This window comes from Chaetodon auriga, chromosome 5 (genome assembly GCF_051107435.1).
Source record: "Chaetodon auriga isolate fChaAug3 chromosome 5, fChaAug3.hap1, whole genome shotgun sequence".
Classification (NCBI taxonomy): Eukaryota; Metazoa; Chordata; class Actinopteri; order Chaetodontiformes; family Chaetodontidae; genus Chaetodon; species Chaetodon auriga.
In genome coordinates this window covers 10,819,670-10,945,811 of record NC_135078.1, presented here as the reverse complement: position 1 = coordinate 10,945,811, position 126,142 = coordinate 10,819,670, and the positions used below count along the sequence as shown (strand labels likewise).

Below are 126,142 nucleotides of genomic sequence, written 5' to 3'. Positions count from 1 at the left end.
GGGTCCAGCTCTGTGCGGATCCTCCTGTCCCACCGTCCAGCGCGCTCTCCACATCAAAGCATTCCTGATGTGGAAACGGCAGCCCGGGGTGGCCGGTCGTAACCTCTGTAATAAATTAAGACGAAGTGGCAAATAAAGCTGCACCTGCAGGCCTGACGTCTTCACCTCCAACACATGGAGGAAGCGTTAAGGGGCACTGTCCTCATCTGGAGGGGAAAAAACAGAAAAACATGATGGGATGATTTTTGGAGGGCAAAAGTAGCTGAATGTTTTTCTTAATTTAATTAACAAATCTGTGTTTTCACTCCAGAGCAAAAATAGTTCTGATTAAAAAAGGCACATGCACAAGTACATAATTTAAATTAGGCCTAATGTTGCAGTGGGAGATAAAAGCCATTAACATAGCTTATGTTAGCTGAAAGCTAGCAGTGTCCCGTAGCTATCTTAACTAAGACAACTTGCTAAACAACACTGTTCATATAGATATATCATAAAAGATGAATAAAAACACTAAAACAATCCAGGAAATACGTTGTCATACAAGTCCTTTAGGTTATCAATATTTGAATCTTAGCATTTTCGTTCTCTTAAAATGTCATTGAAAAACAAGACATTAAAAAAAGTGGCTGCTGAATGAAGACATTGAAAAAATAAATCAGGATAGACTGCCACATACTGTACAGTAGGATTAATATTTAAAAAAAACTGAGAATGAATTTTTGTTGCCTTTGATATAAAGAAAAAAATAGGAGAAAAAAGAAAATAGGCTGTAAAAAAGAAGTAGATGTAAAGAATTAAATATGGAATTAAGAAAATAAAAGTTAGACATTATTCAATTGTAAAAATGCCATACAGATCTAGAGCGATAATAATAATAATAATAATAATAATAATAAGAATAATAATAATAATAATAATAATAATAATAATAAAATGTCCCAGTTTCAAGCCAAGCAGGACAAAAGAGGTAACCACCTATTCTGAATGGAATATAGAATATATCCTCCTCTCGACTGTGCTGTGTTCATTTATTTCACATTACAAGTGGATGAACGGACAAAAGGATCAAGTCAACAGGCTATTTTCAGGCTACAGTATGTGGATGTCTGCATTGTCCTGTTGTCAGTTCCCATGGAAGTCAACTGGCGCTGAATAATGCTGCAATGCCTCTTTTTCTCTTTTTCTTTTCTGGACTCAGGCTTTCAGTCAGCACGCTGCAAACAAAGAGCCAAACATAGAAAGTTGTCAACATTCCTCTTTTAAATTCAGGAGTCATCGGTCACACCCAACCTTGCAGATCTGTGCCCCCCCCCTTCACCCAAACAAAACAAAACAAAAACCCTTCACATACTGCACATACTTCCTGGTTTAACCCCGATCATATTGAAATTAATTTTGTGTAAGTTAGGTTAAATAAGTTAGAAGTTCATTCATTAATTAAAGAGAAGTGTTTTCTTGTGTTTTTATTCTCACATTTTGGGGTTATGTTGAAAAAGGTTAAAAACAGGATTTTGTGTGTTAAGGATGAAAGGACATGGTCATGTATTTAGGATTAATAGTCCATTATTAAAGGCTTTTCTGAACATTGTCAGGGGTTTGAGTTGAAGGGAGGACTTAGATTTAGTGTTAAAACCAGATTTAGGCTGAGTTAAAGGTGAAAGGCGGTGGGCAGCCTATATTTTTGGGTTTCTCTTGGTTGTTGTTGTGTGTAGGCCTCGGCATGCTGACATAGTGTTTTTTTTTTTTCTTTTCCAAGGTATGATTGTTGTGAAAACACTGTAATCGTCCTCAGTTACTCCTGGCAGGAGGACAGACTGTAACAACCTGCAGGACACATTTATCACCTGTTTACCTGCTCTGTTGCAGGTCAGTTTAAACTGTGATCAGTGTAAATACACATACTGACAGAGATCCAACACCTCATGCAGGATACAGTGTGTCCATCATCACTGTAAGATCCTAATGGGGACTTACAGTATGAGTCTGGCCCTCGGATCTACCCTTGCTTTTTTGATATTTATTATGTGACTAATACGTGAATATGTTTGAAGGAATTGCACTGTTGTATTTTTTAATTTATTGGCGCCTTTATATTTTCGACAAATTTTGAAATAATTCCAGAGTGACTGATTTATTGTGACACATTATTGGCTCATGTTTAATGTAAATGTTGTTTAAGTTATCTTTTCTTTAACTGGGACAGTAGAGGAGGCTGACAACCTATTTGATTATCAGGCTGTTTGTCACCTCTAATCAGTGAAGGCCTAAGCTGTCTCTGCTATATAAACTCGTGGCTGATCAGTAATTAGGCCTAAAGATTAAACACGGGCTGCTTGTTCAGTCGTAAATCAGAGTGAAACCAACAGCAGTCTTTTTAATTATACAGTATTAATTTGGGAGAAAAAAGTTTCCTCTCCAGCGGTGAACTCCCCCCGCCCGATTAACTGCTCCTAATTCTATTGGTCGGTGCGTGTTTGGAAGCAACCAATCAGAGGGCAGAGAGCGCAGCCTAAAGCGTTCATAGGAGTGGCGCTGCGCGTGTCTGCCTCAGAGGAAACTTGGATGCGTTCAGGGTGTCATGTTCATTCATCCACTCAATTAACAGCTAATTACAAGCCTGTTCAGGAGGCTGCTGTGTGTGTGTGTGTATGTGTGTGTGTGTGAGTGTGTGTGTGTGTTTGTGTGTGTGTGTGTGATTCAACACGGCGTGGCCTCACTGTTGGAACACCACGGACAAGACCGCTGGATCAACTTCTTGGAGGTAAACTGATGATTTTCCTAATTTCAGCATTTTGCAGGTCGGTTAGCGTAGTCTTTGGGGAGAATAATATTTCATAAAATGTTAAAACTGCGAACGACAGAAGTCTGTGAGTTTTGATTAAATCCCCACATGAAATAATCGATTAAATACCAACAACCCAACCCGACTATAGGCGTCACTTCTGGGCGCAGAGAGGAGCGATGAACTGTGGTTTGAATATTAATGGGCTGATGTAACAAATCTTCGGACTGTCATAATATTGGTCTCTTGGTGTGACTCACTTTAGGCTTCCTGTAGCAGAATTTTATAGTTGCTGACTCTTTTTTTGTTGGGCTGCAAAATGAAGTTTAATATCTTCAGTATAATTGTAATAAATCAAATATAGGTCCGTATCAATAATACAGAGCTACTGCTGTGCACTCTTAATCCACTTTATGGAAGATTTTCCCTCTTTTTATTTGTATTCAGACTCTGCTTTGCAGGTTAGTAAATAAAATGTTGGCATTTTTTGAATCTTTTTTCATCCGATGGATTTCTTTGTGTGATTTTTTTTCCTATTTCGTGTGAAAAACATTCTCAAAGGTAGAAATAATCTACTGCTAAATTAATTCACACCATCATTAAGAGAAGTCAAGCTTGGTTATGCGGTTATTAGAGGAAGAATATATTTGTTTAGACTCCTAAGGAGACGGCTTTTTAATTGAGATCGGCTTTAAGGAGTCACTGGAGTTTCTGCAGGAGATGATGCTCAGTGATGATTTTATTTAAGAACCACATCAACACACATTCACACGCCTGAATCATTTCTATTCGTCTCCAGACAGAAACCGGGTGTTAAGACTCGGACATGTCAGACAACGCCGGCTGCGAGTTTGAAATCGACGTGGAGGGCCTGGAGACGGAGAGCGACGACCTGGCGGACTCCTGCAGCCGCCCCGGCTCGGCTCCGCTCGGCCCCGCCGCCTCCGAGGAAGACGGAGACGGCAGCAAGGGCGACGACAAGCCGGGCCCCAGCGGCCTGTGTCCGGGGGACCAGAGGAAGCTGAGCCGCACGCCGAAGTGCGCTCGCTGCCGCAACCACGGCGTGGTGTCCTGCCTGAAGGGACACAAGCGCTTCTGCCGCTGGAGGGACTGCCAGTGCGCCAACTGCCTGCTGGTGGTGGAGAGACAGCGGGTGATGGCGGCGCAGGTGGCCCTGAGGAGGCAGCAAGCCACGGAGGTGAGCCGGGAGTGTGTGCGGGTGAATGTGCGTGTGTCCACGGGCTGGTTGTATAGTGCTGCTTTCAAATGCGGCTCATAAACTTAAAAAGACTGGATAGTTCTGATGCATTCAAGTGCTTTTATTTAGCTGCAGTTACTTGATAAATTAGACCCCATAATAAAAGTTATTTCACTTTAAAATAAGTTCAGTCAGCACTGCTTTCCACTGAGTACTGATTATATTAAAACACGTGAGATTCACAATAAAACAATAAGTTCATTCAGTTAAGTGTGCTTATAATAAAGTTGGACTATATTTGATATTATATATTTTATAGTAAAATCCACGTCAAACACGTTAAGACGTCCTTAAAGCACAACTACAGTGAAGTAGAACTTAACACACATCATCAAATAACATGATATTAGGTTATATCGTCATTATCATTAGTTGTAGATTGCATGTGTGTGTGTGTGGCATCTCCTGCAACACTTGGAGCGTTTGCTGGTTCCTCTGATTTCCTTGCCTTACACTCACCCTCGGCCATTGAATCTTGGTAAAAATGAGACTTAATTTAAAGTCGCTCTTCCAACAAATTGCTTCAGTGAGACTTAAGTCATTCACTTAAAGTAATCTTCATGATTGACCATGTCTTCATATTCCAGTCAAACTTGTTTTTAAGTGCTCTTTTGATTTGTTTGAGCTGTACTGCAACATCAAGTGAATACTTTTTAACCATAATTGGCCCCAAAAGACCCTGATATTAATTATGAATTGAGTGTACATGAATGATCAAACAAAAAACAGAACTGGGAAGTTCTCAGTGAGGCATGTTGCATGGCTTCAGGTGTAAACAGCGGTACTTCATGTTTTTACTTTGACTCTGTGTTAAACTTGTCTTTGAATGCAGCAGGATTACATGGCTGACATGACGCTCTGTTCATTTTTCAAAGTCAAAGTCAAAGTTCCAACCAAACTTAAACTTCCAGGTTTGGACGCAGGTTCAGGTTTAGTTTTAAGTTTAAGTCTGGGCATGTGGTGGATCAGACTAAGGTTCAGGGTTTGTAGTCATTTAATGAACGCTGCTTTGTTTTTATCTCTCTGTTAGACTGAATGAACATGACGACAATCGGTGCTTCTTAAAGTAAAGTCTGAGGATCCCAGCAAACAGAATGTAAAAAGACACGTTCTGATCAGAGATCCTCTCACTGTCTCACCCTTTCCACAACATAGTTGATTATACATTTGCATCCCCCATATGAGCGCCTCAAAATAAACCCGTGTCTGTTTGGTTGCCGTGGCCCTAAAATATGTGTGTTTGACTGCGGTGACATTCAAATGTTTGAGAATGTCTGCGGTAAAATAATCGACCACGTCAGCTGTATTTTAAAGGTTGTACCAGATGGAAGTTTCTGTGTGTGTGTGTGTGTGTGTGTGTGTGTGTGTGTGTGTGCGCAGGGTGTGTCAGTTGTGTGTGCTTGTTTGTTAGCTTGTCAAGCTAAATGTATTGTAATGTGCAGTTATGAAAATATTGCAGTTTGAAATATTGCAATCCAGTTTATTTGTCAGAATTTCGGTAATTTATCTAATTTCTGTAAATTTACCTTATTATTTATCTTTAAGTTTAAAGTATTTGATCTACATCTCACATTCAGTTGCTAAACAATGTGATTCTGCTTTAAACAAATTAAGGACAAGAAGAAAAACAGAAAACAGTCATATGACACATAATTGAAATAGATCGTTATTGAGTTGCTGGACTATATTATCCAAACACACGCGGCTTCAGCTGTGACAAATCAGACACTTTTAAAGGATCAAGAAAAACATGAAAGCACGTCTTTACTCATTTTTTGTTTTCTCAATTGATCAGGATAAAAAAGGGATATCTGGGAAACAAATTCCAGCAGAGAGGAGGACGATATATCAGCGACATATTCGACCGTCCACCATGCTCGCCAAAAGCATCCTCGAAGGTAACAAGGCAGCAGATCTGACGAAAAGAAACATGTTGTATTTCTCTGCAGTTAGTCTCTTCTGATCTTCTTCTGTTGGTCTTGGCTCAGTTCTTGTTAAACTCTGATCAAACCTCCGTTTCTTGTCTTGGATTTCTGTCTGTTTCCATTAACAACGCCAGAACAGTGATAAGGACTTATTAACATCTGTAAGCAGCAACTTGATGAACTTTTTCTGGCATGCAATAAGTTCACTTAGTGGGCACCTCCAGCACTGTCCCAGCATCTTACAAAGATGCTTTAATTACCGAGCATGATTTGTATCTGGAGTGAAAGTTTGTCTGTTTTGCATGTTTTCCAACATTTCTGCATGCATGCTTGACATCAACCATAATCCAAAACACATTGACTGTCATCGACACATTTGAATTAAATGAGGGTTCTTTTGACGACAGGATACCGTCCAGTGCAGTCTGATCCATTCCTGGCGGCCAACCCGTCTCTGCCCCCGCCGCTGAGCGATCGCATGAGGAAGAGAAGGGCCTTCGCTGACAAGGAGCTGGAAACCATCATGCTGGAGCGGGAGTACAAAGAGCGAGAGCTATTGGAGAACAGCCAGGCGGCCTCCGCTTCGCTCCTCTATCCTAATAACATGGTCCACCACGCCGCAGAGTACAACTACAAGACGGCCTACTCGCCGGCAGCTCAGGTTGAGCCGCAGCCCAAAGAGCTGTGCAACTTCCTGGGCCCTAACTGCCTGGATCTGTCCATGCAGTACCCCGCCGGCTCAGCCAACGTTGAGCTCATCTCCTCCAACGTCAGCGTGGCCACCACCTACTGCCACTACCCACTGCAGCCCCCGCGAGGCGGCTTCATGATGTGGCCCCGTGGTGCAGCCAACCTGGGTGACGCCCTGCTCTACCAGCAGTGCCTGTTCAATGCCACGGCGATGCAGAACATGAAGCCGGGTGCTGTGTGGGAGCCCAAGGTGATGCCCGCCGAGAGCCAGCCGCCTGAGCAGGAGGCTGCGGCCGCGCTTGCTGCTAAACAGGAAGGATCCCGAGCCGCTGCGCTGCATGATTCGTCAGAAGCTCAGCGGGCTGATCCCAAACCTCCTGGTGTCACCCAGGGGGGACAGAGGGAGTGCTCGGCCTTCTCTCCACCAAAGAGGGGCTTTGGACAGTCCTTCCCCAACAACTCTCATTCCCAAAACTCCAGCCAAGTCCTGAACAAGCTGAGCAAGGACAGCGCTAAGCTTTCCATGAAACTCAACTCCTTTCACTCCCTCATCCAGAACTCGCTGAGTGAAAAAAACAGCGGTGGGACCGGGCCCGAGCTCCGGGCTCCGTACTGCAAAGAGCTCTTAGAGGAGGCCGCCCGCAAGTTCAGGGAGGGTTCCGCCAAGGACATTCAGGCCGTTAAAATCAGCGACAGGTACGCCAAAGACTTTCTGTCCAAGCCCATGGGGACCAAGATGCCGTCCAGTGAGTCTTTGTCTTTCTCTGTGGAAGCCATACTGAAGAGACCCACGCCTGCTATGAGTCGAGCATTCCATTAATTTCCAATCAGTGTCTTTTCTTGCACTATACACGTCAGGTTTGTCTCAGTTAGAGGGCATCTCGAGTTGTGGGTTTGGGGTCAGACAAAATCTAAAACACACAGGCACTGCATCAGAAATTAGACCAGTTAGAAATTCTTATTTTTTTTCCCAATGTAATATTTATGTACAGTATATTATATTTTACATGTGCATGTTTAATAACTTTATTGTGTAGAGTATTTAAACATTATCCCAATGTTTTCCTCGTGTCAATAAACTGTATAAGACTGAACTCTTTCCATAAAAAGTCTTGCATTTCATTTCATGCTCAAGTCATGACTTGTTTAACTGTGAACGCTTCAGAAATTAGTCTGCACCCACTAATACGTCACTCTGGTTTTTACATTCAAACTGGGCAAAACAGCTCCCATCAAACAGGGAAGATAGGATTATAGGACTAAAAACAATGTCAGATGAGACATATCTCACCTGTACAAATATCAGCAGTTTTCGTATTTCTGAGCTTCAGCTAAACAGGATAGAGGTGAAACTGAGCATCATTTTGCAGACAAGGATATTATTTTGAAATCTTCAAGTTTGACCCATTTTGTGAATGGCAAGATATTCAAAATAAGTGCAGATATTCAGTTTGCAGTGTGTGTTGTTGGAAAAAATCCTGCAACACTGGAAACATGAGCTTCTATTGATCGTTAGGAAATTCTAAAAAACTGGAAATACAACAATCAAAGATCATGTCATACTGTACTTTATTGAAAAAAAAAAATCCTTTTTGAACAGAAACTAGAAATGTTTGGTGTTGACTTCATATAGGTGCCTCATATTTTGACATTAAGTGCAGCAGATTTATCTCTGAGACAAGAATATTGAAACTGGAACATGAAATTCAGTCAAATTTGACAGCAAATATTTAACTTCTGAACAAAAGAAAGTAAAGCTGTAAAGTCAGCCTCACTGAAAGTCGTTAAAGGAATATTATCTGATGTTTTTTATGATATTGTGTATTTGCATAAACAAACAAAATCCACAAAGTGTGGACGTGAGTGTGTTCTCCAGGGGGTGAAATGTGATATCGGCCCCATAAATCTGTGAGCTTCATCATCTCATCCATCCAAGATGCATTTCTCCACTCATTCCTTTCTAGTTACGGCTCTCAGTGTGTGTGTGTGTGTGTGTGTGTGTGTGTGTGTGTGTCCATGCTGAAAGACAGCTCCAAACATGGGTTTCACATGAGCTGCAGAACACTGATCCGTGCAATAATGAACAAGACGAGAGGTTAAAAAAAGCAGTCGCTAATCGCTTCTTTCTGGCACAAACGTTCACATTTCATCAGCATGAATCTGCAGCCACTCGACTCCACTGACAAAACCTCTATTTTCTTGTCACTTTATTTTTTTTTCCCTCCTCGCTCTTAAACCCACTGAGAAATCTCATGTCAGGAGGAGATTGTGGATGTGTGATTGTTTCAAAGAGTCCTGTTGTTAGGGCTGTAATTGGATTTGGCTGGATGATGACATTTTGTGTCACCAGAGAGAGCTGACATCATTTTAAATAGCCTCTGGTATCAAATTTTTTACTGTGTGTGTATGTGTGTGTGTGTGTGTGTGTGTGTGTGTGTGGGAGAGACGGAGACAGACAAAGAAGAACACTGGTAACCTTAATTGGTTTAATATCAGACAAGAAATGATACATAAATAAAACACATATTTTGACTAAAAATTAAGATTCACTTTTGTGTGTATGTGTATGAAATGATGCACAGGACAACCAAAATATTTCCATTTGATAAAAAGGTGCAGCCATCAAACATGGAGTCTTGGGTTTCTCAGTTAAACTCAGTGTCAGCTCATGTGTACACTAGATGTTTTAACAGCACATGGAAAATGAACACTTAGCAGTACATTATATAAAAAGATATTTGACTATTAAAGAACCATTGTGGAGGATTTAGTGGCATCTAGTGGTGAGGTTGCAGAGTGCGACCAACTGGACACCCTTTTCCACACCCTGTCCTGGCCACACATGCAGAAGAACTGATGGTTGTCGCAAAACGCACAACAAACACCAAAGTCCCTCTCTAGAGCCAGTGTTTGGTTTGTCCATTCTGGGCTATTGTAGAAAGATGGCGGTCCAACATGGTGGACTTTCTCCCTCTGCAGCTATAAAGGGCTCATTCTTAAGCCTGGTTTACGCTTCTGCGTCGCATCGACGCTGTACCTACGCCGTCGACGCAGACCCCTACGCGGACCCTACGCTGTAGCCTGATGCGCACCTCCAAAAAATCCTGACTACGCGTCCCGTCGACGCGTAGTGACGTGAACGTCGAGGACTGTGATTGGTCCGTTCAGAACATAATTTTCGGTTCAGTCGCAGCCCTATGGTCGCAGCACAACAACACCGCCATTTTCAAAGTTTCTGTGGTGATAGCTACAAGAAAAATGGACCAAGCCGAAGAAAGAATTATCGAGGAGGTACGCAAGTACGACCACCTCTACAACTCCTCTTCGCGGCAGGACAACCCCCCCCCGAAACCATAAAAAGACACAGCCACACCCCCCTAGCGGCTTGGCGGTGAATTGCGGAGCAACGCGTTCCCTCGACGCAGAACTATGAATGCTCAGTGACGGCGTCAGGTGTACGCCGTAGGTACGGCGTCGCCGCGACGCAGTAGCATAAACCAAGCTAGATAATGACAATACAGCGATTCGTCCGCCATAACCCTAACTGTTAGAACATCTTCATTCCTGCCAACAAATGCCCCTAAATCCTGCACACTGGTCCCTTGACTTTAACTTTATGGCTGCCAGTGTGCTTTGGCTGTGTGCGTTCATGCGTAGAATACAAATACCCTACGTAAGTCTGTGTGTGGTACAGTACAAACTGGCCAAACTGATTTGGTGTGCTCTTTGGCTCGATGGCAAGCTTGGCACTATTGTCTTCTGTTACTGCTTGTATGTGCGTAACGTGCCACACATGGACTGTGTACTGACGTCAGTTAAAAAATGTTTGCTCGACCAGCGCAAATGTCAAAGTGTGGCGACGGTATTCTGCCAGCAGTCAGGGCTTCTGGTGGCACTGAGCCCCGGGAGGAGTAAATGACAATCCCTGCATAGTGTAACTTTACATAAGGTACCTCAAAATTGTACTGAAGTAAAGTACTTGAGTAAATGTGCTTTCCACATCTTATTACTGCTAAGATGGAGTGAAGAATCAAATCTTCAGATATATGTGCACAAAGAGGACAGTGTTTGTCTATGACTTTGTAATGTGTGCGTGTGTGTGTGTGTGTGTGTACATGAATACATCTTATTGTGTGTGAGAATGTGTGTGTGTGTGTGTGTGTGTGTGTGTGTGTGTGTGTGTGTGTGTGTTCATGCACGGCCGCTCTGACGGCAGTTGGCTGCTGAGCAGAAGGTGACAGTGTTTGTCTGCACTAACCGCCACTGATAAGTATCTGCTGAAGTCCTTACAGTCCCATTCCCGAAGTGTGAGATTTAACATGTCAGCAGAGTGAACTGGGTTTGTTGACTCACCACGTCCTCCCCCGGCTCCCTCCCCCTCCCTCCCTCCACAATGCTCTTATCAGCAGTTGTAGTTCACACAGTAGCATTTTGTTTGGGGTACGCAGGTGTCGTTTGCCATTTCGAGACTTCAATGACTTTCCTTCATGCTGTGATGCTGGGAAAAGAAAAACGCACATGTGCGCACACACACACACACACACACACACACACACACACACACACACACACACAGAGAGCGAACTTTGTCTTTCATGGCTCTTGTTTCAAGGCTCAGTTTGTTGCTTACACAGACTAACGTGGGCGTGTTAAATGTCTCGAAGCCTGCATTTAAAATACCATACAGAGGTTTTTGTATGTTTTAGCTCATTTATGACAGAAAGAAGATTCAGTTAGAACTGGAGAATGCAAACAGAAGAATAAGTCATAAAGGAAACATGAAATTAGACTTAAAAAAGGTATAAAAACTACACAACTGTTCAGTGAAAATGCTGAAGTGCAGCAGAAATGTAAAAGCATGTGCACACAACAATGGTTCACACTCAGCAGCGATGAGGAAGGAGTTGCAGCAGAAATTCAGTGGAAATGTCAGATGGGCAAAATTACTTTAATTAATAACATGAATACAAATCTTTGATAATAATACAGAATGATTTGTTTAATCCAATAATAAAACTTATTTGGCTTATACATCAGCAAATTATATATAATTCAGGCGACTCATGTGGGTTGGGATCAGGCGACCAGTTTTATTTTTTACTTTTAGAAGAAGCCATTGGTTTCCTTTCATTTCTGTCTGGTCGCTAAATTAAACCCCAAAAAGGCTGCACAGCTTTATCACTCACTGATAATATCAACAAACTTTACTGAAGACTAATTGACTTTAACTCTGTATGTAAATGAATGGAAACCAATGGCAGCACAAATGGTTGGAAAAATGCATCAGAACTCCAAAGCTGTGCACAAAGTGTTTGGCATAAATGTAAAATATGAAGAGCTAAAACATGCAATAACTCTCAATATGGCTCTTTAACTTAATATCCACCATTATCCATTCTTTGTTTGGTTTCAGCCGTGCTAACAGCCTGACTGAGTCCGAATCTCAGTGTCGCTCTGTTGGTCGGTCCATGACTTTAGTTGAGATTTAAATATTTCAACAACTATTTAATGGCTTGCCATGAAATCCTACACAAACATTCATGGTCCCAAAGGATGAATCCTACTGACTTTGGTGATCCCCTGACGTTTCCTACGTCTAGACAACTATTCAGCAGATTTTCATGAAATGTGGTTCAGATATTCATGTCTACAGGAGGAATTGTAAAAACTTTGGTGATCCTTGCACTTTTCATCAAGCTCCATCATCAGGTCGTGCTTTGTTGCATTTGTCTCATAGTTTGGTTTCTGACCACATACCTGCAAAACTAATGACATTCCTATCAGCCTCAGTTGTACTTTGTTTTGTAGTGCTAATTAGCACATGTTAGCAGTTAGCTTAGCATGCTGACATGCTAAGCTAAGATGGTGAGTGTTTATTGTTGGCAATAAAACTGTCAGGATCAGGATGTCAGCATTGTCATTGAGCATGTTAGCGTTAGCTGACATTAGCATTCAGCACAAAGTAGAGCCTCACAGAGCTGCAAGCAGACTCTCAGTCTTTCTAGTATGCAAAGACCTATCAGCCTGGAGAACAGTATAGTAGTCAGTCATATGTATCAATCTGTTGGAACAGTCTGACAAAATAAAAAATGGTGTGATCAGCGAGCAGATGAAATATGTTGTGTGGACTTCCCCTGCTATGATACAACAGCTCCATTCTTCTTCTGCCCTTCTGCCCAGATAGCATTTGGCTGCCCTGCCAGTGACTGTGTGGTTGGTTTATTGCTTTATCACCAGCCGAGTCATCTCAACCCGACACACACACACATACACACACACACATACACGCACACCTCTGAACCCTTCTCCAGGTGTTGAAGCAAGCCATCCATTCGACTGTTGCTGTTGTCACGCCAGTACCTCCCTGTCCATCTGATACGCTCCAATCCTTTGCACATTAAGAATCTATTAAGCACTGCGCACTCAAACACACGTTCACAGAAAAATTACACAGTGGGTTATTTTGACTCTAGAAATAAATGGCACATGCTGTATTTTGCATTGGCGATCAGCGGGCGTGAAGGAAAGGGTAGGATCCCTATTCATTTTCACCCGTGTTGTTTCTCTCGCTCTCTACCAGCAGCAGGGTGAGGAACGTCGGCCAGTTCCTGCATTCCTTCCCAGCACCTTGTAATCCAATAAGAAATGTGTAGCGCTGCAGCTTTTTGACAAGTAGCTCCCACTTAATTACCATGTTGTTAGGGCTGACAGGTCTGGGGGCCGATAGGGGCAGAAGGCTGGTGGTTCATGGCTGAAGGGGGTCTGGGAATATCCTGAAAACAGCGACACACACACGTACACAACTGGATGATACGTTTCAACACACTGGAGTTTTAGTTGTTCGAGCAAGCAGGATCTCATGGGCTGATTTAAACCTTTATCTGACTGAACACATTAATACAGAAAAAGTTGATTTCATATGGTGTCGCTGTTCAGCATCTTGATGGCGTCCATGTTTGTTTATGGACCAGTGAGGTCAGATGTTTCAGCTGAGAACTTCATGTGTGTGTGATATGAATGTTCAACTGCATACATACATTAAGATGTATGTCTTCATACGGAATTATTTCTGCCTCCAAAGCAGCTTCATCATCAAAATTTCATCGTGTCTCAACCTCCGATTTGCTGCGGTTACGCTCGCTACAGGCCAACATTAACACAATCTGTCCATTGTGCAGCGTCTTTATTTCAACCACCGACACCTGTGCTCTTGTTTTTGTTGTTTCAGTCGCCTCTGGCATCACCCAGTACTCGCGCTCACAGTGGGGACAGAGAGACGTTTTTGCAACACAAACTGACATTTGGAGCACCAAATAAAACACATGAACAGTCAGTCTGTGGCTCAAAGTAAACAGCAAAGCTTCTCCTCAGGCCCATAAAACAATTATCCCTCCTCAGGCTGCCCTGAGGGACAAATAACAACAAAAGACATCCATGTCTGTCTGAGAGGAGAGGTGATATCACCTCTGTGCTTGGCTTTGTTTCATTCAGCTTGGGCTGTTACCAGAGTCACATAGATCTTTTCATCTAATGCTATAGCAAACAGACATAAACCAATCCTGTGGAAGAAAACCGAATGGGCTGTCAATTTGCAAGTTGAAGCGACTTGAAGGCGCGTCCCGTCTTCTCTGGAATAATTTTGAAACATTCACGTAAGAATCAAGGAGAAAGGCAAATTCAGCCACTTCAAATCCAGATGATAGCCACATTTGCAAGTTTATGCAAATAGTTGTAAATCTTTGAGCAGCCAGTGTTTGGAAAGGTGAACCTTGAGAGAATGAGAAGACAAAAACAATCAGCTTGTACTTCACTTGGTGTCTAGTTGCACCATTAGTTTGTAAAAGTTCATCACACAGGTCAGCTCTTCTCTCTGCTCCCAAGAGATGTTGCAAGATTTACTCAATAATTTTCCCGTTTTGCGAGTATGTCTTTATTTTGAGACAAACTCAAACATCAGCATCTTCTCCACCTGCCACGCTTTTACAGGGAATTTGCCAGTCTAAACATTCATGTAAATGCTATGGAAAAGCGCTTTGTGTTGCATTGTCTACAAAGGAAAATATCACAATCCTCTGCAATGTACTGTCACACTGGGCTCTGCACACTTATCACAAATGGTATTTCTGTCAGGGCTGTTGTCTCTGCTGTCTTCCAAAGTCCGTCTGATTTTACCCACGTGCAGTTTTGTAGCTACATGGATGGATGGAAAAAGAGATCGGTTGCGGCTGTTGCTTCTCCAGCACCACTGTCCGTAGAGGTTGGCGCAGATGGTGCAGCTGTAATTCTACTAACACACTGATAAATGACCACCGCACCTGGCATACGCTAACTAGAGTAAACACCAGCATTGCCAAGGTTAACACTTAAAAGCTCTGATTTGCATAGACCTATAAAAGTGTATTCAAATGTACACTCCCTTACAAACAGCCTCCCCCCAGGCAAACAGAGCGTCTTTGTTTGGAGCGACACATAAACTTGTTGTCTTTCAGAGCTGAGTGAAAAAAGACATTTAATCATCAATCATTATCCATTTAAACATTTTGTACAATATGAGTAATTTTTTACTGCCTTAATAGGATGAAAAGAGGCACATTTATTCAATTATTTCCAGGTATTTGATTTGTATAATAATGTATCAAATAACAATGTGAGAGGGGGCCGCTCGCACTGATGAATCTACAAACTATCTGCAGGTCCCCTCCTCTTTACAGAGCTTTACACTGAGTTTCAGCTCGTTGTTTAGCTGTCCAGCAGCAGCTTCACTAGTTTGTTCTTATATCACATCGTTGTTTTAGCTGTTTTCAGTGAAAAAAGGAAATATAATTTCTTGTATTTAAAATGAACTACACTGTGAAGACTGTAGGGTTCCAGTGTGTTTGCTGTTTGTCTTAATATGCATTTTTCTAAATGCTTGCCTAATTTGGTTTATTTTCAATCACCTTCACTGTCTGTAGTTGGGAACATGTGGTATTTAGCTGAGCAGTATATGATGGTTTTTGGCTTTTATGTTGATGTGTATTTATTAATACAACCGTTAGATTAAGTGATAGTTTTAGTATGCAGTATATTGTGACACCACCGGAGTGTGAATCACTTTCAGCAAGCTTTCAGAATGACTGTTTCCAGTCATTTACGACATCTTCTCAGTCCGAGGCTGCACCTTGTGCACAGAGATGTCTCATCATGTCATGCAGGCAGCTGACTTTGCAGTTTGTGTTTCCACAGTAAAATATGGATTTGATAATCTGTCCTCAAACCAGCAGTCAAACCCCAGACTGGAACTTCCTGTGTCTGCATGGACAGAATGGGACACTTTTACTGGTCCATCAAAGCTGGCTCATCTGGACAAGCTGATGGTGCTCATGTGTGAGTGAAGGGCTGATGGTGGTGTAGTGCAGGGTATATACAGTACTACTGTAAACACTGCAGTTCTTTTCAGAGAGCAGCAGATTAACTTTAAACATCATGGGTGTGTGTACCTGCTTCAGTGCATGAAACGCACCCAGTCGCAATGTTTGCAACCAAATGAAGGATTAAGTGTGCTGTTTATACATGTCACTTTTCAACATGCACGTAATCCAGTAGACAACCTGTTCTCACTCCCAACAAATGACGTAGTTTAAAGTCCACCTTTGGAGGAGGTTGGATGGCTCAAGCGTCTGACCAAGCATCTGTATGTGACGAGTTGGGAGTGAGAATGTTTTGGTCCAGTGTCAGAAAAACTATTTATGTAGCCATTCCCCCCCTTTTTTTAATTGTTTTTCAGATCAACAGCAAACAACACGAAGCACAGCAACACAAGAACACAATTTATAGATAATGCTTATTTTAAAGTGGCTATAATCAGTATTTTTATATAAGCAGTTCCTCTGAGATACACAAAGCTTTATAGCTCCTTTCAGCTCGTTGTTTGGATTTTCTGGGTGCAGTACTTTTGCCTGCAGCAGGTGGCTGTTTTGAGTGAAAGAGACTCTTAAACCTCTTGTTCACTACCTGTCCTGCAAGAAACAGCAAAGAATCAAGGTTAGCAGCCAGTAGGTGAAGACACTGGAGACAGCTAACAGCTAAGGAGACAAATATTTTCCACAGTAGCTGATGGAGAATTTGTTTACATTCAGTTTTTCCTCAATGAAAACCGTGTGTGTCCTTGAGGCCTTGGACATGTGCATAAATACAATTATGTGAACATTTTGGAAACCTGTACTGTTTACATCCAGCAGTCTTTCTTTTTTCTGTCTTCCCTGACTAGATCAAGCTTCCTCACTGTAGATCAGTGGAATAGTGTGAAACCAATAATAGGAGTCATGAAAGGCAGTTGCAGTTGTCCAAGCTTCCACTCACACAGGTGTTTTCACTTATTTTGCCTGATTAGACTGCGCACACACACTCTGCGCTCGGCTGAGAAGTCCTCGGCTCCTCTGTTGCACCTGCTGAGACATGAAAACTTTTTACTGTTCTTGTTGCTGCGTTGAGTTTGGTGACCTGAGCCTCCAGGTTCAGGCATAACTCAGTCCAACTTCAACCTGATAAAAGTCTGCTCAGCCACAATAACTAAAAACACCTGTGCGGGACTGTTATGTAGCTGCCTTGTCAGGATGTTGTAAAACAAACAAATAAAGAAACACGGGCACCGAGTGTTCAAATATGTAATTATTGAACGCAGCCCAGGGTTGTTGTTGTGCTGTTTGCCGCAAAGCTTGTTAAAAGTGACTCATGCTTAAACGCTGCCTCGATATCCTTATATTTAATAACAGTGTTCACCCAATTAATAGAGTTTGAGCAGCTTCTCCCTGTTCTCCTGCTCTTCAGTGTGAATGTTACCTAAATAACATTTTACGTAAGTGGAAACCTGCTGACCCCTGAAGGTGCAGGGCGAGGCTTTGACCTTGGAGTTGGTCTGACAAAACCTGTTGCCACTGTGACACTTTGGCCCTGTTTAGTCAACAAAGCCTGTGCTATTCTCTCTGTTTTCCCATCAACACATTTTGTTTCCTGTACAATACAGTGTGAAGAAACTGGTTTCCATTTCTCATCAGCCCGGGTGTTGGAAGAGGCTGTTTACGCTGTTGCTCATGGATTTTATGTGACACAACTGCGCAGCCGGGCGTCTTTTGCTGCGACAGTCAGACTTCAGTGCTTGTGAGGCTGGAATGCTCTTATCTGATAAATCTCTTCGTCATTTAGCTGTTGTGCTTTTTCTTATCTGACACCCGAATGAGACAGAATCAGCTTATCCAAACCTTCTGGAAAGACTGGGAAAGAGTTAAGGATGCTCTCATATATGTAACTTTAAGAAGAAGAGTATTGTTGTAAGTTCCAAGTTGCATTTTTCAGACAAATTATTAAGACTCGGGAGACTGGGGCTTGTGTCCTGTGTGAAACCAAAAGTGAGTGTGACGCCAAAATTCAAGAGATCTTTTCCTAAACCTAACCAGGTTGTTTTGGTTCCTGATAGTCTGAGTCAAGTTAATTTGCTGTAAAACCAAAAGAATGTCCTAAAAGAGGCTAAAAGCCATGGAGTTGGAGACTTTCTTGGGGTTTGACACCACAAAACCTTTCACACTGGATCATCGTTTGTTCAATAGTTTATGTAGAAGATAGTAAATGACTGGTTCAGCTTTAACCAGGACCTGTTGTTTGCCTGCGTACAAACTGTTAAAAACGCTGTTATGACATGAAAAGTTTGATCCAGCCAGGCTGAAGATGCTGCGTCTTACTGGTCGTGGACATGAATTATTGCATAGTTTACAGCAGGAATTCTTGCCAGTGATACCTGTCCTCAAGTTTGTCCCCGCAGGAGAAACTGAACAGTCACAGTCTGGGTCAAAAATGAAATCCAAAGCCAGTAGATGAAAACCAAAACCCCCGTATTTGACTCCACCTTTAAATTTTTACAGGACTTTTCTTTTTTTTACTGAGCTACATGAAAGTGTTTTATGGGGAACCTGCGTGACACAGGGGGATACCACCTCTGAAGCAGAGTTTGGACACTCGGCTCATCCAATACATCACCTGTAAGTCTATCTTTGGGAAAGACAGCCAACCTGCCTTTGATCAGGGCGACTGCAGAACTGTCAGTGCCTTCACCTTCAGGGGGATGGGCTGTGGGTTATACTTCCAAACTGCTGTACTGGACAACACAAATCACATATGTCACATGTTAGCCTAAATATGGCCTTACTGTACAGAATAGATGGTTATAAACCTTCTGAATAGCGGTCAGATGTTATCATTTTCACATTTGAAGTGCACTTAATCTTTAGATCACTGACAAAACCTGACAAGGATTTCGAAGGTTTTGATGGAAAGAGGCATACATTCGTTTTCAGCCCATCAGACATTTCTCACAATACTTCAGATTTGTTGGATAGTTCTTCAGTCTTGCTTGCTTTAGGTTTTGTATAAAATTTATCGCTTTGAAAAATATGCGTCTTCAGAGATGCTCTTAACTAATTATTTAGGGGCTAGTTTTCATATCACACTTACTAAAAGTCTAATTTAAGAGTTGGCTTTTTTCTGTTGTGCTTAAAGCATTTGCTTGAATCCGTCAAATCCTTTTCTTCAATAAATGTGCCAAAGTACAAAGTGGTTAAAGTACCCATTGTGCACATTAGCCTTATGTACTTCTCTGTAGTTTAATCTATAACAGAGCATTATAGTTTTTAAGCTAACGAGATGTTTTGTATTTCAAATCTTAATCTGCAAAGTAACTGTTAGCTGTGTAAAATGACGTAAAATGTTCAAAGTACCTGAAAATTGTACTTAAACACTTGAGTGAATATACTTAGCTGTACCCCAGTAGTCATCTTTTTAGATCAGGATTTCATTGTAGAAGTTACTGAACTGGCTGTTTTAGTTGAAGTGCTGTGTAACTGAAAGTGTCATTAAATCGTTCATTTCACTTTAAGACTCAAGCAAAACACCAAATAAAGAAAAGACGAGAAACAGAAAAGCCTCCGCACACTCGACGGCCTGGCTCTGACTTCAGCCTCACACACCATCTCACCCCTGCATTAAATAGTCACCACAGCGCAGAATATTAATACTGAAACAGGATCTTCAGTTTCCTGTCCAGCACGACGTTTAACAGGGGGTTTGATGTGGCCTCCGATAGGATTTATACTGCAGAAGTCATTACTAAGAACCAATGAGGCTGAAAATATTCTCACCTGTAGGAAAAAGGTCCAACTTTGAGTCATTTTCCTGCAGCACAAGAGACTTGAACCTTTTCACTTCTGGGTGAGTTCTCATATTAACCCCGTGCAAATGAACAACGGATGTGCGGAGATGACAGAAACAACCTCACGAGGAAACAAGTGCTATTTGTCCACATACGGCAGGGGCGAACATGAACAGAGGTCAGGGTAAACATCAGGTTTATGTTTGCTCTGTAAAATACCATACAGTGTACATTTGTGCATCTGCTCCACCTGCAGGAAATTTATCAAGAGGATCTTTGGAAGACAGCAGGGGGTCCTTTAACATGTGTTCCTCAGCTGCCTCGCAGCCCGGCTCTGCTTTTCAGGGGAAAACCTGCACACGCTACAATAATGGAAGGCAAGATTTATGCCCCTGCTCTGGAAAAAAAAATAAAAAATCACCCTCCAAACCACATCTCCTACGGGGTGATTATTGCTCCAATTCAAGGGAGTGTATTATATTCAATGATGTAACAGTATATATCTGTGATACTAATGACTCCTGTGGTTTGCATGTGGAACAACTTCCCAAAGTCCTAAACTTCTCAGGTAGCGTCTCTCAGAAACCTGCTGCTGTGGTGGACTGCAGCTCTGCTCTGCTTGTCCTCCATCATAAGTAATGTGTGCAAAGAATGACCCAAGTGGTCGAACAAACCACGGCAGGAAACATATCCACTTCCTTTGGGCCTGAGAGGGAAGTGTCGACACAGTCCTCATGTGAACACACGGTTTCAATGCTTTTACTTCTCGAGTGGACAAGAAGTCCTCAAAGTGGAATATGCATGTTAAAAAATGCCATCAGAGGTTCCAGGTGACCGCGTGTTGATAGGCTTAATAACTCATCGTCATTTGAATTGTTTTAGAAAGCTCCTGAATAAAAATGAAGACAAGAATCTGAAACAGCGAAAATGAAAATAATATACAAGAGGTCATTCAAGCAGTCTGTGGGGATGCAACTACCTGATCTGATCAGTTTAACCTTCAAGTATTCTAGTGTTTTTTTCTGATGATTGAATCAGATAAGCACAATTTCAATAAAAGTAAAATGCAACATACCTCGAATCAGCTGATATCTTTAGCATACATGAAGTGGTCAGGATAGAGTAGATGTGTCAGTCAGGGGAGTGATACTGCATTCAAACTCTTACTGAGGTAAAAGTACAAAAGTATTAGCATCAAAATATACTTGAAGTACCAAAAGTAAAAGTATTCCTTATTCAGAATGGCCCAGTTAAATCATATACATATACAGTACTATAGTATTTGTACATACTGCTGTTGCGTTTGGACCTTATGAGTAAATATGAGAAATTAAGTAGACCAAGTTTCTTTAAGAATGAACATTTCCTTGTACAAAAACCAACATCTTTAAGATTCATCATGATTCACTTCTTAGATTTCAGCCACACGGCTCTGTGCTGTTTCAGTCGGCTATCAGCCAACATGTTGATGTTTACATGTTACGCTCTGCTGGCACGTGTCACTCAGACATGGTTCTATCTCTTCTCATCGACAGCTGCTGTTATCCACCATTAGCTACCAGTCTTTGTCGGTAGCTGTCAATCAAGGCCTATACATTTGTGGTAGCTAAACTCAACTAACACTAACCAGGCTGTCCCTCAGTCAGCTGTGTCTGCTAACGCAGCTTCATGCCCACTTTCAAACTGAAATATCCCCAAAATGTCAACAGTTTGTCCTGATTTTACTGCCTGCGCCTTTGTTACAGTCTCCCCCTCTTCTTTCTCAGAATACAGAGCTTGGATGTGAGAACATGGACACAGACTCTTCAGGATTATTCAATCCAATGAAAGCTGCTCGCCAATGGATGTTAGTGTCTCCAGCGCTATCCCAGCCTGTCCCACAGACTGTCCATAGAGATGACTTCACATAAGGTACAGCTGTGTTAAAGTCTGGGACAGTTTAAATTTTAAACATTTGTTTATGTCTACGATGTACCATACATAGATCTGGCAACATTTACATACTAATAATTCAAATAGCAATAACTGACTGTATTTGCAGTTCAAGCTGTTTACAAATTCATGTTTTATAGTGGAGGTCTATGGGGAAAATGCTTTTTGGCCGAGCAGGGGATTTCATTTTGCTGCTGTTCCACTGACATATAGTAATACATCCATGACAGAGTCGGCTCCTGTTGCCACATTAATTACTGTGTGTCCACTTGTATATTGTGTCAGAGGTCCAGAGTGAAACAAGTCTGCAGGCAGAGAATTAGAATTGAAGATTTTTACTTCTCGAATTACTCGAGTTCCTTAAATATTGTTTCAGCCTATAGGCTCATTTCTTATCTTTGTCTGAATGCACCTGTTCCATTTATTAAAACTCCCCATGTGTCCATGCCATATGAGACTGGAAATGTTTAATATAATTTCGTCACATGGCTCCATTTGGACCAGTTGGAGGCTGAGAGGCTGAGCAGGCAGGAGCTCTGATTTCCACTTTCAGATTCGCTCCTCTATAACTCTGTAATTACCTTATTGCCTCTTTCCCTGCTGATCCACAGGTGAGCTGAGCTCGCCTCGACAGCCATGACCTGCTTCTACAGCACACTCACAACAGCTGCAGGTTTCATATATGAACATTTGATATGAAAAAGGAAATAATCTGATCTGACCACCATCAGCAAAATCCCCATCAGTGCAATAAAGACTCACAACGTGGAACCACAGAGATTTATCTGGATTAGGAATGAGCTGTAATGGCATTAATATTCGTCTACAGTAGCACATGCTGCGTCGTCTCAGTTTTCAGATGGCCTTTAAAAATTTGTGAAAAAAAATCATAGAACTTATGCTTGATAGATTGTGCATTGTCTTGGACTCTTGGATCTTCTCTTGAATGAAGTTGTAGCTTTGCAGGAAAAAAAAAACTTTAGAGACAGAAATAATCTTGTTTTCATGCTAACCTGTGGTTGTTTTATGAGAAAAATTACACAAATTAAAGTAGTAGTAGTGGAAAAAGTACTCAGATCCTTTACATAGTAGGTAAAGTAAAAGTCTAATACCAAAATGTCAAACATTAGACGGAAAAATCCTGCTTTATACTTAAAGTATCAAAAGTAAACACACAGGTTCTGCAGTAATGTGTCTGATATATAATTATGACATTATTAGATTGTTCATACTGTGTGTAAGCAGCATTTTACTGTTGTATCTGCTCAAATTGTAGCTTGTTTTAACTGCATTATTGACAGCTTGATAATTTAGTCCACTGGTTCCCAATCGAGGGTTGGACCCCTTCAAAGGGTCACAAGATAAATGTAAAGGGTGAGATGAGTAATGGGAGAGAAAGTGAGAAGTTTCGGGGGGGGAAATGTCTCTTTGGTGAAACAACTCAATGATCTCTGAAACATGACATGCAGGCACACCTACACGCTGCTTGTACATAAAGACCACAAGCAAGAGCTGTAGGGAAGTACTAATTTTTAACAATGTGTGGCATCGTATAAGCTTTTTTAAAATGTAAAATCTTAATCTTTAAAGTAACTAGTAACTGCAGCTGTCAGAAAAAGTAGTGGAGTAGAAGCATCAGATAATATTCAAGTACCTCTGAATTGTACCTCTGTATAGCCCTTGAGTAAATGTACTTAGTTACTTTCCACCACTGAGATCTGAGTACTTCCTCCACCTCTACAATCTTAAAGTGAGCGCAGTGATACGAGGACCGGCCGGGCTCGGAGCCACCTGAGCCGAGCCCGGCCTGTCCGCAGGATTGATGGGAAAGCCAGACAGCATGTGCGGTGTTTTACTGTGGACTGCTCTTCTGTTTTCTCGCTGGAAAAAACCTCACATCCATGAAACACACGTTTGAGCTGCCTGGCCGAACAGGAAAGGGGGCTATATAGGCTATAGCATGACATGTGTAAGCAGATCTAGCTGCATTTGAAGTTTTAAAAGCTTCTGCCTGAAAGATTTAGTATTAAGAGGGGGGACTGTATACGACACCCTTGCAGGACCCCTTATAAATTGGAATCAATTTTTCAAAGGAAATCATAAAAGCCCTTTCCTTTCCCCTCTTGCCGTGCCATGCTGATGGCTCCATTTAAAGTGGGCCTATCCACATTCTTTCACCATTACTGCTAAGTATCCGCCTCGAGCATTACCTTCAGTGACAGACGGTTTGGGCTGAGGTTAGAGCATTTTAATGGCCCAATTTGAGCCATTTTTACATCACATCAGGATATGTTGTGGTATTGTTTGGAAAAAGGCAAAGAATAATACTGGGCCGGGGAGAATGACAAAGCCAGTCACTTCCTACAAATTGACCCAGCTGATGAGAAAAGCAAAGCGCGTGTAACGGCTTGGACCGCTCCTAAAAGGCCCCATATGTTTAAAGAGGATGGTTAAGCGTTTCTACTCCCGTCACGCTTCACATGGAGAGCTTGTAACAAAAGAGGGGACTCTCCGGAGGTATTGGTGACGCAAGTGGACGCAAGGCTCCCGTTCGCTCTTCATCCCGGTCATCACCGCTTTCATCAAGATCCACAGAGTTCGTCCAATAACGGCCTAATAACGTTTATCGCTTCGGTTTATTGTTTCGCTATCCCTTGTTGAGAAAATGTCACAGGCTGTGTAAAATCTCAGATGAAAGGGAGGTTTGGGGAGTACAGACGACCCCTTAATGTGCTTCAGTCTCAGTGGGCTGCAGACTGTTCGCTCGCTTCACTTGTTCAATGTGTAAAACACTCATCCATGTAGTGTACGCTCTGGTCCTGATGTCCTGCAAGCAGAAGTGTCACAGGCTGGATCCTGACAACTGTAAAGATGCTCAACACCAACCTCCTTTAGAGGGGGAGTCGAGTGATGACAAAAACACACATTTACAACATTTTGCTGGATGTTTCTAACTTCTTCATATTGACGAAAAGTTGGACAGGATCACATGAAGGAGACACACCTAGAAACAGGCAGCAGACAGACTTTGAAAAGCTGAATGTTTTACGACTTTAAGCATGAGCCAAACTTCTTTTCTTACTTTATTAATGTTGTTTGAGTTGCTTAAAGTAACTTTACTTTTAAGTAACTGGACTGAAATATGAAAATACAGAATATTCAAGAGAGAGAGAGAGAGAGAGAGAGAGTGAGAGAGAGAGAGAGAGAGAGAGAGTCCGATCTGGACAAATCATACATAGACAATTAGATCTGATCCAAAATACTATTAAACTAAACATACACTAATGAGACAGAACGTCAATACTGGAAACAACAAGAAGTGGCAACAAGCTGTAAACAAGCTGCTAACAAGAAACAAGCTGGCAGGGTGTAAAAAAAGCAGGCATCCATGTAATTTATCCTGCTGCTCACAGCTCACACTGCCCATCTGCCTCAAAAAACACAGTTCTTCCTGTGATGATGATGACGTACCATGTGACAGGAAGTGACAGTGAAGCCTCTTGGATCCAGTCAGGCATCAGACGCACTGACATATCGACTGAATATCCTTTGGACTGCAATTTGGTGTGTTGAAACTGAGCCGTCTGATTGGATTTTCAGCCTCCTCAATCAGTGATTTTACTCTTTTCATTCACGTTTATAGTGGCATGAAAGTTGCGGGGCTGCTTTGTCCTTATTGGATTACAAATAACTAGTTGCATTAATACCAAACTGTTTCAAGTCTTTATGCTCATTTCACACATCCATGCGAGAGTGTGTGGTCTAATTACAGGGTGCATCTTAGGGTGGCTTAAGCACTTGGAAAAAAAGATTCCTCCATGGCCGCCTTCACCGTGCACCTCCTCGTTTCCACCTTTCACTCGTTCCCACAGGGATGCAACAGTTAAATGAGCCAGACGATGAGCTTCACCTCCTGTAAAGTGTGTTAGTGGGATGACTTGATAGTGCAGTGGCAGGGTGGTCTCTGGAGGGCCGAGTCCTTGTAAAGATGAGGACCTCCCCATCTGTACGCCGCCCTCTCCGGGTCCACTAGGGCCCAGCTCTTTCAGCTTGATGACCCACCCAGCTGGAGTGTTAACATCTACTTCCATGGACAGTCAAGAGAGTGACCTATCATTCATTTTTACTCGTGTTTCTGAAGCCCTCATGAACATAAGTCCAGTATTCACTTTTTAGCTCTGGTTTTGGTCTCTACCATGTCCTGACATAGATATCTGGCTCTTTAGCAGCTAAGTGCTCCACTATGCTCACCAGCTTGTCTCTAACTGTTGCTGAGCAGGTAGTGTCCTGTGCGTTTTTAGCACCTTATTATGGGAGAATTTAGGATATTCAAATGAAATTAAAGACCTGAGTCAATAAACCAGATGTGTTTTGAAGCAGCAGCTGGAGCACAGTGGGGATCAGACAGCTGAGCTGAACAGTGCAGTAATATATAGGAATTGGAAAATGATTAAAGCTCTGTGGGCTTTATGAAAAACATATAAAAGGCAGCCAGAACTTACCTGTCGCATATGCTGTGCATTACGCTACGCTCTGCACTGGTTTGACGGTGTCTCATTCAGATGCAGGAATCTGCGTCTTCAGTCTTCTACAGATGATTTGTTTTGTAATTTCAGGACTTTTCGTAAGCATAAATTTCATGGTCACTTGACGTTGTGAGGTGGTGAAAAATCTAATTTGACATCCAGAGAAACAGGAGAGAAAGCAAGAGTGAAAGCCTGTGAATGGATTTGAACACGGTAACAGAGACAGTTTCCACAGAACATTCTGGATTTAACAGAATTTTACTGATTGAAACACACACACACACACACACACACACACACACACACACACACACACACACACACACAGATCTGCTCTGTTGTTCAGAACTCAATCTTCTTTCATCATCCTCATCTTCATCTTCCCTTTTCAGTGAGGTTTAAACTTCTACCTATAGGTATTTATTTATAGATATAATAATAATAAGTAGGTAATTATTTGGACAATATGAAAAAGTTTTTTTTTTTTTTAAAAGCAGTGGAGGAATCTAACAAAGTAAATGTACTTCTACTCTACATTTCAGGGGGAAACATTGTACTTTACACCTTATCTGACAGCTGTAGCTACTTTACATTCAGATTTCTGCACACAAAACATAAGAAGATAAATTAAACTACCCAAAAGTATATACAAGTAGAGCTGAACTGAACAGTCGATTAATCAATTAGTCAATTAGCCTTCACAACCTTCACAAATGTGAGGATTTGCTGCTTTTTAGAATGATTGTTTCAATCATTTTAATATATTGATAATCATTTTGAGGTTTGGACTATTAGCTGGACAAAACAAGCATTGTAAAGACATCACTTTGGGCTCTGGGTAATTGTTGGAGCATTTCTCACTATTTTCAGAATTTTTACAAACAAATCAATCAGTTGATTAATGAGAGAAAATAAACAACAGATTAATCTGTAATGACAATAATGATATAAAGGATCTGAATACTTCCTCCACCTCCCGTCTGCTTGTGTTCGTCGCCAAACATCTGACGGTGCCACACATATAGCTGCACGCTGCAGTTCCCCCTACAGGTCTGGGGACCATTGTCCCATGGGAAATCAGTCCACATTTGAAACCTGAGGTCGTTCACTGAGGGCTGACGTCTTTAAACCTCCTCAAACATTTTGCCGTCTAGCTTTACTCCTTTATGAAGTCTGTACAACCGAGCGAGGTAATCCACCAGGAGACAACGTGAGAGGGTCTGAAATAGAGAGGTCTTGTCTCAAAATCTCACAGGCCGACACTGACGACGCAAACATGAATGAACTAAATTTCAGGGATTATCAAACCTCTGTGTGTTACTCAATACTGTAGTAGCAGAGATATGTAGACCAATCAGGGAAAAGGTGGACTTCTTAAGGTTAAACAGCAAAGTACGAAAGTCAAGTCTGTGTATTTGGGTGTGTGTTGTGATGATTTCTTGACCTGTTTATCTTGACTGGATAACTGGCACGCCAGAGTCTATCCCAGCATGCACTGGGCTGAGAGGGCCATGTTGCAGGTCCATTACTAATAGTGTGGTCACATCATTTTGGAGCAACACGCCAACGTAGAGAAATCATGTTGATGTAAGTTTGTGGGTGGTGGTGGTGGGGGGGGCAGAGGAAAATAACTGGCCAGGTGTTTGCTCTTCGTGGACAGGCCCTGACAATCACACCCCACTGTTAGACCTCACAGTTCATACACAAACAGTCTGAGGACAAAGTCAGTTATTAGTGCAAAACAAAGTCACTACAACAGCACATCGTGACAGTTGCATCAGCACCATGGACAGCACTACACATCAAATAAATGAGTCTACGACGGCATGAAGCTCAGGGCACACTTTAGTCTCACAGATTTATTACTCGTTAAAGGCAGACATGTAGTGGAAAATACACAATATTTTGAACCACCTAAAGGCCGGAAGACAATTAAGGAAAGAAACTTACATAAAAACAAAATGACTAATATGATTGTGGCCTACTTACTCCTCTTCAGTGGCTCAGGCTGGGCCTGATTAAGCTGCACGTCTTTCCACTCTTGCTTTTCTCGGTCAGGTTCATCTACAAGCAAGTTGAATTAAATAAGCTGGAACAACTGGAAAACTCCATTAAGTGAAATTTTCTTGTCGGTAAAACCGCTTTCTTATGTTCACTTTTGTCCAAATACAATCACATATTCTTAAACCAAGCTCCTCCAGTCTGCATGTCGAGGTGTCCATGGTCAAGATACTGAACCCCAGATCACTCCTGATGACTCTGCTGTCAGTGTGTGTGTGTGTGTGTGTGTGTGTGTGTGTGTGTGTGTGTGTGTGTGTGAGCAGGTGAATGTGGCATGTGCTGTAAAGAGCTTTGATCAGTGGGTAGACTAGAAAAGCACAATATAAATGTAGTCCATTCACCGTTATGACAATAATTATGGTTTCTCTTGGGAGGGCCAAATATCTGAATGGGTAGGCCTGGCCCCCAGGGGCCCGCCCAAAAGACCAGTTAACTAAGGTGGGCAGACACATTCTGAACACTTTAATGTACAGAGGAGTGAATTCAGAGGAAGATGAAAGAAAAATGCTCTACAGAAACAGAAACACGTCTCCTAATGAATGATAATGTTGCTAATGTTGTTCAGTAAATGATGGATGTTACATGTATACATGTAACTGTGTGCCCATTTACACAATATTTACTCATGTACACATAAGAATATTTCTAAGGAGTTACATCATACATCATAGATAAATCCTGACTTGAAATAAAACTAAAGTTAAAGTACATAAACCTAAAAGAACGACTGAAAAGTAACTGAAACTAAACTACAATGGACATCAGACACAAAACAGAGCGAGACTGTAAGATTTATGTAAGTCTGTCCCTGTGTAACCCTTTGGCCTGCCAGTTTTCTTTTACCCACCGTCCTTCACTTCAGTGTGGTGTTGTGTATCGCTCCCTCTGAGCCTGTGTGTGTGTGTGTGTGTGTGTGTGTGTGTGTGTGTGTGTGCTTCCCCGGTGTGCAGCTCTGTTGGAGAGGGGAAGGCGTCCTCCTCTCTCAGCCAGAAACCTTCCTGCTCATCTGTTCCTCTGCAGCTCCTTCAAGCTTCCTCCACGAGCTGCTGAGTAAACACTGCTGACCAGATGCCTGCTGGGAGAGTGACCACATATCAGTGCAGAGGGCCGGTGCTCGGATTCCTTCTGCAGAGGTCGAGGAGGTTAAGAAAAAGAAGACACTTATAGAGAGGAAAGCAGACCATCTTTTGCACTTGCAGCTGTTAACCTGCGTTCATTCAAGATAAGATAAAATAAGAGACTTTACTGATTCCAACAGCGGAAATGTTTTCAGGTGTTTGTGTACATTTGATCAGTTGTTTTTGTAACTACACGCTGAAACATCGTCATTGAAATTCTGCCAGAACACATGGTGCATGTAACTGGCATGCTGACAAAATTTTAAAATAAGATCCTGAAATATAAAAATACTGGTTAGCAGAAGACATTTTCTGGGATTTTCTGCTTCAAGAGCAATAAAAAGAAATGGAGAAAATGAAAAGAAAAAAACAATTACAGCACTTAGAGAATCATAAATAAAACTGTACAAAAAAAAAGGACAAAAATGTAAAAAAACACGTGTCTGTTTTTAAAATAAAAAGAGCTGTACAGGGTTAAAATGAGGAAGATGGGATTAACAAAAATATTACCCAAGGAATGCAAATGTACACATTGTAAAGTATAAAAAATATTTTCAATGTGCAGAGATTAAGACCCACAAATGTGCATTAATGTAACAAGTGTGCAGTGAGTCCAATATGAAGACAGTCAGTGTGTCGTTCAATGGGTGAAATAAATACATGTAACAGAGACAGAGATTCTGATTCAAGATAATTATTGAAATCAAATATCAGACATTTTAGTTCCTGCAGATCTTCATGCTGGTGAGCTCATTTACTTCATTTATCTGATAAAGAAGCATCTGTCAATCATTATAACAATATTAAAATGAGCTAATCAATGAATTTGAAAATTATCTGCATAAAAAATAACTCAACAGAAAAATGGACGTCTCTGTTTTAACACAGAACTCCGATGAATTTCTGCAGAGACCAAAATAACCTGATATATTGGACCAAACCTCTAACTGATGACAAGGCATCACATCCTCTAATGACATGCAATCAACTCATTCCCCTCACCTGCTTTTCCTCGGCCATCTCCTCACCTGCAGCTCATTACCTCATGAGTCCACCTTCACTTATTCCCTGACAGTCTCTCTCATCTGTTTCTGCAAAGCTCTCCAACATTTCTACTTCTGATCTGTTGTCATGCTGCTCAGCTTTTTTTTTTTTTTTTTTTTTTTTTGGGCTGCATTATCTGCCTGCCTCTGACTCATCTCCTGGTTTTGACTTTGCCTGATCTTACCTGCAGCTTTGTCTGCCTCAGTGTTTTGCCTTTTTACCAAGCAGTTCATAAAATGACTAAAATGAGCTCTATCAGCTTCAACATTAAAGTGATGAACTCATCCATGCATCAATAATTATATCCAGTAAAACACATTGTTCTGTAATGGGCAATTCTGCATCATGAGTGCATTTTGATGATAATACTTTAGTAGTTTTATTTAAGTAAAATTGGAAATGCAGGACTTTAACTTGTAACAGAGTTTTTCCACACTGTGGTGTTGTTACTTTACTTGATAAAACGATTTCCAGATTTCCACACTGGCTGCATGAACTTAACTTAGTGCACCTAATAAACTGACAGCTGGATGCAAATTTTACAAGTGGACCGATGAAAACCCCAGAGGATTACTAGGATGGAACATAAAATATCAACAACAACTGCCTGTTTTAGCAAAAAGAGAACATTGTTCTTCTTTACAAGAAGCCCACAAAGAGCCAGCTGACCTGACGTTAGTTGATCTGTTGTAGGATGAAGGCTACAGATTTTGGTCCATGATTAGCAGAGGCATGACTGGCAGTGTTCAGGTATGGGAACACAGAGAGCTGCCTCTGGGTAGATTCAGTACCACGTCTGAGGTCTGTGGAATAGCTACAGAGCTAATGTTTTTAGCCCGGAGAAAGCTGCCTGCACTAGGACGAACCAGTGCTGAATTGCTGACCACAGTGGCAACAGTCAGAGAGCAGAGTAAAAACTTAAAAACTATCTTCAGAACCATATGAAATAAACCAGTGATTGTTAAATGAATCTAAATGAACGGTGCCAGGAGCTGAGCAGGAGGGAAAACAGACCGGAGGTGACCAAAGAAGATACATTTCCATCTGACACATGTGTCCCTTCAACCCTACATAAAACAAAGGTGTAAGTCAATGTGCATGACCTTGCATAAACACTTGCCATAAAAGTTAACACAGAGGATTTGAAGTCCTTCAGCTCCTTGATGTGGGCTCGCTGATGACCTGCCCAGATCTGGTCCTTTTGGCAGAGGCCAGCTGCTCCTACGACTACTTCAAATCATCGGCCTCGGCAAGTATGACGCCGCTATTTCCGTGCAAGCAGGTTACAATAGGACCAGGAATGCTCGCAAAGCCATAAAAAAAAAAGAGAAAACGGGATCTGGAATCTAGATTGGAACATATAAAGCAGTGCATTAATCTCTGCTGGAGGTTTTCCTTTTGTGCATTGGACGTCTTTCTTCTGCAGAGTGACGGCCGGCGATGACCTCTGCATCTGTCCGACTCGAGGTTTAACGAGCTGCCTCGACCCCTCGCCTCCTCTCATGCGTGAGGAGTCGAGGCCAGTGGTGGAAGAAGAACTCAGATCCTTTACTTAAGTAAAAGTACAACTTAACATATATAAAAATACTCAATTCAAAGTAAAAGTCCTGTATTTAAAATTTAAAGCTGACATAAAATCATCTGCAAAATTTTACTTTAAGTATCAAAAGTAAGCGCTGTTCTACAGAAAAATGGCCTTGGACTGGTTCGAGGTTAGAGGGAAAATGTCTCCTTGGTGGAACAACTCATAGACTCATATCATACCTGAAATATGACGAGGAAGCCAACTAGACACTGAGAAGCTTTCCTGCTTGGCTGAGGTGGAAAAGTTGGTGTATCGATACAAACAAGAGGAGACAGAGTGCGATGTAAACAGACCTGTCTGCCGTACATGACATACATACATATTTCATCGAGACAAAAACATCAGATCAGTGTGGACCGATGTGGAGACTGTAACCTTCTTCAAAATAACACATGAACCAAACATAAATATCACATTTCCATCACGTTTTCCACATGTTTTCACTCGTCGGAGGTTTGAAGAAAGCCAATCTGTTAACCTCGATGAACCAACTCGTAATGTTCACATGCTGGTAGTGGATGAATTCATGTGCATTTTCTTTTGCAGATATTTTGGAAATTCGAAAAATCTGGCAACAGACATCTGAAACATAAGAGGTAGACACTGCCAGACGCTACAAGCCAAAAATGTTGGAAAAGTAACTGTCTGGACTAAGTAGCTGAAACCAAAAAACTCGAGTAACAGAACCTCATATTTGTACTTATGTGCAGTACTTGAGTAAATGTACTCAGTTACTTTCCAGCCCTGGTCCAGTCGGGGCCGGGTAAGGCAGGACGGGTCGGGATGAAAATCTATAAAGGATGTAGGGTGATGTGATCTACTGAACTAATCTTGTTCTCGGATACACAAGAGCTGAAGCTTTGAATAAATCAGGAGAGACTCCCCTCGGCCCTCCCCTCCGTCTAACGTCTGAAGGCTTTTTTCATCCTCTCTTTTTATTCCACATGTGCCCAATATATCACTTCGACTGTATCACCTTCTCCCTTTGTTTATCATCTCCTTGGATAACCATGTGGAATCCCCATCTCATCCCCTCTGCCTTGTCTCCAGGATTTCCAAACGTATTTTACAAGCCACCAGTTACTGAGCCTAATGGTTTGCAGCAGCAGGGCTGGTAGCACACATGATATCTTCAATGTAACAATCAAAGAGGCATGCAAGATTTTGGTATTTCCGCTGGCTTACAGATGTGCTGCGGCTTCCAGCTCCAGAAGCTGTAATCTAAGTTAAAGACATCGGAGGGAGGAAAAAAAAGACTTCAAACAAGTGAACATCTTATTGCCATGTGTCACTATCACAGATAAACACGATGAGAGAGACAATATAAAGTGGACCCTGAATCTGTGTATGGCTTCAGCTGTTGTGTGATGTTAAATAAAGAGATCAGTTAAAAGAAACCACTGATGTATGGACAAACAATATGTCACTGATAAGAAAATAATTCATGTGCAACACATGGCCGGGTCCCGATCACCCTCATGATGATGATGTCACAGCAACAGGTACCCACAATTTAAAGCAGCGAGGATCAACATTTCATCGACAAACCTGCCAGATGACAATGAGAACGACGTGAAGAGGGTCGCTCGTAGTGATGAAGCTACCTGTCACCTGAGTCTTCAGCTCCTGTTGACTTTATGGAGCTTTGCAGTGAGTTTCAGCTCATTGTTTATCTGTCCGACTACAACTTTACTGTTTTGTCCTCACCTGAAAATGGCTATATGAATCATCTGTGCAAGTAATTCATTACAGCCCATATTTATGTATATTTTTCAACTGTGACCTCTAGTGGCCGCAATGATGATGATGGGAGCAAAGGAGGAAATCAGGTGATGTAGTATGAAGAGCAAGAAAGTCTGTATATGGAAGAAGGTGGTGTGGTGTGGCAGCAACCCAAAACTAAACGAGAGTGATTAATGGACTTACATTCACCAAGTGACCAGAAATACATCTCCAAATGATTGATCATGTTAATCTGTAACTGCTGGATATGTAAACAAGCGCCTGTTTGCTAACATGTTGATGATATGTCCGTGTTGTGCTCACAACCCGATGATACGAGGAACCGGAGAGAATTCACATTTTCAGTGCTGTTTGAGGCCCCCTAGTGGCTGGATGGTCATTAGTTCGTGGTGCCTTTGGCTACCTCCGGTGCAACACGTGTCTTTAATATGAGCACAGTGTATCCTCTGCGCCGATTCCTCTCATATGGCTCTGCAGTATCTGAACGATACAAGACAGAAGTGACAGAGGGTTTTCATTTATTTATTTTAGCCACAAGTGAAGCGAAAAATCAATCTTGAGATTCATCTTCCAATAATACCGTAGATGTAGAAATTATGCCAGGAAGAATTACTGTACATGTACATTAAATAGAACATCTGGGCTCCTGGAAAATATTCAGTGGTGAATTCGCAGTGAGCACAAACGTTACAGCCATTAAAACCGTCACAGATTTCACCTCTCAGACCAATTCAACTGCCATTACATGCCATTATTTTACCTTTGGGAATGATCCATTTGGAAAGTCCCACCCAAACGTCCTGTTTCAACAGGAAATGCACCAACCACATGTCAAAATGCTGCTTCACTGTGAATCTGAAAATACAAACAATGACAATGACACAGCTTCATCTTTGCAGCTAAAGCCTTCAGTTTGCTTCAGTTTCAGTTTCTGATCTACAACTTCATTTTGTACACTTGTATAATTGTGGTGCTGTATTATTACTAGAGCTGCAACTAGCGTTTATTTTCATTATTGATTTACTTGGAGATTATTTTCTCATTAGTCAACGGATTAATCATGAAGCCCTTGTTTTGTCCGACCAACAATCCAAAACACAAAAACACTCGGTTTACAATGATGTGAAACAGAAAAAATATATAAATGCCTCTTAATTTAAAAGTTTCTTGGGATTCTTGCTTGAAAAAGGATTAAACGAATAACTGAGGATCAAAATGGTTGGCATTTAGTTTCCTGTTGATCAGCTAATTGATTAATCCTTTCTGCTCCTTCATTCATGCACTGCACAGATTGGCATCTTGGTGCTTTAAACGCACAATATGTAACTTGCCTGGAAGTCTAAAATTGACTGTTCAAACCCAGAGAAATCATTTTATTCATGATAATGGAGCGTTTCATTTGGTCGCCTATCAATCGTAACACAGGAAACACGAGATGATACACCAGAGAGTGAGGAAGGAAGTCTGCAAACGTGACAAAACATGAATAAAGCTTTAATACGTGACCTCGTCCATGAACGTTTCTGCTTGAGTCACGTCAGATAGATTATTATCGATGGTGGTAGTTTGACCGTGAAGACAACAACTCCCACGATCCCACGCTGCTTCACGACGTCACCACACTCTGCCTTTTGTTTTCACTGTTTTGACTGAGAGACCCCTGTAGGCAGACATTACTCTCTGCACATTTAAATAGCTGACAGATGTTTGAACATCTTGAACTGGAATGCCAAGAAATTTGGCCAACAATAGAAAAAATAAAAGAAATAAGAGGATGGCAAATAATCTTTGAAGTGAAAGATGGCAGAGGAAGTCATCTCACCTTTGCCACAGCAGCCTGATGAGGATCCAAGCAGAGAAATCGGTGCAGTAGAGAGACATCATTTCTCTCAGTAAATCATGGAGCTCAAAGGGAAGCTGGATCAGAGTTTGGCCTCATCTCAGGTGCTCAGTGGAAACCTGAGGGTCAGTTTGACTCTCTGCCAGCCCTGACAGATAAGTATGCTTTGTGCTTCCAACATCTCTTCTACATAAAGAGATCTCTCACTGCTCTATGAATCTTTAATGTTCTTCTCAAAACTTAAAGTAAGTTACATTCTGCTGGGTGGAAAACAGGCTGTCCTCTGCATGCTGCTGCATTACAACAACTGTAAGTGTTCCACTTTACAACAAGCTACGCACATCAACTTAAAGGAAGCTGAAACAGCTGCAGGGGATCAAATGGAAACCAATATTAAATGTGTTTTCAGCTTTTTAAATGCTGCCACTGGTGAATCATCTTGCAGTTTGGGAAACAGTGAATTAAAACATGGGGGCGACAGTTGAAACAATAAGTGGTTTCATTATCAGTTATCAGTCATTATCTGCTTGGTGTCAGTGGAAGTGCCAGTTTTACTGCTGACATCAAAGTGCGCAACATCACTTTCTGATTGTATAGTCAATACAGTAGTTGCCATGAACTAATAGGCTGTAAACACAGGTTCGGTGTTTGTGCTCTTCACTCCAGTGTCACACCTGCTGTCGCGTTGGAACTTTGAGCAAAAGCTAGTTGAATGTGCTCACCTCCACAAAAACAGATTGGCAGATGTTGCTGCAGTCTTCAGCAGTTTTTAGTCAACAGAGCAGAAATCGAGCAGAAGCTTTTATTGCTGGGAACATGATGCAGAAAGCAGGCTTGCGCACAGCCGCTGCACAGCAGCTTTGTTGATTTTAGAAACAATTCTTAAAGATGTCACGCGAAAGCAAAATGTCACTCTGGCTTTGCTCAAAATGAAATGAACTTTGACACGCTTCTGAACTTTGATGTCAGCAACAGTAAAGGGGATCCTGACAAACAAGCTGGTATTTTAACCTCACATCGGAGCAGAAACGGAGGCCCTCAGCGCTTTGTTGACATGTGAAACGGATGCTCGGCGTGATCTGCTCAATTAAGAGCAAGATAACAGCACGACAGGAGGTGAAGAAGAGAGTAAAAGAAGAAAGACAGGAGGTCACTCACAGTATCTGGCAAAATATTGACGTGTGCTAATGGAAGCAGGAAACGCATATTAATTTTAATACTTCACACGCAAATACTTCTGTACTCTCCCACCGGCTTGTGTTACTCAACGCTCAGAAGACAAAAAGCCAAGCGCTTCTCATGTTTCTGACCCCAGCAGACCCTTTCTTGTGTGAGTCCAGCTTCTCCTCTGGTTGCAGGGAGTGAAAGTTTAGCTGGGATTGGATAATACCTCGACGTACGACTGCCAGGGGAAGACTTCAGCTCTGACTTTATTGAGATAAAGTGATGTGGACGACTCCTCTCGCGAGACCCAAGCCGGACGCCTTCGTGCGCTTTTTGTTTTGCAGCCGACATCTTTTGTGTTTTGGTGGAAAACAGAAAGTGACGGTGGAGGCCAAACACCCCTGTGGGGACTTTCCATGAATTTGGCTACTTTCAGACTTGTTTCCATGACACAAGCATTTCTTGTCTTCTCTTACAGTGGAAAAAAATGGCAAGCTGTGTTGGTGTTTCTAACATCATGTGTCATATTAGATGAAGCCTCTCTGCTGAACGTGTAACTGGTTGCATGAGAGCAGGTCGCTCGAGTGTGAGGCAGAAACATGAACTCAACGGTACAGTCTGAAAGTTAGACTCGGTTTGCACAAATAAACAGTTTAGAAAAACAGATGCAGGAAAACTAAGTTTGTTTGTGGAAAGGAAAACACGGCTAACACTGGTCTTTCCTCCTCTTTGCTCTCCACACTCTTTGTGGGCGGTCAAACCTCTTTATTGGTCAGTAAAGTGCTGCTCAGTACAGAAAACAACTTTATTATCTGAGCTTTTCCCCTCTGTAGAGTCAGTTCACACCCAGAACGAATCAGACAAACCCAGAGGGAAACCTGTCCGAGGGAAGAAGAGGAGAGAGGAAGGAATGAAAGGAAATGAGAAAAACTGCAAAAACTGATTTAGATTGACAGAAATCATTATTGTTGAGGCAGGTAGAGGCCGACTGATTTTCTATGTACGGCAGCCTGCAGGGCGCGACATCATATTCTATCTACTATTTCTGCTGTTGTTTTCTTCCAACATGGTTGCAAAGGGGGGCATTTGACATTCAAACACACACCTTGTATGATATTGCACCGTGAGCTAGTGTGACGCTTGAGGTCAAGTGTTTGGATGTACAAGCCTCTGAAATATTATAACGTAACAGAAAGGTGAGGATTTGACTATAGAAATACACAGAAGTGATTTTTTTTTGGACATATTTGGCACAAAAACTGAACAATTAGCAGATGAACACAAAAACATCAGAACATGTTTTTTCTTATTTCACTGTGTCTTTAAGTTTTCCTCACATTCCTTAATGTTGTTTTCACTCTCAGCAAACTGACATCAGATACTTGGTGAAAACACAAGCAGCCCAAGCCGACCCGTCACAGTCCATGCAGTCTCTGTGGCCACTGTAGACTTGCTGCATAGTTACATTTCTGGGGGAAATGTGCATCAGCTGTCGCCAAGCAGGCTCCGATTCTACATTTTAATCCCTAACGCAGAGAATAAACCAGAGAAACTGGCTCTTTGAGAGCAGTTTGACTTAAAAAGCTGATTCACATTCAAACATTACTAAGTGGCTCTACTTTGCTCGCACTAAATGATTAGACACTTCGACACATGCTGAAATCATTCGTGTTGACTTCCACTGCTCCTCTAGAGCTGAATCAAAGAGACGTTGACAGTCCTCATATAACTTAATCCTGAGCAGGAGGAAATAAAACAGCTCTGTGGTTTGAGAGCAGTTGGTAGAGAGGAATGACCCAACCTGGTCGAGTGTAACTGAGAAGGCCATGTCTGGTAACCCCAGGTGCAACAGAGGCGTTAAATGATGTGAGGAAATAAGCAGTAACTTGGGAGTGTGTGCGTGTGTGTGTGTGTGTGTGCGCGTGTGTACAAAAGTGGTGTCAGGGTCGATAAGTGTCCCGCGGCGGCGGCAGCGACCAGCTGGAAACTCAGAGGAGCTCTGACTCTGAGAGCAGGGCTGCTAAATGTGTTTCACATGCAGCAGGTTCAGGTTATAACCTGCAGCCGCGCTTGTTTTTCTGCTTGTCATTTCTGGTGTTGACTTCAGTTTGTTGGAATGATTCTCACCAAACTGTGTGCACTGAAAAATGTGTTTAATTTTCTGGAGATGAAAAACTGCGACGATTCAGATCATTTTTGAGATGAAGTATCAAAAAGCAAATGTAGAAATCTTGTTTGTTTTTTTTTTTTTTTAAATTTAAGTGACCTTTTAGACGTACAGGCTCAATAAGTCATCGTTTACTGTGCTGTATATTCACATACTATTTGCTGTAACTTTAGACTTTGACTGATGAAATATCATTTTGTTGATCATAATGGAAAGATTTACAGCTGCTAAATAAACATTTCTGATGTAAATGCACCTTTAACATCATCAATAACTAATACTAATTTAATTACAGTTGTCGTCAAGTCATGTATTAAATGTCACGTCCATCGATTTGAAGATACAAACCTGTGGCTCGAATGTTGGAAAACAGTTGATTGTTTCTTTAAAATCATCCACATCCTTTCTATACTTTCCATCCATCTCTTCCACAAATGCTGACATCGCTGGATTGCCCTCAGATTACAGGGTCTAATTTCCACACAGTGGGTAGACAAAATAACAGGAACCCACTGAAGGTGCTGTTTTTCTGTCTCTGCCTGATTTCTCCTCCTGGCCTGAGGATTGAACCAGCGAGCTTCCTCAAAGCAGTTCTGGAAAAAATAACTTCAGCACCTGACTTGCTTTTTATTGTCAGCTGTTTTTGTTGTTTTGTCCACCACCTGCATTTTCATGTGTGTGTGATCTCATGGGGGAAAAAACTGAAGCTTTTAATACTGTTTCAAAACTCTACATTGTCCAGAAATGAAAACGTAGAGACTGTAATCAGTTATTTTTGTGCGAATTGCAGTGATGTGGCTGTTCAGTGAGGTGTCAGCTGACACATCAGTCTGCTTACTGACCTGCGCTGACACTTTTGTTTCATTTGATACTTGAACTGGTGAAACAGATGAAATCATTGTTGGAAATGTGCCTCCTAAATCTTTACTTCATGTTTTCACATGGTTTTCCCAGGCGGAGATAGACCTGAAGGAGCACAGTTAATGGTGTTGTTAAAACTGAAACAAGTGAACTGAATCCCTGAATAAAACGGTTTCTTTGTTTGGACGAGAATCAACAAAATCCTCTTAATAATCGTTCAGTGTAAAGTTACAGTACTTCAGTCACCCATGACTATGATTGACTGTCAGACGGTGGAAGTCAAGAAATACATTTACTCTTGTCACAGTGGTGTGTGTGTGTGTGTGTGTGTGTGTCTGTGTTTGGGGGTTTATCACAGAGCTTTAGTATCAGACTCTTGAGGTAGGCTGCAAAGTGATATTATAAAACAGGATGGGTCCTGGCTAGCTGGTTAGCACGCTTACTTCAGCAGAAGTGGGTATAATTGATATTTTCAGGTGAATCAAATGACAGTGTGAAAGGGGTCGCTCGTAGTGATGAACCTCTTACATATTATCTCAAAAGGTAACTGTATTTTAATGTTGTGTCACGACATGTTTGTGCTGCCCCCACATGGCCATAAAGTTCAGTTATTTCAGGTTCAGGTAGATTTAACTTTCGTTGATTCATTTGTACTTCCAGAAATTCTGAGTAACATTTTTAGCATTTATTATGCAACTGGACACATTCATCCATCATCCTCACGCAGCTTCTAAACGAGCAGTGAGCACTCAACAGGATGTGACACACAAGTCACAAGTTGATGAAAACATACGGGCTATCGCTTGATTCCTTCCAGACCTCCCACGTTTAAAATGACGCCTGATGCTCACTTGGTTTTCACACTCTTGCACTTTTTAATTTGATTTTAATTTTCAGAGCTCTAAAGTCACTGAATGTGCTCCTGCAGGCTGAGTAATGCCTGAATGGATGGAGTCCAGTCCCCAAAGGCAACTTTGCTACCAGAGCCCACTGTTAAGGTGGAATAATGAAAACCTGAAAGTCTCTTTGATTCAAAAAACAAAAAAAACAGATTGGTAGAGATTGGAAAAGTGCCTCAAAGAGGGGATGTGAAAATGGAACATGAGCCCCTATTCTGCAAAAATACAATATTACACTTTTATGAGCCAATAGCATTTAATGACTTCCTAAGAGGTGAAACCATAGTAACAGATTAACTCAATATGAAGACACCTTTTATGACCATTGATGTCATTTTGCAGAGACGAGTACTGCAAACTGGCAAAAGCTTTTACGTTGGGGATAAAACATGAGATTTGTACAGATCTTTTTATCCAAATTCGTAGCATGTAAAGAATCCCTGAGTGGTTCCAGTGAGGTTTATTATATATGAAGATGGTGGTTATACCAGCATAACCACTCCAGATATAGGCCCTTAACAGTCAACCGGATCAATTTTATAAACTTCACAAGGCTGTAAAATGTTACCATGGAGGTGTTTTTAATGCTTTATATAATCATTACACAAGACGGGACTCAATGTCCCGTATATCCTTTATTTCTGAGAAGCACTATTTGGTATGAAATCAAGAGAAATCAAGACAGAACCATTGATTGAAAGAGATGGATGTAATGTCTGTTAGGTCACCCGGAGAGTTATGAGAGTTATAAGAAAAAGTTTTCAAGCCACGTTGAACCTGCAGAAATGGGCAAAATCCAGGGAAGACAAAAAAACATGGTGCTGCCCATAATGTGTGACTGACAGATAATCTCCGAAACACCCGAGCAATGAGCACTGGCACAAAACAAAGAGTTTCAAATGCTGATGTGTGTGTGTATTTGTAGACACACAAACCTTTAAGAAAGAGAAAGCATCCACTCTCCCCCCTGCAGATGGAGAAAACATAGGAAGCAATTAAAAGCTTAGGGTCGTCCGTTGCAGAGACGCCTCACCCTGATGCTCCCGACACTTCAGGAGCAGGAGGACGCCTGCTAAACAGATAAAGCTCCTCTTTCTTCAGCTTCTGTTACACAGAGCACCCCTGCACCCCAGCCCACCCCACCCAGCGACCCTCCTAGCTATTTATTTGCTTACTCAGCTTTCCATTGAGCCAAAGGTCAATAACCAAGCAACACCTGTCTCAGTCAACACTAAGTGGAACAAAGTCTGCCTCTTTGTTTGGGGACAACAGCAGCACAATTATTTTACCCGCTGCACTGGCTTCTTCCTCTGCATTCACACACACACACACACACACACACACACACACACACACACACACACACACACAGAACCTGTCTGCTTTTGTGCAGTATTTATGGTGAGATGAGGTGGGTAGACATACGGGAACCTGACACCACATTTACTGCCAATTGCTGTGGAATGATGAAGTGGCCCATTTGGTTCAGATACACTATTTGTCCAAGGCAGGCTTTGTTCTGTGTGCCTGCATATCCATCATGTACAGCAGGCAGTGGGACGTCTGTGCACCCCCCCCCCCCCCTCCCCTCGTGGTGACACACATGATGATATTTAGACCACCTGTAATGAATCAAAAAGGAGATGTTATTAACGTTTATTTGACTTGTTGATTTGGTTAACTCAGTTCAGAGGGGAGCCATGGTCAGCAGCATTGTCCGTCCCACCATGTTGGAAAGCGTTTATAGCTGTTGCGGGTGTGAATGTGGGATTGCTCCCCCTTAACCAACACCAACAAGTGTCTCATACTGTTTTTTTTTTTTTTTTTGGCCTTTCTAGTGCATGACTTTAATGTACAGTTTACTTGGAGGGCCCTTTAAATCATACACATTGTATATCTCTAGAATGTGATACCGTACGGACACAAACGTTGCAAAAATGTCAAAATTGACTTTTTTAACAGAAAAATTTGGCACAAGATAATTCCAAGTGTGCTGTTTTCCATCTGTCTGTCCTTTAATGAACCTTGAAACAAGAGAGAGAAAGGCAGACATGTTTGGGAAGTACTTTCTAAGTATTTGTACATATGCATGAAACAAAAGATTATATAAGAGAAAGATGAAATAATTGTTGATATATGACAAAAACAAATGCTGAACATATCTTTTGTTTCCTTGTTTTGTTGTATCTTCAGTAACTTTTTTATTTATTTTTTTGTCACGCACCCAACAGCAGCACATTATGTTGTTTGCCAAGAAGCGTAATGACGTCTAAATAATCAGGACTCTGCGACTGCAGTTGTTTTAACTCCTGCCTGCTTCTGGTTTTACTGCCAGACAGATTTTGGCTCTCGTCTTCCCTCTGCTGAGGCCTACAATCCGCACCAAATGTTTCACATTACCCAGTGTGAAAACCCTCCTATTCCTCAGATTCTTTTTTACAAGTCCATACATCCGTGGAAACTTGATATTTCATATTTCATTCTGGTTTGTGGATGTCATTGCAAGTGGACGCCGGTTCACATGCAACTGCCCGACCGCCGCCTTTGATCAGCCTGACCACGACTAATTGTGGACGGAGAACAAATGAAAGAAATATCGGGAGATTTCATGGGAATTGCCACTATGGCCTGAGCTGCCTGGCGCTGCTATTAGCAGTTAAAATAGCCAGTGAGCACTTGGAGAATTAGCCTGTTTCCTCTTATGGTTACACAAAGATAATTTTGGTTGGGGGGGTTGTAAAAACACAGTTCCAACAAAAGGCCTTCATGCTTTTCATGTCTTTAGTTGTGTTTGTGGCTTAGAGGAGTGCTGGGATTTAAAGTTTCATCATCACACTGAAGCCATAACTCCTTGCTCACTTCTCAGCACATATAAACAGCACATGGAAACATAACATTTACACTGCACTCCTTTAAAAAGCTTTAACAGCGTGAGCACAAGTCATCTCTACGCTGAAGTGACCTATTTCATGCGTCCTCTTTGAGTCCGTAATAAATTGCATCTAGAAACATAATATTGCAACCGCGAAATCCCCACATGTACTTAAAAGGTATTCAAAATAGAGAGCGAAGTCGTTCTGGCAAACAAAATTCATTTGACGGGCCAAATATCAAGGGGAAGATGTTAAAAAAAAAAAAAAAAAAGAGAGAGAAATTTAAAGCAGCATAAATGTTCCAAATGTTTAAGAGTGGCCAGGGAGTCCCGTGGGGCTCGTTCGGTATCGGTCTTTGTTCCTCGTACAGGATGTAACTTTGCAAGCTGGTTTTCATTCAGTCTCAAGCTCCAACAAACCAACAGCTCGCTCTCTTAACAGTCTCAGCTCACTTTTGCATGCCTCAAAAGCATCCTTCTTTTCTTTTTCAAGACAAAACCATTTTTGTTTTGGCGCACAAACGTGTTGAGGAGTTAAGGTATGCATCCGTCCAAGTAGCATGTTGACCTGCGGCAGCCTCAGGGAGCGTTTGTAAAAAGGCGGCTGATTTTCCGGTTCGGAGGGCAGGTTAGCCACGGTCTCAGCAGCAGGTGACTGGAATGAGGTCATGATGTGGTCATGGGAGGGGGGACAACAGGCCTGTGTGTGTTTGAGTATGTGTGTGTGTGTGTGTGTGTGTGTGTGTGTGTTGAAACCTCTGAACAACTGCTGTGAGGGAGGTGAAACACATCAGAGGCCAAGCTACAGTGTTTTTCCCCTCGGTTCAAGGTGTCGTTTCACACCGCCGAGCCCTTCTGCTGTGGAATCCTCAAAATGACAGCAGCGGATTGATTTGCTTATCCATGAAAGAGATGGACTGCTACTACGAGCCCCAGGAGATAATGGGGTAAAGGACCACAGCACACACCATGGAGAAAGACTCTGAACCACCTGTGTTGCATTTAGACCACTTTATCTTTCATTTTGCCCTTCTCTAAATGGTTTTGCAGAACACTTTGGCTACTCAATTCAGAGGCTTTTCCCTGCATAACCCACTGACATAACACAGTGAGCCCTCATTTTATTACTACTTCATAAAAGCGTTAACTTTTTTTTTTTTTGTTCTATTGTTCTATTAACTTCCTGCATTCCAAATCATGGGCTTAATATTTTGAAATCCATACATGAAATATGCCTTTAATATAATTATATGACTTTAATCTTTAATTCACACTTCAGTATTTATTTTTGATAAAATCCTGGTGATAATTATTCATGCCAGTGGAGTGAGACATTTCCACCTGTTGTCAGGGCTTCAGGATTTTTCTTTTTTAGAAATGGGCCTTGAGACACTGATGATTCCAAAATATTCCCGGAGGAAGGTGATTTCTGCCCGATGTGGTGAGATTATGTCCTGACAGGCTGACTTGCTCTAAAAACATTTCAGGGGATTGACAAGGCCTGTCCCATTCCAAATGGACAGCGAAGCAACCTTTGCCTTCCCAAATTCAGGGGAAACAAAAATAGTTTGCAGCACTCGGTATCCCACCGTGCGCTGGTCACTTGTTTAATGGAGCGTTCAGATGCTCCTTGTAAAAGTGTCAACTTAGAAAATATCACCTGACCTCATTATATTTCCATTGTATTTGGACTCATTGGTGGTCATTATCTGTGACACCTGGACATATCCAAAAATAAGCAGCAGTTTGTTTATAAAAAGGAGAGGAAGAATTGAGTAGTTGAGGATTGAGAGCCTCCACAGCTGATCAGGAGGAGAACACAGAAGATTTTCAATTAAAATTAACAACTTCTGAAAAAAATGTAAAATTCCTAAAACATAAATCGTGTTATATCTAAAAGTGGGAGATCTCCCTTTTCTCAGATAAGATGTGGTGCATACTAAAACTTATATATCTACACCTCTATAAAGATGGTGGAGGACGAAGTTGAGTTCACATTTAATTAAATTTGAGGAGTGGAACTTAAACTGGAAACCTTTTAGACGATGTTTTGCATTTTCTTAATATGAAGTATTAATGGACCAGTGTGGAGGATTTAGTGGCATCTAGGGGTGAGGTTGCAGATTGCAACCAAACTGAATAAACCTCACCTCACCCTTCCTTTCCAAGTGTGTAGAAGAAACTTTGGTGATTGTGAAACTCATGAAAAACACAAAAGGCATCTGGGCTGCTAAACAAACCAATGGGGGAGAGGTCATGTAAATGAGCAAACGTGAATTTAAAATCCATCCACTGAATTAATAAAAGTATGTCTAAATAAATCAGTTTGAAGGAAAACAGGAAGAAGACATTTCATCACTACAAAGAAAATCACAATAAGCTTTATTTCTACCGTACAATTCAGGTATAAAAGGCAACACATTGTGTTTTAGATGAAAGCAAAGAATCCTCCATTTACAGTAAAACTAAAGGACTTCAAGGTATTTTTCAAACACTTTTTTTATTTTTAAATTTCATAACATGCCTTCCTCCCTCACCCCAGCTCACTGCTGCCTACACAGCTTGACAAGTGTAGCAAAATCACAGGAACTTACACATAAAATAACAAGTAATCAATCACAGCCGAGCTCATTTCATTTCGATCACAGCCCGACCTCATCCACCTCCCGTCTGTTGTTAAGTGTTCTCAGTGAACACACTTGTCTTTCATCAGTTGCCTGGAGCCACATACTGTACATACTGCAGACGCAGTTTGGGCCACTCGCTGCCTTCGCCGGGCATCCAGACAGCGTGGCATGTTTTGGCAAGTTTTCTGCAAGATATTGTCTTCAGTGAGGGATTGCCTTTCACTCTTTTCCTTCCCATCCCATTTGCTGCGCGGTGAGGGTGACAAAGAGACATAAATCTCCCGAACTACCTGTTTGATTGTCAGCCAGAGGCATCTGCTCACCAGTGCCAAGCCGAGGAGGGGAACTGGTGGTGGACTGGATCCCAGTTTAGCTCCTAATGAGGCTTAAATAAACCCCATCCCTCTGAGCAGTAACGGGATGAGGGAGGGTAATTATGTAGAATTCCCAAATCTGTTTTAATTCTCAGCGGCCTCTTAAAGCAGCCTGTTATCTGATATGATTCATGGAGTGTGTTGAGAGAGATGAGCGAGTGTGAAATTTTCTCTGCTTGGCATTCTCGGTCCTCACATCCGACAAGATGAATGAGCTTGATGAGTTCTTCAGTTTCCATCTCCGCCTCCTCGCATTTGGCCTTCACGGTTTCTTTCTCTCCCGCGCTGCAGAGCCATTTTACGGGAGTCATGAGAAATGCCGCCATCAAAGAATGACTTTGTTAGGATATTATGAGCTGATGTGAAGAAGGAGAGGGGGAAGAGAGACAGGGAAAAAAAGAAAACATTGGTAATGGATCATAAATTACTCTTTTTATGGAACGATGCGATTTGATCTGGGTGTCAGCCCTTCTGAACTGATCAGAGCCAGCAGAGCCAATAGGTTTCCTCCGGCTGTTTGTGCTCCAGATGATGTTAAAGTGAGAAGGAGGAGGACAGTTAGGCCGAAACAATTAGTCTCTACAGGCCAATAGGCTGCGTCGTGCCAAGGCCCTGCACAAATGAGAAACTCAGATGTTCAACTCAGACCAAATGTCAAATCGGATTGACTCATTTGTGGAACTGGTTCAAATGTGTATGCATCTCTGTCTGGGAAGAGCCCTGACTCTTTGAAAGATGTCCCTCATGTCTCCCCAATATCTAAAGGCATCCAACGGGACACTGATTAGATGATTCACCTCAGTCTTAAAGAGGCAGAACAAGCCGATCCCAGAGAGTCAACCTACAGAGAAACTGTAAAACAGGTGCAGAAATATTCTACTGCAGTCTGTTTCTTTGCTGAAATTAAATTTCTATTCAGAGTAACTTGGAATGTAGAGAAGTTAGACGCTGCTCCACATTGTTTCCACGTGTCTTATTAGAATCGCATGTATCTTTTTTTCTTGGAAAACAACACAAGTATAATGTAATTCTTGACCTTAGTCAGAAAAACATTTTTCAAGGTCTGCTTTCTAACTTTTCACAGCCTTCTTCAGAGCTCTCACCCACATATACAGCCAGAGTTCCATACTTTGGTCACGTGACAACTATGCAACCATCATCCACTAATGAAAACCACTAGATAGTGTTTAAAGTTCCAGAAGAAGTGAATATTTCGTCTGTCTGTGTATGTGCAATAGGTCAAATGACAGTAATGTGAAAGGGGGTCGCTCATAGTCAGGGGCACTGCCAAGGGGAGGTCATGGCCACCCTGATACAACCATGAGACCGGAGAAATCTGTGGCTTCAGCAAGAGAAGAGAACAAAACACGCACTTCTTTCTTCAGGTTTTTTTCTACAGCTAATATCGTCTCTGAACAGGGACAAAAGCTGTAAAGCTAGTAGAACTGTCACTTCTCGCACAGCACTTTTTTATGTCATGGAGTTTTATTATATTGAACAAAACGTGTGTGTGTGTGTGTTTACTGTGCTGAACACTTGACTTGGATTAAAATAATGAATTATTAAAATAAATAAGTACTAAAAATTTCCATTTTATTGAAGTAGAATTTGCATTGAAGTTTGTTTCCTTCACTCTCAGTGTTTTTTTCTGCAGAAGCACTCGTCGGTTAACCTTTTAAATGACCAACGTGTGAAAATCCCTTGAATTGTAACATAAGTTGAAGTGGAGGAATGTCATTTCCACATGCGTAATTGGTGTCCACATTAAATAATAATTGTCTGGCTTTATGCTCATTTTTCAAACCGTTACGAGCTCATTGTAGCGAAACCCTCCATGACGAGGGTATCGTATCCCCCTGAAGTGAAGAACAAAACATCAGACGGCTCAAGAAGAGTCTCAGCAAGTGCAGCCGCCACATACCACATTTTAACAAGTATCTCACCACACTCACGCTGTAACCAAGTCAAACCATATGGACAGAAAGGGTGGGTGGGTGCTCTGAGCGGGGAGGGGGGGGGCTCGGCCCAACAGAAGCGTCCCGTCTCAGGATCAAGCCATAAGTCATGTTGAAATACCTCAGAGAACAACAACATGTGGACAATTACCTTCGTGGAGTTGGAAAACAAAAACCAGACAGACAGCTAACAGAGAGATAACAGCGCTTTACTTCAGTGGAATGATCGGAAACATCCTCTGCAGACAGCGAAGACTTATTAAGACCTTAAAATCCAGCTTTCCCACTACGTAGTCTTAAAGTAAAATAATCCTTTTCCAAATAGCATACAGTGTGAACTCTGTTAGTTTTGTAGATGTCTTTGTCATCATTTCACACACATTTGGTATCTGTGGGTATGTTGAGATCTCCTCTACAATTTAAGATAACGTTCTGCTGTTTTGAACAAAGTGCATGAGTTGCCGAGTTTATCTAATCCTGCTAGCTTGTCATCTTCAGCCAAAGGACACATTATTAACATCATATGTTTTGCAGCAGTAGTAAGAATATCATAATCTGACTAACACCTTATAATTAACATGCTAACGTAGTTTTTTTATGCATTCGTTGAATATATTCCAACAGCTGTGTGACAGTGGTAATCAAATCCAAACGTGTGTCGACATCTCTGTTTCAGTATTGCAACAGGTTGCAAAAAACATTACAGGAAGCTTTAGAAATGCTTCAGGTCGGTGTACGAAAAGCAGGACTGTGACCCCAGAATCCAGGGCTCACATTCAGACTGCGGTCAGGCTGAGGCTACAAGAGCACTTTGGTTGAATTTAGGGAGAGATCATGATGGCTGTAGTCACTGTGAGTGGAAGATTGCCTTTTCTGGTGGCAAACAAATCAAACACTGTACTGCAGATTTGTTCGATAACAACATTTGTGTGACTTGCCAGGTACGCTCACAATATTTCCTCATTAATTCAGTGTAATTCATTGTATTAAGTTGTATTCAGTCTCCTTAAAAACGTGTGCTGCTGTACAATGCAGACACAATATGAGTGTGAACTGACAACCTAAATTCACAAGCATCAATCATTGTGCATTGGTTGCAGTCTATTCTCCATATTTTAGTTTTATATATTGTTACTTTGAGCAATCTGAATAAAGCCAAAATGATTTTTCAGTATCATCAATGCTACGTGCAGCATTTCAACTGTTACAGGGACATAAGTTTAAAAAGTCTGACTTTAAATGTGATGTCAGCTTGAGCTCTGCCTCAAAACGTTCTGGAAAGTGTTTCTCATGTTGCTTATGAAGATGAAGAATTAGTCGTGTGTGACAGCGAGTGGGTCGGTGAAAAGTTGCACCTCTGCTGACAGTCCCAGTTAAAAGTATCTGTGGCAGAGAGTAAAAAATGACCTCGCTTTAAAATTGCCCAAACATTCCTCCTTCAGACATGCAAAACCTTTTAGTTCTACACAGCATGAGCACGTAATGGTCAGCCACCTGGCTCTGCTTGTTTTTTTTTTTGTTGTTTTTTTTATGTGGGAATTTCAGACTAATTCAGCCTGGAATGTCAGATGTGTTCTCAAGATGATGCACCTGATACTAAAAAGCACTTCACAAGAGCTCCAGTACAAGACGGATCGCTCCCTGGAGAGCGTCGCTCTTCTTTCCACCCGAGAAGCTACAATCCTCTTTTTTTCTTTTTTCCACCAACAGAGACGCCTGCTGGTGTGCACTTGACAGCCTCCCATCATGTCATTTCGTTTTCAAAGATACTTCTGGTAAAAGGAGACCCTGTCTGGAGGAATCTCGTATTATCTGCAAACATGCACGAGCTGCAAATCCAGCAGCGTGTGCACTGAAAGGCCTCTCCTTTTGTGAAGATGATGGGTTGAGACACCAGCAGGCCTGTGCTCGGTGGGGGAGCGAGGGTATACAGAGGGGGAGTGGAGTTTTTTTGGCAGCAGCTTCAGAGAAGACGGGACACCTCGGGATCAGGTCGATTAGGGCTTGCGTGCCCGTGTCCAGGTTTATGGTGGCTTTTCACTGGAACATAACCTCTCTGTTGGACAGAGGGGCGAGGCAGGTGTTTTCCCCCTTCTCCTCAGCTCCTCATCACCAGGTCGTGTAACTCAATGAGACCCCGAGATAGACACACGCACTCGAGGATGAGCCACCGGCCTTAAAGCATCACCTCTTTACACATTAAACCAGATGAAACACTTCATATATTCAGGTGTGAGAGCCTCTCTTTCCTCCTGCTCAACCTTTCACACCAATGAAACAGAGCAGAGCTGAGAGATGCAGCTTAACACTCCCAGGTTACCACACAGTGATGGGAAGTCCTGGAACAATCAGCAGGTTTATCGCACCCATCTGTTTTCTCTTCTCTGGAGGAGTATCATTATCATCAGTACCATCGTTACCAAGCTCAGTGTCTGAAATGACTGGCTGAATGAAAATAATAGCATGGATTTCATGCTTGATGCGGTATGATATGATGTTCACTGGTGGGATGCATCTCAGTATTTACTCTGGCACTTAAGTGCAATTTTGAGGTACTTTACTTGAGTATTTCAATTTGATGTTATTTTCCACTTAGACTCCACTATGTAGTAACTACATACTTTGCAGGGTCAGTTTATCAAAACAAAATACAGAAAGCTAATAAATTATGATTGTACAGTACATAAAGTAGCACTATAATATAATATATATTATTCTGAAATGGTAGTACTCTCACTTTGGGTATTTTTAGTATATTTGAATAGTAATACTTTTGAACTATGCAAGACTTTCACTTGTAACAGAGTATTTCTACACTGTGGTATCGCTGCTTTACTGAAGTAAAAGATCTGAGTACTTCTTCCACCACTGATGGTTTTGTTGATTGTGGACTTAAGGGTTAAAGTTATGTCAATTTAAAATACTACAGTAAGAAGTAGTATGCAAGCAGGCTATGTTAGCATTAGTGTGATAAGTGGGGAGGATGTATTCTGCCATGAAGTGATGGACAAGTGGACATTTTGACTGCAGCTAAAAGTCGGAGCGCCTCATCCAGCAGCGTTAAGTTCAAAATTAAGTTCAAACTGAGACAAAGGGATGGAAATAATATACGTTAAGTTTTGTATTACATTACGCTTCCAAATCTTTTTTACTTTCATGGTCATAATGCCCACACTCTGATCCACGGCAGTGTTTATCATTGTTATAGTATATAGTAAAATAACATATCTTATTTATATCATGCATTCTAATATTTGTAATATATATATAAGATAAGGTCTGTGGACACCTTTAAAAAGCAGCCACCTGTTTAGACATACTTTTGTTTCATTTTCTATTTACTTTGTTTTTTGTTTTCTGGTGTTTAATCCTTCTGAAGTCTATGTTCATGCTATGTGAACTAACTTATAATATCTGGGAAATAGTTGAATTACAGTTGTAACTCAAATGAAACATGAACAAAAACAGCATTTAGTCTCAGATTGATTAAACATTGGGATGGAAACAGCAGCAGCACAAAACACTGATGCAGTTCCACTCTTGAAAACGGCAGTTTGCTCCAACATTTCTGCAACCAGACAGAAACAAATGACCGTTTGTCTGTCAGCATCGTCAGTAACAGCAGAGAAACCTGAGGAAAGCATTTATGCAAATCGCTCAGAGTGAGGGAAATCAGCAGCGCTTATCTTCTCCTGCCATGATCCCACGCAGTAGAAACGGCTCTCAGGCTTGTTGGAAGCGACCCTGTGCTTGACCTTTGCCCTTTGTCAGTTATCCTTTTAATGACCAGTAGCAATACACACACATTAGCACAATAGACACCTCTGGACTGAACTAAAAGTACAACTAGGCCTTTATGTAAAAACAAAAAGAAGCAGTTTTCATCTGAGCAGATACTGGTGAGTGTTTCAAGACTCAGTTTGTCCCGTGGTGTCACTTGTCAGTAATAAAAGAAGTACATTTCACTCAGTAAAAGTAGTAGTAATTACCGAGCTAATCCGGTGAGGCTCAGTAGTTTAGTGAGATGAAGATTCAGGAGATAGAAAAGAGGAAACGACAAAGTTTTGCTCCACAAATTTCTATTTAATATTTTGTACTTTTCTCTAATCTTTGGACGTTAGTGAAATATTGGATATTTTGGTCTCTTTGGGGTTCAAACATTCATTCATCTAAATGAATCCATCTGTAAAGTCAGAAGGAGAGAAATCTCACCAGCAACTGAGATATGATGATTAGACAAAAGCACAACAGCCACTAATAAGTTAATCATATGTTTTTTGTTTTTTTTTTCTGTAAAATCTATAAGCAACAGCAGCTGTCAAGTACAGTGCTTCACTCTGAAATGTAGTGGAGTAGAAGTACTGTATAAAGTAGCACAAAATGGAAATACTGGAGTAAACGTTGTACTTAACCGCTGGTTTCTGTTTTGTCCTTCGCTGACTCGACGCTGCAGAATGAGTTTAGTTTTTGGAGACGGTTAAAAAAAGAAGCTTGGGTGGCCATATGGAGAGCGAGGCGTGAGCAAACCTGCACACGGCACAGTCTCCCACCGCCAGAGGAGAGCGAAACAGCCTCAACACATCAATAAAGTGCACGTCTCTCACATGCAGAAATGCCAAACTATCAGTCACACAGCAGGCAGCAGGGCCAAGTCCACCGACTCTCCTACACTTGATCTCACATCCTCTCTGAACATGTGCGTTCAAAATGTGTGCCACCTTTCTCTCATTCACACCCCTGATTGGAAGTGCTGTTTGTGCAGACTATAAATCATTTTTAACCGACGGCTTTTATATTTTATCCTTCAAGCAAAGTCCTTTTTTTTTTAACTCAGCTGCTGTTCTGACTGTTCTGACCAAACGGCGATTTGTTGAATTGTAGGTAAAAATGTGAAGACGTCCGCTGTAAATGAAGACATGTCTAAATTGGTTGAAAAAATGAAAGATTTCTTTGTTATATAGCGGCAACTCTGGGCAGTAACCTGAAGTAAAGTGGTCTCTATTACTGTTGCAGCGTCATGCTTGTAAACCCATGCGATAACACTGCAGTCTATATAAAAGATTTGACCTTTTCACTGTTTTTGTTCAACGTTTGCCAAGAAATATGCCAGGAGAGTTTGCAAAAACGACTACATGTCAGAATAAAATGCAGATGCACAAAGGGTACAAAGGGTATATGTAACCTAATCTAGTTTATTTAATGAATATGAAGAAAACGCACTGTTAGTTAAAGCTGTTTTAAATGGACATGTAAGACATTAATGCACATAAAGCACATTTATTTGGCTATTTATAATCTATATTTTATACACTTTTCATTTAGTTCAAAATATCTATTTTTAGGTCTCAAGTTTATTTATTCATTGTTTTTTTAAGCTTTATCTGGTCTGATCCCCACAGAGATCAATAAAGTTAATTTAAATGTTTTCTAGATACCCAAAAATGTAACTTAAAAGTTCTGACTTTACATATGAGCCCAGCTGTGGACGTCCAATGGGACTAAAAGTGAAAGCAAAGTCCAAAAGCTTCACCTCCGTGGAGTCATTTTCAATGTCATGTCCAAGAAATGCTCGTGCTTTGCCGAAAACAAGACTCTCAGGCTGCAAAGAAGAAAACTCCTCTTTCATATGTTCCAGATTTTATTGAAACGTGCATTTTGTGCTGCAGTTTTTATCAAACTAGGAAATAGGAGGAAATTTTATATTCGTTGGGGACTATTTTCAGCTGCACATTCATACACATTTGTTGCTTTGGTGAGAATTTTCAAAATAAACTGCAGAGTGTGTGCTGATGGTAATAAAGCAGCCCGTCACCCAGTGCAACAGCATGACTCACTGGTGTGTTTTTAATAGTTTATGAACAACAATAGTGGCTTGGGATAAACACACAATACTTATCAGAAGATCAACTCGTTGGTTTGATCTTTTAATGGGATTTGTTGACAATAAAAAAAAAAACATGATATGACATAGACAGCCTGTCCTTTAAACCAAAGTTTAGATTCCCAGTTGATCTGATATGATAAGTGAATTGCATTTCAGTCGCCTTGATAACAATATATACCTTCTTTTATTCCTGCAGAGATTGTTTAAAGATGACATTATTGTTTGAGGCTTCATGCTACAGAAGCTGCATCCACAGATAATCTTTTTCTTCGTGAACCTGCTGAACTAACTGAAGAAGTCAGAGCTTAAGTCATCTTTGTGTTACTGTACTCACCACTACGGGCATGCAGGTATTTGGATTATATATGATAAACGATCATCATAAGCCACCACCAAGGTAGATATGATGGAGGTGACAAGACGAACTGTTGACTGTGACCAGTGCTGATAACGGTCCCTAACAAAAGGCCCGGCTCTGATAGAGGAGATAGCAGGGAGGCAGCCAATTTTTGGGAGATACAATACTTTATTTTGCACGCTTACGTGAGTAAAACTGTGTTAACATTTTGATGGATGATCTTTATCTGACTTGCAAACTATCCAAATGCCATCATCCTATCAATTTTAGCATGAACGATAAACTGGCTCGTTGATTTGCAGATGGGAAAAATCCCCTGGTCAGGGTCTTCGCTTTGATCACGACCTCAGCGAGATGACTCCTCAGATCTCAGATGTACAGCACCAACACCTGCGTCCATGTTGTTTGGCTATGCTCCATTGGCTGTCTATCAGCACGAGTGCTGATATACTGCCAAGGTCTGCCTGCAGGATAAATGACCAACAAACCTGTGAGAAAAAAAAAAAAAAACACACACCCAGGAGAGACACAGTCCATGCTGAGAAAATATAACCTTAAGTGAGGAATGATAATATATCAAAGTTAATATCTACTAAAGACCAAACAGTGTCCTCCACACATTACACTCATTGAAAGTACCACTGAATGAATGGAAACTGTGGAGAATGTGTGATTAGCCAAAAATGACTCTTTAGAAAAGAAAGACTCATTCAACCATTAATATATGATTTAATATAGAAATGATGTGATTGCTATGCAAAATATATTCTGGATCAAATTTTAAATATATTTGATGGTCACAATTTTCATAGTACATAAACTAAATAGTGGGAAACGCACTTGTTTCATTGTCTTATGGAAAGTTCAATGAGAAGATTGATAACACTCTCATGTCTGGGCAGTAAATATGAGGCTGCAGCCGGCTGACTTAGCTTAGCACAAACACTGGAAACGGCGAAACAGAGAGCCGGCTCTGCCCACAGGTTACACAATCCACCTCCCAGCACCTCTACAGCTCACTTATGAACACATGGTATCTTGTTTGTTGAGTGTGAAAATGGAAAATTGTTTTTGGATTTAATTCTAACTTTAAAACACAACAGTTTTAACATAATGACCACTGGCTGCCGAGAAATCATCAGAGGAGCATTTGTCAAGAGAGGACTGCAGCTGCTAGAGCGCTTTAATACTCGGGAGTTTATGATCTCCCCCATTCACCAAAGTGCTTCCTTCCCCAGGGGGTCATTACTGGGCTCCTGACTTCATATTGGTACTTAACATTACCAATAAAGGGGGATCCAGTGTCATTAAACGGCACCGCCGATTCTTAACTGTTTCTGAGCCGAAGGGGCCGCTGACGGACTCGAATCAGAGGAGGTTAATCCAGGATACACAACACACATTTTGGTAGAAATACTTGATCTTATTTTACAGCTTATAGAAGATTAACATGTGAAGATATTCAGCGGGCTGCTCTCTCTTTTCTGCTCGTATCTCCCGTCATGCCTGCTGATCACAGTGAAGACACCTTTCTGACAGCTTCCTCCAAAGTTCCAGCCTTTCAGTATGTATCACTTGGGCTTGATTTGCATCACTTTTAGACTAACACCTGATCACATTTGCCTTCTGGGTTCATGAGCGTGACTTATTGGTGTTGTCTCTTAGCTGTTGTTACATGTCACGCCAGACAGTCAGTTGGGTTTTGCAACTGCCAAGATGTAATCTCTCTCTCTCTCTCTCTCTCTCTCTCTCTCTCTCTCTCTCTCTCTCTCTCTCTACAGTATGTTCAGTTTGAAACCCTATTTCAAAATTTTGGCAACTTTCTCCCAATTCATTGTTGCCTCAATATGTCCTGCACTTTTTATGCTTCTTTTTTTTGTTTAAATAATATATACACTTGTTTATTCATAAAATAAAATCCACAGAAGACAGGTTTCACTTGTATTTATACAACAGCTCATTTTATAAAGGGTACAGTTTCTTTCATCAGAAATTCCTATTTGACATCAAACAAGAGGCAGAGGTGGGTGCTGCGGTCAAATGCTGCCTGTGTGTGTTATGTAAATATGCATTCAAGCTTTCCAGGAATATGTGTGATGAGCTCTCTGCTGCTGCTGCTGCTGCTGCTACTCATTGAGGAACACTGACTGCACGATTAACCTGCCCCCCCCTCCCTTGATCAAAGCATGGAAGCACTCATTGAAGCTAACTGGAAAAGCTCCCGTCCACAGTAATACAAAGTTCTCTGCACAAAGAGAAAATTAAAATGGAAAACATTAAATCTGAATAGATATATAATACATAGTGAACCAAGAAATATAAAATGAACTGGAAGAGTGAACTCAGTAGAGCGCACATCTCCACCAGGTGGGTCTGGGGTCATGTGCGTGGGGAACAGGGAGTGCAGGGCAGGCTGTGTGTCCAGTGTTTGTTGTTGTTGTTGTTTGCACGAGAGCAGTGGAATGAAGCAGAGACACCCAGGTTCCAAAACACCAGCAATGCAAAACGTCAGTGTCAAAGTGAAAATACCAACAAAAGAACCCACCAACACTAACGTGACCACCACACACATTGTCTATACAGCGGAAACAAGCAATCAAACTGAAGCATGATCTGTTGCGGCCCCTTGCGGTTGGTTAAGGGGAGTGAGGAGTCAGCGGTCAATGGCGATATGAAACAGAGCACCTGATAAACTATGAATCACCACAACCATGAGAGGTCCTTACATGTGCACCAGAAGTATTGTGTCCAGTAGTATCTGAGATAATCTGCAGACAGACACACACACACATGGCCAAAGCATGATCCACTCCAGTTGGGTCCCTTCAAAGTAAAACTGTATTTTTCATGAGTACAGAAAACACAGAGAGGTTGATTTATTGAGCTATCTGCACTAATTCAAAAGCACAATATCTGTCACTGTCAAATGAAAGTGTTTCACATATCCATGACATTGTTGACGCTGCACAGATCCACATTCAGAGCCTGACTGATACCTTGTTTGTGCAGTAAAGTATGCTAAACCCTGCTCATGTGGCTTTGAGCTCAGTCCCCCTGTAGCAAAATGTCAGAGCAGGCTGGCACACGCTCAACAAAAAGATACAATATTGCAGTTTATTATAGCCGGAGATAAAACCTTCTCTGAGGCGCCTCGCCCAATAAAACAACAAGAAATAAAACAGCTCAAGTGTACTCATTCAACATCATTGTTGACATGACAGCTTATTCTTCTGGCAAGCGAGTGAAAAGGGCCTGTTACATGCTTCTCTGACACTTTTCATTATCACCTGCACAAAAGCAACAGTGAAAGGCGAGGAGGAGGAGGAGGAGGAGGAGGGGTGAACCTGACAGTATCCCCACGCTCATTCATCATAGCTGAAGGTATCTGCATCATGCATTAGAGTCAATAAAGCCTGGTGAAACTGGAGCTGATTTCTTGCTAAATTCCACCATTAGTCACAGGCCCATGTTTCAGGATTAGCCAATCCTAAAAGGGTAATTGTTGCACGGGGGGACATTTAAGGCTGCCTGAAGCTGAGTGCACTCAACTTTTTAAGAGTGTTTGTTTAGGTCTAATTTTTTTTTAAAAAAGTGGTGTCATTCTTTAGGATTGACTGGCTGTAAAATTCCTGAGTTTGTGGCCCTTTGAGGTTTTGAGTGATCTTGCTGCAGAGCACAAAAGAGCGGCACCCCGATGGAAAGGTTACTGTATGTTTTAAAAAGTCTAATGGTTACCTTCCAGAAGTATTCAATTGTTGCATGTATGCTTGTGCTTTTCTCCCCCAGCAGCGCTTAGCGTGGCACGATCACGTTTCTTTGCCGAGGTGAGGCGTGCAGAAGACAATATGACGCCGCAGAGCCACTTAAGATCCCCGCTGATATTTGATAGAAGCCTTAATCGTTATTTTGGGGCAAAGCGGGACAATGGCGCCTGCAGGAGCACCGTCAGATTGAGTTCCTTTTTTTTCCCCATTAAAACTCAAATATGTGTCATGCATGCTAAATCGTTTGCAATTGAGGGAAATTTTCAGCACTAAGCCATTATTTGCAACTTAATCCTGTTTGATTTCTCTCTGCAGTGAAAGGAAATAGTTCCCATTGAGCTCTGTGAGACAAGTAAACCATAACATTTGGTCAGTCTCTGTGGTGTGGTTCCAGGGAAAATCAAAATATTCTGTTCAGAACAGGCTTCCACAGGCTCACGGTGCACACTGAACTCCTGCTGAACTGGTTGTTAATGATTATAACCCTGATATATGCGGGTATATATTGTAAATGAGGGCACACTTAGGAAACCACAGGGGCCTTGTTATGCTTTTGCTATTTTCTTACAGCTTAAGGAGGTCCACCTGTTCCCCGTTAAGTCACACCATGTTAATGTTAACCTAGAATATTTTAAAAGTAACATGAAGAAATGCAAAATCAGTGCTGTCAGCGAGTCCGCTCTAATCGTTATTGCTCAAAGGTTTCAATAAAGAGGGATAAAAACATGAAGCTTCTCCTCCTTTACACATTCGAAATGCTATTTAGGACCAGAATTGCAAAGATGTGTTTTGATATGTAACTAATTTCAACACATTTGTAGCTTTTTGATTCATGCATGTGAAGATCAGGTGATAAAAGACAGCAGCTCCATAGAAAGTCAAAGAGGAGGTGGAACGTGAAAACAATTTTCAGTGCTTTGGCTGTGTTTCTAAAACGGGGGGTTTCAGGACGTGTCATGTCGCTGCAGTAAGTGAAAACCTTTCAACGCAGCTGAAAGGAGAAAATATGAAAACGAAAAACATCGGGTTCACGCTCACTTAGAGCTGTATTGAGCATCTGGTGAGCATTTCCCTGCAGTGCAGCCTGTGTTCGCTTGTTTGTGTTGTAACAGAAAAGCAGTTTTGTGCAACAATCAAACTTTTTAATTTTTACCCAAAAATGTGTGTTTGTAACCAACAGGAATGGTGTAACACTCGGGAAAACTGTGGCAACAAGTCAGTCATGCTTTGCTAAAGTTGCAGGAACTAGACTCATATTTTGTTTTGAAATATGAAATTCACTTCTCATGGTGCCAAAGAATTTTCATGTATTTGTGTTGGAAGGAACACATTTCCATTAAGCTGAAATACTTCAGCTTGATTTGGACATGACGAGCCAAAAACCAGTCAGGTGCTGTTATTACTGTCATTACTGGAGTTTACTACAGCGGGTTGACAATATTATATCAACACTTCCATAGAAAGGACTTTTGGGTATCTGGTGTAACTCATGAAATGCTGCTGCAAAAGTGAGTCACATTCGCTTGCATGTCAGTCAGCGTCCTTTTTCAAAGCACTTCACACTTCATGCTGTCTGTCGGTTTCAGCTGATGTAATTCCTCTTTTACAAAGTATTTTGTCTGGGTTTGTTGGCATGACTCAGTAAATAATTTAGCAGCTTTCTCAGCCGCGCACCTGCAGTTTGGAAACAGAAGATTTGGCATTTTGGAACTCGGTTTGTGCACCTTGTTGCATTGAAAATGCTTCTCTTTTGAATCAACCTCAATTGCAATTTGTCAATCGTGAATTTTTGATTCAAGATACAGTTTGTTCCCCCGTTTCTACCTTTGATATTTATGAAAGTATCATTGTAGCAGAAAAAGTGGACAGCGGGAGTTGCAGTTGTAGAAAATAGCCACAGTTGTATATCAGTAAATTTGAAGTCTTAGAGAAAAACACAGTAGTTACCAATTTGTTAATTATTATTTTTTACTTTTTGCAGTGAATATGATGAAAAACACATAAAAATGTGAAGTCGTGGACAAAATCTTTACATCCACAAATTAGTACATGAACAAGTTAAGCCTGGCTCTGCAGATGAGATATGTGGTGAAAAAAATGAATGAAAAATGGTGAAAAAGGAGCATCGAGACTCGTAGTGGCAGAAAATTATCCAAGAAAAACAAATGTATTTGTGGGAGGAAAATATTCTACAAATATTACAAATATTGCTAGGGGCTTCATATTTGTTGTTGATACAGGTGCGTCAGTGTGTTTTGGCCCAGATTCACTGAAGCAATTGACAATTGGAGCTTTGGAAAATTGGAAAGACTTTGTGTGTGTGAATTTCTTAATTTGTGATTTGTAGCACAGGACTTGATTCTCAGGGAACTGTCTGTGTTCTGGCACCAGATGTCAGAAGGTTTGGTTATATATGGTTGCCAAGTTTGGTTCAAACTTGGGGGGAGCTCTGGTAAGAAGTCAGCTTTGGACCGGTGTATGAGTTCATTCTACATAGGTCTGGCATGAGTCTGGCAGCCATGCAGTGATACCAGATTTAGGTCATTACTTAACCATTCTTGGCAACCTTACCAATGAAGCTGAATTTAAACAGCTTCTCTGCAGTGTCTAACTGCCAGTGGGCCACTGTGCTTCACTGACAGTGTTAACACATTTCACCCTCTTCATCAACAGGTTTCTACTGGTCACATAATTATTCCCTCATCACTGCTTTGACTGCACCATGAATTCCTCTTGATGACTGCAGTGGGTCTGCTGTACTCTGGCTCAGAGCCAGCCCTGTCTACATTTCACTGATGGACTTGCACAGCAATTTGCCTGAACAAACTCATCCCAGCTGTATGGCTAAACCTCTGGAAAACGCATTGCTGTGACAATTTCAGGCATGTTTGGCTTTTCAGATGGATGTTCAGAGATGTTTCTTCCTGTAACTTGTGTTATTTGAGTCAGAATAAAAATAGAAGCAAACTGACTTATGTCAGCACACCTCTCAAAGACGGCATTCAGCTCATGTGTGAGCTTCTTCTTTTCAGACAAGCAACACTGAGTTCAGCGGAAACCTGTCAGGAGATGAATAGCAGGGTAATACAGGATTTGAATGAATTACAAATGTCACCGTCATAAATAACTTTTCCACAACACAGAACAGACGGTTTGCTCTTGAGAGTTTTTTGAGATGATGTTGTGGCTCTCTACGTGTCTACAACCCTGATTCCAAACAGCTGGGACTCTGTCTGAAACAGAAATAAAACAGAATGTGATAATCTGATCATCCTTTCTGACATAAACTCAATCGAAAACAGCACAAAGACATTATATTTAATGTTTTATCTTATCAACTTCTTGGATTTTTTAATATATGTTTATTCTGAATTTGATTCCACTAACACATTTCAGACAAGTCTGAACAGGAGCAACAACAGACTGGGAAAGTAGTGGAATGCTCCAAAAACATTCCACAGGTAAACAGGTTCATTGGTAACAGGTGATACCGTCATGATTGGGTATGAAAGGGGCATCCTGTCTGTTTTTATTTACGTTTACGCAGCATCCTAACTTTTTTGAAATCAGGCTGGTATTTATAAAACATTTCTGATGGACAATATTTGTCACAAAGATCTGAGAATCTGAAGATTCTGAGTACTAACTGCATTGTGGGAAAACATTATACACAAGGAACAGAGGAACAATGAAGACAGAGAACATGAATGGATCCCAGGATGGGTTTCATAAGTACTTGACTGTGTTCTGGATTGTCACACCGAATGTAAGCTGACTCCGTCTCTGACCCAAACACGGCCGCATGATTCCCCTAAAGCTTTATTTATAGTTGTGCATTAAGGGGTCATGGTGTAGCTACAGAGCGTATGCACTAAACCACTGCGGACACAGTAGCTGACACATGCGCCTCCTCACCTCCTCAAAAATGTAACAGCATGTTGGGGCTGCAGAGATGAGCTCAGGATGAGCTTTATGTATATGTTGTCTCGTACAAGCTGATGATACATACAGAGAGTGATAACAACATGAGGCAGGTTGAAAAAGTCTCAGCTATCATCTCCTTTTCTCAAATCGTATCAATATTATTTTGTATCACACACCATAAAGGGCTATGAACATTTTTTTTTAATAAAGCCATAAATACAGCTAAATTGTTTTCTTATCCCATTAAAATAATTATTCTACCACATCTTCTTTATTTTGGTTTTCTGTACTGACAATAGTTAAAGTCCATCCTTTGTTTTTGATATAAATGTAATCCTCCATTCTGTTTGTGATTGCTGTAAACTATTTCTGATATGGATCTTCACTTTTGTCCTTTTTAAATTTAGTTTTGCAACCAACAACTCTATTGGAGGAAGAAGTACTTTACTAAAGTAAAAGTAATAATAAATTTAATTTTTAAAAGTCCTCAGAAGGGATTGTGAGAGTATGAATATCATATTTTATGAAGGTATCATGCTGTGTAATTTGTATGTGAAATCTTAAAGGCTGTGTTCACCCACACTTGCCTAAGTGTTGCCTAATTAGTCCCTCACTCTTCTGTTAATCTTATTATACCTGTTGGCGCCTGTCTAATCAGCCCAGGTAATTAAAAACACCTGCGTGCAGAGCCTTTCATTTGCAGTGTAGCTTGGAACTAAGAATACATGTAATGTAGTGAAAAGATTAATGTTTTACTGTGAGATGTTGTGGAGTTCAAGCGTAAAATAGTGTCAATAATAGCACAGATTCGAACAGAGACAGTGTCTTTCCACATATGGCAATCAAAGCAAAATGTATCAGCTCACACTTGGACAGGTTACACAGAAGAAGATGTTTGGATATGAACCAATCACTGAACATCACTGACTCCTGTGAACGTTCCCCCTGCTTAATGCCATAACAAAACCCGAGTCTGACAAATATGACAGGTCGATCTGTTTGTGAATGACAACAAGTCATCACAAGATTCCTGTCCAGGGTGAAAAAGTTACATACACATCTGCTCCAAAGGAGAGGAGGTAAAATGCCTTTTGAATGTACGGCGGAGGCCTTTAACTGCAGTCTGGAGAATGGTGGGGGGATTTGTATTGTGAAAGGCCTGAGAGGAGAGAGGTGGGGCACTTTGACAAGCTCTTTGTGAGAGGAGGAATCACATATTAATTGCAGCGGAGGGCTGCTGCCATCGCTGTCAATGGGCTTTAGTCTGCAGTTCCAGGTGAAATACCACAGGCTTGTATTCAACAACTAAATACTTATCTCACATATTGTTCCCTTAAAGTGAGCGCTGAGTCTCCAGTGAAAAGATGAAGGCTGATGTATCTGAAGGCAGTGCCTGATCCCATTTGTCAAAAACACGTCTGTCGTTACCTCAGTGCTGGGTTAAGCCTCGAAACCTGTCAAATAGCAAAGGGTTGACAAAACATACATCATCTTCTCACACACTGTTAACTCCGATAAGAATGCTCTGCATTACAGCAAGTGATGACCTGTATAAATGCCTAATACTAATACGCAAGATAATGGAAGTGTGTAAGTTTAAGAATTACCATTGCGCCACTTTTTTGTTCCTTTCGGTTCGCTTCGTAATCCACATGGAAGATTCAGTTTTCAGGAATGAATAATAAAAACAAAGAGCAGATACAAACAAAATGGGATAAAATCATTTCAAAAAGCTGATACAATCAAAAATGCAAAAGGATGTTGTAGATGCAGTGCAACGACTGCAACCTGACAACAAAGACATTTATTAATGCTTCATTTTAACAGATAAAAATGCAGTTTTAGAATGTATCAAATGGAGGTTTTAGGATTTAGGAAAAGAGAAATGAAGGAAAAGGAAAGAAATGATAAAAGCCCATCAGACAAACCTAAAGCCAGACAACAGAAAAATTACTGCTCAGTAGACAAAAGGAGCAGAGTTTGCATAGAGGTCAGAATCCACATTAGACCATCATGTCTGTCAAGGTGGTCAAACAGATCATGGAAGATCTTTGTTGAAATTTCCACTAATGTGCTGTGGTTCTGTCTCTGTCTGTACAGGGACCATCTATCAAAGCTGCTTGTGGACTTTTGAACATGTTCCACTCTCTGACTGTATTTTTTGGCCACCATCATAGCAAACAAGTTTCCTCTATCAAACAAGCTCAGGCCAATGCAGCAGACAGGAAAGGTCAAATATTTCCTCTAAAGCTCACTAATTGAGACACTGCATCTTGTATTGAATGATCAGTACAAAAACCCAACTGTCTTCTTCTGCTGTGGTTTAGTGGTCCCCGACTGGAGAATTGGCATCATCAACTGTTTATCTCAATGTGCCCTGCTCCTGACCTTCACACAACTGCAGGAGATAGAAAAACTAATAAAGATAAAGACAAGTCCAAAGATGCCATTAAACGTATGTTCAGACAGAGCCGGCTACCACAGATTCACTAGACATGTTGATCTTTGGCTTTTGACACCTCACTTCCAAACCGCTGCAGGTCAAAGACCAGGAAAACATTTTGACCTCACAAGCACTCATATTTTTACAAAACAGAAGCAGCTGCCTATCTGAATTGTAAAAGTAGCCAACAATGGTGACATTTTTATCATGACGTTTTTCAGTACTCGCATTTTGGGTGATTTAGGGCTGGAAAATGACTATTCAACATCCTAAAACTGTCCATTGTTAAATTGTTAAAAACTAAACTTTGGGAGTGGAAACAAGCAATTAGTCCCAGCATGCCACACATACCACAGTATCACTGTGGTACCACAGCGTCACCCCTGAGCTTCTTGTATCATCTTTCTCCAACAAATCAGAAGAACTACAAGACAAGACACACACGTACACGTTCCCCACTGGATATTCACCAAGATACATATTCCTTTACAAATACAGATAGACATATTGCACCCTTCTCTACATCTTAACACCACTAAGACCACTCCTGTGGACGTGGTTAAGATGAAGTGGTCTTAACAGCTCACAGATGCTCACCATGCGCTGATGGTGGGCAGGTATTCAGGGTTGACTTCATCCCCCCTGAGCTGCAGCGATTCACTGTGACAAGTTTGAAACACATGCTGGCGTTGCACTTTCAGCCAAGCCTCTGCTACAAGTTGAAAGGCCTGGAAACACATTTGGGTAAAAAGAGCCAAACTAACCATTCTGCCCTATTTCATCTGTTTCATCCAATTCCAAGCCACACTGAAAGAAGTGGACACAACTCAATTACAGATGTCATTAGCAGACGTGTGGCAAAAGCTGTTTCTTTTTTGCTTTTTTGTTTATTTCTGCACTTCACTTGTCAATCACACAGTTTTTGGCCAGGGCTGTGATGTCTTATTCCTTGGTTGGTGAAGTTTGAGGGTCTGTAGTGCGCATTGACCATTTAAAGTAAATAGTTATACATTTAGCAAACAAGGAAGTAATTTACACGTTGTACAGTCCATAAGAGGAAGGTTGAGGTCTCAGAGCTGGAAGAAGTACTCAGAACTTTTACTGAAGAAAAAGTATCCCACATTATACATGTACTGTGTCAAGTAAAAGTACATGATACACTCTTTGTGACTATGATTGTTCCCACACCTTAAACAAGCAGATGTGGTGATGAAGACCCCCTTACCTTAATAAACTGAAGCTTAACCATAGTGGAATCAGATAACAAAACACTTGCACGTGTTGTTCTGGAGGGCAGAAAAACAGTGTATTTTTTTTTTTTTTGTATTTTTTTTTTTTTTTTTGAATTTGTTGATTCTGCGATGGTACAAAGCCAAGTTGACACTTATTTACTCAATGGTGTTACAGATTTTCAGTCAGAACACTGAGCAGTATGTGCAGAATGATTACACATCATCTGCTCATGATCAACATCTGTGCTTATGGGTAATCTGTCAGCAGATATTATCAGGCAGGGTCATCCCTGATCATCAGGCTGCTTTGGTCCGGCCCAGGCCACCAGATGGCAGGCAGGTTGTAATATTAAACAGCATGCTTTAACATTGAATGGCAGAACACCTGCAACAAAAGCAACTACAAAGAGGTTTCCTCTGACAGCATTTCCTCTCTTCTCAGCCTTCTACATGACCCCGGCACCATCTTGGAAAAAGATCTCTGTGCCGTTGCTCCGGACCAGATGCCAGTCCCTCGAGAGAGCTCAAATGCAGCTCTTGCAAAATGAGCACTGGCAGGCAGATATTGAGGGTGGAGTGATGGTGGAGGGCACGGTGCACCTGCCCGTAAATCTTGACGAAGTTTTCCTTTCAGGAGAAACACTTGATGAGAGATGGTCAGAGGGCCGGGGGATAAAGCTGAGAGAGAAGGAGCAGCCAGTTGGCCAAGAATGATGTTTAGGAAATCCTTTACTGAGACGACACAACAGCCGGGGCCAAACTGGACACCTCTGAGTTCCAAGCCAACCATGCAGGCACTAATCGCTTAAACGTTTTTTTCCAACAGTCTGCCTGAATGTGGACTACTCTGGTAATGGTATACCCCATAAGTTTTGAGGATGACTAATAGATAAGACATCAATAACTTGAGAATGTCAGAGAACTATACTGGCATACTTTATACTGCTGTTATTATCACCTTTCCTGTATGAAACAGCAATGCTATTAAGATAAGACTTCATTGATCCCACACCAGGGAAATTAAGTCGTTACAGCCAGCAAGTATTAAAAAAAGCATAAAAACAGCTACTACCACAGCAAAAACATTACTGCTATGGTTCATGATGATAATTGAGAAACAAAAGAGTAAAAAGCTGAAAGACAAAGAAGAGGAGAAAAGACCTGGTCTCGAAAGCATTCGAAAAGGCAGAATTTAGCCAGAACACAATGGCAGTCATTTTTTCTGCTGACACATCAACTTTTTTTATATATGACTTTTTGAGGTGCTTTTGCAGTGAATAAGGCCTCTCACAGTTCTGTCCTTTGAAGAGTGCTGGAGAGTCTAAAACGGAGGAAGCTATCTGCGTTGCACCATCACACCTGTTAACCCTCCAATTTTTCCTGGAATTCTCCCATATTTTATGCTTCTCTCCTGCTGTCCTCCTCCTCCTATTTTCCCATAAATCTTCTGCATTTTTGGCTGCAACATTGAGGGGGGCCATAATTGCCTATTTGATGTGTTAGCTACAATCACCTCCGGTACAGCAGGTGGCAGTATGCAGAACATTAGCTGTAACATCTATTATCAGTTATCGAGCTAGTTAGCTTCATTAGCTAGTTGGTGTTTTACTTCTTCAGTCATTCAGTATTGAACATGCAAGCAGCACAGCAACATGCCCAGATATGAGAAAACAGAAAGAAGCTTGACTTATTGTGACTGATTAGCGCTAGCTGGGATGGCTACGGTGTTAGCGATTAGCTCTCTGGCTACCAAACTTCTAGATTCACATGTTTCATGAAGCTATGTGGATGGATTTTGCAGTGCCTCTGTCGTGTGACTAGAGCTAGAGCAAGGATCTGAGGAAGAACTCGAGAAAAAAAGAAAGATGTAGAAAGAAGAAAATGCAGAGCTGAAAAGAAAGAACATAAAAATCTGAAAGGGGGGAAAAAATAAGGGAAGAAGAATAAGGGAAGAAGAGGGAGAACACAGCTGCTAATATCAATCATAATTTGTAGCTTATGCTTACTGTAATAAAAACTATGAGCAACAAGGAAAAATAGATATCTTGCACAAGCAGCAATAAATCTAAAGTGTAACATATTAAACAAGCACAATTACTAGTGTCTAGTAAATATTGCCTCTTTATTATTTTGATGTTCGGGCTGTCTTCTCCCATTAAACAACTACTCCATCATCTGACTCAGAAATAAAATAAGTGCACCACAATGTAAGCATTGGTTATGCAAATGGGACTCTCAGATAACACAGAGTAAAAGCAAACAGCTCGCTGGCAAATGTGGCTCCTGTAAAAATAATTATAACACACCCTTTGTTTGCACACACCTGTGGATGCTGCATGTACACAAGCAGTGTGTGTCTCCCTGCTGTCAGTAAGCGTGTGTCTGATGCTTGACAGTAAAACTAAAACCAGCTGACAAAAGCCTTTCATCTTTCATAAAAGCTCCTAAATATCATTCAATACAAATATTGTATAGGCTAATACATGAAGATTAATGATTGAAAGTTTTGTTCCATTACAGTTGGCAAACTCTTAAAACCAAAAGTAGTACAAAATCTCACATGACATGATGATGAATGATGCGATGATGAAAGAACTTGTGCCAGTAATGTCTTCATTTTAGAGACATAATAAATTTTTCTTTACTGTTTCATAAAACATACAGCAATTTGAAATATTTCTTGGGTTAAAGTTTCTTTATACTTTCCAAGCATTCAATTGTGTGTTTCAAAGTCACTAATGGTTTGTTCCACTTTGTCTTGCACATTTTTCACATAGAGAAACAGATAGAAGGTAATTCCAGTGTTCCCATGGTTATAATTATTTATTCCAACAGGGATGAGGATGTTTTTGTTTTTATAATATGGATTATAGCTAACTACCATGTGCTATAATGTGGCATTATTTATTGTTAGATGTTTGTATGTACTTTAAATTTCACACATTTCAGTTTATTGTATTTTTAGTGAGCCTTTTTAACAACTGGCCATGTACAGCAGATAAAAAATGCCTTTTAGACTAACTTTGGCTTATGAAATGTGCTTTTTCAGCACCGTTCCTGGCACATACGAAAATAATAATAATAAAAAAAAAGAATAAAAAGCAGGACTGGAAATAATGATTCATTTAACTCCACGGAATTCATTCAAAGATGATGAATGAATTCATTCATCAAGTCAGTCCATAAAGTATCAAAAAGAATGTCCATTGATCACCAAAAGCTGCCAAAAACAACATATGTAGGATTGCAAATTTGTTCTGTTCACTAGTAATGTTGTAATCAGCAAAATGACTTATGCATTATTGTCTAAATGCTAATAAATTGGTTAGAATGTCATTTAAGTTGCATTTAATGAGGAAATCCCATTGAGATCAAGATCTCTCTTGTAAGAGTGACTTAATAATAATTACATACAGGTAGTAAAAAGAGGAGTCAGACACTCTACAAGTAAATACTGTACTTGCAAGCACTATTTTAAAGTCTCTGAGAGGAATTGTGTTTTTGATTTTTGGAAATTTAAAATCTAGCAAATGATTTTCTACTGATACAATAACTAATAATTTGGCTAATTATTTTTGCTCTACTGCAATTAAAAAGTAAAATAACAACAAAATACAAGGGAAAGATCCATAAGAAAGGTAGGAAATTTGTCACAGTGTTATTTCTTGCATTACATCTTGACTGTGTCTTGATTCAGGTCAAACTTATTTATTTATGCCATTCCAGAGACAAATGAAGCATGAGGGGGTCCATCAAAGAGAAAGAGGGAAGAAGGATGAATTCAAGGGACCTTCTTTGCATCTGTAAATGTGTGTTCCATTGTTCAGCCTGTCATTTTAAAAACCTGTAGACTTTGAATAAAATGTCACGCCAGTGATTCACCGGAGCCTTTTACGGAGGATTTCAAGGTGAATGGAAGCCACAACCACTAGTCCTTTCACTACCAAATGACTGTGGCCGAGCCCTTTCCTGGCTCGGTGAATTTGAAGGGGGCGGTGGCTTTAACCGCAAAGTTAATTAAGTTTGTTTATTTGGGTAAAATTTACATTCAGGAACCCTGTGCACATCCTCTACGAGACATATAAGAAAAGGCAGAATTGTTAAGGAGGGGAAGTTAAGATCAAAGTTGAAATGTGTGGCTTTGTTTATTGATATGTGAGGTATTCAAATGATGGGCTGTCAGACTGAAGTGCTTTGAATGTCTTACAAGGTCATCTAAGTGTCATCACTTACAGACAGAAACAGTAGACAGATAGATAGATAGATGGAAAAGAAAGGAATAATGTTTTAAGATTTAAAATTCCATCTGTTGTAATATTGATCCTCGATAATTAAGTTCATATTTTCTGAAACTGGTCTTAAAATAGTTATCACCTCAATGCATGCCTCAGTTTTCTTTGAATTATTAAAGATGAACTGGATGTGTTCCACACTACAGCATGCAGTTGAGCCAATAAGACATGTAAAAGGTTTATTTCCGAATTTTAAGATCAAGAATTCCTGATGTTAAGAATCTAAAAGCAGTAGAAATCTAAAGCTAGATCCAGGAAAGGCTATAGAGAAGATTTTTGAATATTGACATATTTCATTCATAAAATAGGTTCTATCCATAATATTTACTTTAATTCATTTGGATATGATACACTTGATGTAAATGCAGACAAACTGCGAACTGTACAGGGTAGAAAAAAACAGGACAGGAAAAAAAAATAGCTCAGTGGAGTTCAAACAAACAAATGCCCCAGTAAAAACAGCTTTATCTTTTCATAATGAACACAAAACAAAGTTTCTGATATCAGAAGGATGCAAATGGAGCTTGACTAAACCTGTGCGTTATTTGCATGGCTTGCCTTTAAAACTCCACATTGGTATCATCAGACTTACAAAGTTAGTGTATGTAAATGATAGCTAGCACTCAATCACTCTGGCCTTGGCATGTTTGTACAGAACTCAGATGTCTGTGGTAATTCATTACCTGCCAGGTGCTGCTGTGTTTCAGCACAGAGCTGCAGACCCCAGTTTAGCGAGGCAACTGCTGGTCACTGCTGCCATCTTCTGTTGTTTCTGAGGGCTGCACAGAGGCGCACATGGATGTTGCAGAACATTTTAGCCTCCGGATTTCCCTCTGTTGCTTTAAAGTTAGAAAAACAAATTAGAAATTTAAAAAAAGATGACTTGTTTTCTGTGCCTTCATCATTTCTTCAAATGGATACATAATAGATGGCTTTCACACTTTTCTTCTACATAACTCTCCAAACTTCTGCATGACCAGCATGTATAAAATGATCAAGACATCAGACCTTGGGTGTGGGTTATTGGCCTGTGAGTATTCATTGCTGTTTTCATTCAGAAAAATAAAATCTGCCTGTAAAACAGCCATCTTCGATATCATTCGATTTATGACATACCTGCCTTTCACATTCAATCTTCATTGAAAATTGTGATATAGCCTTTTTTCACATATGTGCAGGTCTTCTCCCTTTGTTAAACAGCTGTTACAACTGAAAAAGAAAACTGTGACTGAGGATCATTGCCTCTCTCTCATGTTCAGTCCAGTAATTTCACAAGTGCCAAACAAACAAGGGTGAAAGATGCACTCAGTTCCTTTATTTAAGAGTAGCAACAGTGCATTGTAAAAATACAAGCGTAAGTCCTGCATTTATAATGATACTCAAGTGAAACTACAGAAGTATTATCAGCAAACTTCGTATGACTGGATTATTATTGGTGCTACATTGTACACGTTTGAGTCGTTTCATTTATTAAACTGCATAATATTTTTAAGCTTGTTGAAGGTTTTGTATGTAAATTAGTAATCTACAAAGTAACTGGTACGGTAAAATAACTGCAGTGGAGCAAAACACTATTTCTCTCTTGTATGTAGTGGAACATAACATAAACTCTGAAGAAAGTACAAGTGGCTTGAAATAATTCTTGATTACACTGTGCAATTATTATGTAACATACCTGAAATTGCTGCAGTTATAAGGAAAGCAATAAAAAATTGAAAATATTTATTTATTTATTTGGGGAAATTCAGGAAGAGCGTTTAGCACTAGTAGCACATAAACCCCCTTCCCACTCGCACTAGTCCTTAACACAGCATTAAATATTACTCATTAAAATATCACAATGGCCCCATCCGTATTCATCACGTTTTGACCCCAGATAACATCTGAAGTTTACAGGAAACTTTCACATTAGTGCCGTGTTGTTTGCCGCCATGGCCACTCAACCAGAAAGTTACAGCAATGGTTTACACGGAAGATACACGCCCAAAAAGCAATAGAAGATGATAGACGTGTCGTCTAGCCAATCACTGTGAAGGAGGGCGGAATTTCCGGTGACATTGACAAATCAGTAATGGCAAGGCAAGAAAAACTTTAATATGTCAGCAAAACAACACCGAGGGGGAGTGAACTTATGGACAGCAGTCATATTTTGAAGAAACATATTTTTTTTCACCTAATTGTGTGCAGTTACAGTTCAGCCGAAAGGTAAACTGACCAACGGCGCTTCGTTTTTGATATATACGGACATGTAACTATTCAGCGTACTGCTAACTGTCCAAACTTTCTGACATGGATACAGTCCGCTTGCTGGAGATTCAGTAACCAGAGCCAGCGTCACCCGGACTAGCTAGCAGGCTATGCTAGCTAACGTCAGCTAGCTGTTAGCTAAGTTCCCCAACGATCGAGCGATGCAGACCGCTTAAAACGTCTGAAGCGTTTGTTTGATGGAACTGTGTGCCTCTAGATGTAATGTTAAAGTAAACTTTCGTCTCTAAAGATGTCACCAAGGTCATGTGAAGAGCTTGACTTTCATCTAAACTTTGATTTTGTCTGCACATCCGTGATGGCCACCAGTTTTGGGGAAGCCATGATCCAATCAGAGTTCTCTAAAGTGATAGTTGCCAAGCTAACGTTACTGTAACGGTACATGAATTGTCAGAAAACAACGATATGACGCGAGCGCTAGTGTATTGATAGAATCTTTGTCGCGCTATTCATTCTGTATCTTATTGGGAATTGATTTATTTACCGTTACGTGTATGTTTTAACCCTGTAAATACGGCCTCCCCCCCCAAGTACCTTTCGTGGAAATGAGTCGACGGCAGTGACAGTAGTCATACTTACGGTACAGACAGCATTCCTATAGAATTATCAGAGACGAGTCATTTTATGCTTAAAACAAAACAATTAACGTCTTGAAATTGTTACGTTAGGTGAGATAAATAGGATCAGTTGCATTTGGGCATCAGTCTTGTGCAGCACTGGCTATGGCTCTGAGGTTTGACAGCAGAAGGTAGTAACAGTTTCTAGTTGGACTAAGTAGTTAGTCAGACTGATGCTGAAGTGTAAGGAAAGATGTCCAGTGATGCCGCTGTATGCAGTCCAGAGTAATAACACAGGTCGTCTGCACGTCACTGGCAGTCAGGAAGGAATAAAAGTGAACCATCGAAATCAAGCTTTATTTGCGTAAAAGTTTGCAGTCCATATACCTAATGCATGCGTGTATTTCTGGAATGTATTTCTGCAATTTACATGTCAAGGCTGATTCATTCAATGACATAAGCAAAGGTCCCCGGACAGTTACCGTTTATGGTATGCTTTGTAAACTCCACCTTGGTGGAGTGTGACAAAGTACCTTCATTCAAGTGTATGTGTTGTCAAAAGCCAAAAGCAGCTGTTTTTCTGAGCCTGAATTTACTTTTTAGAGACATGTGGTTCTCACAGGACAGCAATGTGACAAACCTATCTTATAGAAAATGATGCATTGCTGTAGATTAAACTACCCAACACTATATAAAGTAGTTCAAATTCAAACTTTTTACGTGTTGTGCAGCACTTTCATAGTGTGGTTTTGGTGATTTTACGTAAGTAAAGGATCTGAATACTTCCTCCGCCACTGGGCCACCAGGACGCCACCTGATTCAAGTAATCTGAAAGTGCTAAAATTGAAAAAGATTAAATTGAATTGTTGATACAATACATTTTAACTGAAATAATAATCAGGACTCTAGTTACAAGATAAACAAACTGTGCATATTACAGAACCAAATTTTTACTGGCCACCTCAGTTTTTACTGGAATACCACTAATGACAACATTTTTAACGCATACTGCTTAAATGAAAAAGTAGGAACAGGGAAAACAGAAGTGTCATAGAGAAGCCTTTTTTTGGAGCTTATGATAAGTTGTCATTGACACTGGCACACTGGAGCTAAATTAAGACAGAAATGTTTAAATCATCTCAGAACTTGTGTTTTCAAATAATAATAAAAGACTATTTCACATCTTTCAAAAATGAAATACAGCTCATAAAACAAAAGAGCAGGAAATTTAAACAGCAGTTAAGATACTAAAATGCCAAAATTGTTATTGAGTTACTGAATTTACATTACTGGCATGGCATTAAAATCCTATCTCTCCCTTTTTCCTGAAGCTGTCTGGTATCCTCCCAGCAATTCGGTAGATGTCCACCCCTTCAGACACACCAGGTGGTATGTCCCATCCTGGTCCTTCTCCGGGGGCAGGTCTATCCCCAGGGCCAATCTTAGGCCCCAGCCCTGGACCGGACCCTTCACCAGGTTCTGTTCACAGTATGATGGGACCCAGTCCTGGACCTGGAACACCCAGTGCACCTCACAGCATGCAGGGCCAGGGACAAAGCGATTACTCTCAGGACAGCATGTATCCTATGCACAAGGTACAGGATTGCTGGACAGTGTTGCAGTGCTTATTTCATCTTGTAGTCTTCAACAGGCTCTAGCCACATATACATACAATGAATGACTCTTAATCTTGAATCTTTTTTCCCTATTTTTTTAGACCATGGAGGGAATGAATGACAAGTCCATGGCAGATGCGATGCACTTTGGCCACATGAAAGGTGTGGGGATGCGATCTCTGCATAGTGGTATGGGGCCTCCACAGAGTCCCATGGACCAGCACAACCAGGGTATCTTGTTGCTTTGTTTTTAAAACTAAAAGCTTTGTAAGCTGAGAAATGTAATTATGTTTGTTTTATTAATTAAAGTTTGCAGTAACGCAACTTTTTTTTTATCTACTGTAGGATACATATCCCCCCATCCATCCCCCATGGGTGTCCATGAGCATGCCTCTAGTCCCATGTCAGGAGGTGGTGGGGGACCCACACCGCCCCACATGCCTCCCTCCCAGTCAGGCCCTATGATGCCCATGGATCCACAGGGAGCCATGCCCAACATGGGCCAACAGGGCCGGGGACCTTCTGCTTTCAGTCCAGTCCAGCTGCAGCAGCTCAGAGCTCAAATTCTGGCCTATAAGATCTTGGGCCGTGGGCAGCCCCTGCCTGAAAACCTCCAACTGGCTGTTCAGGGCAAGAGGAGCCTACCCACAATGCAACAGCAGCAGCAGCAGCAGCAACAACAACAACAGCAGCCACAGCAGCAGGCACCTAGCGCTAGTCCTTACAACAGGCCTGCAGGTGAGAAAATACAGTTGTCAAGAGATACAAACTTAATTTGATACATGAAACACTAGTATAATGGAAATAATGTAGATTGTGTAATTATTGTAATTGTAATTGTAAGTCTATGAAATGTCACAAAACAATTTCAAAACACCCATCTGAATTTCATTTAGCCCTAGTTAACATGTTCATATATCTTGTTGTGTCTGACCAACAGAACCTACAACAAAACTTAAATTTATCCACTTTATAATGATATGAAACAGAGAAAAGCAGCAAATCTGAACATTGTGAGAAGCAGGAAACTGTTAATATGTAGCAGTTTTACAATAAGTGTCTGACATCATTATGGAAAGGATCCCTACAGAGATAGACCTTACTTCATTCACAAAAACAGTAATTTTATTATCATAGAAGACACTTCATTCAAACACAACAAAAATAAGAAATACTCAGTCAAACCTTCTTGGTTCTTCTTCTCACTTTACCAGCAATCATCACTAATTCTGGATTGGTTAAAATCACTCTTAATTCACCAAATTAGGAGAGGACAGAAAGGGAGGGCAGATATCAGAGAGGCAGCAGGAGGAAACAGCACGTGGGGCTAGAATATTTTCACATCTGCATTTAAACATCAACAGATTTTCCCAGTATAAAAAAACAGAAAACAAAACCGCATGTACTGGACTATAGAAATCGTTTTTGTGTGTCATGCAGTGCTTTTAATGCAGCTGCTGCTTTTCCCCCCACATTTCAGTATTAATTTCCACAATCAGATGTATGGATTTTTTTTTACGAGTCAAATATAAATATTTTCGAATCTAGAATATTTGTTAACAGCCGTAGTCCCATCACCGGCTCATATTAATCTGGTTAGTTGACAAAACTGGTTGAGAGAATTGTGCCTTACAGTTTGAAAAACAACCGATGAATGACTAAATGAAAATATGAATTTTTACTGTGTTGAAAGGTATGCCAATGGCACCTATGGGTGGTCCCCAGTCAAGTCCCTGCCCTACCCCAGCAATGCAAGGACACAATCAAAGCGCAGGACCCAAGCCTTGGTCTGATGGTAAGTTACTGCTCTATAAACGTGTATGGTAGACCGCTTGAGCTGTAGAGTTGAATGGATGCGTGGACTAAAGCCACTGTGAGCTGCATTAGCTTTGACTTGCCATAAATGTTTTGATTCCACACATCATAATCCAGAGTTGAAGTGAAAGGTTTGAGACTTACTAGGCTACACCCATATGTTTGATGTGTAGTCTTTCATCAGATTCTCTTTGAAAGCATACTGAAGGGAATCCTCCGTTAGCTGGGATATTGTGGAAGGATTCAACCCTGGCTTTGAAGAAACTGCATTATTTTCTTCTGCAAAGTAGGAAATCTACCACAAAAACACAATTTGCATATGTTGCTGGTCATCTGGACCGCTCCATCTGGACAACACTCATTTTCTCTGAAAGCCAGAAACAAGTGAGAAGCCAGGTGCTGTTGATGAACAAGACACAAATCCTAACTGGGAGACAACACCCACAGTCATGTTCTGGAAATTTAGGCACATAATATGGTTGATAAATGTTATAGTGAAATAATTTCCCAGTAGGATGAGACGTATACGTCTGTGTGTCTAAAAAGTCTCCACTTCTTTGTCTCTCTTTTCACGTGGCTCCATTTAAAATGTATTCTTTGATTTTCGAGCTTTTGAAACAAGCTTTTGTTTTTTTGTTATAAATATTTTCAGAAGCATTAGACCTTGTGCCAGGGATCCCTGGTGGAAGGGTTGTAGCTGTCATTAAGATTAAAGGATTTATCCACCTCTAAAGAATTTTATTTATTGGAAAACATCCCAGCTGTCTCATAGTTTACTACCACAGTATTCACCCACACACCAACAGCAAAAACAGGTTTTTCCCAGGTCTCTGCATCGGTTGCAAGTGGTATTATGTATGTCTATAGGAGATCTTGTACTTAACAAATGGACCAGAGATCTTAAATGAATAGTAATAATTTATATGAATCTCACGAGTTTATAGCTTTCACGTGTTGAATTGACATTAAAGTTAGGGTTGGACGATATAGGAAAATTGATAGCAAGCAGTATACAGGAATATATGTATGCTATAGGTACCGAAAATATATGCATTTGGTTAATCATAACCATCGTAACCATAAAGAACAAATTCTTCCGTTTACTGTTGGTATAGGTTAAACCTGCCCCACAGAGAATTGACCCAGTAACACAGAATCTTTGGTCTCCAGGTCAGGGTTGTGAAAATCAAGCCAACACTCATAAGCACCTCACCCCTGCCGCCAGTGGACGCCCGTCCCCTGCACCACCTCAGGCTTCTGCTGTGCCAGCGGGGCCCATGCCAGGCAGCTCAGGGGCCCCTCAGCCTGCCGGGCAACAGGTGTCCCCCATGCTCCAGATGCAGCAGAAACAGAACCGCATCACGCCAATCCAGAAGCCCCAGGGCTTAGACCCAGTGGGGATCCTGCAAGAGAGAGAGTACAGGTATTTATCTTTATTACCCAGTTAACATTGGTCTCAGCAAACACTCATTGCACATTCAGTTCATGAATCTTGAGAACCTCCCCAAGTTCAAAATGTTAGCTTCCACCTATTCAGAGCTCATTAGGGAGCAGCGTTGTAAAGATGTTCAGATAAGACTTGTTCAGACTGTAGCCATGTCTAGGTTCTACATATTCCACAAACAAATCAAAAACTGTCGATATTTAGTCCATCAGTGTCTGGAGCTTTGGAACAAGTGAGAGTAAAAAGCTGCTTGTTTGTTTTCATGTCCCTTGGTGTTGAAATAATTTAAATTGAGATCAAGTGTCATACAGCAACCAAGATTTCAGGCTGGTTTGTGTATGGTGGAGTCTGATTCTTTCTTCATTGTGGGAAGTTTTGTCAGTAATGGCTCGAAGTAGGTATGTGATTGAGAACCTAGCAGGAGATGTCTGGGTCACAGTCAAGTCAAGTCAAGCCAGTTTGTTTGTATAGCCCCTGACCACAAATCCCAAGCAGAGAGAGATCCTGATCTTTGAATTGACTGAATTCACACTTAAGCTGTGAATGAAGTCTGAAATGGGTTCCATATACATCAGATTTATTTCTTACCTGTGAACTTAATAACCTGAAGAACACTTTCTGTTGATGCCCCTATGGTCTTTGCTAAAGGTGCTATGCATACCCAATCACAACTCACTGATGCCCTCTGTCATATTACCTGCAGGCTGTATCATTTTTCTAAAAACAGAGACGTCTGATGGAGATATGAGGAAAGCTCACAGGCCTTAATCTTGATGTGGCCCTCAGGCTTGTTTTTCTTCCTATGATTTCAAGGCACTTGTTTTGATGATCTCTTCCAGTGCTCTCTGGTCATCTTTGACAGGCTGCGTTGGTAAAGAAATGCTCAGAGACCAGAGAGCAGAGACAGCTGACCTGTCTTCGCGTCGTCTGTCTAATTAGACCGTCTGAACATACAGTACCTCTGTGGAAACAGCAACATTCATAGTGCTACATTTTTTATTGCTAAACATTTGAGGCACCCTGACAGATATATAATCAAATTAATAAAATCAGAGCATATGAATTATTATGCAGTGTTCCCTTTGGGTTCGTATGAGGTGAGTTACCTGATAGTCGTACAAAGTATTTTCTGTTTAGGATGTATGTAGATTCTCTACTGCTCCTGAACCACTTTTAATGAAAATGAAATATCAGCAGGTGCTGAATTGTAATGAGTGAAATAAAGTAAACAACTCACTAATGACGTACCACAGATTCAGATCCTTATGACAGTACTAGTAACCTCCAGACTGCTGATTCTGTCTGTCACTTGCCATCAGTCAATTAATCAGTCAATCAACATTAATAAGTCATCAGAAATTTTGATTATCCGTTAATTATGTCAATCAAAATTTCCAAACATTTTCTGTTTCCAGTCTCCCATGTGAGAATTTGCTGTCTGTTGTTTCACATTATTGTGCATTGAATATCTTTTGGTTTGGGGCTAACAGTTGGACAAAACAACACATTTGAGGATGCCTGTGGGAGTAGCCACATTAGCCGATCAACATGCTAACAGCAAGCTCAACAGATTCACCTACAAAATAAACAGTAAAGCAACATAAAACACGGCAAAATGTACAGCTTCAAAGTTTGAAGGCAGGTCATGGACAGCCGGTATCAACCTATCCTTCAGCCTGATCTCTCACCGGTTCCCTGTGACAAAACAGTCTGAGAGAGTAAAATGTGCATACACACATGTCAGTTTTCAAGTTGTTGTGGGAACACTTTCATCATGTTTTCATCAAAAACAAGTTAACACACGAGGTCATCTGGCTGCAGGAGGTCACCTATCTTGAGGTGGTGCTGTGTTACATAATGATGCATAGAATTAATGGAAGAAAGTGCTGGACTACAGAGGAGGTGTTTCATGCAGTTCGGGAGCAGTGTTTTCTTCATTTACTCCCTTTGCTGTGGACTTTAGGCTTTGTAACTTTGCAAATGTTTTACATGCACCAAAAAGCCACATAACACAGCACAGGCAAGGGAAATAGCCAAAAAGCATAATACAGCCTCTTTAACCTTGTTGTCGTGTCATGCCTTTGTTTTGTGGGTAGTTTTTTTTTTATTAAGATGTGCTTGGACCGGTTTATTACAGTTTGACTTACTATCTTCATGATGTTACTCAGATTGCAGGCTCGGATTGCACATCGAATACAGGAGCTGGAAAGTTTGCCTGGCTCTCTGCCGCCTGACCTGAGAACCAAAGCCACAGTGGAGCTTAAGGCACTGCGTCTGCTCAACTTCCAGCGGCAGGTATGCAACAGTTAATGTGTTTCATGTTCAATGTGACAGCACAGAATACTGATTTACCCCAAATGACTCACAGCTCAGGGAGTTCAATCATTGATACAGTATTAGGACACTGATTTCCTCATTAACTCATGCTGATTGATGTGATTGATGACTTAATACACATCATATCAAATAGTCATTTCTTTTCAGTTGGATTGCATTTTGTTTTGTTCCCCCGAGAGAATGTTAAATTTAAATTTAGTGATGCCCCGTAAGCTGCAGTTTCATGTATCATAATGTATTAGTTTCAGTAGTATACCTAAAAAAATGAAATGCTTTTGACATGTGACCATATCTCATAACAGCTGAGGCAGGACGTAGTAGCATGTATGAGGCGAGACACGACCCTGGAGACAGCCCTCAACTCGAAGGCTTACAGACGCAGCAAGCGGCAGACGCTGAGGGAGGCACGCATGACTGAGAAGCTGGAGAAACAGCAGAAGCTGGAGCAGGAGAAGAAGCGCAGACAGAAACATCAGGTGAGCCACTGTGCCAGGAGTGGTTGCAATCATTACAGCAGCAGTATTGTTTTCCAGCATGTGTTGTTCTAATGTTTCGCAAAAACAAAACTTAGATTAGATTTCAATACAAAATAATAGTGATTCACTGTCACTTTAACGTTTAAAGTAACCTTAAGTGCTTTCCCCATTCATGTTTTCTGCAAGCTGCAGCTGAAAATGTTTGATGAAGAAGGGACAACATTGAAACAGACACCAGTAGTCTATGGTAGTCTATAGTCAGTCTTGTCAGTGGACATCCACAGTCAAAACTACATTTAACAATGTCAGAAGGCTTTGCGAGGCAGCATCATCAAACACTCCCTGCTTGTTGAAATGAATCCATCCAAAGAGGATGACAAAACTGGCAAAGAAAGTGGAGTCTGCCAACACAGCACTTAATGATTTTTTTGTTTCTCATATGCCATGTTGTCAAAATAGTATTTAGACTAGATTTATGACTTGTTTTTCAGGAATATCTCAATAGTATCCTTCAGCATGCTAAAGACTTCAAAGAGTATCACCGCTCAGTGTCGGGTAAAGTCCAGAAACTCACCAGAGCTGTCGCCAACTGGCACACCAACACGGAGAGGGAGCAAAAGAAGGAGACTGAGAGAATCGAGAAGGAGAGAATGAGGAGACTTATGGTAAGGAGCAGGACGTCAAATCATAGTGTACTGTATTATGCCACACCTCTCAGCAATGATAACACAGTCTGAAGAGCTGAACACTTGAGATTTTTCATGGCAGTCTTTGTTTTATTGAAACTGATCAGAAAGTGATCAGTTTTAACTGCTGATTTGTTTTGGCTTTTTGTTTTTAAGTAATTTACATATCTACACATTTAAACATCACATTTTGTCATCAGCTGATCATGTACAGCCATGTCTGATGGCAGTATATGTACAAGTGAAAGACCCAGCAAACTTTGTACATTGTATAAATATATCACAGTTCCAAAGCACTGCTGATGTCATGCTCTGTATAATTAATGGATGCTTTTCTATTGATTTTAAAAGTAAAGCAATATCTGTGACACTGAACAAGATACGGTATACACACAAATAGGGATGTTTCGATCAATCAATACCATGCACGTCTTTTTCTTTTTCAATCTAAATTTTTTATATATAATTATGTAGAATTGATTGCAATTATTCTTTAATGTGTCGGGTCAGTTGCATGACCACGTCTTGTATGCGTATTCATAGAAATATGACAGCTGCACTAATCATTTATAGCGCAGTCCAACTGGCTTTGAATGAATATTATCAAGCTGATCATAATATTTCAGCACTTGTGATCCTCAAAAGACTCTGGTCCTCTTCTACCATTAACCTCTTGTCACCATCCCCCACACAGGCAGAAGATGAAGAAGGCTACCGAAAACTAATTGACCAAAAGAAAGACAAGCGTCTGGCCTATTTGCTGCAGCAGACGGATGAATACGTGGCCAACCTCACCACCCTGGTGTATGAACACAAAGCTGCCCAAGCTGCCAAGGAGAAGAAGAGGAGGAAGAAGAGAAAGAAGGTAGGAAGAGAAACGGCCAAGTGGTGATTATTCACAGGATGCTTCTTTATGCTGAAAGGTCTGAGATTTGTGTTCTACTGTTTTTTTAAAAGCAAGGTTTTGCTCCAAGGCTTTTATTTTTCCTGTTGAGTCACAAAAACTCATGAAAAGAGCAAAACTAACACTGTGTATTTACATCTCTGAATACTCCTTAACCTTCACCTCACACTTCAAACTGCATTTTTTCTGCAGAAGATACATCTTTCAAAATTAGTCAAAAATCTTAAATTAGATTTTTATTAGAGCTTGACTAAAGCAGTGAATTACTGACAGACATCCTGGGTTGGTGCTCATGGTCCTTCAGTGTTGCTGGGTCTGTATCCTTACATAAAGTCAATCTGACCATCGAGAGGAGCACCAACCTCTGTCTGACAGTGGCATGAATTATGTCTTATGATTGCTTGACTAATGAATCTCACAGTTCATTATTTTGTTGCGCCTTCCAGAATGACAATGTGGTCATTGTGAGGGATCACATGGCTTCCTCATGATTTGAAGCATTAAAAGGCTGTCAAACCTAGCGGCTTGGTGGGCTAAAAGTAGACGCATATCATTTCACACCTGTCTGAGTGGCAGAACTAATGAGTGAACTCCTCTGGTGTCGTGTTTGACTGGAACGAACACCTGCAAACTCTCAGGCGCGCGTGGCTCCTGGTCTGAGATCCCTGACACTGATGTTAGCCATTTTAAAAAGGCTCTGTCTGCAACCACATGCTGTGCCACCTCAGTTCAGTAAGTGTGATGATGATCCTGGGAATACACCAAAATATATACAGATTTCAGCACACCACAAGGTCCTTGATAATCCTGTTGGAGAGCTCTTCCTTTGTGACCTCTAAAGAGTGACTTTGCCCTTTAACAATGTAATGGAGGAAACGAAAACCTAAACCATTATAGACCCTGCACTGCTGAGAAATTACCAGACGCTGGTGTCACCTATACTTTCAACATGCCCTGCTGTTCTAGAGAATAACAGCTTAATGACATGTCAGCTGAATGGATTTATGTGTTTGCTGTCTAGAAGGTGGATGGAGATGGTGAAGGCACCAGTGCCATCGGACCTGATGGAGAGGTGAGCTTTGCAGTGCTTTATGCTGTCACATTTCCCCGTTTGTTCTATTTTTTTCCCATTTCTGTTAACCTGTTGTGCAGCTGCATGTTTAAAGTGGCTAATCAGCATGTCTATAATAGTAAATTATCACTTACAGTGTGACGACAGTGTGAAAGGGGCACTCGTAGTGATGAGCTGACAGAGAATTATCACCCTAATCTGCATCTCCTCTCAGCTTTACTGAGCTTTATCGTGAAGTTCAGCACATTATTAAGTTGTCTGGCCAACAACTTCACTGTTTTGGTTCACAGTCAGCACTGTCTTAGCGTTGTTTTCAGCTGCAGCAGGCAGCTGTTTACAGTGGAAAAGCTCTAAAGACCTGCAGTACACTACCTGACACAGAGACAAGCTGGTGAACAAAGCGGAGCATTTAGCAGCTGAAGAGTCAGGCATTTCCCTCCAGGGTTGGAGCTAAAAGACAGTAAATATTGGATTTGCTCTGATCACGTGGCCAGGACATGTCCAAATGAATGATAGTGTTGCCAAATAACTGCTGAAAGTGTAAATGAACAGCTGTTTGCTAACAAGTCTGACATTATCAACTTAAAAGGTGATAATATGTCAATGTTGTGTTCACAACTTGTTTCTGCTGAGCTGTCTGCAGTACAACAGCTTGGTAAGAACTGCTGGTTAAGGTAGTATTTCTGAACTGTAATCAAATTTCACACTACCTCCACCAACTGACAACAGAAACACAAAAGTAATGTATGTAAATGAGAACATTATTGGATTCAGCTCCATTAAAACTCAGTGTATGTGATCAGAGAGAGCAGGGAGAGACTGAATGGAGGTTCAGATGAGGCTCCTTCCTCCTTCCTCTTGGTTTCCAATAAGCTAGTTTTGCTATAAAGACAAAGTCAGCCGATTTTAAGTCAACTGTCAACAATTACTGGCATTCACTCTTATGCATTCACAAATTTCATGCTTCATGTTTGTCCTTGTGGTGTGTTTGTCCTGTAGCCCATGGATGAGAGCAGCCAAATGAGTGAGCTGCCAGTCAAAGTGATTCAGACAGAAACTGGGAAAGTTTTGCAAGGAACAGACGCTCCCAAATCCAGCCAGCTGGAGGCCTGGCTGGAGATGAACCCTGGGTGAGGAATCACATCACTGACACACAGAACTGTTGTCAACCTGTGACATTTCCCTGAAATTAAAGGGATGATCTTTTCATCTTTTGGAAAGTATTTCTAAGTTTCTGCTGATCGTACTTTTAATGCCCACAGCCCTGACCAGAGGCATTATGTTTATTGGTTGTCCGTCCATACATATGTACGTCCATCCCGTTGTCCTGAACACGATATCTCAAGAACACCTTCAGGGAACTTCTTCAGATTTGGCACAAAAGAATTTGGTGGTTAAAGGTTACTGTGACCTCACTGAACACCTTTTTGGCCATAACTCAATGATTCAGAGGTAAATTATGGTACAATTTCACACAAATCTCTCATAGGATAAAATGACAAAGGGATGACATTTCATATCCAAAAGGTCAGCTTCACCGTGACATCATAAGGTTCTACAAAAACTCTTTTCTGTCCATTATTCAACACCATAAGTCAGGAACAGAAGGGCAGACTGTGACCATATTCCACATTTGGTCAGATGCTGAATTGGTGACACTAATCTTTGGTGTCCACCTTGAAACTGTGCTGATTGTACAGATCTTCTGTGCTGCCGGGTTGAAGATGTGTGTGAAGCATCCATGTTTTACAGTTTGTAGCTTCTTTGCAGAAACATGCATATTTGAAGTCGACCACAAGCTCATTGGTTCTGCTGTGTAGTTTGTCAAGGTTGAGTGAGGATTTAACCCGATGTCATCCCAAACAAATCAACAAACCATGTCTGTATTGGGGCTGCTGTTAATTGTTTGTTCTTTTAATGTGTGACAGATATATTAACTGTACATTCTACTCCCCTTGTTTTGCTCATCCTGGCCTTTCTTCCTTTGTGACCAGATATGAAGTTGCCCCACGGTCAGACAGCGAGGAGAGCGGCTCAGAGTTTGAGGAAGAGGTTTGTGACTTTCTCATTAATGAGCTCCCACGGTGGATGGCTCTCAATCAGCCACACTCTGCAGTTTTTCAAATCATTCAAATGGTTATTAAATGGGATTTAGTGCACATCTCAGTCAGACCAACTCAACTTGTACAATACATACACACACAAAATACACACATCAAACTTCACCAGGGGGCTGTAGCTGTATGAATTTCAGGAACACTGTTTGTTGATTTTGTTTTATCTCCATCAGAGCTACTTCTGGTGTCTGTCTTTTGTTATTGTATGTGTGCTCTCAGTCATGTGTTATCAATTCTGCCCTATAAGGAGGAAGAGGAGATGGCCAAGGCAGAAACAGAGGAGAAGATAATGGATCCCAATGGAGACTTAGTGTTTGTGAAGGCTACCAAGCACATCATCGAGTATTGTATTACTTCCCACTATCCCACTATCTGAGATTTCTTGACAAAGCGCATAGTGAGAAACAAAGATAAAAGATAAAATCATGTGCTATTGATCAAGTGCTATTGTTTAAAAAGATAGTAAACATTCAAAGTTAAAAATATATTTTGCATCTTCAAAGGATTTCAAAGAAACTCCTGGTTTTCCCCGCAGGAGTCTTACATCAGCGTTAACCAATCATGAATCTAGACACTGAGATTAATGAAAAAATAAAATAGAATGAACACATGAATAAGTAAAGCCGTGTTCGACCTTGTACTGAATTTAGACATTTCCAGAGGGGCTCTTAGCGAGGAGCTCTGGCTGTGCCCCTGCTGAGCTCCCAGCACCAGACCCAGCTAAGCCTTGAAACTGATCATTAAAATCATTTCTAAAGAGCACAGTTCAGTTTAGGTCAGATGGGCTGTCAAATACGCTCTCTTTTTTTCATGATGCACACATCCAGGTCGGCCAAGCAGGATGTGGATGATGAGTACAGTGTTCCTGCTGGACAAACCAGCTCCCAGTCTTACTATGGTGTGGCCCATGCTGTCATCGAGAGGGTGGAGAAGCAGTCGTCACTGCTGATCAATGGCACACTCAAACATTATCAGGTACACACACACACACATCCTTGCATTCCACCTAATTTTTTAGACTTCTGTAACAGCTTTTTGCTGTTTTCATCGCTCACCTTTAAAAAATGCTTGTTATTGTGGATTATTATGTTTTATCCACTCTGTTTTTGAAATGAGTCTATTGATTGACTATTTACTTTCTGCAGAACAACCTTTTTGGCATGACACGCAAACAAATTCACGTTTGTATTTTCACTTAGCAATTTGTTTTGTCTGTTTTCCTGCCTTTGATTTTTTTCATCAACAACTAAAACATTTTGTTCACTTTGCACAAGTTTCTCTCAAATCTTGGGTGATGAATTGTCCCTTAACTTATCACTAATGAGAGTGTTTGAAGTGGCAGCTGAATTTGATGTGTGGCAGTAATAAACAAAAATAAAGGTGAAATAATTTCTATCCATGTAATAGTTTGCAGTAACGTAAAATACATGTTATGTTTAGAAAAGGAGTGGCAACATAGAGAAGCTGTGGTAAGGTCCGAGTGAAGTTTTACTATTTTTCCTTGATAAATGACCTAAACTACTAATCCACTTCCAAGATGTTTAGTGATTCATTTTCTGTCAAGTCGCTTACTGTGCGTTCACACCAAAAGAGGCAAAAGAGGCAAAAGAGGCAAGGACGCCGGAAGTTAATACATTTTCAATGAGAGCCCGGCGTCCTGAGCGGCCAAAGCGTAGCCGCCGTCAGCCGCGCGTCTAGAGCGTCCAAAGCGGCTAAAGCGTCCAAAGCGGCACCAGATGAAAAGTTGAAATTCGGTTAACTTTATGGTAATTAGCTATGACGCGGTTCAGCGGCAACCGGCGGCAACCAATCAGAGTAGAGGTGTCCTTCGCTCGAGCGAGCCCCAAAGAACAACGCATGTAACTTTGTTTCCTAGTTCCGTCATGGATGCCGAGAAATTGATCACTTGTGTGCGGGCACAGCACACATCACAGCGATGTCATCCAAATCCATGATGAGTCGATATGATTTTGAGGGTTAAACGCGCATATTTATAGTCGTCGCAGACCATGTTGATGATACAATAATAACAATTATGAGCGGGAGTTAATTTAATTCGCTAACGGCCTCACCCCATTTTCCCCGTTCTTCCAAAAAAGGAACACTCTTTGGCCACACACACACACACACACACACACACACACACACACACACACACACACACACGAACTTGACGAACTTGTATGACACCAAACGAAAGACAAGCAGACAACACCACATGCGTAATTGTGCACAGAGATGCTGCAGCTGAGACGTAAGGAGCGCGCATTTGCACCCGTGTGTGTGTGTGTGTGTGTGTGTGTGTGTGTGTGTGTGTGTGTGTTAATTAATTAACACAAATGTGTGTGTGTGTGTTAATTAATTAATTAATTGCTTCCTCCTCAATACGTCAATCCGCTCGTGACTAGATGGTGATTTTGATTTATGTTCATGCTCAGAGATTTTTTTTTTCTTCTGTATTTAATGACACACAAAACCTCCCATGCAACTAGGCATGCTTTAAACTGAAGGTGAACAACAGCAAGCAGCACTATGCCGCTGTCAAGAAGTCTGCTTTGCGGCTCCTTTAAATGACTAGCGCGATTTAACTTTGACGTCAGTCACGTGAAGAGCGACCAAAGCGGCTAAAATATTTTGCCGCTTTGGAAGCTGTCCTGTTTCTCGCGCAGCCTCGGGCGTCCTTGCCTCTTTTGCCTCTTTTGGTCTGAACGCACAGTAACACACTGAGAATCAGATGACAAGTCTGTTGCTGTCTGCACAGTAAACATATAACTGGTTCTGTCTAAAGATCCAGGACCATTTTCCAGGATCAGGCCATGTTACATTGTGCCACAATGTCAAACTGTGTTCAAGGGATTTCAAAGTGTTTGATTCTCCAATAGGGAAGATGTTCTTGTAGTTAAATTTGGTTCGACCTCAGCAGCCAGGAAGTCATGAGTAGTAAGGACTTTTAGCTTGACATAGCATGACTCTCTAACCGTTCTTAGACAGCTTGTCTTGGTTCTGGCTGCTGAGTGGCCCAGTGCCACCACCACAAAACATGTCTGATTTGTTCTGAATAGGCTTGTGGCCATGGGAGCTGATTGCTGCCGTTCGAGACAATGCTTGTGATTCCACCAGAAGTGCTGCAGTGTGTTACAGAAGCGGCTCTCTGCTCTGCTCTGCAGACAATACACACTTAGTCTATTTTTGACAGAAGCCGCATAAAGCTGCACAGAGCAGATTGTGCCAGACAGGTAGTCAAACACAGGACTGACATAGAGTCAGTTTTCAAAAGGAAAGCCCCCATGCAGACTCCCAATTATATATCAACAATAAACTGAATGATAAATAATTAACCATGTAGCTTCCTTACCCATGGTAAAAGCACAAACATCAAGAAAACAATCAAATCAACAAAATCTGAGCCAGGCAACAAAATCAAGAGCCAAAACACTCTGCTTCTGAAATGCCCCTGAGGGGGTGTAAAGCCTTGTGGAGTAAAGCACCCTCCTGTTTGAATACATATTTAATATTCCAGCACAGGGCTACAGCCAGTGATCATTTTCATCACTGATCGATAAATTCATTAATAATTCATTCACATTACAACGACACTCACATCCCCAGAGAGTATACATTTAAAGACACGTAGGTAATTGTTCTTCCTATTTATCCTGGTCATGAAGAGATGCCTTCATAATACAGTTCGAATGTAAATGATGTCGGACAGAATCTACAGTCTTCATTATGTGCAAAAATGCATTTTAAAGTTTACAGAGACTCAAAGACTGCAGCTTTGGAATTCATTTTTTACATTGAACTAGAACTGCAGGTTTTGTCTCCAATCTGTTTGAACATTGAAATAATGCTTAAAAAAATGTGAGCCAATCCTTTAATATTCATATTATGTCCTTTCTAAGTTCATAATATACAGGTTCCTAAGCCCAGAGCCCATGGTGATGCCTTTAAAAGTCTTGTATAGAGAAGCTGGAGCCAGTGAGTTTTTGCTCATTAAAATAGTTGCAGATTAATTTTCTGTCTAAAGACTAATCGATGAATCAACTAATCTAAAAGAGAGTAAAGAATGTTGCCAAGCAGGATGATAACTCAGCCTGTTTTGTGATGGAAAGGCTGTTTTGTATTATAGTGTTAAGGCTCATAACATCCTTGCTGTTACTCTGTTTGCAAACCCTTGAGGGACCACCTCTGTCCATCTCAGCTCTCGTCATGCATCATGCAGGGTTCCGAAATATGTCGCGAAAGAGCTGCAGTCATGTGGGTTTGGTCTTGGCTGGAGGATGCGATCAAACATATCTCCTGCTAGGCAACTGAATACTGAATGATCTTAGTCAATTTTAAAGACAGCTGTCTGCTCATAACAATGCTACAACCTTGTTTTCCAGTGTGACTCTATAGGACCATCTTTGTTGTGCTGAGCCGGGGTGGCAGTGAAAGATAGTATATTACGAGAGACGGGGAACTGGCAATTGGATGCTGGTAACATTTTTCTTCCAATCAGGGTGCAGTCCTAGCACTTCTGATTTATGGTGCGCCAGGCTTTAAATGGGATATGGTGGCAGCTCCTTGGGGAAATTGGCCAGATTTCAGCAGCACAATAATTGGATCCATTTTTTTGCTGTGCCAGCAGCTGTGTAGCAAACCATTGTCAACAAAAGTCTTCAGAAACTACACAGTAATATAAGAGAATTTAAACGTTTCTTATTAATTTTACCCTCCACCAGACTTTTTTTCTGTGCTATTAGCTGTGCTGTCAGGTATTTCATTAACAAACGTGTTGGTAATTGGTCGTCGGTCCTCTTTTCTCCTGCCAGTGTTCTTGCGTGCTTTCCTGTTTCTCCAAACTGTCTTGCTGTTTGTTTTCCCCTGCTCAAGGGCGAGCTGCAGAGTTGGTAACACAGTTGATATTCTGCTACTGCGCTTGAATCACTTTATAAAATGCCGAAGTGGCAATGAGATCAAGGTGAAGGTGCATTTGCAAAACTCAGTGAAAAACGTTGAATTAACTTCATTGGGCACAGGTAAAGGTTTGTATTGTTACACGCAGACTGGCAGAAGAAACATATCTAAAAGTCCACTTTAGGTGAAACAATTACTCGATCAATCAAGTAGTCGAACATCTGAGAATGAATCAGCCGCTATTTTGTTAATTGATGAAACGGTAAAATATTCTTCTCCTTCTCAGTTGTGAGGATTGTCTGTTTTGTTTACATATTATGCATATGAGCCATGTGAGCCACCAGCAGATTTTTTTTCCTGTTTAGTATTCAGATTGTCATGCCTGCCCTTTAAAGCAGGCTAAAATTTTGTTTCTTTGATTTCTTTCCTTGATACTGTCTTTGAATGCGGCCCATGGCACCCTGTCTGGATCTATTCGTGGTTGTCTTGTCTTTTCTGTGCTGGAGTAGAAATGATACACACAAATGTTGTGAAGAAACGAGCAGAGTGAATGATGTTTTGTCTGCAAGCGTATTTTTAGGCATGCCTTTATTTCTCTGTGTTATCTAGATCCAGGGGCTGGAGTGGATGGTGTCCCTGTACAACAACAATCTAAATGGCATTCTGGCTGATGAAATGGGCCTCGGCAAAACCATCCAAACCATCGCCCTTATCACCTATCTGATGGAGCACAAGAGGATCAACGGTCCCTTTCTCATCATTGTTCCTCTCTCGTCAGTACTCCACAGCTGCCATCTATCACCGCTGTTATTGTGCAGTGTTATGACATCCTAAAATTCTTTTTAGCAAGGGAGCGATGTACCCAGTGTTTAAAATTACTCTTGGAAATCGTTTTAGATTGAAATACACAGACCTCATTAGTCTAAATCACAACCTGGGGCTGTGATAGAGAACATCCCTGATTGAGACACCAATGTACCTTTTTTGCTCAAATGAAATTCAAGTGTCAGGTGTCCACATTCATCTGCCTACAGGGAGCGATCGTGTCGAAGCAGACGGCAAGCACAAACTGTCTCTAAACCAATAAGTTACCACTCAGCTCAGACAGCTCTGGACTCTCCAGTGCTATATTTAGGTTTCAGCCGCAGTAGACGTGAGTGTGCTGTATGTGCATCCTGTCATAGCAGTGATGGCCAGTGAAGTTCAGGTACTTATCAAGTATTACTGTATTCGCCTGACTATAAGACAACTCTAATTATATGGTGACCCCTCCACCTTTTTTTGGTTCCTGGCCCGTTTCTATAGTAACATTGTCAGAAGATGTTTTGACCTGTTTTCACTGGGAGCAAAACATGTTACACAAGCCATTAAAAACTCCTTAACCTAGCAAAATTAGGGCTACAAGCAGCCAATAATGCAACACTGTGTAGGAGCCCTTGAGTACACTTTCTCAAACTCATTCTTCTCAGTCTTCTATTGGTTACTGTAAAGGTATGGGAATCTCTTCAATTATTCATTATGCTTACCAAAACGTGTGATTTCCCTTGTTGATTTCCCTTCAAACTCTTCACACACAAACAAGCCCGGCCTTCACTTGGAAGGAGCAGGAGACCACCTCTCCAAGGTGGAGCGAGGTGTAGTTGTTTGGTGCCTTATTTTCAACCCCACTCCCTGAAAAGGCTGTGCTCTTGGGTTGATGCTCCGGGGTTCTTTTCTGCCTCTGTAAACATAGCAGGTGAAAGCAGCCTCAGTGCTCGCATATACTTACCTTCAGTAGATTTAGAGTTCAGGGAAAATTGTGTTGTAATTCTCACTTTCACATTTCACCTGATTAGTATTTGTTTGAAATATTTTCAGCTGAAGGCGTTAAAGGATTAAAATGAACAATGGGTTTATTTTTTCCAATACCTGTTTTTTAATCATTACTGAAGGCTGCACTGTTTTTTGTAATCAAACTGAGCACAGCAGAGGCTTAAATATGAGCTCAAGGCCACTGTGTTACATTTTCTTTTTAATATGCACAGTGAGCTAATGTGGAGGAAAGCCTTAAACTTGCCCTCTTTCACTCGTGTGTGTTGGGAAATTAAAGTTAATGGCAGTGAACTGATCTCCCCGGGGGACCTAGTTTTGAAAGAAATCCTCTAAGAAAAGTTTCTCGTTGTGAGCTGCAATCCATAAGACCCATTGGAAAGCCATTGTGCTGCATCACTGCCAAGGCTCTTTTCTTCTTCTGATGTTTATCCAGCAAATTATGCCAGAACCTTGATGACAGTCATTTCAGTGCGCACTCTGCCTCTTAATGCGTCATTCCACGGGTCACTCTTGCCTTTCCTCCTCACGTCTTAGCTGAGCTCAGATAGGGATGTGTCTGTAATTGCTCTAAATTCACACCACTTTCTGACACATAACCTCCAACAGTTGTGGTGATTGTCATTGATTTCCTTTTATCCAGGACTTTGTCTAACTGGGTCTATGAATTTGACAAGTGGGCACCCTCTGTGGTCAAAATTTCTTACAAGGTAAGAAAAATCATTTTTTTTGTCAGTTTTTCTTCCATCTAAGGCATTCTGATTGCTTTTGGATGGCTTATGACAGAAAGTTTTCTTTGTGTCTCTCTCATTGAAGGGCACCCCTGCTTTGCGCCGTGGATTTGTGCCTCAACTGCGCAGCGGGAAGTTCAATGTCTTGCTGACCACCTATGAATACATCATCAAGGACAAGCAAATACTGGCCAAGGTGAAAGAGATCAAATCTTTGTCCTCTCTGTGTAATTCACTTTGTCTCTTGCACTCTATTGCCATTTTGTACATATTTTACAGATACACACTCTGATCCACTTAAAAAGTTTTCACTCCACCTTTACCACTGAGAAGTTAAATGCCATACAGCAGCACGTGACGTTATTACTGTCACTAGTATGACATTATCAGGTGGAAGTCCGTTAATATTTTTGTAGACAAGTATTAGACCCACATAGGCAAACTTGACAGAAAGGCTGAACTTCAAAACAAATGTGATGTGAGCTTCTTTCTTTGTTCCCATTTAAAATATGGCAGCATCAGCAGCACAAGCTGTAATTGGTATATCGACTTTTTGGGAAGGCCTGACAACAGTGCCCTGCAGTGGTTGATCGCGCTTGTAATAAATTAATGCAGCAGCTTCAAAGTATTTCAAGAATAAAGTAAAATCTGATGTTTGTAATGCTCTTTTGATGATAAAACACTGTGTTAGCTGTATTCCTTGTATGCGACTGGAAAGTTAAATCAGAATCAGTTATGTTATGGGGGTGTAATGTTCTGAGCCTCACATTATACTTTACTCCATTAGAGGACATCTTGGATCATCCATACCCCAGTATCACATCTAATGTGTTAATAGCTGATATATAAGCAGTGAGGAAAACTCAAATGTAAAGTCTGCAACCCCTCAGCAATTTCTAATGAAGACATTGGGCTTAGGTTGGACTCAAATGTTTTGGCTGATTAAATGATTTTGCTCTGTATGTCATTAAGTTTCAAGGCTATAAGCTTTATCATCGGCTTCACAGTGTGTATATTTGTATACACAGTCACTGCTGCAGACGGTTTACTTTTTTTCACTTTTGCACACGATCCTTGAAATCATTTATCTTTGCTCACTGTGCTCTGTGTTTGTGCGCGGGTGCATACACACTCAGTGGAATGTGAGGTAGGCTGGAAAATTACATAAAAATAGGTTACTCAGTATGTTTTGCTTCAGATGTGAAGCCCCTCAAGGAGTTGGCTCTTAACTCACTCGCAAACTCGTGCATTCAGCAGTTATCAGACTCTCCACATGTGGGAGCCGTTCATACATCGTATCTTCAGTTTTGTGCACAGCGCTTGTCCGAATGGGCGAGAATTCAATCCAGTACTGTGTTTGCATAGTGTGTTGTGAAAGCAGCATGTTAGTAAAGCAGCAGCAGCTTCAGTCCCCCACTAGTGTCTTCAGGATGCATGCAGGCACAGTATTGAGTGCATGTCATGAGCATGTTGGCAGCACTCAGTTCCAAATATGCTATCATTGTAGTAGCATAAAACAGAATGAAATTGATTTTAAGCCTTAAAAAGACTCTTTGGGTTGCACTGACATGCATAAAGCCTAAGTGAAAGGTAAGCTGTTACATGGCCTGCATAGACAGTTGTTTTATTTGAAATAGAATGTGTCTGTTCTCTTACATGCCTATAAAACATGGCTAAAATTCCTCCTGCGTGCACACCACAGTGTAAGTGACTTCAATGTTGCCAGCTGTGTTATTTTGTTTCTCAGAGACAGCCAGGGCTTTTTACCCACTACAGTATGAGAAGAGTTAGGAATGTTATGTATTTAGCGGCTATACCATTGGAAGGAGATGGAAAAGCGGGTTTGTATCATGAATGCATGGTCACAGAATCTGCAGGAACTGCTGGTTTCAAGTGGATTCTGTTCCAAGCTTATGCAACAGAATCCACTTGAAACCAGCGCCTTGTTCAGTCCATGGCTGGAAGTATTTCGGCAGACATGTGGTGGAAAGAAGCTGAAATGAAAACACACCTGCTCATAGTGTAAGCAGAAAGTATTCTCTTTTATTAAAGACGGCATGCATGTTAATTTGTTCACATCTCTTTAAAATGTGTGCAAAAAAGAACTATAACATGCATAAAAATAAGAGAGGGAATAAGAAACTTGTCATTTGTATGCAGTAGTGTTGTGCACTCTGAGGGTGGTCAGAGTAGTAAAATCAAAATGTTCTTTTCAGCAGTCAAGGTGTCTGTGCTTTTCGTTATTTCAAAGGGTCTAATTGGTCTCCTTCCTCATACAGATTCGTTGGAAGTATATGATTGTGGACGAGGGTCACCGCATGAAGAACCACCACTGTAAGCTGACCCAGGTGTTGAACACCCACTATGTGGCTCCCCGCCGCCTCCTTCTCACAGGTACACCACTGCAGAACAAGCTGCCTGAGCTGTGGGCCCTGCTCAACTTCCTCCTGCCCACCATCTTCAAGAGCTGCAGCACCTTCGAGCAGTGGTTCAACGCCCCGTTCGCCATGACAGGAGAGAGGGTAAGTTTCAGATTTTATATAGTTAATTTGAAGGTATAAGGTTTGCTTTATACACACTTGTAACACTCAGGAAATATTCTGCCCTCAGGGAAGTTAGTGTCACGGTTGTGTATGCGGGGCTACAAGGGAACAGAGCTGCTCCATTTCATTTTGGACATTTGAATCATATGAAAGGGGCCCTGCAGAGTTGCATTCAGTGTTACTCACCAATAAACATTGTGTGTACATCCTTGAGGTCATGAGGTGAGTTCTCATTACAGCAGAAAATCCAGGTCTTGTGCTACATGTTGGTCAGTGCAGTATTTATCAACCCTGTGCTAAACTAGTAGCAGCTACGTTTCAGAGACAAACCAGTTATTTACCGTACAATTCAAGAAGTAGTCCACAGCAATCGGCTGCACCCACAAAGGTCAGCATAGCTCAGGTCAAAGTTCAACAAATTTGAACTTTCAGTGCACCCCCACAGGCAGTCACAACACACCATATATACAGTAATTGGGCAGGTGTGTGCAAAAGCTGTGTCTCTGCGATACTGTGGGAACACCTTTACGAATTCACAAAGCCGATTCTTTAAATATTTTAAATTGTGCAGTGTTTACATCTATGCTCACTAGCTTGCTGCCTTCTTTTTCACTGTCTTTACTGGAGAGTTGCTGCACTTCTTTGCACAGGATCACCCTTAACATTCAAAGCATGAATGTAATAGTCTTAAAGCAGCGGCGGGACCGTATATTGTGCCACCTGCACATCCTTTGTACTCTGTGCGTGTGCACAATACAAAAACAGGGACTCACTCATAAAAGCATTGCTCATTGGTCCTTATTGCTCCCAGTGGTCAGAAACTCCACAGGGTACCTTTAATGTGACAGTTTGGCTCTGCACTGGCCACAACAAATAGTAAATGGTAAATGCAACAAAAACACAACAGAAGTACCAATCAAAATCAACCCTCAGGCAAGCAGGCACAGTCACACAGTGTTGTTATTTTTATATACCAGTATACTGCAGTTTCCAGGACACATCAGCAGGTCACTGTCTTGTCACTGTAGTGCTGAATCCTGTTGTCTAATGTGCATACAGCAACAAAACATTGTGCGATGTATTATCACATTTACTTTCTGACTTATTTAGGTTGATCTAAATGAGGAGGAAACCATCCTGATCATTCGGCGTTTGCATAAGGTGCTCCGCCCCTTCCTGCTGCGCAGACTGAAGAAAGAGGTGGAGTCTCAGCTGCCAGAGAAGGTGAGATTGAAACTAGATGTTTCTGCTTCAATTTGATTTGTAGCAGGACTGTATTTCCTATATTGCTTACAATGCAGCCACCATTACCAAAAGTAATTCCCCAGTTGTATGGCCAATAATTGCAGATTGTGTTTTCATAACAGCATGGGTTTAGGTGTATTGGTGGAGTCTTTGACAACCTAGAAATTAGCACTGCATTAGTTTTTTAGTTTTTATTGGCTCTTGCCTTATAGCTGCTGAAATGAGCCACTGTAAGCATCAATTAATAACTCTGATGAAGCCACTAAGACAGAGATGTGCAGTTGCCTGAAAAATTATGTGCACCCCTTCCTCATAAGGATCAAGCTTCTCTGTGGATTGGGTACAATTTAATTTAACAAGCCAACTGTTAGCAACTCCAGATTGTAGTCTTATTTGTCGGGAATAAACTGAAATAAAAATATTTATGGAAGCAGTATCATCCCATCAGGGTGATGCAGAGCCAGACATCATCCTACTTGAATGAATGAGAACAATGTGACCCTCCAGGGTCCTGTTTCCCAAAAGCATCTCCAGGCTAAGATGATCCTATAATCCATCTTACATATTTTCTCAAGTGTGAAGTGTCCCAACAACATTGTACCGAAGACGCTGTCAGAGATTATCTTTGATTAATGAGCGACTCCTACTTACTTGTCGGAGGAGGGAGCATTTTGAGAAGCTTTAAAAACTACTTGTTTTAGTCAAGTTTTTGTTTTGAAGCCTGTACTTTGATCATGAATGCCGGTGTTCTTTGCCAAGTGGCATTTGATGTAAAATGAGTAATTATATTTACCTTAGAAAGTGAAACTAAACAAATGCAATTTAATTCAGAAATTGTTCTGGCAGTTTCTGTCGACACCATCCTCGTCTCGCGCTCCTCCAATAATACATTTTAGATTCAACACGAACCTAAGATTAACATCTGCCTTTAGCAGCCGTTGAAGTGGATCAAAGTTTACTTACTTAAACTGACTTTGCCCCAGCAGCATGAACTATAAAGGGCTGGAGACTATTTAATGCACATTAAGCTTCATGTTCATACTGAAGAGTTCCAAATATAAAACATTTCTTTGCGATGTGTTTTAAACATATAACATGGCTTACCGTTAAATATGCAGAGAATATGCAAGAATAGACGCGTATACAGCTTTATCTTAACCACCACGGGCAGCCAACGTTAAGAAGTTCTTAACAGTCTGAAGTGCTGCTTCAGGAAACGTAAAAACGTTACAGTGTTTGGAGAAAACACTCAATTTCCAAACTTGATCACAAGTGGGTAACAGGGCCCGGATTGAAGAAAACAAAACAGTCTTCTATTAAACTGGAAGTTAATGAAAGAAATGGGTTGCATAGACTGAACCTCACCTTTTGTTCTCCGTGTGTGTTTTATGTAAAGCCTTTCTTTCCTTCCTCTCTCTTTCTCTTTTTTTTCTCTGTCATGAACTGAGACTTTTTTCTCATGTTTTGAAGAGGGCACTGTGATCAGGTGGTGTCAGCTCAGCTTCGCCACTGAAAAGACAGAAACTGCTTCACCCATACATTGCCTTTACTCTCATTCACGCAGGTGGAGTATGTCGTCAAATGTGACATGTCTGCTATACAGAAGGTTCTGTACCGTCACATGCAGAAAGGCATCCTCCTCACTGATGGCTCAGAGAAAGACAAGAAGGTAAATATACTCAGACCCCTGTGGCTTCACAGTATGTCTGCACTTTGCTGTATCAGTGTGTGTCATGCTGACAGACTGAGTTGTACTCCTGCTGTTGGACATCAGAAGGTCCCTGACTTTTGCTGTATAGTAAGAGTTGCATTTGCCTTGTGCTTTTGCTTTGAAAAGGGTGCTGTTAAATGGTAAAAGGTATTGTGTTTGCTAAAGATAAAGAGACTTCCGAGACTTCATCTTGGCTTTTAGCTTCAGTTTAGTTTTGAGCGCAGGAGACGGTTAGACAAACCAGCTGGGAATGCAGACTCAAAAGCTATTAAGGTCAAACCTGCAATACCTGACAAGACTTTAAACTTTATTTATACAGCACTTTTCTTAACAATGTTGCAAAGTTTGGTACAAAAGTTGTCTCTGTCTGCAGTTTGCAGTGGGTCATTTGTAATGTTAATAAGAGCTGTTCTGGTACTATGAATGGCTCTAAAAACAGACTGAAACTGTTGTAAACACTATTATTATTCAGAGAAGATATCATTTGGGATGAAATTGCTTTCTCATGAACCTTAGAGAAAATAGTTTTGAGATTGGTCTGTAGTTACTTGAAGGCAGTGATTCTTGTCCTTTTGAGATCACCTTTAGACAGAGATTGAAAGAGTATAGAATGTTGCACTCAAGTAAAAGTACTGTTACTTTAAAGACATTTTACTCAAGTTTAAGTATTGTCCATTATACTGTACTGTAGAAATGTACTTATCTAGATAAAGGTAAATCGTAATTTCAAATGTGCTCTGCATAAACATTACTGCATTACATTTTGAAAATTGTTGGTGATATATGATGCACGTTGTGTTGTGTTTATCTATGTTATAATTCCCTGCAGGGCAAAGGAGGAGCAAAGGCCCTGATGAACACCATCATGCAGTTGAAGAAGATCTGCAACCATCCATACATGTTCCAGCACATTGAGGTGAGTGCTGCTAGCCCAAGATGGCTGACACTGACAGTTAAAAGCATGTGAATACTGACACTGGAAAACGTGACACTGATTTACACTTGTGCATGTTGGTTTCATTTACTTACTATACTGTATGTCCCTTTGAATGCTTATATAATATCAGAGGTTATTTTTGGTATTATTTAGTCCAAATTTTCTTAAACATTCTTAAACTGAATGAAGGTAATGACACAATAAGCTCCTTTGATTTATGACCTCAGTAAACAGTTTTATTGAGTTGATGGTCTCAGTTGCTATTTTCAAGTGTTGATCTGAAGTCATGATTGCAGACTTTAGACTGTTTCGACTAAAATAGATGATAAAGCAGGGTATGCTTTTGGGCGAGGCTGCCTTGTGATTGACAAATTGTTACCAAAGCATGTCATCAGGTTCTCAGATCCAATCAGGATAGAGGCGTAGCAATGCTTATCCTCCACAGCTCCATGCTCTCATCCATATATGGTCACTTCTGGCTCCAAAAAGATGGCGACGGCCCTAATGCCAAACTTTAAAACGGCAGTCCACTAACCAATGAGTGACGTCAAAGTGGATTTACACTTGCCTATAACACTAAAACAAGTCCCGCATGAGAAAACTGTGTGAACATATATACAGACTTGTTTGAACATCTATCCACAGGGCAGCCTAATTTTAATAAAGGAGTTGGTTTGATTGTGGCTGCTTGTTCAAGCCAGTACATGTTCTCTGTTATAGGAATCCTTTGCTGAGCACTTGGGTTATCCAAACGGCATCATCAGTGGGTAAGTTGGACAAAAAAAGATCTTGTGTCCTTCACAGTGACACACCTCATGTTATTGTATTTCCAGTATCCGAAGCTAGAATAGCACGCAAAGTGACAGAATGGTGATTTTTGCCATGCTGGTACTTGATTGGCTGATACAGGATCAGTATTCTGTGATGTGTTAGAAAAGAAAAAAGAATGAAATTATGCTACACAAAAATCTGTGTAATGGATTAAATTGCTGAAACATTTGTCCGAGAGAGATTGTTTTAGTTTTAGATTTCAGTTGTTAAAAAAAAAAAAAAAAAAAAAAAAATCCGTACATTAGATTGTGAAAATTAATATTGTGGAGGAAAATGTAAAAAGAAAAAATGTAAAAACTAACATTTTGTAAAATAAATCTTACTGAAATGCTTTACAAGTCAGATTATTTAGAAGTGATGGAAGTTTCTAGTAATAATTCCTAAACATTCATCCATCCACCTACAGGATCAGTGTCACTGACTTTAAGAGGGTCACAGGCCTCGAGCTTGAAGTCGGTGGCATTAAATGTTACTGACAGTGCAAATGGTTGTCAGCACAGAGGGCGGTATCTGTGAGGCTGGTTGTTCATTGTAACGCGCTGAAAAGGACTAATTTAAAATAAATGAGCTGTGTGGTCTTTGAGCAAACTGTTGGACGTGGAAATGCATCATGGGTAATGCTGGTGCCAGGGTTTGACATGGAAGAAGAATGCGTACACTGAAAAAAGAGGATAGCTCTGTTTTTTACAACATGAGTTTTGCTAAGCTTTTTTAACTGAATGTTAAAGTACAGCCCTCAGAGCTGCTAGCTTGTTATGGAGAGAATACAGAGGTTACACTCGTCGCTCCAAACAATGTGTCGTTGGTGGGTAATTCTGCCTCTGCTGGAGTGACAACATAGCATCAGGGCGTTATTGGCCAATTTAGACCATCCATGGCTGTCAAACTAGATGCTGCAGAGACTTAAATAATTATATGGGTAATGGTGACCTATGTTACATGTTTCACCTGATTATCTCCACCCAGGCATGATCTGTATCGAGCTTCTGGGAAGTTTGAGCTCCTTGATCGCATCCTGCCAAAGCTACAGGCCACCAACCACAGAGCCCTGCTGTTCTGCCAAATGACGTCACTCATGACAATCATGGAAGACTACTTCAGCTTCCGCAACTTTCAGTATCTACGTCTTGATGGTAAGATCACACATCTACTTATCTTTCCAAATTCTGTGCTAATCAGATCTATTGGAGAAAAGTAGAGTTGAAATGTGGAGAATTGTTTGGGTGCAGTTTAATGTGCTCTGACATTTGAGTTAATGTTACACAGATTTACTGAACTCCAACAGTAACAAACCTGTTAGTTTCTCCTGTCTTATTAGCAAAGAACAGAACAACATATTCAGGAAGCAGTTTATATTTAGCCAGCTTTGCTATTCAGATTCACCAGTTAAAATGACAAACGTTGGCAGCAGCAGATCATATCAGCTGTTGCTAACTAATGTCAAAGCCCAGAGTAAATTCAGAACAGGCCTAATTTAAACATGACTCTTGACTGGCCAAAGTGCTCTCTGCAAGCTGCTGTCTATACTCAGCCAAAGGTCATCTGTGAGGGAAAACACCTCCTGAGTGTTCATGTGGTGTGTTACACTCAGAGTATTGCTACCATAATACATCAACACACAACCCCTCCTGTGTCCCCTGCAGAGCAACACTGTGTAAGACAAGAAATGCAACATTTTTTCCAACCAGTCCCTCCAACAAGACACATGATCATAATCTCATATTAAATCAGATTTTAAGATCTTGTAATAATCCCTTTATCCCTTTTTGTATTTGGAGTATTAACAAGATCTATTTCTTGTTTCTGATTTGTGTTGACTCAGATTTGTCAGGCTAAAAGAATAATAATCTGTCGCACTGACGTGTCAGAGAATTCCCATCACATCCATTCAGCATGATGCCATCTCAAATAAAAGGCAATCCTGTTAACTACTAGGTGGTCTACAGAGATCCCAGTTCACTGAGCAGACGTTATCGATTTTCACAGCTATTTTTGGGCTCTTTTTGGGTAAAATTTGCAACGTTTTAAGCAAGCTGGTCCTGTATCAAAGACATTTGGCTTGATTACTGCTTCTCTCGCCTCACACCCCTTGGCAGTAACTCAGTCTTGTGTGTTTTGTGTTTTTTGGGAAGTAATTCTAGATTTTCAGAGTGAAAGTCTTTGAGGTGAAAAGTTTTAATTATTTCATTCATAAAATTAGTATTTTGGTCTCCAACCAAAGAAGGAAATTAATGAAAGGAATCAACACATCATTTCGATAAGCAACATTTATCCAGGCAGCACAAACTGAATTAAGAGACTTGTCTCAGATATGCAGCTGTGCACTGTGAACCTCCTTCGATGGCATAATTTGGTTGTTGGACATTGGAGTTTTATCATGTTTGAACTCTGCTTAATTAGAGTCACCACGTGCCCTTTTCAGACACTTTTCTTAAAAGTTTAATTGGTAAGAGATGAGGCGCAGTATACAGGCGACATTTTTACCTTCCTGACAACAATACGCTTTGGATCAGAAGTTCAGGCAGATTTTATCAAAGTTAACGTGGCAGACATTTCAAAATGATCATGATTGGTGTTTCAGGAACCACCAAGTCTGAAGACCGAGCAACACTGCTGAAAAAATTTAATGAGGAAGGATCTCAGTACTTCATCTTCCTGCTGAGTACCAGAGCCGGTGGCCTCGGCCTCAACCTGCAGGCTGCCGACACGGTCGTCATCTTTGACAGTGACTGGAACCCACACCAGGTACGTCCATCAGTCAGCTTTAGATCTATGTTATGTTTTCCGTTGTCCCTATGTACATCCCATTCTCATAAACGCAATATCTCAGGAACGCCTCAAGGGACTTTCCTCAACAAACTCGAGGATGAACTGATCAGATTTTGGTCGTGAAAGGTCACTGTGATCACACACAACATATCATACATTACAGCACAGTACAGCAGCACTTAATGTAAATTAGATGAACTGTGGCTGAGTGAATTTACATTTTTAGTCTTTTTTAATATCCCACTAAATAGAAAAATGGCAGCCATGCAACACTTTGGGCCCCTGATGGTAATTTGCAACAGGCTGAGTGAATATCATAAAATTTATTGGCTCATTACTGGCAACTAGAATCCACATGAAAGTAGCAGCTAAAGGCAAGCTGATAGTTGGCCGTCTCATCAGGTGCCTCTGAGTGTTTGTTGAGTGCCTGTGACTGATCATCACTTTTAGTCTTTGTAATGTGTTCAGCACCGTTGCCTTCAGACAGCCTTTTAGCATTGGCTGTTAAGTTGAGTGAACATATTGAATTGGCAGAGAAACAGCATCTGAATGACTTGATGGTTTTGTTTTAGTTTTTGTTTTCACCTTTTATTTTTCCACAAATGAGCCAAACCACATCTATGCAATACAAAGACAAAAGTGCCCATGGCACCTTTTCAGCTGAGATCTTCTTCATATATATATATAGAGAGAGTATAACCAGACAGATTCACAGTAGTGTACTGTTAAAGTGCTTTGTTTTGCTTGTCTTTTGTGATGTTTTAGGATCAGGAACACAAACTACAGACTCAGTACTTCCTCTAATGGTCAACAGATACAGAATTTGATTTTGTTTTTTTATTTACTAATTGAGAAAGTATTGCAAAATTGTGAGTTTTGAATACATCTTCAGACAGTTCTTGCCCTTGCTGACATATCCACAATAGACAATTTTTCTGCCATTGGCTGTAGAAATGTCTTAATTAGTTTCCTCTTTTATGATAAAGAAACTGAAATGATATGGTATTTCTCTCATCCACTGATTCCAGGACCTCCAGGCTCAGGACCGGGCTCACCGAATTGGTCAGCAGAATGAGGTGCGTGTGCTTCGTCTCTGCACCGTCAACAGCGTTGAGGAAAAAATCCTGGCAGCTGCCAAATACAAACTCAACGTGGATCAGAAGGTCATCCAGGCAGGCATGTTCGACCAGAAGTCCTCAAGCCACGAGCGCCGTGCTTTCCTCCAGGCCATTTTAGAGCATGAGGAGCAGAATGAGGTAAGGCCTGAGTTTCATTTTGTAGATTTTATCATTTATCTTAGAAGTAAAAGCATGTCAGGACTAAGATGAAGTATTTGTTCTTGATCAGGCATTTTTATATAATGAATGTAGGAGGCCCTAAATACATTTTCATCCTTCTAGTTTAAATTATTGATGCTGCGATTTGATTGAATTACTGCAGGTGCAGAGAGAGCTCCTGAGATCTGATCAGCCAGTTCATCATCCTTTACTTATAATATTGCACGGTTTTGTAATGCAATCTCAGCTGTTTAATTGGTATTTGATAAAATCTGTATGCCATACTTGACTGATTTGTTTTGAACTGAGTGCGTGTGACTTCTGTTTTGCTGAAAAAGTTGAAACTGAGTCTCAAATGTCTTCAGGAGACTTTGATGTTTTTCCAAATGTAACTCCAGGAAGAAGATGAAGTACCTGATGATGAAACTCTTAACCAGATGATAGCCCGCAATGAAGATGAATTTGAGCTCTTCATGGTAAGAAAAGCACATGTTTTTGTGAGATCTAATTGACATTTAAATTGCATATATGAAGAGATGTTACAGCTGACAGCTGGTTCTGTAATATCCACCTCCAAAATACTTGTTGGGTGTCCATCACGTCAAGAACATCAATTTCATCATCATTTCATCGAGTTGGTAACTTCTAAAAGGGCTTGTGGTGCATGTAGTATTACAGAATCTAAATCTGGATTTATAGTTATGTGTTAAGGGGCTGCAGCATAGTTTTAAGATCCTACACCAAAGCTGATATGTCTCCGCCAAAGTAACTACACGCTGGGGCAATGGCAGCAACTGAGACTGCAACAACTCTGATTTGTCAGTTTGGCTCAGTAGTCTCCTTTTTAGTAACACACATCTAACAAAGAAAATATATCACAGAGTAAAACAAAAGAACATAAACACAGACCCGTAGGGTATACGTGTATAACACAAAGGAACCAGGAACCATGTCACCATCTGCTGTTTCACCTGACGTGATTTTCCTGCTTTTCTAGCGGATGGACATGGACCGACGGCGGGAGCACGCCAGGAACCCAAAGCGTAAGCCTCGTCTAATGGAGGAGGATGAGTTGCCTTCTTGGATCATGAAAGATGATGCAGAGGTGGAGCGCCTCACGTATGAAGAGGAGGAGGAGAAGATGTTCGGCCGAGGATCACGCTGTCGTCGGGACGTGGACTACAGTGACGCGCTGACCGAAAAACAGTGGCTGCGGGTAAAGTCTAATAAACTATGACATTTAATCTTTTTCTGAGAAATTAAAGAGCAAATGATAAATGTGACTCTAAAACTGTGAATTTGGTTAGCACAATGGTTTATTTATTCATTTATTCGATTGCAATCTAGAGCGTTATTACTTATTGTCAGTAATTATGATGAAAGAGAAAAAACATCAATCTTGAACTGTTGAAAAAGTTTGTTTCTTTTTCAGTCTTCACTCGGCGCCACTGCAGTTAATTAGAACCAATCTTGTGTAATATACTGACTGATTTGATTTGATTTGAACTCAGTTTGGGTAATTTAAGATTTCAAAGCTCTCTGTGCGTCACACCTGTTGGAATATTCAGACTGCCATTAACCTGCAGTTTGATTTCTTTTGTCTGAACAAAATGATCAGGCTCACAAGTTATATATCAGGGTTCATGTTCCTTCCAAAGAGAAGTTACGACAAGTAGCCTGTTTGTTTTTCTTCCTTTCAATCCCATTTAAAGCCCAAAATCAGCAGTCTGTCTCTCAGTACTTTCCAGTTTTCCTACCCTGCCTGTGGTTCTCAGCCCCAATGCCATTTGTTCCTACTGAAGGCATCTTAAAGTCACAAATATAAAATTTCATCAAAAATGAAAAGTTAATTCCTAAAACATCAGTGACATCCATCAATCGCAGGCAGACCAGGCCTTAATCATGGCTGGATTCAGTGCCAAAGTTTTGTTCTGACTGATGCTATTGGAACCCAGTCACACATACCAAATATACTGTGACACACTCCCCTGGAAGGACATGTCAGGCCTGGCAGATCCATTTTATTGACTGCGGCTCAGGTGTTTCAGGGAAACAAGAATAGAACAGAAAGAAACTTTGAGACAGGAGTGACAGTATGTTGGAAATGCTATCTGTAGCTCAGTGAGGCTCAATTCAAAAGCAGAATATGTAGAGACCTGGAGGCAATGCTGGAGAAAGTTGTGCTCGACAGCCGGAGCTAAAAATACTGCAATCAGTGAAAGTACCTGCTACCAACGTCAAAGACATTTATTGTTGTGTTGCCTTGGAAATTTTATATCTGATGATGGAGCTGGTTTGTGAAAATTGTACATTTATTGAGAGTGGTCCTACAATTCCACATTATATGTGGACCAGTTGAAGTGATTGATAATTAACTTTGTCTTTGCGCTGGGTCTTTTCAACACCAGGCCATTGAGGATGGAAACCTGGAAGAGATGGAGGAGGAGATCCGACTGAAAAAGCGCAAACGAAAGAGACGTCAGGACAAGGACTCATCGAGCCGAGATGATGGTGGGTCGAAGGCCAAGAAGAGACGTGGGCGCCCACCCGCTGAGAAACTCTCCCCAAACCCCCCCAAACTCACCAAGCAAATGAACACCATCATTGATACGGTCATCAACTACAGAGATGGGTAAGGAGATTTATTTATATGTGAGTTAAATCAGACTGACCTACCGCTGCATTATTATTTTCATCATGGTGTTAAAGGGGGTCTTTTATTTTCTTTTGCACTTGCCAATCAGTAGCAAATGACATTTCGCCTTCCCAGTGTAACTTTTTGTTAACACAGAAGTTGTGTTAGCGCTTGCTAAGAGCACCACAGTTTTCACATCACAGTTTTTAAGGCAGTGGAAGAGTTGTTTTTTTTTCTCATCCACGTCTTTGCAGCTGATTTTTCTCCAGCTATTTCCATTTATGCAGCTATTATCCGACTCATGCACAGGATGACGACGTTTTCATTCTTAATCCCATGTACAGAGCTCTGATTAGCTTTATTTTCAACCCGGGGAGAAACCTGTCAATGAGCACCACACCAGACATATTGAGATTGCTTGGAAAAAACAAAAAAACTGCGGCAATTCAGAGGCCTGAAACTATTTTGTCCACCCACCCATTTGTATGTCACTGAGGGTAGTGTAAATATTAGAAACACCTCTCTATAGCTCAATATAGTTCAACAGCACCACAAACTACTGCCTTCTAAATAGACCACAGGGTTGAATCATATCCTCTCTAAAACATTTTCACCAAAAACTGAACACTATAATCCTCATGGAGGTAGGATGTACAGCTGTCCGTTGTATTAGTCTGCATTAGGTGTGCCTAATAAACATAAAAACCAGTGGATTTCTGACGTCATCTTCACCATCTGGTGTGGAAGGACACCAGAGGACAGCGGATCTCCAGTTACAGTGAGTGTAATGACACTTTGCCTACACATGACAGCTATCAGCTGTGCTTCAATTATCCATCTGACAGAACGGACACATGTTGGTATTAATCAACCCAACTGCAGGGTAAAGGCTCAAAATGCTTGACACAAGTAGCCTCAACATCTTTCTGTACTATACATCTATACTTTGATTGTGCACTGGGCTGTGGGAGTGGTACAGCAGTGCTGTGTCTGAACACATCCTGTGTAGACACCGACTAAAAATATGACTGCTGGCGATGTTTCCTTTGCTACATGGCCAATGTAGAGGAGGAGTAACACCCACTTTAGTCCCCGGGAAGGTGAATGGACGAATCCAAGTTGTAGGTGGGAGTAGATCAGCTGGCATAACCCGAGCAGCACCTCACTGTTAGCCAAGTATCTCAGGCCCTGCTCCAACAAACCCTATTTAATATCAGGTCCCTGTGTAGCAAATCACTTTCAATGAATGATTTTAGACCTTCCCACAAGTTTGATTTTATGTTTTTAATAGAAACTTGGTTGAGCTCTAATACTAGAAATGTGATCCTTATATGTCATGCTTCCCAACAAACTTCATGTTTGAGTCTGAGGTGAGACAGGACAAAAGGTGGGAGTGTTTGTGCCTTTTTTAGAAATAAGCCTCTTTATAAGAAGAGTTTTCGTAGAGTTTTCATCTTTTGAATATGTGGTGTTTAAAATGGAATGAAATTCTACACACAGTCAGATAGAGCTCACTGAAATACTCACCACATTCCCTTGATGATTTTATTGATATTTTTTTAATTACCTGCAGAGAATTTGACTGTCTAGTCATTTTGGGTGACTATAACGTACACAGAGATAATGTTCATGACAGAAATGCCATACACGTTTGATCCAACCTGTGAAAAAATCGACCCATGATAGAGGACACACTCCAAATCTAGTTATTGCTGAGGCTGTTAACATCCCAAGATGTCACTGAGTGCGTCTTTCACATTATTTATGTATGTTCTTTGATCTGTTTTTTACAACAAAAATCAACATTAGATCCCAACCTGTAAAAACAGAGGAACATTAACAAGCCAGGACACTTTTTATGGTAGCCATTAAATCTGAAACTGTCCCGGCTTCTAATCACGGTGATCTACTGAACACCCTCTATTCTATAATATCAAATTTAATTGATGACATTGCTCTTGCTCAAGTTAAATTGATTGCTAGTAAGACTCAGAAAATGGAGTGAAGGAAAGCTGAGCAGAAACGTCATGAATCAAACCTCTACATTCACTTTGAAGTCTATAATGATAAATTACACATTTACAACCTGAACTTTAAAAGTGCTAGGCAATAATAACAAGAACAGTTACACAGATCTTGTTTGCCACCGTTTACTGGTTTGCCAACCCTCCAGTTCCAATATCCCCAAAACTACTTTCTCCCAGCAAATGTTTACTTTCCTAGTGGCTTACTGATTAAGGGCTGATCAGGTATCGCTAAAAATTGAGGGATCTGCTTGGTGCTATGTTTCCTGGCTGAAATCCCACTTTCACAATGTCATTAGATTTTTAATGAATGACACATTTATGCTGATTATGATACTAGAAATAATGAAGTTTGATGATTTAAATCATAAGATAAGGAGTAATGCCTGCCAGCTTTAATCCCTTTTGTTGTACCTCAACTTTCAAATGTTCCTGATGTTTGTCACCTATTCTAGACCACTGTTTTGAGACTTGAATAACTTCCACAATCAAAAACTACTTCATCTGTCATAGGGAGAGACCACTGACTGTGATTAAGGCAAATGTCTCGGCTTTCTGTCAGTCTAAATGTTTTGAGTTCGACTCAGCCACTACAGTAATGGTTGCAGTGCTTGAGAGCATAACACAAAAATCTGTCAGATTCATTTATAAACAGCAGTATAGAGACTATCCAGAAGGAGGCGCTATTACTGCCTATTGCTGCCACTTGATTGGGTCCCTGCACTGATGGACTGATGATGGAAGTGTTGTCTCCTGTATACTCTCGTGTACCTTAAACAGTATATGAACTAACTAGAAACTTCAGTTAAATTGGAACATATGTGAAGCATAAACTGTTGGAAGGATACTTTGTAGTTCTACAGCAGATTAAAAGGCACTCGAGGGCCTAATCTGTCCTTGTCATGGTAGATCTCTAAAAACTGTGTGCTTTTGAGAGCAAAACAGTATCTCTGTTTTTCAGAGTGCGATTTGATTATCCAATGGAAAGTACCAAAGTTCTCCCTGGTCAGCAGGGTAAAAATGAGCAAACATGAAGTCATGTCTTAGGAACAGCGCAGTGTAATAAACATCTTTATATTCTTTCAGTCCAACAGTCCTGAGAGTTAGAGTCAGCTGTGTGTGCGTGTGTGTGGTCGGTTCGTCTGTGTCTGTATTTTTAGTTTTAGTTTTTTTTGTCCGTGGAAAATCCTAAGTATGCGTGTGTCTGTCTCTGTAATATTCACCCGTGCATGAAAGAACATTTGCATTTGTGTTCCCATAACTCAGATATGCACTGGCTGAGTACTACGCCGGAGCTTTTCCAGGAAACTGCTACCTGCCTTTCCAGAAGTCAAATTCTTTCCTCTCCCAGTTGATGGTTGTTCATCCCAGAGCATCTCAGTCATGGCTCAGGCCCTCCTCTCAACTTGACTAGACTGAGACAGATTTAGGAATTTCCACTCCAGGACTTAAAGATTCCTGAGCTGCAATGCTGTTTCCCCATTGAACAAATGATATTGCTTCACTGCAGCAGTCTAGGCTCTTTTTCCTCCATCAGCCAGATGAAGGTGTAACTGTGTAGCTGATAAACAAGGCAACAGAGATCACTGATTTCAAAAAGAGAAAGTCACTCACAGATTGTTTTGAAATCACTGCTGTCACAAGCCATTAGAAAAAAAAAACCTTGTTCAAAGCCTTCGTGATCATATTTCCATCCATTCCAGTGTCTTTCATGGAAATCAACAATTGGGTCTGTTCCCAGAGGTCCCTGTTGCCATAACACTGGACTTAGATACATCACATTTCATACATCAGAGATGTACAATTTTCAGCATACCACCTTTGTGGTTTCAGCACAGTTTACACAGTTGATCGAAGCTCACAGCACTTTCAGGGATAATTGTACAATATCCAAGTCATCTGAGATCAGCAGCCTTCGAATGAGGCTGAACTCCTCTGCAGAGTCAACCTTTAGGTGGTGGTCTGTACTTAAACTACATTTTTTAAAGATAAATACAGAAATGTATCATTGTGATTATCACAGAACAGTTAAAATCTCATGTAAGTATTCATGTATTGAGTCTTTCCAGTCGTGCATCCATGTGTGGAAAAAAACAAGTACACCCACACTGTATATGCTGTATAATTGTAAGACCAACCCTGTTACAGCTCTGTGTTTCTGTATTTTATTCAGCATCCTACACGTATGAGCTCCTTTGTTATGTTACTTTCCCTCCTGTTGCCATATTGCAATTCAGTTCAGGTTGTTGTTTACCTAACTAACTTAGAAGCAGCCAGCCTGGCCCTAAGGCTAAACACTATTTTAATTGTTTGGCATTGTTCATATTTCTGAAAACATATCTAAGATAGCACACTCCAAGAGGCCTAATTGCAGTTATAAGAGCAAGAAAGTCCCAGAAAACATGACATGATATTTCATATATAGACATATATGTGTGTGTCTGTCTGTCTCATTGTTTAGCTTAAATTGGCCCTGTTTCAGAGATGATAGCTGAGGATGCATACTGCAGATTTTGAAACTCCACCTTGTTAAGTCGTTTTGCAGATGTCTCATTGACTTCTTGTTGTTAAAAGCCGCTGCCTGTAGAGTTTAAAAATTTATGCCTTTGGGGCCCCCAGTGGTCATATCATAAAGACACTCTGGCAGACAGCAATGCACACCACTATCCATCAATCGTCTGCCATTCACTTTAATATTACATATTATATATACAGTTTTCTCTCATTGTTTGACTTGGCATATATTTTGCTTGTTTTGCTGTATTTAGTTAATGGTTGACCAAGGCTGAGAAGTTGGAAAGGCCTAGTAATTACAGGGTTTGCAGTTCCTGGCGTGGTGTGTGTGTGTGTGAATGAGAGGCTAATTATATATAATTTATTTTTTATTTTTTCCTTGGGATTCAAGAGGTAGTTTTAAGCAATGATCTGCTTGTAAACAGGGTGGAATACGAATCAAATAATGATGTGACATTATTCTGTGTTACCAGGTCAGGAAGACAACTAAGCGAAGTCTTTGTCCAGTTACCATCCAGGAAGGAGCTCCCAGAATATTATGAGCTAATCAGAAAACCCGTGGACTTCAAGAAGATCAAGGCAAGTTAGCTTTGATGACTCAGCAGTCAAAGTGAATGAGGCATGAAGATGGTGATGATGTTGATAATGAGCAGAATAAAGAGCTCCCTTTGGCGTGGCCTTTAGGCCTTGTAACTTCGCAGATGTTTTACATCCACAAAGTGCTATTTAACACACTGAAAGAACAATATGGCCTCTGCAGCAGATTTAAGCAACATCTTTGGCATGCAGTGTCGTCATCTGGGGTAGCAAAAACTGTTCTGCTAAAGAAATGATAACTTTAGAACTGCGAAAGGTTTTTAAACATGGCTGAGAAATGGGAATGTTTGCCATTTTGTTTGGACTTGGTCTATGAAATGAAGCTCAATATTTTGGGGGGTTGGACTCAAAAAACCATTTCAATATGTCAACTTGTTGTGTTTGTTTCTTACTATTTTGTGACATTTTATGAACCAACTGATAAGTCGAGAATCTAATCACATACATCACACCATACTTGCCCTCTGAGAACCCGAGAGTGTGAATCAAGCTGTTGCTCCATGCTGGTGTTTCTTTTTCTATCAACAGGATCGTGTGAGAAACCATAAATACAGGAGTGTGGGAGACCTGGAGAAGGATGTGATGCTGCTTTGTCACAACGCCCAGACCTTCAACCTGGAAGGATCCCAGGTCAGAAACTCCTCCACTGGAGCTGAAGTCTCTCGAACTTCCTCTGTCCTTTTTTTCCCCTCTGTGTGTAGTCATGTGGTGTTTAACCTGTGTGTAATAGAGAGGCAGAAGTCTGGGCGTTTCACTCTCAAGTAGTGCTGAGATAATTCACTGCTGAATCGATTGACCAAGAATTGTTGATAGACAACACCGATTCCAGCATGTCTACTATGAAGAGTCAGTCGGTTTTTTTCTGCATCCACCTTTTGTCCAGCAGGCTCTTTTCTCTCATATTGTCAGTAATACACATAATTCACACTGTTACGCCCCCCCCGACAGATATACGAAGACTCCATTGTCCTTCAGTCTGTGTTTAAGAGTGCCAGGCAGAAGATTGCCAAGGACGAAGAGAGCGAAGATGACAGCGATGAGGATGATGATGACGAGGATGAGTCAGAGACCGAGGGTGAGACACAGTTCTTAGACATGCATGCAAATGTTTCTCCCACACCCTCACAGCTACACGCTAGTAAGCAGATGTTCGGTGGGTTTGTGCTGCTGAAATGATTCACAGGCATTGTCCTGAACGTAAACACAGTGTAGAAAGTTTTACTCATCCGCCACATCAAAAAAGTAAAGACACAGAATGGTCAAATGTTACAAAAGAAAACTGGTTTGGTTTTTTTTGTGTGTGTGTGTGTGTGTGTGTGTGTGTGTGTGTCCTGGTCTCTTTTTTCACCCTCTCCTCTCTGTCTTTTCATGAAGTAAAGCACATTCCTCCTCCAGTAAGCACTCAACGACAAGAGAGACTAATTACAGAACAGGTTTAAAAGTAAAGTCTGACCTCTCCTTCCGCCAATTAACAGTGCAGGATCAGAGCACAATCCGGTGTAACTTTGGGTGTTTATTCCTCCAGAAGCTCTGGTCTTCCCCCGGCTCTCCCCTCCAGAGCTCCCCACCTCTCAGCAGCTGTCTGTCGATGTCTGTCTCCCTGCTCTGCCCGGTTCTCCCCACACAGCACTCTGCAAAGCCCTGCAGTGAGCCTTGATTTAGAATTTGAGCGTCATGAATGAAGTTCAAACTATTTAGTACAAATAAAAACAGAGTGCAATGATTTGAAAATCATTCCTACCTCAATGGGTTGTTTGCGGATGACGTCACGTCACTCTTTTGTTGTGGCGCAAACTGCAGGTTGAGGCAGGAAGTGAAATTTTATATTCAAAATGATAAAGTATATTGTTTTTGTACATTTACACTCATTGTGAGTTTGATATCTGCAACACATTCCCAAAATGTTGGGACAGGGCCATGTTTACCGCTGTGTTGCATCACCTTCCTTTATACAGCACTCAGTAAGCCTTTGGGAACTGAGGACACTAATTGTTGAAGTTTTGAAACTGCAATTCTTTCACATTCTTGCTTGATATACGACTTTACTCACTCACAGTCAGGGGTCTCTGTAGTTGTATTTTACGTTTCATAGTCCACCAACATTTTCAGTGAGAGACGGACCTGGACTGCAGGCAGGCCAGTCCAGGACCTGAACTGTTTGACTGAAGCCAGACTCTTGTGCAGAATGTGGTTTGGCACTGTGTTGCTGGAATAAGCAGGAACGTCCCTCAAAAAGGCGTCATCTGGATGGCAGCTTATGTTGCTCCAAAACCTGTGTGTACCTTTCAGCATTGATGCTGCCTTCACAGATGTGCATGTTACCCATGCCATGGGCACTATCACACCACCATAAAATCACAGGTGCTGGCTTTTGATGTTTGTGGCGGCAACAGTCTGGATGGTCCTTTTCCTCTTCATGGCTTTCACTTTGCATGGTGGAGTCTTCACTTGTAGATGCAGTGATGGTGTGTTCATTGACCCTGTGTGTGTGTGTGTGTGTGTTTATGAGTTTACCTATCTTGTCTTTGTGCTGTATTTAACTGAATATATGTCAGAAAGGATTTGAAAATCATTGAGTTCTGTTATGAAGGTTTTGCACCGCATCCCAAGTTTTTGGAGTCGGTGTGTCAGATTGTTGAAGATAAACTTTCCTTTCAGTGGACTTATTGTTTCAGCTCTCATTGACATGGATTGATATATATGATTTAAAAAACCTAAATCATAATTTCTATGGGCGCCTGTTATAAACAGGTGAGATATAATCATCCCGTCCTCTGAGCCTAAATGTAGGTGGACACTTGAATGAGCATAAGTTATGTTTTCTGCCTCAGCAAACAATGATATGTAAGACTTGTCTGTTAGGACCATCAGTCACTCCAGCTTTTCTCTTGTGCTTCATTCAGCCAAATCGGTGCGGGTTAAGATCAAGCTGAGTAAGGAGGCACGCAGCCATGACAAAGGCAAGAAGAGGCAAAGCCGGGCGAAGGCCAAGCCGGTGGTCAGCGATGATGACAGCGACGAAGACCAGGATGACAATGTAGGTCAATCCGCTTGACTTTACTTTATCATTAACACATTTTTCAGCCAAAGGAACTCACACTTTACTCAGGAACAGCCTAGTTCTTTACTGTTTTATAGACTCAGCATGTCTCCCCTATGTGAATAAGTCTGAACGGGCAAACAAGTAAATATTATTACAACTATATGGAAAAGACAGTGAAATACATTACAACAATCAAATATTTGAACAATAATGGTGAACGGTGTAGCAGCTTATCCCTAATGACTGTGTCATGAAACAGTGAGAACTAGCACGCTGAGCTGTTTGACGGTGAATCTCAGTTCTGATCATCAAAGATCCAAAGTTTTATCAGCGGCTGTTCCACACCTGGGATTCCAGGAGCAGGCAGTTAACTGCAGTTGAATTATTGGTCGAAGAAAAAACTGAAAACATCAGCACTCTGGATCGTCCCAAACATTTACAATGAAACACACAAACTGGCCTTTCTACCATAGAATCTCTTCTATATGAAAGAGTTTATATTAATCCTTCAGATTATCTCTAGAGAGAAACAGACATCAGTTTCACAGCAGTAAGAAATATGTTTAGGATTGAAGCATGTCGAGTGAGATCTACCTATTTCCTGCCAAGATCCACCTCTATCCCAGAGAAAAGTAACTGTTGGACGCCTTTTTCTGAAAACAGATGCCTCCCACAAATTCTAACAGTAGTGCAATTAGGGCTTAAACAAAGGATCATTTGATTAACAGTTAATCTCTCCAGTATTTCATCTTTCCGGTAATTACATTAACGTGGAAACAGACAACCTTTCAACCCCCCATAGCGTTTCCAAAGGGTATTACTGCTGCTTCCAAAACACAGGAAAGTTGGAAATAAATGTGGTGTACATTTGTTTCCAAAGGTCAATGAATCAACACCACTTCAGAAATAAGAGAGAAGAAATGAGCATGTTCACTGAAGAGATGAAGTGAATCTTTCATTTCTTCATATGGAGTTTTGACAGTTTGAGTATCTGAGATTGCTTTGTGCAGACAAGTAACTACAGCAGGGTTTGGCATCAAGACAACATCAGGAGAAAAACTGTGAGCTCATACCCTTATTTAATCTTGAGTGGAGACATGAAAGCAGATCGAAATGGTGCCAGTCGGACTGGATCACCAGTCAGCCCTCATTTTCCGGGGAGATTGTACCTGATGGCAGACAAAACCAATCTAAATGCAGATGGTGTCATTATTCTATAGCCATTACGTTGCGCAATCAACATTTACTTCACAATGATGCGTTAAACCAAAAAAACAGTCTGTTGTTAATTGTTTATTCTATAAAAGATCAGAATAGTAGAAAACAAGCTCAACAGAATTTTTAAGGGCTGAAAGCAATGTTATCAAATTGTTGGTTTTATGAAACCAGCAGTCCCAAATGTCATATTTAATTTCTAATGATACAAAACAGAGAAAAGCAGCACAAACTAATTTGAATTTTGCCTGTTTTGCTTCATGTATTACCCAGAAAAACAAACTATTAACAGCAACTGTTTGCTGTTGTTGGACTAATCAAAAGTGTGAAATTAGAAGAATAAATCTGGCTCCAGTTTTTTTGACCTCTGGTTACTTTTCACTCTGAAACGGCTGCTTACTTTTCATACGAGTGGCAAAATGTGTTCAAGTATATAATGATGAAGCACAGAGCTTTATGTAAAATGTGCATGAAGCTCACAAAGTGGCTTCATCAGACATGAAAACTTCCATCCTCTCAATCAGAGTGAAGAGGAGCGACAGACAAAACAACGCAGGACATGCAACACAGACCTAAAACTAGCTGTGAACAAGTGGAAAAGGACTGTTGTATGCCATGAAATATTCTGTTATCAGAACATTTCTCAGTCATGACTGTGGTTCACTCTATGACACACCTGTGCGTGTATCCTCCTCTTCACTGGACCTGCACAAACAGTCCAACATCATCTAATTTGCTGCCAGCAGTGAAACCAGTAATGAGAAATCAAAGCCGTGGCAACCACCACTAATGTACCCATTTTGATGTAATTATCACCTTGTATCCTGTGCTGCTGCCTGCTGCTTTTCCCATTTGTTGTGTGAGTGAAACCTTGACTGCACTGAGTCATTCATTCATCAAAGAGGTCTGAATTTTGTCTGATTAAAGCAACCTCTTCATTGGCATGACGCGCTGATTCAAAACCGTGACAAAGCTGTGAGACACAAGGTGAATGATGTCAGCTATGAGTTATTGTCCGTGCAGGTGGCCATCAAATGTGTCACACGTGACTCTTATCCTTCACTGCATGAATCACCGTGAGTTCAGGCTGAAACTCTGTAGCTGTTTTCTCATGTGAGCACTCATGACACCAACCGTCTGCGCTGTGGAAGTCACACTGTTTTGTTGTAAGCATATCAATGAGGGATGAGGCTCCGGATTCATCCCTAATAGAGAGTGACATTATTTTTACGCCTGTGGGATTCCCGCGGGATGGAAATCAGCTTCACTGTCCATCACATGACAGAGGAGACTGGACAGGGAAAAAGTCAGTGGGAGCAGTCAGGATGGGAACGCTAAGAACAACAGGCTAGGTCAGACACAAATCACATACACACAAGATGTTGTGTGACCAACAGGTGCACGCTGGGGTTTGGCTACGTGCTGAAATCCTTTTTGTACATTTGCTGCACGGCTAAGGAACGTGCTGTTTCTGGCTCTCTTGTCACAGTTGAGACTCGAGAGCCTCATTTGGCTCAAAATGTCAGAAAACTTTGAGAAGCACTTTGGAGCAGAGAGGCTGAGAGGACTGGTTATAACATGAACTGAGAATGGTCGAGTAGGAATGGTCAAGAGGAGACTGTTGACTCACAGAATGACGTTCAGACAGGTGAGAATGTAACAACTACAGAGGCATCAACAAGCACGATGTTGCCTGGCAGCATAGAGTACATGCTGTGCACCTGTTTATGTACCTCTGTGTTGTCTGCTTTAGGGATGTTTAATTGCGCTGTTAAAGTGGCAGTGACTCATTTTCTGTAGCCTGATATTACTTGTTGCACCTGCTGCGGTGTCCATAGCTCTTTCACTGATTGTTGGTCATTTGTGTTAGTTTTGTCCTCTTTTCTAGTTAATTCTAGTGAGTCTGTGCCTATGTCTGTGTCTATGTTTGACTGATAATCAGTGGTATGCACTGGCTGCAAAATGTGTGTATAGTAGGATCATATTTCACCTGATCCCATGTCAGCCTGTCATCTGTAATGATGACTGTTTTTACATCGATATCAAAATACTTCATGTATTTGCAAGTATCTACAAATTCAGCCCCTGGCATCTTGGTGTGAATGACCCTTCCTCACCCTCGCATCTGGACTTCCTAGGTTGTATTTCATTGTTTCACTGGTACCTTAACAACACGCTCCCACTACATGTTTTCAGTCTGAATCCCCACTCGCACAGAGCCTCCAGCTTGAGAGCATGAAATCCTTTTTGCTTTCATTAAAAACAGCAGTGCGCACTACCCCAGTGTTAAATCTGTAGGGATCAGAAGTTGTTTCCCCTCCATTAGGTTTTGGTTAATATTCAGCATAAGTGAGCAGCTCAAGGTAGATTTTTATTTCATGCCAGCAGTGATACTGAACTGCAAGGTGTTTGAGGTTAATGTAAACAGCTCAGCCAAAATAAGACCTTCACCAGAGCATGGCCGAAAGCCACGTTACTCTGTGAATACAAATGCAGTGCTTGATTTCCTCAGCTGCCTGTCAGCCGTGAAGGCAACATGTTCTCGTCGTCTTTGTGCAGCGTGCTACAAAAAAAAAAAAAGCCTCTGTGTCTCTTTAACTCTCATCCCACTTGCAACTTAACCACAAATTTAAAACTGAACTTTGCTTCCTGAATTTCCTATGGGTCTTTACAAGTCCTCAATGCCCCCCCCCCCCACCCATCAGCTTCCACTCAGAAACAGAGTCTTCACAGCCGAGGATGGAAGGAAAGGGCAGTGGCTTCTCCTTCAGACTCTTCTCCTCTGGAGATCTTTATTTGATATTTCAGTGTGTTCATATATTCAGCTTGTTATGACCTCTTGTTGACACTCTCTACAGACAATAAACCTTCATCACACGCTGTGCTGCCTCTCTCCTCTGCCTCTTTGTCTGCCTTTAAATCTCACTCTTAATACTCTTTATCTCTCCCTCTCTTTCTGCAGGATCAGTCGGACAAGAGCAAGAGTGACGATGACTGAGGACGTGATATTGTTTATAGCACTTAGAAACAAAAGTACCATATCTTTCATCACAGGTGTTCAGGTTCATATTCTGATTTTTTCTTTCTTGTCTTTTTCTTTTACTTTGTTGTCTGAAGACTGTTGTCTGTCGTCTCTTATCCCACCAGCTTGGAAATGTATTACTAATAATCGATAAGCTACAGCAATACCAATCTGCTTATATTCCTGTTTTTAAGACAATTTTGTAGTATATTTTTTAACTCTGTGCTTTAAAGATTTTAAATCTTTATGAAAAAAGGACAAAAAAATTGGTCATGCTATTTACACTTTTGCTTCATTTGTACTTGCTTGCTTGCACATAAAATGTTAATATTTAGTTTCCCTAAAAAATATATACACACAGACACACAGAGTACCAAATGTGTGGTACCCTCTGAGCCAATACTTTTCCTTTATTTGTATTATTTTCTACATCGTAGATTGCTTTAATACTGACGACATCAAAACAATAAAAACCACATGTAAGTATGTGGTAAACAAAAGAAAACCGTAAAGAAGCACAATATATTTCACACAGCTTGGAAAATGTTCCCATATGTGCTGAACACTCCCTGGTCACATCGCCGTCACATAGCCTGGAGGTGTGTTTTAGGTCTGCGTCTTGTTGAAAGACACGATGGTCCCCAAAGCACAAAGCCGACGGGGTGCATGTCTGCAGAATGCTGTGGTAGCCATGCTGTGAGGTGTGCTTTCAGTTTTGAATAAACCGCCAACAGTGTCACCAGCAGGCATTCCCACACATCACACCTCCTCCTCCATGCTTCACTGTGCGAACCACACATGCAGATGACAACCATTCACCTTTCCTGAGTCTCTCAAAGACACAGTGGTTGGAACCGAATATCTCAAATTTGGACTTTAAGTACAGATTTCCACTGCTCTAATGTCCATTTGATGTGTTTCTTGGCCAAAGCAGTTGGCTCTAATCTGTGGTGCTGTTAATTGGTGATTTCTGAGGCCGATAACGGTTAAAGAAAAAAAAAAAAAAAAAACGTACCTCTGCAGCGGAGGTAAGTCTTGGTCTTTCTTCCCTCTGGCAGTCCTCATGAAAGCCGGTTTCATCATAGCGTTTGATACTTTGATACATATTTTAAGACCCTCATGATGGACGCTCTTCTCTCTTTGTTCTTGCCATTATATGGAGTACTACAGCACCGAGGTCATTAAATGAATACCAACAGGACACAAGAAATTCCACTAATTACCCTTTGACTCGGCACACCTGTTAATGGAACAACAGTCCAGATGAGGAAGAATCTGATATATAAAATATATTTTGGTTTGTTTTGGTAACTACAAATTTCCACATGTTCTTTCATAGTTTTGATGTCTGCAGTATTTATGTACAATGTAGAAAATAGTTGCGCTATATATATATATCCAAAATAAATTGGAGAGCCAGTGGTGATTAAAAAGTCTGAACTTTTTAAGCATTCATTGTTTCACCTCGTGCAGTGCCAAATGTTGTAACGTAGAGAAGCTGATTGTTCGCTAAACCCCTCCTTCAACCAGCAATTGTCCAATCATAGCTTAGCAACCCTAACTAGGCACGACAGGCCTGTCAAGCTTTAGATTTCTCTTTCTTAGGTTTGCCAGACTCATTGGTTAGTCCTCACTCTCGGTAGGATGCTACCGGACTCTTGAGTTTTGCTGGTCGAATCAGATTTGGCTGATCAAAATGAAGATTGTCTGCCAGCCACGAAATCCATTGACATGAGCTTCAGTGATGAATTCAGCCACATTAACTGAGGCATGGGGGCATGTTTTTGAGCAGTTAAAAATCAGGAAAGGACAGATGCATACGATCCAAGATTTGAATTGAGACCTATTTGAATTTGTGTCATATAATGTCGGCTGCCATGTGGATTAGTTAATATAATGAGACGGATTTGAATCAAGCTCTTATAGCCTATATTTTTGTAAGATTTGCTCGACACACATCGCGACAGTCGCTACGACGCGAGGGGCTCAGCAAACAGTCGCTTACGAGACAACATGATTTTCCGAGTTAAAACTGTACCTGACAGCCAGCACGGCAGAGTCAGTTGTTGCTGGATAACTTCAAAGGAATTTGAGATGGCCATAAAAAATGAATGCTTTTCTAAACTGCTTTTGTTAAATGTAAACTGACATTATGTAGGCGGCACTTCGTTTAGGAAAGTCCATGTGTTTCCATGTATCCTTTCTTCTAATGCTTTCAAGTTGTTGTGTATCAGAGCAGAAGCTTTGGACACTGTTGTAATCACTTTCTCTCTCAGAAAGGAGTGTTAAGGTTATTTGAACAGAGGAACTGACCTTCAGAGCAGTATTTGATTTCAGCCAATAGATTCATGGGGAGAGGCCATGTCTCGTTGAGTAAAACCAGCATCTATCGTAGCAGTAAATGTAGCTTTTAAAGCATCTGAAAGCATGTTGCACCATGTGCTTCGAAACAGAATGTAAAGAACCAAGTCTTGGCTGGATTTGTGCAGACTATAAAGACAGCAGCAAATATTACAAAAAACAGTATTACAGGATTGAAAATTTGAATTTGAATTCAATATGACTATTTTCAACAGTGTATTGATTTATACATTTGGACTGAAGTGTTTTTGTTCCTGTATTAGTTTCAAGCCCTCATTTTATTGGTTTATACTGTATGTTGTTTGTAGCATGGACTCTTTTGGCAATATACTGTGTACATGCAGATATATCATTTTTGTTTGTGTAATATGTGCTTGCCAACTCTCCATAAGTGTGACTTAATCTTTGCTTTCTTTGCACAGTGTCTTTGTGGTTGTATCTATAGCCCAGGGCAAATAAAATCTCACCGATTTTCAGCACAAAAAAAATGTTTTGTCACGTATTTTTGTTGCTTGGAACCATTTCTACCATCTGTTAGTGAAACTGGTTTTGCAGTGCACACTGCTTTATTCGTTGTACACAATAACTGGAAAGCCCTCAAAGTCCAGCGTTTGGTTACAAATCTGCAACTGAAAGTCTTCATGCCATGACAGGTTATATTAAGATTCATCAGTGAGCTCAAATACACTTCAATATAACCAGTTACATTTCAATATGCTGCTCTTTTGTTGAAAGATTGAGTCATTGTCAATGGTTGGTCTCATTTTCACTGTTTCATACTGATGCTCTTGCTGTCCCTTCTACCTGCTGTTGCAAGTGTCTTTTAAGTCCAGATGAAACTGCATTTCGTGAGTATCTAGCTTCTGTTTTAAGGCGTTTCCGAGTGAAACCGGCTTGGCAGGCGGTGTACGATGTACACTGATAATCTGGGGCTGTCACTGATACCGCTTTCCTCTAAGTGAATAATTGTAGCCATCTGATCTGTAACCACAGTATTTTGGGGAAACAGAACTTAGACTTCCTGGTTCAGGTCAATCTACTTTTACTCTGTTCAACCACACAAGTACCACAGCACAACAGTGTGGACATGATTCAGATTATTTGAGCTGTACCTCTGACCTCATCCTGATAACATGACACACATGCACTGCTCTGTTTCGTACAGTACTGATGAGCAAAACACAGATCACATTATAGAAAGTTACAATAGTCCCTCAATGTCTAATTTTTCCTTGACCGAGTTCACTTTTTCTAACTCTTCAAAGTACGGTGGCCAACAAGGTCAAATGCACTGAATGGCCCAAAGCATTTCTGTAAGGAGAAACATGCTGCAGCTTCAGAAATGATGCCAATACAAGAACAGCCAAATGTCCAGAACAAATACAACAACGGAAAACAAATGCAACAGAGAAACGCTGCATATCCAGTGAACTCAGCAGAAGTTCTCAAGGCCTCTCGCTGGAGCGCCAAGTGGAACGACTTGACTTTCCACAGAGAGAGAGAGCAGATGGGAGAAGGTTTGTTTTTGATGTGGGAAGAAAAGTAAAGAGGTGACATGACATACGAAGGTAGGCCCTCTGTTTTTTCATTTGGTCTTCGTCTTTTATGTTAGAGGATACCTCTTAAACCTCCACTATAGGCACACTCAGCTGTGTAACCCCGATTCCAAAGAAGCTGGCATTTATCTTTACCTTTATCTTTATGTATTACCTTGTGAACTTCATGGATTTTATATATTCTTATTCTTTGAAAAACATTGTGGAATGATCCAAAAACGCCTGTTTGGAAGTGGAAGTCATGGATGTCCTCTGGGCTGAAGAGGAAAAGGACCATCCAGACTGTTGCTGCCACGAACATCAAAAGCCAGCATCTGTTATTTTATGGTGCTGTGATAGTGCCCGTGGCATGTGTAACTTGCACATCTGTGAAGACACCATCAATGCTGAAAGGTACACACAGGTTTAGGAGCAACACATGCTGCCATCCAGACGACATCTCTCTGAGGGACGTTCTCACTTATTCCAGCAACAACGTGCCAAACCACATTCTGATGTGTCTGATGTACACAAGATGTGTGTGTTAAGGTGCTCACGTGTGTGAAATCACAGTAAACAGGTGAGCTGTAACCATGGTAACAACAATTGTGTGGCAGGGCTAACAGACTCAGTGCTTCAGCCGTCATCGGACTGGGTGCAGTCATTGGACTCTTGGGCTCGGTTGGGTTTCGGTTTTGGGACCTTACGTCCCTGCCTGGTCTGCAACACTCAGCACACTGGTCATTACTGAAGACCTGAACCTTTAAAAACTGCCTTTAAAGTCATACGTTTTATTAGAAAATGCTAAATAATTTCCTAAAACAGAAAAGTTCCTTTACAAAAGTAAATAGTGCATTTGTTGGGGACTATTTTCAACTGTGGATTAGTACGTATTATACGTTTGATATTAATGAGTGTTTATAACAGCGGGCTTGTAATGGATGGGTTATGGCAGAGTCAGGGTTTGTTTTCCAAATACGTGATTGAAATAGTTAACAGAGAATGAATCAGTCTGAATTGAGGGGGTACGGATCCAAGAAATGTATTTCACAAAGACTCAACTTATCTGTCCAGTTTTTCTCTGCGGCGTGTAATGAGCATGAGCTGCTGTCATGGCTGCAGAGGATTCATTGAGGCTTTTTTTTCTTTTGGCCCCGTCTGCGTATTCCCTGCAGTATGCTTGTTTACTGTACTTCATGCTGTATACTCAGTCATTTCTGGGAGAAGAGTCTGGGAAATGAAACCTGATGGAAGGAATCATGGAAACAGAAAATGATTTCATCTGGGACTCTCCATGTTGTTGCTCTGCTTAGACAACTGGTCACCCCAGAGTGTGTGGAGAGTGTGTGTCAGGCAAACTGTGGCCGACATGGAAAAACAGACCAAAAACTTGTTTTATTTCCTCTCAGCCTTACCACTACTACTACTGCCCGACCTCATTTTTAATGAGCCATGGAGCCAGACCTTTGCAGTACATGAATTACTGAAGCTGCAAATGATCAAACCAGATTTGTTAACATTTAAACAAAGTGAGTCTGAGTCTTTCTGATCACACTGAACACACGTGCAGCTAGAATCTCTTATTTAGCTGTAATCATTGACCTTTGATCATTGAGATTTCAGATGTCTAGCTGTTACTGACCTATTTGATTTTTCTTAATGCATTTACAAAGTTAAAGGGTGGGGAAAGTTCTCTGTTAACAAATTCCTCAGTGTAATGTACAGAGCCTAACAATCGATATTGAAGAAAAAAGAAAAAATGAGTCCTCTTGAGTTAATTATTCATGTACACAAATAAGACTCTAATTACTTTGTGCAGAGTTAGGGTTGGGTTAACCATCAATTATTAGAAAAATTATTGAAGGTCTTTAGAAATCCAGTATCTTTATCCCATCTGTATTGTCTTTAACCAAATAAGTAAACAAGTCAAAATGCCAAAGAGATGTACATTGATTTCAGTTTCATTTCACCTTTAAACCAATTAGATCAACTTTATTTTTTATTTATTTTCAGGAGTTTTATGCCGAACGACACTCACACACACCTGTCGAAACCCCTGCAGTGACCTGTTGGGCTCATACTGTATTTCATGGCACCACGGTTGTATTGTGCAGTTCAGACAGCGGAGGGCAGGAGAAGGGCCGTCATACTGTACAGCTGGCCGGACCCTCACACTCCGCAGCACATCAAAACAGCTTTCCTTTTTGTATTCCTGCCATTTTAAACAGAGCCTCACTAAGCCAATTCCCCCTGAAGAATGACCATCCATCGCCCCCTTTTTATCTCCCGCTTTGAAGTGCCGGGCTGTTGGGATAGACTTGAGCCCAGGAAGAGAGAGGCAAATTGGATGTTAATCCTTGTCTGAGTGCCAGAGATGTCAGCTGGAAAAAGTCAGGTGCCAGTGCGATTTCTGCTATTCCCCTGTAGCTTTTGTCCAGAATCATCACATTCTCCAAGCAGCAGATGCAGGTCCTTCCAATCGCAAACGGATTCAGGGAATTCCTTCCTAAAGACTCATGAATGGTGATCTGAAAGGGCCAGGTGCTCTCTATTATTAGAGAGTCCAGTATTATCTGGTGTTGTAACCCGTCCACATTCAAGGCGGGAAACTTACGCTATCAATGCTAACTCTTGCACAACTTAAAAGGAAGAGCG

General features: G+C 41.0%; 2 protein-coding genes across 2 annotated transcripts; both read left to right on the top strand.

The window, feature by feature from the left end:
- Positions 1–2,569: 2,569 nt before the first annotated feature.
- Positions 2,570–7,577, top strand: dmrt2a (doublesex and mab-3 related transcription factor 2a). The gene is made up of 4 exons (XM_076731257.1): positions 2,570–2,761; positions 3,582–3,980; positions 5,836–5,938; positions 6,373–7,577. Exons 2-4 carry the CDS (start codon positions 3,609–3,611, stop codon positions 7,473–7,475), a joined length of 1,578 nt encoding a protein of 525 aa, XP_076587372.1. The 5' UTR covers positions 2,570–2,761; positions 3,582–3,608; the 3' UTR covers positions 7,476–7,577.
- A 64,996-nt stretch (positions 7,578–72,573) lies between these two features.
- smarca2 (SWI/SNF related BAF chromatin remodeling complex subunit ATPase 2) lies at positions 72,574–122,440 on the top strand. Its single transcript, XM_076730152.1, has 34 exons — positions 72,574–72,705; positions 74,654–74,917; positions 75,040–75,169; positions 75,284–75,676; positions 76,632–76,733; positions 77,924–78,176; positions 80,366–80,492; positions 80,837–81,010; positions 81,502–81,675; positions 82,391–82,561; positions 83,622–83,672; positions 84,672–84,802; positions 85,667–85,724; positions 86,037–86,131; positions 86,617–86,764; positions 91,298–91,461; positions 93,141–93,207; positions 93,314–93,424; positions 95,508–95,750; positions 96,882–96,995; positions 98,581–98,685; positions 99,557–99,643; positions 100,385–100,431; positions 101,462–101,628; positions 103,077–103,240; positions 104,293–104,520; positions 104,940–105,017; positions 105,539–105,757; positions 106,950–107,173; positions 112,188–112,293; positions 112,840–112,941; positions 113,260–113,386; positions 115,215–115,348; positions 119,532–122,440. Exons 2-34 carry the CDS (start codon positions 74,684–74,686, stop codon positions 119,565–119,567), a joined length of 4,764 nt encoding a protein of 1,587 aa, XP_076586267.1. The 5' UTR covers positions 72,574–72,705; positions 74,654–74,683; the 3' UTR covers positions 119,568–122,440.
- Positions 122,441–126,142: the final 3,702 nt, after the last annotated feature.

What these genes read in the sequence shown, in the direction of transcription:
- dmrt2a (XM_076731257.1), top strand. Translation starts at nt 3,609, where the DNA reads ATGTCAGACAACGCCGGCTGCGAGTTTGAAATCGACGTGGAGGGCCTG. An exon ending in GGAGGCAGCAAGCCACGGAG is followed by an intron (nt 3,981 to 5,835) that starts GTGAGCCGGGAG and finishes TCAATTGATCAG; the next exon opens with GATAAAAAAGGGATATCTGG. An exon ending in CGCCAAAAGCATCCTCGAAG is followed by an intron (nt 5,939 to 6,372) that starts GTAACAAGGCAG and finishes TTTTGACGACAG; the next exon opens with GATACCGTCCAGTGCAGTCT.
- smarca2 (XM_076730152.1), top strand. Translation starts at nt 74,684, where the DNA reads ATGTCCACCCCTTCAGACACACCAGGTGGTATGTCCCATCCTGGTCCT. An exon ending in TCAGTATCTACGTCTTGATG is followed by an intron (nt 101,629 to 103,076) that starts GTAAGATCACAC and finishes TTGGTGTTTCAG; the next exon opens with GAACCACCAAGTCTGAAGAC. An exon ending in AGCATGAGGAGCAGAATGAG is followed by an intron (nt 104,521 to 104,939) that starts GTAAGGCCTGAG and finishes ATGTAACTCCAG; the next exon opens with GAAGAAGATGAAGTACCTGA.